Consider the following 144,179-nt stretch of genomic DNA (forward strand, 5'->3'; position numbering starts at 1 on the left):
TTTGGGAGGTGCTGTCTAAGAAGCCTTGGTGAATTTCTGGGTGCACCTTATAAATGGAGTACAGTATTGGTATTGAGTGTCACTCAAGGAGGGGTGAATATTTGCGGATGTGGTGCTAATCATTTCAGCTGCCTTGTCGTAACTGGTGTCAAGCTTCTTGAGTGTTGTTGGAGCTACACTCCTGGAGGAAAGTGGGGAATATTCCATCACGCTCTTGACTTGTACCTTGTAGATGGTGGCAGGGGGTGAATTACTTGCTGCAGCATTCTGAGTATATTTTACTACTTTTTAAAAATCTTGAACTTTTGTGATGACTCTGAGAATAGTGGCCATGATTTCTCAGTGTGCTACCCCAATGAAGTGGAATAATCCACTACGCAATTAATGCACATGTGATTTGCCCAGTCAAATGTAGATTAAAATCTCCCATGCTTGCTGTAGTACTTCATTAAATGCATCTCTAATTTCCTGTTTAATGCCATTCCCCATCCACCACTCTGTTCGGAGGCTTTTAGACAACTCCTAATGTTATAGCTTCCTTATTACACCCAGACTGATTCTACATCGAGATTTCCTGTGACAATAGTTCACAACATTGCATTGGTTTCATTTTCAATAACAATGCCCCCCCCCCCCAACTCTTTGAGCATTTTGCCTGTACATCTAAAGTTTGAATACCTTTTTAGATGTCTGGTGCTCAGCCTTGGCTACACTGTAATGATGTCTCTGTGATTGCAGACTCGTGTACAGTTATTTACACATGCCAGAACTAGTGTCATATTGATAAATGTAGGTAGACTCAGTCATCCTTCAATTGTTTACTACCCTCCTCTGACAAATTTGCAAGTGTTCCTGTGCCTGTTTGTGCATTTTTACCAAGCCACTTCTGCCTGAGACCTTGGGATCATTATCTACAAGGGGCTAGCCTCTGGCAGTCCTGAGTGCTGGAGACCCTGATGCATTTGTTCTTTGACCGGTTGACGTGATGTCTCACCAGAGTGTGCTACCGAGTCTAATCTAGATAGAGTTCTCACTGAGGGGTAAGTCTCTGAGCTGGTGGAGGATAAAGTGGAAGCCTTGCCAATAAATCCTCCTTAGGTTCCTCCTTGGAGATGAAGGTAAAGCTGGAGCTGAGGGACTCCAGCATTGGTCGCTTTGCAAAGGTTTGTTCTGGTATTGCCTGCATAAGAGGAGAGAATTAGTTGTCTGAGTAAAAGCACATTAGGCATGCGGTAATGCTGGTGTTAATGGAAGAGCAGTGCCCTACAGCACAATGATGCTTACGAGAGTGATTGGCCTTTTGAGATGTCCTCATTCCCATGGGAAGTTATGGGCCAATTTTTCTTGTTCTGTGACAAAGCAATGGATTGAAGATGATGGAAGAGCTGGTAGTGATGATTTATGAGCAAGAGAAATGGTAAGGCTGTTCATAGTGAGTGTAGGAAGCCTTGCGGACAGAAATGATTAGTAATTTTGGAGATTACATTGGTGAGAACCATTAATTGAGATGATGGATGCAAAGATGAGAGTTTTATTCCATGACCATTGGTGAGATATGTGTACGGAGTTAAAAAGATTGGTGACCCTGTGAGTGTAATGTAGCAGAATGAAAATGGTGGCACACTCCCTTGTGGAACACAGAGGATTATTGACCTTCCAGATCTGTTGGGAATCCTGCTTCACCTGAGTTCAGCACTGAACAGGTTGCTAACTGGCTCCAGAGTGGGTGGGTCTGGTGTCATAGCCTTCAACAGCAGTGAAGTTGATAAGGATGGTCTTCCTCTTCAGCACCTTATTCACCAACACCTCCAGGTCCCTGCCTGTGAAGCAGGGTGTGAGCTTTCCCTTCTGCATGTTAATGGTCTAGCCTCACAATGTGAGGGGCAGGTCTTGGCTTGCAACATCTGAAATAGTATGCAACTGGGGTTTCAAATAAAATGCCAATGGTGTGATTGCCAGAAGATCCTGTCAGTGGTGAGTTCTTCTGCCTTTTCTGCTGCGCCATTTCACAAGGAAAACAGTTGCAAAGTAAACAAGGTGAAGAACAAAAGGTTGCGTTAGAGAGGTTATTCTGAGACATGATGGAGCAGGTGCCATGAACCGAGATAGGTGTAAGGGCAGGAAGAGGGATTTGCAGAGAAATTTTGATAGGTTAGGTCAGTGGGCAAAATGTTGGCAATCGGAGTACAATGTGGAAAAATGTGAAGTTGTTCATGTTGGAAGAGAAACAAAAGGACAAGATATTATTTAAATGTATAAACACTGCAGAAAACTACAACATGAACTAACTTGGGAACATTTGTGCAGAGAAAGCTAGCACATGGATGCTGCAGGAAGACTAATGGAATGTTGGCCCTTATTTCAAGGGGCTTGGATTATAAGAGTAGGGAAATGTTACTGCATCTGTACAAGGTGTTGTGAGACCACATCTGGACTGCAGTGAGCAGTTTTGGTTTTCCAGATGTAGATATTCTGGATGTAGATTTGCATGCTGAGTTGGAAGGTTCATTTTCAGACGTTTCATCACCATACTAGGTAACCTCTTCAGTGAGCCTCCAAATAAAGCATCGGTGATGTAGCCCACTTTCTATTGATGTTAGACTTTCCTTGGGTTGGTGACATAATTTCCTATGGTGATGTCATTTCCTGTTCTTTTTCTCAGAGGGTGTTAAATGGGACCCAAGTCAATGTGTTTGTTGATAGAGTTCCAGTTGGAATGCTATGCTTCTAGCAGTTCTTGTGCATGTCTCTTTTTGGCTTGTCCAAGGATGGATGTGTTGTTCCTCTCGAAGTGGTGTCCTTCCTCATCCATATGTAAGGATAGTAGTGAGAGTGAGTCATGTCGTTTTAGGGCAACTTGGTGTTCATGTATCCTGGTGGCTAGTTTTCAGCCTGTTTGTCCATGTAGTGTTTGTTACAGTTCTTGTAAGGTATTTTGTAAATGGCATTAATTTTGCTTGTTGTCTTTCAAGTTCATTAGCTGCTGTTTTAGTGTGTTGGTGGGTTTGTGCCATGATGCCAAGGGGTCTGAGTAGTCTGGTAGTCATTTCCAAGATGTCTTTTGATGTAGGGGAGAGTGGCTAGGGTTTCTGGATATGTTTTGTCTGCTTGTTTGGGTTTATTGCTCAGAAATCAGCTGACTGTGTTCATTTACAAAAAGAACAGGAAATGACATCACCATAGGAAATGATGTCACCACTTGAAATGACATCACCAACCCAAGGAAACTCAAACATACAAATAGAAAGTGGGCTATACCACTGGTGCTTCATTCGGAGGCTCACTGAAGATGTTACCTAGTGTGGTGACACAACATTTGAAAACAAACCTGCCAGCTCAGTGAGCAATCCTACATCCAGAACCTCAACCTGAGCTACAAATCTTCTCAGAAAGATATTGTTTCATTGGAGGCAGTTCAGACAGGGTTCACTTAGATGGTCCTGACTGTTAAGGGATTGTCTTCTTAGCAAAGACTAAACATGCTGAAGTCTCCTCCTGTTTAGTAGAATGAAAGTTGATCCCATAGATGCAGTTTAGGATTATTAAGAGGTTTAACAGGGTAACAGCTAAGATGATGGTTCCCCCTTGTGGGAGAATCTAGATCCAGGGAACATAGACTCAGAATAAAGTGGTGCTAATTTAAGATTGAAGTGAAGAGAATGAGTGTCTTTGGACCTCTTTGCTAAGAGAACTGTTTAAAGCTGAGTTAGATAGATGGATATTTGAATGCTTGATCATAAAGGAATCAAGAGTTATGGGGAAACTACTGGACATGATCCTATGGAATGGTGCAACAGACTTGAAAGGCTGAACAGCCTACTCCTGCTGTTACTTCTTATGGTCTTACAACACATTAGGCAGGATTTCCTGGTTTTCAATTAATGTTGACTTATCACATAGATGATCTGAACAACAGTGAAGGAAGCCTTCCCAGATTTCAGTAAGTTTTGTTTGTATGACCATTCCATAGTTTTGTGGTTTGTAATAGTATCTTGCACAAGTGTGGTGGGAAGTCAAGTTGATTTAAATATCCTTGAACTCCAGCACCCACCTCAAAGGGGAAGTTGCCAAGGGTATTCTTGGTCTGATTTCATTCTTTACAAAATCAGTTTTGCTTTCCAAGTACAATATTGAAATTCAGGCACAAATTCTAGAACCTTTGTGCCAGTGATAGTCTTTATTAGATTTCTTCTGCTAGTCAATTCAACCTCAATGCTATTTTATCTTTTGTAGTGATACCACAGGCATTGTTTGTCCTCTTAAAATAAATGCATGAAAGAGTTCATTTCATTTGGAAAAACTGTAATCATTTAATTGAAATTAAGTACCTTTCTAGAGTCATCGAGATGTACAGCACAGAAACAGACTCTTCGGTCCACTTGTTCATGCCGACCAGATATCCCAACCCAATCTAGTCCCACCTGCCAGCACCCAGACCATATCCCTCCAAGCCCTTCCTATTCATATACCCATCCTTTTTAATGTTGCAATTGGATTAGCCTTCATCACTTCCTCTGGCAGCTCATTCCATACACGTACCACCCTCTGTGTGAAAAAAGTTGACCCTTAGGTCGTTTTTATATCTTTCCCCTCTCACCCTAAACTTGTACCCTCTAGTTCTGGACTCCCCCAAGCCAGGGAAGATACTTTGTCTATTTATCCTATCATTGCCCCTCATGATTTTATAAACCTCTATAAGGTCACCTCCTCCGCCTTTGCTCCAGGGAAAACAGCCCCAGTCTATTCAACCTCTCCCTATAGCTCAAATCCTCCAGTCCTGGAAACATCCTTGTAAATTTTTCTGAACCCTTTCAAATTTCACAACATCTTTCCGATAGGAAGGAGACCTATCTTTCAAACCTTTAATGCTTTTGAAATTATTAATTTCGAGCAGATATCAATAAAGAATTTATTTTTAAACCAGCTCTGTATTTCGTGCGATATAATCTGTTTAGATTGAATCAACTTGCTATCCCAAAGATGCGGGACTGTATTAACTGTATATACTATCTTGATATATCTTACACTTTTAGGTTTATTCAAAATTGCAAAATGGTAAGAATATCTGATTTGTTTCTCATATACAATATTTGTTTAATTCCTTGCAGTTGAGGGCTTTGTCTCACATTCTGAAAATGCCAGTGGAGGTAATACAGGCAGACTCTACTCCAATCACTGTAGGTGAAGAGTATAGAAAGAAACCAATAATTCTAGTGTAAGTAGAAACTCTATACAATTTTTCACTACAAACTACCATAATACTTGGCAAGTTTCTTTCCATCAGATTGAGAGAAGTTGACCGGGGCAGATATTCCTATTCACAAAGTGCTCTTTCCTGGTCATGCATCAGTAATAAGGCCTTTTCTCATGGTTGTACAAGTACTGCTATGAATGAACTGTTGCACCTGCAGCGCCGGATGACTTTAAGACTCTGCTTTGAACAGTGTTGTTCAAAACAGGAACAAAATTTTACTTGCGTTTCTCACTTGCATAACATACTTGCTTACATCTGATATCTATAGGGTAGGTGGATCAAACTTCCCATTTCATATTTAAGTCCCTATATTAACTTTGGGTGATGATTGATTTCATTTTAGATTTACCTGTCATATTTCCTAGCCTAGTGTGTGGTGCTGGCAACATCCAAGGAGCAGGAGAATTGATGTTTTGGGCATAAGCCCTTCATCAGGAAGATTTCCTGGCTTGGAGATTACATAATAGGTGTTTAGATGATTGTTGCAGTTGGAGATGCATAACTTTTGATGTTGTTATCTAAAAGTTAAATAACCGTGCAATGCTTTTTTGTATAGGAATCAGTAAAACTTGAGGGAGAAAAAAAAAACATAGAAATGATTAAAGGCCAATGTACTATTGGAAAATTATTTTTCAAATTTCTTTAGCATAGGTTGCCCCCCCAGATCAATTTTTGATTTCAACATCACTGGTCTCAGTTATCAGGCATTGAACTTTTAAATCCTTTTCTTTCTTCATTTAATGTTTCAGTCCTGGTTGTCCTCTTCCTGCTGCACACCTCTGATTTCTTATCTACTGCTCCTTTATAAATTTGACCTCAATAAAACCCAATGTCACCTACACATTGAGCGCATACCCCTTGCTGTGGATGTAATTTGGCTGTATGTTGTTGGTTGGACAAGTTGTTGACAACTTAACAAGAGCTGACAAAAGCCCAGTGTGTTCTGACATTTCCTAAGTTGACGATGAACATTTCTCAGGGGAGGAAAATGAAACAGTAATTGCATGAGAAATGCTGTCATAAGTTCCTCAATTTAATGAATCAGAAGTCAGATATATCAAGACTTATGTACCTCCAGCTGCGAAACCACCTAAATACTTTATTTTTGGCGGGTACAACACTTTAATATAATGGATAATGATATTATTTTAAGATAAACACAGATCAAATATTAAACATTGGATTAAACCAGGAAACATCTGAATAGCTAGCAATAACTTTCTAATTATGAAGAATGAATTCCTTGTCAGTATAGTTCAAAGGTTTGCTATCTTGTAATAATTGGGTTGCTAATGTAAAAAAGAAATGAGTCGGCAGTTCACCCACTCTTGGGGCTGTTATAAAATTGGAACTAATTATGCTAACGTTGCTTGTTTTTTTTGTAAAAACTGTTTCTTACTTTTTTTTGATATTGAATACTTTATTCTTGTTTACAGGTACATGAGGCATGCATATGGTTTAGGAGAACATTATAACTCTGTAGAACAATTAACTGACCTACCTACAGAAGACGTGTGCTAAATATTGATCAGTATTTACATTCTATTTCTTACATCAAAGTATTAGAATTTCTCTGTTGTAATTTTCACGTTGAGCTAAAAATTGTGCTGTGTGCACAGGTTCATGTGGAGAATTTGATAATGATGCGTATTCCACTTTTTTTTTTCTTGATAAACCATTCAGTGGTGTGAAGACCAGTAATAAAAGCTGAATTAAGACTGCATATGTTCATTGAGGTTAAATAATGTCAATGATCCTGCTGTTCAGTATATGCTGTGCATAGTGAGACAAATAAAAATTTCAGATATGAATAACAATGGAAATGAACCCTGTAGGTTGTCTCAATCAGAGATCCATGAAGTGTTCTGTAAAAACAAAAATGCTGTTCTGTAGCATTTCACTTTTACCTATCATTCAGTGTTGTAGTTCAAACATGTAATGCACATTACAAATTTTATGCCATTCAGTTTTGCAACAAATGTAATGCAGGTTGCAAAGATTTATACATTTGAATATTTTTCTTAACTGCTGAAAATGACACTACATGCAGCATGTGGATTAGATAAAATATGTTGAGATCATTTATTAATTTATTTATTTGCGTTTTGAAGTGGAATCAGAAACAGCTTTCTTTCAATCACAGAAGATTGCCTGTCAAGTTTCTTCTTTATCAACATATAAGTGGAATATAGATACTGTTTACTGCTTCAGCCAAATTGACGGTTGTTGAATATTAACCCACAGTTTGAGTGTTGACAGACAGCATTCTTGGATCACTGGGGTATATTTTATGGTAAGCATAAATTCTACAAGAGAGACGGTTTGCACCTCAATAGGTTAGGGACCAGCATTCTGGCAGGCAGGTTTTCTACTGCAGCACCACTACATTTAAACTAAGTAGGGGGGGGGGGTGGGACAAACTGGATGTTTAAAAAGGAAATTGAAGGGAAAGTTAGAACAAGAGGTCGAGAAAGACAACTGTATCAATGAGGCAGAAAACTCGGAAAGGGATCATGCTGTAAGGTTGAGTGAAATAGGGGTTGATGGGAAGGGTGAGAGCAGTAACAAATTAAAAATACTATACATGAATGCACAAAGCATTAGACATAAGATGGATGAGCTTGAGGCTCTTTTGGAAATTGGCAGATACGATATTATGGGGATAACTGAGACGTGGCTTCAAGTGGACAGGGCCTGGGAAATGAATATTCAAGGCTACACGTGCTATTGTAAGGACAGGCTGACGGGCAGAGGGGGTGGGGTGGCCTTGTTGGTAAGGGAGGATATTCAGTTCCTTGCGCGGGGGGACCGAGAGTCAGGGGATGTAGAGTCAGTGTGGATAGAGCTGCGAAATACTAAGGGTAAAAAGACCCTCTTGGGAGTCATCTACAGGCCCCCAAATAGTAGTCTGGATGTCGGATGTAAGTTGAATCAGGAGCTGAAATTGGCCTGTCGTAAAGATGTTACTACATTTGTTATGGGGGATTTTAACATGCAGGTAGACTGGGAGAATTAGGATGGTATTGGACCTCAAGAAAGAGACTTTGTGGAGTGCCTCAGAGATGGATTCTTAGAGCAGCTGGTGCTGGAGCCGACCAGGGAGAAGGCAATTCTGGATCTGGTATTGTGTAACGAACCAGAATTGGTCAGAGACCTCGAAGTGAAGGAGCCATTGGGAAGTAGTGACCATAATACATTAAGCTTCAATCTGCAATTTGAGGGGAGAGGGTACAGTCGGAAGTGACAGTACTTCAGTTGAATAAAGGGAACTATGGAGCTATGAGGGAGGAGCTGGCCAAAGTTCAATGGTGCAATACCTTAGCAGGGATGACCGTGGAGGAACAATGGCGGATATTTCTGTGTATAATGCAGAAGTTGCAGGATCAGTTCATTCCTAAAAGGAAGAAAGATCCCAGGAGGAGGTATGGGCGGCCGTGGCTGATGAGGGAAGTTAAGAAATATATAAAGTTAAAAGAGAAAAAGTATAACATAGCAAAGATAAGTGGGAAAACTGAGGACTGGGAAGCTTTTAAAGAGCAATAGAGGATTACTAAGAAGGAAATACGCAGAGGAAAAATGAGGTACGAAGGTAAATTGGCCAATAATATAAAGGAGGATAGTAAGAGCTTTTTCAGGTATGTGCAAGGCAAAAAAATGGTTAGGACTAAAATTGGGCCCTTGAAGACAGAAACAGGGGAATATATTATGGGGAAACAAAGAAATGGCAGAGGAATTAACTGGGTACTTCAGATCTGTGTTCACTGGGGAAGACACAAGCAATCTCCCTGAGGTAACAGTGGCTGAAGGACCTGAACTTAAGGGAATTTATATTTGCCTGGATTTGGTGTTGGAGAGACTGTTAGGTCTGAAGGTTGATAAGTCTCTGGGGCCTGATGGTCTACATCCCAGAGGCCTGATGGTCTACATCCCAGGGTACTGAAGGAGGTGGCTCGGGACATCGTGGATGCGTTGGTGATTATTTTCCAGAGTTCGATAGATTCGGGGTCGGTTCCTGAGGATTGGAGGATGGCTAATGTTATACCACTTTTTAAGAAAGGTGGGAGAGAGAAAGCAGGAAATTATAGACCAGTTAGTCTGACCTCTGGTGGGAAAGATGCTGGAGTCTATTATAAAGGATGAAATTACGGCACATCTGGATAGTAGTAACAGGATAAGACAGAGTCAGCATGGATTTATGAAGGGGAAATCATGCTTGACTAATCTTCTGGAATTTTTTGAGGATGTAACTCTGAAGATGGACGAGGGAGATCCAGTAGATGTAGTGTACCTGGACTTTCAGAAAGCTTTTGATAAAGTCCCACACAGGAGGTTAGTGAGTAAAATTAGGGCGCATGGTATTGGGGGCAAAGTACTAGATTGGATTGAAAATTGGTTGGCTGATAGGAAACAAAGGGTAGTGATAAACGGCTCCATTTCGGAATGGCAGGCAGTGACCGCAGGGATCCGTGCTGGGACCGCAGCTTTTTACAATATATGTAAATGATATAGAAGATGGTATCAGCAATAACATTAGCAAATTTGCTGATGATACAAAGCTGGGTGGCAGGGTGAAATGTGATGAGGATGTTAGGAGATTACAGGGTGACCTGGATAAGTTAGGTGAGTGGGCAGATGCAGTTTAATGTGGATAAATGTATGGTTATCCACTTTGGTGGCAAGAACAGGAAGGCAGATTACTACCTCAATGGAATCAATTTAGGTAAAGGGGCAGTACAGAGAGATATAGGTGTTCTTGTACACCAGTCAATGAAGGCAAGTATGCAGGTACAGCAGGTAGTGAAGAAGGCTAATAGCATGCTGGCCTTCATAACAAGAGGAATTGAGTATAGAAGCAAAGAGGTGCTTCTGCAGCTGTACAGGACTCTGGTGAGACCACACCTGGAGTACTGCATGCAGTTCTGGTCTCCAAATTTGAGGAAAGACATTCTGGCTATTGAGGGAGTGCAGCGTAGGTTCACGAGGTCAATTCCTGGAATGGCAGGATTACCTTACACTGAAAGACTGAAGTGACTGGGCTTGTATACCCTTGAGTTTAGAAGACTGAGAGGGGATCTGATTGAGACGTATAAGATTATTGAAAGGATTGGACACTCTGGCAGCAGGAAACATGTTTCCGCTGATGGGTAAGTGCCGAACCAAAGGACATAGCTTAAAAATACGGGGTAGACCATTTAGGACAGAGATGAGGAGAAACTTCTTCACCCAGAGAGTGGTGGCTGTGTGGAATGCTCTGACCCAGAGGGCAGTGGAGGCCCAGTCTCTGGATTCATTTAAGAAAGAGTTGGATAGAGCTCTCAAAGATAGTGGAATCAAGGGTTATGGAGATAAGGCAGGAACAGGATATTGATTAGGAATGATCAGCCATGATCATGTTGAATGGCGGTGCAGGCTTGAAGGGCTGAATGGCCTACTCCTATTGTCATTGTCATGTCTGTTCCAATCTTTTTTGGATCCACATGTGCAAGAAACACGTACATAAATATCAGGAGTTAGACCTTCAGAAGGCAGTAAAAAAAATTCTTAAATGTTTTGAACTTTCCTGAATAAACATAAATGCATCTTGAAGACGAGATGCCTCAATATGTCAGATACATTTGGAGTTCTGCATTGTAATTTATCAAGAGCTTATCACCAACCATCTTGAATAAACCAACAATATCGTAAACAAGTTTTATGATAATTAAGACTGAAGCAGTTGCAAACACTTTAATGTTGAAACAAAAGCAGGAATTGCTGTAAAAGTTCAGCAGATCTGGCAGCATCTGTGGAGAGAAATCATTGTTCATGTCTTGAATTGAGTGACCCTTCCTTAGAATGGACAAGAAAATAGATTGGAATGGAAATTCCGTCAGAGAAGGAACAGATTTTCTTCAAGGTGGGCATACTTAAAAGAGAAGTGGCAGTGAGTTAAATATTAAATAAAAATAAGAACTGCAGATGCTGTAAATCAGAACCAAAAACAGAAATTGCTGGAATTCCTCTGAACCTTTCTGGGAAGGATCACTTAACCTGAAATGCTAACTCCTGATTTCTCTCCACGGATGCTGCCAGACCTGCTGAGCTTTTCCAGCAATTTGTTGTTTCTGATTTACAGCATCCGCAGTTCTTTCAGTTTTTCTTTAATGTTGAAACTTGGGTATCTATTTATTGAATAATGAGGTACATCAAAACAAATTCTTTTTACAGAACATGAGTAATGTTTGTTCTTCGGTGATGAACACTTGTTGGTTCTATTTTTGGACAAAGTTAGAAACAGTAATTTGCAAATCTTTAGTGTCTTTTTCCTAACAAATTGTTCCAAGATGTTTCACAGGAAGATGGGTGACATGGGCAGGACAACGTGATAAATGTTGAGGTAAGGGAGCTGATAACAGTGCATGTCACTTGACAGGTAATTCAGAAATCAAGACTAAAGTTTATGGAATATGGATTTGAATTCCACCTTGGCATTTGGCGAAGTTTGCATTTAATCTAAGGAAAATCTGGAATAAATTGCAAGGCCACCATGTAACCATTAGTATCATTAAAAACTCATCTGGTTTGCTGATATTTTGTAGTGAAGATAATCTGCCATCCTTACTTGGTCTATCCTTTGTGATTGCAGACACACAGCAATGTCACAAACTCTTAACTGAACTCCAGGCAATAAATGCTGGCCTGGTTAGAAACACTCAGGAACAAAAAAGGCAGTCTTGATAGACTTTTGAAGACCAGGAGAGAGACGATTAGGTGGAAAATTCAGAGTCATAAATTGCATGTGGTTGGAGTTGATGCAAGGTTTCAATGAGCATTTCTGGATAGAGGGCTGAGGATGTGACCTGGTCATTATAAGTGGTAGAAGCCATTATATGATTATTTCAAGTACAAAAAAAATCGGAGCCATAATACACTCGGACCTTGCTCATGGCTAATGCACCTTTATTTACCTTTGTGTCTTAATCCCCTTAGCACTAAAAGCTTAATTGTGAATATTCATGGCAAAGAACAATGACTGAGCATCCACAACTTTCTGGTGTAGAGAGTTCTAAAGATTCACACCTGTCTATGTTCTATGAATAAAAAAAATTCTCATCATCCCAGTCTTAAATAATTGGCCTCTAATCTTGAGACTATCCCCCTTGTTCTGTAATTTCTAGCAGCGGAAACAACCTCTCTGTATCTACCCTGTAATGCTTTCTCAGAATGTTAAACATTGCAATTATATTCTAGTCTAAACTCCATTGATTATACACACATTCCATTCAATCTCTTCACATGGAAGAACAGACTTAACTTAGAAAGTGCCCCTAACTCAAACCTCTTGTAGAGTTCTCAATTTAATATCCACCATTGGTTCCAAGCTTTGGAAGCATCTTGCTTCCTTCCTTGAAGACACCTTAAAAACTACATGTTTGATCAAATTTTGGACCCCTGACTTATTATATCTCTTTGGTTTGATGTCATTTTTCTCTATTGCTGCCATGAAGTCTCATGGATACTATGTTAAAGCTGCTGTATCAAAAGTTGTTTTTGTTTAGTTAGTCAGTGAATGTATCTCCTCTGCTCCAGGCGTATCTTTGTGCCAGAGAGATCAAAACAACAGTACTCTAGGTGCTGCCTCACCAAAACCCTACATCATAACAGTAAAACTTCCTTACTCTTATTCTAATCAATTTACAGTACTTGTATTATTAATTGCTTACTGTGATTTGTGTGCAAAGATAGTCATATTTCACTACATACCAATATTTTCTGGTATCTCCCCTTAAAGAAAAATAAATGTTTGTCTACATACCCAAGCAGATAACTTCACATTTCCCTAGATATCTGTCTGTTACATTCTTGCCTGCTCAGACAACCTGTCTACTTTTTTGCGTCCTTACAGCTTGCTTTGCTACCTATCTTTGTATTGTCAGTAAAAGCAAGGGAAATAGCTCACTGACATTACCAGTACACTAATAATCTGGGTTTAAGTCATGGCTGATGGTAAAATTTATATTTTAAGCAAAATGTAGAATTAAAGGTTAACCTAATGGTGACCAAGTAATAATTGTTGATTGTCATAAATATCCATTTGGTTTACTAATGTCCTTTGGGAGGGAAAGCTGCTGCCTTTGCCTGATCTGATATGCACGTGACCTTGGATTCACAACAATATGGTTGACTCTAAACTGCTCTCTGAAATGGCCCAGCAAGCCAATCAGTTCAAGAGCAATTCGTGATTAGTAATATGCTGGCCTTACTAGACATGCCGAGATCCTCTGATTGAATTTAAAAAAAATTAAAACATATTATAATTCCAATAATCTGGAATGTATTGTTCATTAACACCAATAGCCTTTAAGCAGACCCAAACAACACATTACCATTTGTTGTACAGTACTTTAGAGGTAGCAACATGGAAAATACTGTAGTGTTACCTTATGTAGATTAATCACTGTTTTATGCTTTAGCAAATATTTATAATATTTTTCAGATCACAGACTTGTGTTTAGATATTCTAACATTGAGGTTAAAGATTTTATTACATATTCCCTTCATTGGTGGGTTGTTAATACTGGAGGGACAAGCAGTGCTCCTTGTAGTACTAGTGGCTGGAAAACATGTCCAACTCTGCTTTGTTTATTAGTTGATCCCCATCTGACCATCATTCCCGTGAGACCCAATTATGTTTTGAGATTGTCTCCTCCCTCTCCCTATCCCTAAGAGGCAGGAACATTATCACAAGAGTGCTTCCTTGTCAGTTAATACCTAACCATGTTTCTTTCCTTAAAATTTATCACATAAATTGTTTCGGACTTACTGTACCCATTGGAGAAAGAGAGGAGTAATGAGCTATTTTTGTATCAAGTTGACAGTATTTCCTGGGATCAGTTTGAATGGGACTTTTGGATTGGGACAGACATGGGGGCACGGTGAGACTGTACCTGGCTGAACTTTGGTGTGATTTGGAGATGCCAATATTGGAACTGGGTGTACAAAGTTAAAAATCACACAGCACCAGGTTATAGTCCCAACAGGTTTAATTGGAAGCATACTAGCTTTCGGAGCGCCGCTCCTTCATCAGGTGATAGTGGAGGACACAATTCTAAGGCACAGAATTTATAGCAAAAATTTGCAGTGTGATGTAACTGAAATTATACATGGAAAAATACCTTGATCGTCTGTTGAGTCTTTCATCTGTTCGAACACCATGATAGTTTCACTTCTTTCATGTGTGAATCACAAAACATTTTAAAAAAATGTTGCATTCTTAGGTTAGCTGTAACAATGGGTGTTAGCTAGACAATATGTTGGAGGTGTTAGCCCCCTGTGGTCTCAGTCTATGCCATGATGTTTAGATTGATTCTAATCTAAAAAGTGAGGTAACAGAGTTTTACATGGATTCATGCAGTTTTTGAGCAAAGTACAATGTAACTCCACAAGTACAGATTCACCCCACAAAATATATGTGTGCATATGGGGCTTTGTCTGTGTATGTGTCTGGGTTGGGGGTTGGGAGTGTGAGAGAGAGTGTATATGTGTGTGTGTAGTGAGTGTAGTGTCTTAAGTCTGTGAAGGGGGTGCATGTGAGAGTGTGTGCGCGCGTGTCTGGGTTGTGAGTGTCCGTGTGAGAGAGTGTATATGTGTGTGCGTGAGTGTAAAGTGGTCTGAGTCTCTGAGAGGATGCCTGTGTGGGAGTGTGTGTGTCTGTAAGAGTGTGTGAGAGTGTCTGTGTATATGTGTGTCAGTGTGGATGTGTGTGTATATGTGTGCCTGTGTGTGTGTGTGTGTATAGTGCAATGGTGGTCACCTGTAATGTGACATGAACCCAAGGACCTGGTTGAGGCACTCCCTATGGGTACCGAACTTAGCTATCAGCCTCTGCTTGGCCACTTTTTGCTGCTGCCTGTCCTGAAGTCCGCCTTGGAAGATGGTCACCCGAAGGCCTGAGGTCGAATGTCCTAGACCGCTGAAGTGTTGCCCCAAATGGGAGGGAACACTCCTGTCTGTTGATTGTTGTGCGGTGCCATTCATCAGTTGTCGTAGCTTTTGCTCGGTTTCCCCAATGTACCATGCCTCAAGGCATCCTTGCCTGCAACGTATAGGATTAGACAATGTTGGCTGAGTCACATGAGTACCTGTCATGGACAAGGTGGGAGGTGTCCCCACGTGTAATGGTGGTATCTATGTATGTGGCAGGTACTCATGTGACTCAGCCAACATTGTCTATCTTATACGTTGTAGGCAAGGATGCCCTGAGGAGAAAGTGAAGATTGCAGATGCTGGAGACTAGAGTTGAAAAATGTGCTGGAAAAACACAGCAGGCCAGGCAGCATCCGAGGAGCAGGAGAATCGATGTTTCAGGCATAGGCCCTTCTTCAGGAATGAGGTGGGTGTGCCAAGCGGGCTGAGATAAAGGGTAGGGGGGAGGGAATTTGGGTGAGGGTGATAGGCCGGAGAGGGGGTGGAGGTGGAGAGGTCGGGAAGAAGATTGCAGGTCAAGAGGGCGGTGCTGAATCCGGGGGTTGGGAATGAGATAAGGTGAGGGGAGGGGAAATGAGGAAGGTGGAGAAATCTACATTCATCCCGTGTGGTTGGAGGGTTCCTAGGCGGAAGATGAGGCGCTCTTCCTCCAGGCGTCGTGTGGCCAGGGTCTGGCGATGGAGGAGGCCAAGGACCTGCATGTCCTTGGCGGAGTGGGAGGGGGAGTTAAAAGTGTTAAGCCATGGCGCGGTTGGGTTGGTTGGTACGGGTGTACCAGAGGTGTTCCCTGAAACATTCCGCAAGTAGGCAGCCTGTCTCCCCAATGTAGAGGAGACCACATTGGGTGCAACGGATACAGTAAATGATGTGTGTGGAGGTGCAGGTGAATTTGCGACGGATCTAGAAGGATACATTGGGGCCTTGGAGGAAGGTGAGGGGGGAGGTGTGGGCGCAAGTTTTGCACTTCTTGCAGTTGCAGGGGAAGGTGCCAGGAGTGGAGGCACCTTCTCTCAGTCCCAACCCCCGGATTCAGCACCGCCCTCTTGACCTGCAATCTTCTTTCCGACCTCTCCACCTCCACCACCTCTCCGGCCTATCACCCTCACCCAAATTCCCTCCCCCCTACCCTTTATCTCAGCTGCTTGGCACACCAACCTCATTCCTGAAGAAGGGCTTATGCCCGAAACGTCGATTCTCCTGCTCCTCGGATGCTGCCTGGCCTGCTGTGTTTTTCCAGCACCACATTTTTCAACTCTGGTCTCCAGCATCTGCAGTCCTCACTTTCTCCTCAGGGCACCCTTGCCTACAACATATAAGATAGACAACGTTGGCTGAGTCACATGAGTACCTGCCACATACATAGATACCACCATTACACGTGGGGACACCTCCCACCATGTGACTCAGCCAACGTTGTCTAATCCTATACATTGCAGGCAAGGATGCCTTGAGGCATGGTACATTGGGGAAACCGAGCAAAGGCTACGACAACTGATGAATGGCACCGCTCAACAATCAACAGACAGGAGTGTTCCCTCCCAGTTGGGGAACACTTCAGCGGTCCAGGACATTCGACCTCAGGCCTTCGGGTGACCATCTTCCAAGGTGGAATTCAGGACAGGCAGCAGCAAAAAGTGGCCAAGCAGAGGCTGATAGCTAAGTTCGGTACCCATAGGGAGTGCCTCAACCGGGACCTTAGGTTGATGTCACATAACAGGTGACTACCATTGCACTATACGCACACACACCACACACACACAGGCACACATATACACAGACACTCTCACACACCCTTACAGACACACACAATCCCACACAGGCATCCTCTCAGAGACTCAGACCGCTCTACATTCATGCACACACATATACACTCTCTCACACAGACACTCACAACCCCCCCAACCCAGACACGCGCGCACACACTCTCACATGCACCCCCCTCACAGACTTAAGACACTCTACACTCACTACACACACATATACACTCTCTCTCACACTCCCAACCCCCAATCCAGACAGACACATACACAGACAAAGCCCCACATGTACACATATATTTTGTGGGGTGTGAGAAACAAAGCTCACACACTTCAATAATTGCAGTCCGAGACAAAATCTGAATCAGCAGTATCCTTTATTTTACACTTGCAAGAGGGTGTGATGTCCAGAGATATACACATACCAAATTCAATTAATACACAACATTTATATAATTTGGTTTCTTTTGTTTTACATTGCTCCTCCCCTGTTTACATCTTCCACTTCCCTTAGACCAGCACCCATTACTCCTGTTTATCTCTTGCCGTATCCGGCCTTGTCTGTGACAAAATGCTTATTCTGGCCTCACAAGGCCGTTTGACCTCATCCCGCTGTAGGTCATTGTTAGGCATATTCTTTCTACATCATTATCTACCCCCTCCATCTGTGCCTTCCCCTACCATACTGATCCTTATGACCCTTGTAATTGGGGTTTGTTCCTGTGTCTCTGTAAAAGTGGGAAACAGATGTTTATACCTACTGTTTGTACAGGCGTATCTAGCTTAACTTCCTCCCCTCACAGCATCTTATCTATTTGCCCATAATATCTACCATTGTTTTGCTGTCACGTTTCATTCTGGCATACAATTTTAGCTAATACAAAAACAATTATGTATTTCCTCCACATAGTTTCCATTCTTGTTGACTCAGCTCTTGGCTAAAACAATTCCACACTGGTGTGAGTTCATTTACTTTGTATAAGTAAATGGAATTGCAGAAGTAACACTATTTTTCCCACATTCCACAATTTCCCCTTTTTCTTTAATTACCATTTGTTATCTTCTGCAATTTTTCTTTTAGCATCGCCCCCGAAATTCGCAAGCATCATTTCGGAGATTTCATCCATCTTGGTGTTACTCATCCCCTCATTATGTAGTCGATAAAGTTCCTCTGCCTGATTCCCTTTTAGGGGCATCTGTTTCATCAAGGCTGTTTCAATCAGTCTTTGAGTGAGCCCTCGTATACAGGGTATGATACAACAGCCAATGGCCACCAATACCCCGACTACTACTATCAGGGAAGTAAGGATAGAAACCACCACCTCCTTCCATTTTCCAAAACATGATTCAAGCCACCCCGTGAGAGATGTATCTCCTCCTGAATTCTCAGCCAGTTCCTCTGCTAAGGTAGTCAATCCCCTTAAGGCCCGAGTAATTGAACCATCAGGTGCAGTGTTATTAGGAATAAAGGTATAACAACTTCCTCCTAACATCACACACACACACACCCTTTTTCTGCTAAAATCATATCAAGGGCCATTCTGTTTTCCCATGCCATCCTACTTGTCGCATCAAGCTGTTCTGATATTCCTTTAACCGCATCTCTTGTATAATTTATAAATCGCTGTTGATTATAGAAAATGTAATTTATCCAATCTACATTTTTATTAATTGTTACCCACCAAAAGAGAGCTGACTCAAAGCCTGCTGCAATCTGGTTACGAGCCTTGAATTCATCAGGTACTCCCCTAGGAACTCCTACCGAATTGAGATAAATCCTGTCATCGAAAGAAGTGTCTAACAGTAATCTCTTACCCCTTCCCTTTTTCCCTACTATCTTTTTCTTCTCAAATGCCAGGGTAAATGGAATTGCCAATTGTACAATTGCACATATCCCTCTCCAATCCGGAGGGAGGGTGGGTCTCAATATTTTGCCTCCACAGTACCACCACAGATCCGCTCGGGGAACCTTTAGTGCTGAGTAGTTCCTTCTCTGTTTCGGTAACGTTCTTAATCTCTGTACATAATTTCAGCTCCCCCAAATCTCTCGACCGACTTGTACCTCGTCTACGCACACACGACGTGTGATTTCCAACTGCGGCAGAAAATGTGGGGGGGACTTTTGCATCTTTCTTCTCCAAAAGAGGGAACATCGGAGATAGGGAGGTACAATTCCTATCATTCCATGCAGTCTCATCCTGATACAGGGCTATCATACATTTCATGCCCTTCCTATCTCGCTTCCACCCGAGCGGAAAGGGAACCACCTGGGCCACTGGCCTACCGGAGGCACATGCATAGCAATTGCTCTTGTTCAGACCTTTTACAGTATACTTTACCCATTCAACCCAGGCATTTGCATCCCCGTACCCAGTTTCTATTTCGATGGTCTGTTTCAAGTCCTTTACCTCTATAATTTTTACTACTTTAGGGTCATCAGGAGGGGTGAAAGGTTGTATCTTATTACCCAGTAGTTCTACCCATTTTCCCTGTCTTACGCTAATTCGAAAACAACAGCCCAAGAAATCCTTCCCATTTGCTTTCATTTCTATCCCAAATGTTTCATTTAATTGCATCTCATTTGTGCCCCCCCCCCAGAATTGCTTCGTGCCATGTGGTTTTCTTTATTGTTAGGTATATATTGGGTTACACTTTTTATCAGGACAATCGCGAGCTGGTCGGAAGGGGGCCCGGTGTACTGTGACGAGATCATTATACCAAGTACCATCCCCGAGGCCATCCCCATAGGACTTAAGATGTATCTCAGAGCTGCGGTACTGTCTCTGATTATCTACATCCCCACAATTTACTAAGCTGCATGCATCAGCGTCTATTATTTGTGGATTATCACACTCAGGAACCGTTAATAATACACATGAAAATGATACTTGACAAAATCCCAATACTAAGAGGGCTAGCATCATAACTCTAAGCATTCCCAGTATTCTAAACATCATGCTGAAGCACAAAAAGACTTAATATACAATCTTACAGAAATAATCCCGCGCTCGTGTCGCCACTGTATAATCAGTTACTCAAAGTCTCTTTAGTCTGAGTTTCAGCGGGTCTTGCGTTGATTCGGCTGTCCAGACTTCTTCCTCAACTGGAGGGTCCACTGGCCCTTTGATCCGAGTGTAATGAGTCCAGTCTTTCTCCGCCGCCCTTATTGCCGTTTCGGTGGTCAAAAGAGCCTGGTATGGCCCTTCCCAGTCCGGCTGCAATTTAGTCTCTATCCATGATTTTACTAAGATCCAATCGCCCGGCCGGATGGGGTGAACGGTGAATTCAAGGGGTGGAGTCTGTGCCAATAAACCCTGTTTCCTGAGGAAAGACAAAGAGGAGGACAAGCCCAGTATATACTTCTTTAAAAACAAATCTTTAGTTTCGGGAATTGGCAATTCTCCATTCGTTCCCAGGTAAGGTAATCCAAATAAGATTTCATAGGGGGATAGTCCCAAATCTTTCCTTGGGGCTGTTTGTACTCGCAAGAGAGCTATAGGTAAACATTTGGTCCAAGGGAGTCTGGTTTCTATTATCAATTTAGAGAGCTGTCGTTTGAGTGTTTGGTTCATTCTCTCAACCCTTCCCGATGATGGCGACTGCCATGGAGTATGGAACTCCCAGGAAATTCCCAACTCTTTCATTACCCCTGTAACACTTTAGAGGTAAAATGAGTTCCTTGTTCGGAATCTATACAGTTCACGAGCCCATATCGGGGAATTATGTGCTCTAATATTGTTTTAGACACCCCACTCGCAGTGGCAGTAGCTAGGGGGTATGCCTCAACCCAACCAGATAAATGATCTACTATGACCAACATATATTTTAGTCTTCCTACTCTGGCTAGTTCAGTATAATCTACTTGTATACTCTGGAAGGGTCTCAATCCTGGGTCTCTTCCTCCCAGGGTCTGTTTTCTCAAGACTTTCTTATTTACCTTTCTGCATATTATGCATCCCTCACATATTTGTTTAGCAATTGTATATATTCCTTTACATCCATATTCCCTAAGAGCTAAATCACACATTGCTTGTACTCCCCAATGGCTGCCTTGGTGTAGGACGGCCATAATCTCTCGCATCATCATTTTGTTTAACATTTCCCTTCCATCAGGTAAGATCCAATGCCCTTCTGCTGTTTTTGCAGCCCCTAAATCTCTCAATTCTTTTTCTTCACTTTCAGTAAATATAGGAGCTTCCCTAGGACCTGGGACAGTAGGCATTAGGGAATGAATCACCACTTCTTGTGGGTTCAGGGCTGCTTCCTTAGCCACTTCATCGGCTAATCTATTTCCCCTAACTTCTGATTCATTTCCTTTCTGATGGCCATTTACATGCACTACCGCTATTTCTCGGGGGAGTAATAGGGACTCCATGACCCGCTTAATCAATTCTTCATGTACTAATTCCTTCCCCCGGCTATTGATCAGTCCTCTTTCCTGCCATATCTTTCCGAAAGTGTGCACAACACCAAATGCATATTTAGAGTCAGTGTATACTGTTCCCTCTTTATTTTCTAATGCCCTAAGGGCTCTTTCCAATGCATAGAGTTCGCAGGTCTGAGCTGACCACCCATTTGGCAACCTTCCTGCCTCCACTACACTACCGTTTGTCCCGTCTACGACTGCATACCCATTATGTCTTTTCCCTTCAGTCACCCGGGATGATCCGTCTATAAAAGGTCTAGCCCCTGCATGAAGTGGAACATCTCTCAGGTCCATGCGGACCTTAGTTTGGTATTCTATAATGTCAAGGCAGTCGTGCCCTGGATTCTGAGGAGAGTCTGCTTCCCCTATCCAAAGAAAGGCAGCTGGATTTAAACAATTGTCCGTGACCAACACTAGATCATCCTTTTCTATTAATATCGTCTCATATTTCAGAATGCGCGAGTCTGTCAACCATCGCCCAGCTTTTTGGTTTAGGATCGTTCTCACTTGGTGTGGGGTGCTTACTATTAGGGCTCCCCCAATTGTAAGCTTTCTGCTTTCCTCCACCAGTGGCAGCCACAGCCTGCACACACTCAGGCCACCCCCGGGATACTGGATCCAATAGCTTCGAAAGATATGCTACTGGCTGTCTCATTCCTCCCCACCTCTGGGTTAATACTCCCAAAGCCGCTCCCTTATCTACAGTAACAAAGAGGTGGAAAGGTTCATCTAGGGAAGGTAAGGCTAACATGGGGGCGTGGGTCAGATCTCTTTTGAGTTCCTCAACTAGTTCTTTTTCCTTTTCATCCCAACTTAGACATTTTGGTTCCCCCTCTAATAGTTTGAGATATAATTTCTTAGTCTTCTGAGCATAGGAATCAATCCACAATCTGCAATATCCCGTTAGACCCAAAAATTTGCGTAACTCCCGTTTAGTGCTGGGCAGTGGCATCCCCACTATTCCCTCTATCCGTTCAGGGCGTATTTTTCGCTTTCCCTCACTAACTAAATGTCCCAAGTATTTCACTTCTTGCTCCACATATTGTAGTTTGTTTTTAGATACTCGCAGTCCTTGCTGGCCCAGGAAATTCAATAATTTGTTAGTGGCTTCTACTACTCTTTCTCTTCTTTTCCCTGTTACTAAGAGGTCATCTACATACTGCAATAGGGTAGTCCCCTTGGGGCTGCTAAATTTCTCCAATATTTGTTCTAACATCTGTCCAATTAAATTCAGGGATTCCGTAAACCCCTGGGGGAAGCACAGTCCACCGGTATTGCTGTTTCCGTCCTGTCTTGGGGTCTTCCCATTCAAAGGCGAACAAATTCCTACTTTCCTCCGCCAAGGGACAAGCCCAAAAGGCATCCTTTAAATCTATCACACTAAACCATTTGTGATCATGAGGGATTTGGCACCACTGGGTGCCTGATCTGTACTATTCGATTTAATGTTCTCAAATCCTGCACCAATCGATAAGTTCCATCAGATTTCCGCATTGGTAGAATTGGGGTATTATAAGGAGACATACATGGCTCCAACAGTCCATCTCTAATCAGTCCTTCAATTACTGGCTGCAGTCCTCATTTACCTCCTATGGAAATGGGATATTGTCGCTCACAGACAACGTCCCCTTTCCTTTTTAAATTTATTAGAAGGGGAGGGATCTGTAGTTTTCCACGATTCCCTTCTCTAGCCCATACAATAGGGTCTATCTCTCTCCACATCCTCTGTCAACATTGCCATTTGTACAACTAATTCTTTTTCCTGAATTCCAATCTCCAGTCCTAAGAGGATAATTAAGTCTCTCCCTAGTAAGTTACTTCCTATATCAGGGATATACAGCAGTTCCCCTATGATTCTGGATCAGTGGTGCTGGAAGAGCACAGCAATTCAGGCAGCATCCGAGGACAGGCAAAATCGACGTTTCGGGCAAAAGCCCTTCATCAGGAATAAAGGCAGAGAGCCTGAAGCGTGGAGAGATAAGCTAGAGGAGGGTGGGGGTGGGGAGAGAGTAGCATAGAGTACAATAGGTCAGTGGGGAAGGAGATGAAGGTGATAGGTCAGGGAGGAGAGGGTGGAGTGGATAGGTGGAAAAGGAGCTGGGCAGGTAAGAGCTTTAGGGCTGAGGAAATGACCTGGGAGTTGCAGTGGGAGAGAGACTCCCTGAGATTCTTGTAGTTCCCCTATGACCCTATCCTTAGGACCCTCTATCATTATAGCTTCAAATACTGGAACAGTAAATCCTTCCCCTTTTACCCCCGAAACAGTAATTGACCGTGTCGACATTTCTACTTTCTTTGGTTTAAAATTCAGCGATGACCGCGCTGCCCCCGTATCTACTAGGAAGACTACCTCTTCCCTATAGGGTCCCACCTTCAAGTTTATCATGGGTTCCTGGTGGGCCCCCGAGGGCAGGAACCCCTGACACCCCTATTCTTCATCAAACTTCATAAGCGGAATTGCCCTTTCTTCCCTTTGTAGATCAGGACAGTCCCGCTTAAAATGCCCTATCTTCCCCAATAATAGCATCCTGCCTGTGGAGACCTCCATCTCTGCCCCTGTCGCTCGAACCCTCTATTAAACGCTCCCCCTTGTCCTCTCCCTCTTCCTCTCTGTCCTACATGCTGCCACCCGCCGTTCCGGTTGCTCACTATTGGTTCCATTCTTAACTACCTCATCAACCGGAGCTACCATCATTTTCACCTTCTGTTTTTGTCTCTCATCCTCCCTCTTTACAAACACTTTCTGTGCCTCCCCTAACAATTCATCTAATGGTTTTTCACTCCACCCTTCTATCTTCTGTATCTTTCTCTGTATGTCTGGCCATGCCTTTGTCACAAAATGTACTTTCAAAAGACCCTGTGCCACTGGGTCCTCAGGGTTCATTCCAGAATATTTCCGCATTGAGTCTATTAATCTTTGCAAGAAAGCTGAGGGAGTCTCATCTTTCTCCAGTCTAACTTCAAAGGCTTTCGTCAAATTCTGTGACTTCGGAACTGACTCTCTTATTCCTTTTAGAATCAGGTCTTTCAATTCCCTCATTTCTTCTCTATGCTCCGGGTTTTGGTTTTCCCACTGGGGGGTCTCTGAGGGGAAACTTCACCTCTCCCTGTCCAGCATCCCCATCTCCAATTGGGTGTTCCCTGTCCCATATTTTAATGGCTGCTCCTCGTATAAGTCCCCTTTCTTCCCCAGTAAATAGTATATTCAAAATAGACATTAACTCAGCCCAGGTATACAGACTGGGCCCCAAAATTTGATTAATTTGTTCAGACAACCCCACCGGATCCTCAACCAGGACCTTCATTTCCTTTTTAAATGTTCTGACCTCCCCACTGGTGAGGGGGGCACTTACAAACCCAATCTCTTTGTCCCCTATTGGTACCTCCCAAAGGGGATAAGTCGTTACGTTCTTCCCTTTTTTTTTGTTTTCCCCCCTTAGGCTTTGATTTAGATCCTCCAGAGGCATCCTCTACATCTACTGTATCTTCCCTTTCTTTTGCTGAGGATTGAGGGTCAGGAACAACAACATCCCCGTCCACCGCCCCTTCGTCCTCCTCTTGTGAGTCATCTGTTCCATGTCCCTGTCTGTCTCTCCTCCTCCCCCATGTTCACCTAACCTGATTTTATGGTACGGGGGGGGGCAAACAGCCAAGAGGATCCCAGGGACTAGGTGGGGCAGAGGGGGAATCCTTTGTCTTTACTAACATCATTCCCAAACTGCCCTTCCAACAGGACGCATAGTCCGCCTCCTCTTGACTAAAAGGTTGTTTTTTATTCACATACAAATCTAAATACTGACAGACCCAATCCTCGTCTGAACCATACTTTGGCCAGAAGACAGCCGGACGAAGGATTGGGTCTTTGGTCCATACTAAACAACAATATTTAATCATTTTCTTTTAATCTTTTGCCCTTGTACAAGTATTGCTTGTCCATTCCCGCAACATCCTCCCCAATGGACTTTCAGGAGGAATGTTACCAGGGACTTTTTCTTCTTCCTTTACTCCGTGACAGCTACTCTGCCTACCCCCCATTTCGTGGGGCCCTCAGCAGTCCCTCAGCAAGTAAATACCCCTTTTCCCGGCCACCAAGGCAATACTTAAAAGTCAGATTTCTTACCTTGGTCTATGCACAGAGTTGCCTGGCCCCTTTTCGCCGTATTTTCTATCGAGCTCCTATCACTGTCTGATTCAGATGTCTCTCTTGTGGGATCCGTACCAGTCGCCCAAGGGAGCGGACCAAACTGGGACACGAGACCGCTCCTCAATGGGGAATGGGATGCGTCTTCCCAGTGTCCAAGGCCAGCCACTCCCCCTGGTGATGGAAGAACATCCCGGACAGCCCACAATTGTGAGAAACAAAGCTCATACACTTCAATAATTGCAGTCCGAGACAAAATCTGAATCAGCAGTGTCCTTTATTTTACACTTGCAAGAGGGTGTGATGTCCAGAGACATACACATACCAAATTCAATTAATACACAACATTTATATAATTTGGTTTCTTTTGTTTTACATTGCTCCTCCCCTGTTTACATCTTCCACTTCCCTTAGACCGGCACCCATTACTCCTGTTTATCTCTTGCCGTATCCGGCCTTGTCTGTGACAAAATGCTTATTCTGGCCTCATAAGGCCGTTTGACCTCATCCCGCTGTAGGTCATTGTTAGGCATATTCTTTCTACATCATTATCTACCCCCTCCATCTGTGCCTTCCCCTACCATACTGATCCTTATGACCCTTGTAATTGGGGTTTGTTCCTGTGTCTCTGTAAAAGTGGGAAACAGATGTTTATACCTACTGTTTGTACAGGCGTATCTAGCTTAACTTCCTCCCCTCACAGCATCTTTTCCCCTCACAGCACCTTATCTATTCGCCTGTAATATCTACCATTGTTTTGCTGTCACGTTTCATTCTGGCATACAATTTTAGCTAATGCAAAAACAATTATGTATTTCCTCCACATAGTTGACTCAGCTCTTGGCTAAAACAATTACACACTGGTGTGAGTTCATTTACTTTGTATAAGTAAATGGAATTGCAGAAGTAACACTATTTTTCCAACATTCCACAATTTCCCCTTTTTCTTTAATTACCATTTGTTATCTTCTGCAATTTTTCCCACATCCCACATGGGGTGAATCTGTACTTGTAGAGCTACATGGTACTTTGCTCAAAAACTGCATGAATCCATGTAAAACTCTGTTATCTCACTTTTTAGATTAGAGTCAATCTAAACATCATGGCATAGACAGAGAACACAGGGGGCTAACACCTCCAACATATTCTGGATCAGTGGTGCTGGAAGAGCACAGCAATTCAGGCAGCATCCGAGGAGCTTCGAAATCGACGTTTCGGGCAAAAGCCCTTCATCAGGAATTACCTCTTTTTACCTCCAACATATTGTCTAGCTAACACCCATTGTTACAGCTAACCTGAGAATGCAACTTTTTAAAAAAATGTTTTGTGATTTACACATGAAAGAAGTGAAACTATCATGGTGTTGGAACAGATGAAAGACTCAACAGACGATCAAGGTATTTTTCCATGTATAATTTCAGTTACATCACACTGCAAATTTTTGCTATAAATTCTGTGCCTTAGAATTGTGTCCTCCACTATCACCTGATGAAGGGGCGACGCTTCCAATTAAACCTGTTGGACTATTACCTGATGCTGTGCGACTTTTAACTTTGAACGTTGGTGTGTTTCACTCGGCCGGTCGTAAGAGGGCGCACGTGATTCCCGCACATGCGCACTGGCAGCGTTTCCCTGGAGACGGGTCGCCGTGCCGGGGAGATGGCGGATGCGCTGGTGCTGCGGGCTCTTCGGGGAAACGCAAAGCATCTGGACCTGAGCGGCAAGAAACTGAGGCGGGTTCCAAAGGCGGTGGGGAGGTTATTCGAACTGAACCGCCTCCAGCTGAAAAATAATCTGATCAGCGACCTGCCGGCGGAGTTACAGGCGCTCAACAATGTAAGGGGGGGGGGGGAGGCAGCGAGAACAAGACGGAGCACACACCCGACAACACACCCCCAACACAGCCACGCCCCCAGCCCCACCTGACGTCCCCAGCCCCACCCCCATCTGACGCCCCCAGCCCCACCTGACGTCCCCAGCCCCACCCCCATCTGACGCCCCCAGCCCCACCACCATCTGACGCCCCCAAGCCCCACCCCCATCTGACGCCCCAGCCCCACCCCCATCTGACGCCCCCAGCCCCACCCCCATCTGACGCCCCCAAGCCCCACCCCCACCTGACGTCCCCAGCCCCACCCCCATCTGACGCCCCCAAGCCCCACCCCCATCGGACGCCCCCAGCCCCACCCCCATCTGACGCCCCCAAGCCCCACCCCCACCTGACGTCCCCAGCCCCACCCCCATCTGACGCCCCAAGCCCCACCCCCACCTGACGTCCCCAGCCCCTCTCCCACCTGACGCCCCCAGCCCCACCCCCACCTGACGCCCCCAGCCCCACCCCCATCTGACGCCCCCAGCCCCACCCCCATCTGACGCCCCCAGCCCCACCCCCACCTGACGCCCCCAGCCCCACCCCCACCTGACGCCCCCAGCCCCACCCCCACCTGTCGCCCCCAACCCCACCCCATCTAACGCCTCAAGCTCATCCTCCGACCTGACGCCCAATCACCCCCCAGCCCCACCCCCACATGACCTGTCCCCTCCCTAACCCCGCCTCCTCTCCCCAGTTTGACACACTGGCCCACCTGACACCCTCAGCCCTCCCACCAATCTGATACCTCTAGCTCCCGAGCCGAACTCCCCAGCTTTCTCAACCCGACTTCCCTCCACATCAACGCTATCCTTGTTCAGATCCTCCATCTCCTACCCTATTAAGTATTAAACTACAAAACATTCTGAATGCAGTCCCACTTTCAAGCCAACCTCTGCCCTGTAAATGCCCCAGATCCTGCAGTGGGGCCGCATTGCCTTGTATGACGTCATATATGATCTCTCACATAGATGGAAAATATCTCATGTTGAAGAAAAGCCTGATAGTTACTCCTGGCCAATGTTTATTCCCGCAATTCACATCACAAAACAGGTTATCTACTCATTACCATGTTTGTGGGAGCCTGTGCATTTCTTTCATTACAATGGCTAAATTTAAAAATTACTTCATTGAATGTAAACTATATTGAGATGTCTTGTGTTCATGCTATATAAATGCATACTTTCTGTTCAACCATCCTAATCATGGATATACAGGCAGCCTAGTTCACTTACTCTTCTCCCTAATTACTGAAAAACTGCCTTTATGCTGGCCTTTCATGATTCCCATCCTCATGCCTCATCCAAATCCCAAAACTCTGTCCTACAGCTTCCTCACCATCGCCTTAACCCTCCCACCATCTCTACTGATTGTGATGTTTATCCCATTCACAATTACTCCCACTGACTGTAACCCCTGTTTCTACTCATTGTAAACCTCATCTCAAATTCACCATGACACTTGACCTGTCTGTTCTCTGCTTGTGCCCCGACTCTCAAACAACACTACTGCCCCAACCGAGCTGTACCCATGCTGATGCCATTTCCTGTAAATCTAATCCAACATCAGTTAACATCCATCTTGTGCTGGTAGGTTTCTTGTATTTTATTAATTCACTGAAGCTAGATTTCTAAGAAAAGCGAAGTTATTACTTGGTCTGTGCCACAAACTATTTTATCTGTAACATTGGTTCCATTTTCTACCTTGCCACTCAGATGAAAATAGGTTCAGTCATATGCAAAAGCCACAGTCTATGTTGATCTTCCACTCACAAACCCTCTTTATCATTAAGAAGCCTTATTTCAACTCTATAACATTGCATTGCTTTGCAACCTTAATCTATCTGCCCTGCAGTCTTTATGCATGTCTTTTGTCATTTCTATTTCAATGCTGTCCTGTCTAGCCCCCCATTCTTTATCTTCTGTCAATTTCTGTTCATTGAAAACTCTGCTGCTCATATTCTGTTTTGTAAAAAAACATATCCTCCCATTACCCCTTGACCTCACACTGGCCCCAGATCTCCCTTGGCCTCAAATTATAAATTCTCATGTTTTAAATCCTTTTGTGATCTTGCTACTTACTTTCTTTGTAACCTCCTACAGCCACCTCATCGAAATCTCCTTTCCACTGGCATTGATCTCTTATGTTGCCATAGCCTCCTGTTGGTCTACCATTGGTGGCAGCATCTTCAGCCATCTAAACCCAATGTTGTGTATGACCTTACCTAAATCTCTTTGACCATTTAAAATCTACATCCTTGACTATCTGATTATGTCTTTCTTTTGGATGCACAATAGAGCTGTCAGTGATGAAAGTAAGTGATTTTATGCTGCTGTTAGCTATTGTAGGGATATCCAAATTAGAAACTGCATCATTGTAGGCCCTGCAATCTTCTTCAAAAAGTTTAGAGTTCTCATTTTTATGTGTGCTTATTCTTTATTCCCTGTTTTGTTTCTTTCAAAACATCCCTGAATGTAGATGTTTGAAACAGCACATTGTTCTCTTGACCTTTGGTCGATAATTGCTAAATTAGAATACTTCGCTTTGGTGGTTACCCCCCCCCCAACCAGAGATACCTACAAATAACAGGAATGCAGATTTAAATTTTCTAACTGTCTGAAATAATATTTGTTCTCAACATTATTTGGGTTCAGACTTCCAACATTTATAACTTTTTTTCTTATTTTTACATCCAAACTTTATATGCAAACTACGAGCCTACACACATGAACTGCTTATGACTACAAGCTAAACAGTTTGGACATTCTTAATTTGCTAGCTGCAGCTTTTGTATAAATATGGATGACTGTGTTTCACAGTACTGTATATAGAAATCTTTTGAATTATTTTGTAGTTGACAGAACTCAATTTGGGAAATAATTCCTTTGAAGCACTTCCAGAAGTTCTGAAACATCTAAGACAATTAAGGAAGCTCCACTTGTTTGATAACAAACTCGAAGCATTATCTCCAAATGTATTGGGTAAATATAATTATGCTGTTAATTCTTGCTTGCATTTTTAAAGTCAATTATTTCCTTCTGGAAGCTGGTTACATTCATTTTAGATTTGTTAACTGCTCTGTACAGATCAATTACTTGGGAAGAGATAACAGACTAAAATTGAACACGAGTGTATAATAAAATTATTATCTGTATTACTTTTTGTAGTATATGCTTTTTGTAGTATATGCTTTAACTACCATATCAGATTTATGTTTTGGAACAATGCTGAAATAAATCCTTCAACTTTCAGGGCCAACATTATTGTCAGTTTAATCACTTAACCTTTATTATACTATTTTTATTTAATCACATTACAGTGAGAAGTTATAAACAATAATTAGTAGCCACAACCAAGGTTCTTTACACCTGGTTTTCCACATTTATTAAGATTAGAGAATATCATGATGTTATTGGCAGCAGAGGCCTCTGTTTCTGCACTCTGGTTGTAAATAAAGAATTTGTAACTAGCTGTAATAGCATTTTGACCAAAACCTTTGGAGGATGAACAAGTAATCTTTGGATTATTCTATAATCACTATTTGATATTCTGTGATATTCTCAACAGAGAGTCAGAAGTCACAGCCTATTTTGGCGTGGTGAATGTCTGCCTGGAAAAAGATCTGATGCAAACATGTAGCATAAAGTAAATAATGTCTTGCAGAGATGAGTTATGCATAGCTGCAAGATTTTACAATATAATTTGGGTATAACTGTTTCTTGATTTTTGTTTTCATTCAAGTCTGAACATTTTGTTCCATAATTTTCCAAGACTAGTTTGTGATTATGGGAAGTCACGTAACTTGCAATTATGACTCTAAAACCATCCTACGTAAAATTCTGACCATAAATCAAGCAATGTTTGAAAAGAAAGCTTGACCCAAAGGAAAGTTTCATATTAAAAGAAAATTAATTTAATATCAGAAAACACAGGGCACTATAAAAAAAGTGATGCTGTAAATCATTATTACTACATTTAGAGTCTAGAAAACAAACTTCAATTTAGCCTTTAGAGGGCACTCTAATGCAATAACTCACATCTGGAATTTGTCTTATTTAATTTGAGTGAGACTCATTAATCAGGATCTGTTTTAAGTTTGTACGTTAATGCCTCCTTGAGATGCAGGTGTTCCAATTTATTTCTAAACATTCTGTAATGATATTGCACGAAGGTACTTGCAATGTGCTGAATTTATAAATAAATTAGTGTTTGTGCTTCATTTTGCTTGGTTGCGCATTTTTAAAACACTTTATGGATGCAGATATATTTAGGGAATGGTGTGGTCAGTCATGTACAGATATTTATTTCAAATAAATGATGGTGTTTCAAAAAAGCTTGTAACATTTTGACATGTCAGGAGGAGAGGCGATGGCTTAGTGGTATTATCACTGGAGACCCAAGTAAAATGGACCTGGGTTTGAATCCTCCAGCAGCAAAAGGTGGAATTTGAATTCAATAAAAATCTGGAATTAACAGTCTAACGATGACCATGAAACCATTGTTGATTGTCAGAAAAACTCATCTGGTTCACTGATGTCAAAGGAAGGAAACTGCTATCTTACCCAGTCTGTCCTACATGAGATGCCAGATGTACACCGATGAGCAATTAAGGATGGCCAATAAATGCTGGCCTACCCAGTGATATCAATGCCATTATTCCATGAATGAATTTTTTTTAGAAGTGCCTTGATTGCTGGGTTAAATGAAGGTACAACATTGGAGTCGGTATTACTTTGCCATCCATTGCCATGATATCTTAATGTTTTTGCCCTCTCAGTAAGTGGAATGTGACCTGTTCTACATCAGAGTGGAAAAGCACAGCAGGTCAGGCAGCATCTGAGGAGAGTCGATGTTTCAGGCACAATTCTACTCCTCGGATGCTGCCTGAACTGTTGTGCTTTTCTAGTGCCACGCTTTTCAACTCTGACTCTCCAGCATCTGCATCTCACTTTCTCCTGTTCAGTATTAGACTACCATGTCATATTTATCCACATGCCTCAACAAATTGAATACCAACTATTCTAATATGATAAGTATAGAAACTTTTCATGCTTATGGCTTTGCCTTGCTGTTTCTTGTTTCTCTCTCATCTTCCTTATGTCCTCTTCAGTGCATATTATTTCATTCATATAACCTGATGCTTTAATTCCTAGTTATCTTCCTGGCACAAATGCTAGCTAATCATGTAAATGTTTTTCGTCTCAAATACTATGCAGCTTTTTTTTCACTCAGTTGTCATCATTCTCCAACTCAAGAATAATCTTCACCACCAACATCCTTGGAAACTGTTGTCCTGTCTCCAATATCCTTTCCTCTTCCACTGTTGCCTCCCAAAAGTGTTTATCTCCCACAATTTCATATTTTATTCTTTCTAGTCAGATTTTTGCTCCTGTAGCAACAGTGAAAAAGCCTAATACAAAATATAGAATGACATTTCTTGTGACCAGTCATGATGCATTATATCTGCTTGTGTCTCAAGATGTCTCTGTAATATATAATTTTCACTTATTCTTCTCTTAGTCCTCTCCATTGCTCAACTTACTGAGATTGCCTTTTACTTGGTGGTTCTTTTTACCAATCTAATTGCTGTTGAAACATCTGTGGCAATAATTTCTGATCCTGCCCTTAGACCATTGCATCTGGAATTTTTCATAGAACTATCCTTTACCACCTTACTTATCTAAATGCTGCTGCTTAACAATCTCAGTCACCATTCTGGAGTCAGTTTGCATATGACAATGAATACTGCCTCTCTACAATGTCTGTCAATGCCTAGATTAGATTACTTACAGTGTGGAAACAGGCCCTTCGGCCCAACAAGCCCACTCCGACCTTCCGAAGAGCAACCCACCCAGACTCATTCCCCCACATTTACCCCTTCACCTACGGGCAATTTAGCGTGGCCAATTCACCTAACCCGCACATTTTTGGACTCAACTATGCCTCAACTATCATGTATTTCTGATTACGTTTGCCAAACATTTTTGGGTGAAGGATGGTTTTTTCAAGCGAACAATTTTGGAACATTAAGACTTTGACCACCACCATAAACTCCATACTCTAGCCAACAGTACTATCTGTCTTTATGGTTACTGTTTCAAGCTGAACCACACTTTGCAACCTTAGCATCCTCTCCAATTAATGTACTTCATTAAAGCCCTGCCAACTTTCAACTTTGCAGTATTATCCACCTGTGCCTCACCTTGGCTAAACTTTCATTGATTTCTTTTCCACCGTGGGCCTGACTATTCTAAAGGTTTATTCTGATCAGTCTTCCATCCAGCATGTTATATAAGGCTAACTCATCCAAAATATTGTTGCTTGTATCCTTTTTCACATTAATTCCTGTGCACTCACTACCTTTGTCCTCACCAACCAACCTTGATCCTTAGTACAAGTGCCTTAATTTAATATTCTAATTCTTATCTTTAACACCTGTGACTATCGATGATACAAATATCTCAGCAAGAGGCCCAGCAATTGCTTCTCTAGCTTCCCACAGAGTTTTAGGGTACACCTGATTAGGTCCTGGGGATTTATCCACCTTTACCCATTTCAAGACATCCAGCACGTCCTCCTCTGTAATAAGGACATTTTGCAAGATGTCACCATCTATTTCCCGACAGTCTATATCTTCCATATCCTTTTCCACAATAAATAATGATGCAAAATACTCATTTAGTATCTTCCCTATTTTCTGAGGCTCCACACAAAGGTCGCCTTGCTGATCTTTGAGGGGCCGTATTCTCTCCCTAGTTACCCTTTTGTCCTTTTTGTATTTGTAAAAACTCTTTGGATTCTCCTTAATTCTATTTGCCAAAACTATATCATGTCCACTTTTTGCCCTCCTGATTTCCCTCTTAAGTATACTCCTACTTCCTTTATACTCTTCTAAAGATTCACTCGATCTATTCTGTCTATACCTCACATATGTTTCTTAACCAAATCCTCAATTTCTTTAGTCATCCAGCATTCCCTATACCTACCAGCCCTTTCCTTTCACCCTAACAGGAATATACTTTCTCTGCATTCTCGTTATCTCATTTCTGAAGGCTTCCCATTTTCCAGCCATCCCTTTACCTGCGAACATCTGCCCCCAATCAGCTTTCGAAAGTTCTTGCCTAATACCGTCAAAATTGGCCTTTCTCCAATTTAGAATTTCAACCATTAGACCTGATCTATCCTTTTCCATCATTATTTGCAATTTAATAGAATTATGATCGCTGGCCCCAAAGTACTTCCCACTGACACCTCAGTCACCTGCCCTGCCTTATTTCCCAAGAGTAGGTCAAGTTTTGCACCTTCTGTAGTAGGTGCATCCACATACTGAATCAGAAAATTGCCTTGTACACACTTAACAAATTCCTCTTCATCTAAACCCTTAGCATTATGGCAGTCTCAGCCTATGTTTGGAAAGTTAAAATCCCCGACCATAACCACCCTAATATTCTTACAGATAGCTGAGATCTCCTTACAAGTTTGTTTCTCAATTTTCCTCTAACTATTAGGGGGTCTATAACACAATCCCAGTAAGGTTATCATCCCTTTCTTATTTCTCAGTTCCACCCAAATAACTTCCCTGGATGTATTTCCAGGAATATCCTCCCTCAGCACAGCTGTAATGCTATCCCTTATCAAAAACACCACTCCCCCTCCTCTCTTGCCTCCCTTTTTTTCCTCCTGTAGCATTTGTATCCTGGAACATTAAGCTGCCAGTCCTGCCCATCCCTGAGCCATGTTTCTGTATTTGCTATGATATCCCAGTCCCATGTTGCTAACCATGCCCTGAGTTTGTCTGCCTTTCCTGTTAGGTCCCTTGCATTGAAATAAATGCAGTTTAATTTATTAGTCCTACCTTGTCGCTGCCTGCCCTGACTGTTTGACTCACTTCTGTTCTCAACTGTACCAGTCTCAGATTGATCTCTTTCTTCACTATCTCCCTGGGTCCCATCCCCCAACCTGACTGGTTTAAATCCTCCCGAGCAGCTCGAGCAAATTTACCTGTCAGTATATAGTCCCCTTCCAATTTAGGTGCAATCCGTCCTTCTTGTACAGGTCACTTCTACCCGGAAAGAGATTCCAATAATCCAAAAATGTGAATCCTTCTCCCATACACCATTCATCTGCTCTATTCCTGCCGTCACTAGCTTGTAACACCGGGAGTAAACCAGATATTACTACTGTCGAGGACCTCCTTTTTAAATTTCTGCCTAACTCTCTGTAATCTCCCTTCAGAATCTCAACCTTTTCCCTTCCTATGTCATTGGTTCCAATGTGGACAATGACCTCTTGCTGGCCCCTCTCCCCCTTGAGAACATTCTGCTGCACCCTCTCTGAGACATCCTTGATCCTGGCACCAGGGAAGCAACACACCATTCTGCTTTTTCGCTGCTGGCCACAGAAACGTCTGTCTGTACTTCAGACTACAGAATCCCCTAACACAATTGAGCTCTTGGAAGCTGACGTACCCCTCGTTGCATTAGAGCCAGTCGCAATACCAGAAACTTGGCTGTACGTGCTACGTTCCCCTAAGAATACACCACCACCTACATTTTCCAAAACAGCATACCCGTTTGAAATGGGTATATCCACAAATGACTCCTGCACAAGCTTCCTATCTCTCTTACCTTCCCTGGAGTTAACCCGTCTATGTGACTGTATCTGAGACTTCCCCCCTTCCTATAACTGCTATTCATGACGTATTGTTGCAAATTCCTCATCACTTCTAACTGTCTCTCCAACTGATCCATTTGATCTGGTAAGATTCACACCCAACAGCATTTATGGCAGATATAATCCACAGTAACCCTTAAATTCTCTTTAAACTTCCACATCTGACAAGAAGTACATATCACTCTATTAAAGGCCATTTTTGCTCCTTCACAATCTATTAACCCAGAAAATAACACCGTCTTATTCCTCTACAAATACTGCCCCAGGTTAAATTAATAGTTACGGCTTATATTTTAAGTTTAATCAAGAGACATATCTCCAAAATCATAAAATCATGAAAGAACCCACTCTACTCACTACTGCAGATTCTCTGTTGGCCACATTTAAAACAATGATTAACTTCTTTGATTCTGTGCTGTGAACTTCGCCCAACAGTTCCTCCAAGATCAGTTGTAAATTTCACAATTTGTTAATTTTCCAAGATGCACTCCGATTTCCAGCAATACATAAATTCAAACGGCAAAGGCAGTAGCTGTGCAGGTTCTCTCTCTTTCTCTTCTGCATTGGCCTCACCATGTACTTCCTTTGTCTGTTCTTGTTTCTTTTAAAACTGCTGTTATTTTGACTTTTTTTTTCCAAAGTCCCAAAACAATGCAACAGCATATAAAACAGTAATTGCTGCTCCTGAAATTCTAGGAAATCACCTCCAGCACCTAAAATACCTCAAAAAAGGAGCAGCTGTTACAGCCAGAAATTTTTCCCGTCCTCCATCTTGGATGAAGACTGGAGGTTGGCTAACGTGGTGCCACTGTTTAAGAAGGGTGATAAGGACAAGCCAGGGAACTATAGACCAGTGAGTCTTACATCGATGGTGGGCAAGTTGTTGGAGGGAATCCTGAGGGACAGGATGTACATGTATTTGGAAAGGCTAGGACTGATTAGGGATAGTCAACATGACTTTGTGCATGGGAAATCATGTCTCACAAACTTGATTGAGTTTTTTGAAGAAGTAGCAAAGAGGATTAATGAGAGCAGAGTGGTATATGTGGTATATATGAACTTCAATAAGGCGTTCGGCAAGGTTCCCCATGGGAGACTGATTAGCAAGGTTAGATCTCATGGAATATAGGGAGAACTAGCCATTTGGATACAGAACTGGCTCAAAGGTAGAAGACAGAGGGTGGTGGTGGAGGGTTGTTTTTCAGACTGGAGGTCGGTGACCAGTGGAGTGCCACAAGGATCAGTGCTGGATCCTCTACTTTTTGTCATTTCCATAAATGATTTGAATGCGAGCATAAGAGGTACAGTTAGTAAGTTTGCAGATGACACTAAGATTGGAGGTGTAGTGGACAGTGAAGAGGGTTACCTCAGATTACAACAGGATCTTGACCAGATGGGCCAATGGGCTGAGAAGTGGCAGATGGAGTTTAATTCAGATAAATGCAAGGTGCTGCATTTTGGGAAAGCAAATCTTAGCAGGACTTATGCACTTAATGGTAAGGTCCTAGGGAGTGTTGCTGAACAAAGAGACCTTGGAGTGCAGGTTCATAGCTCCTTGAAAGTGGAGTCGCAGGTAGATAGGATAGTGAAGAAGGTGTTTGATATGCTTTCGTTTATTGGTCAGAGTATTGAGTACAGGAGCTGGGAGGTCATGTTGCGGCTGTACAGGACATTGGTTAGGCCACTGTTGGAAATATTGCATGCAATTCTGGTCTCCTTCCTATAGGAAAGATGTTGTGAAACTTGAAAGGGTTCAGAAAAGATTTACAAGGATGTTGCCAGGGTTGGTGGATTTGAGCTATAGGGAGAGGCTGAACAGGTTGGGGCTGTTTTCCCTGGAGCGTCGGAGGCTGAGAGGTGACCTTATAGAGGTTTTACAAAATTATGAGGGGCATGGATAGGATAAATAGGCAAAATCTTATCCCTGGGGTCAGGGAGTCCAGAACTAGAGGGCATAGGTTTAGGGTGAGAGGAGAAAGATATAAAAGAGACCTAAGGGGCAACGTTTTCACAGAGGGTGGTACGTCTATGGAATGAGCTGCCAGAGGAAGTGGTGATGGCTGGTACAATTGCAACATTTAAGAGGCATTTGGATGGGTATACGAATAGGAAGGGTTTGGAGGGATATGAGCCGGATGCTGGCAGGTGGGACTAGATTGGGTTGGGATATCTGGTCAGCATGGAGAGGTTGAACCGAAGGGTCTGTTTCCATGCTGTACATATCTATGACTCTATAACTCCAAATCCCTACTTGACTTCATATTTAACTTTCTCCGTAACATCCCCTAGCCTTACAGCTAATCCTTAATCTCATCATTCTTTTATCTCTGGCTTCTTGTTCATTTCCCTTCCTTCACTTTGGCAATAGCTATTTCTTTAGCTCAATGATCTTCAGTTCCCTTATATTGAAAGGTATATAATGTGTGTCGTGATTTGGATTTGAAGGTAGATACTGATAGAAATGGGTTAGTTCCATGAAGATGATTTTTTTCTAAACAGGTCTGTCCTTAAACGGTTTTACAAAAAAGGTTTGATACAGCCCATAATGGTACAGATGTAAATAATGTGGCTTCTGGAGAGAGAGAGAGATTCTTTGGATGGCATATTCATGATGTGAATGGAACTTTAAACAAAAGGTTTTCCAAAGAAAGGAGAAGGTGCATGTCAAAACATCTTGTGATCATTACTGAAATCTCTTGAGACTACAATGAGAAAGAGGGGCTGATGCTCAATAGAAAAATGACCCTCTGTGGATTATGTCCAAACTATAGACACAGATTGTCTTTTTTCCTTTGAAGAAGATACCAGGACAGGGTTATAAAGACAGTTTCACCTCTACTGGAGTGTGTTATTAGGACTGGATCAAGTATTAGTGTGCCGTGAAGGTTACAGTCAAAGAACTATCTCCTTGTAACCACCCTGTATGTTTGTATTTTTTTCTGAACCTCTTTCTTTTTGGATGTCCTTATTTATAACCTGTTTTGTGTTACTGATTCTTCTTCTGCTGTAGTAATTTTTTAAAAAACCTCTCTCTTTATTAACTATGAAGAAAGCCCAGTTATGTTGGCTGCTTTTAGGTCTGGAAGAAAGATATTCCCAGGAAGGGAACCTTTTTAAATTAACTTTGTTCCATCCAACCAATGGGATAGGTAAATAAAGAAGGGGAGCCAGTTCATTGCTTCTCATCTGAGAGTGTAACAGTTTGTGATGTTTCATCTAGATCCAAACTGTCTTGCCTGGGCTCTGGTCATAACAGACTTGAAAGCTATTAGAAACAATTGTCAAATTGTATCAATTCCAAGAAGGCTTGTGACTTCTGCCAAATTCCTGGCAAAACCCCATGTGGTATTAATGGATTAATGTTTACATCATTGAGTTTATGAAAGATTCATCTCAGCTATTAGTTTTAGTTTTGACTTCAGAACAGAAAGCTCAAGGTCTCAGTTCAGAAGAGAGAATCAAGCTTTTAGTTCAAGGGAAACCAGTTACTTTAGCTGAAGTGTTTTAGTTTATGAAGCTTCCAAGCCAGGAGAGTTTGGATAGAAATTGTTAAGTTGTTAAAATATTGGAGCCATCAGCATTGTGAAATGGTCATGGGCTCAGAAATTAATTGTTGAGTGAGTAGACAAGCACGGTAGACACAGTACAATGTGGCTAAATGTGACATTATGTACTGGTGTGATAAACAGAAAGACAAAGATAAATGGTGATATATAAGGAAATGTGGATAATACTAAGGGATCTGGGTCTCCTTGCACACAAGTTCATGAAAGGAGACGGCGCGTAGAGCAAACAATTAGAAAGGCAAATATACATTGGCTTTGATTGCAAGAGGGTTTGGGTTCAGAAGTAGGAATGTCTTGCTGCAGTTACACAGGACCACACCTAAGGTTTGCTTTCCTTACCTAAGAAAGGAAGTGCAGCAAAGGTTCATTCAGCTGTTATTGGGGATGGCAGGACTGTTCTGTGAGGAGAGGTTTGTTTGACTGGTCCAGTATTCAAGGAGAAAGTGAGGACTGCAGATGCTGGAGATCAGAGCTGAAAATGTGTTGCTGGAAAAGCGCAGCAGATCAGGCAGCATCCAAGGAGCAGGAGAATTGACGTTTCGGGCATAAGCCCTTCTTCAGGAATGAGGAAAGTGTGTCCAGCACGCTAAGATAAAAGTTAGGGAGGAGGGACTTGGGGGAGGGGCGTTGGAAATGCGATAGGTGGAAGGAGGTCAAGGTGAGGGTGATAGGCCGGAGTGGGGGTGGGGGCGGAGAGGTCAGGAAGAAGATTGCAGGTTAGGAAGGCGATGCTGAGTTCGAGGGATTTGACTGAGACAAGGTGGGGGGAGGAGAAATGAGGAAACTGGAGAAATCTGAGTTCATCCCCTGTGGTTGGAGGGTTCCTAGGCGGAAGATGAGGGGCTCTTCCTCCAACTGTCATGTTGCTATGGTCTGGCGATGGAGGAGTCCAAGGACCTGCATGTCCTTGGTGGAGTGGGAGGGGGAGTTGAAGTGTTGAGCCACGGGGTAGTTGGGTTGGTTGGTCCGGGTGTCCCAGAGGTGTTCTCTGAAACGTTCCGCAAGTAGGCGGCCTGTCTCCCCAATATAGAGGAGGCCACATCGGGTGCAGTGGATGCAATAAATGATGTGTGTGGAGGTGCAGTGAAATTGTGGCTGATATGGAAGGATCCCTTGGGGCCTTGGAGGGAAGTAAGGGGGGAGGTGTGGGCGCAAGTTTTGCATTTCTTGCGGTTGCAGGGGGAGGTGCCAGGAGTGGAGGTTGGGTTGGTGGGGGGTGTGGACCTGACGAGGGAGTCACGGAGGGAGTGGTCTTTTCGGAACGCATATAGGGGAGGGGAGGGAAATATATCCCTGGTGGTTGGGTCCGTTTGGAGGTGGCGGAAATGACGGCGGATGATACGCTGTACATGGAGGTTGGTGGGGTGGTAGGTGAGGACCAGTGGGGTTCTGTCCTGATGGTGGTTGGAGGGGCGGGGCTCAAGGGCGGAGGAGCAGGAAGTGGAGGAGATGCGGTGGAGGGCATCGTCGATCACGCCTGGGGGGAAATTGCGGTCTTTGAAGAAGGAGGCCATCTGGGTTGTACGGTATTGGAACTGGTCCACCTGGGAGCAGATGCGGCGGAGACGAAGGAATTGGGAATATAGGATGGTGTTTTTAAAGAGGGCAGGGTGGGAGGAGGTGTAGTTTAGGTAGCTGTGGGAGTTGGTTGGTTTAAAGTAAATGTCTGTGTTGATTCGGTCGCCCGAGATAGAAATGGAAAGGTCTAGGAAGGGGAGGGAGGAGTCTGAGACGGTCCAGGTGAATTTGAGGTCGGGGTGGAAGGTATTGGTAAAGTGGATGAACTGTTCAACCTCTTCGTGGGAGCACGAGGCAGCGCCGATACAGTCATCGATGTAGCGGAGGAAAAGGTGGGGGTGGTGCAGTGTAGCTGCGGAAGATGGACTGTTCCACATATCCTATGAAGAGGCAGGCATCGCTGGGGCCCATGCGGGTGCCCATGGCTACTTCTTTGGTTCGGAGGAAGCGGGAGGATTGGAAAGAGAAGTTGTTCAGGGTGAGGACCAATTCAGTCAGTCGAAGGAGGGTGTCAGTGGAAGGGTACTTGCCTCATTCCTGAAGAAGGGCTTATGCCCGAAACGTCGATTCTCCTGCTCCTTGGATGCTGCCTGACCTGCTGCGCTTTTCCAGCAACACATTTTCAGCTCTGGTCCAGTATTCACTAAAGTTCAGCAGGATGAAAGGGGATCTGATTGAAATGTATAAAATTCCAACTGGGCTGGCCAGACTCAGTGCAAAGAGGATGTTTTTTTCTAGCTGGAAGTCTAAAACCAGGGAACACACTCTCAGGATATGTGGGAGACCATTTAGGGCTGAGACAAGGAAGAGGTTCTTCACTCAAATGAATTCTGTAGAATTCTGTACCACAGAAGACTATGGAGGCCAAGTCACTGAATATATTCAAGGAAGAGAGAGAGACTTTTTCATATTTTAAAGTCCTGAAGGGTTATGGGGAGAAAGTGGGATATGGCATTGAAATAGAGGATCTGCTATGGCCAAATGAATGGTGCATCAGGCTCAAATGGCCTATTCCTAGTTTTTATGAACCCTGGCCTGCAAATTAGCATGCATTGGAAACCAAGGTGGCAACTCACTTAGGATGCTAGTCAGGACTACTCCAAGTGTTTCCTTTCAGGAGTTGAGAGGTGGTCAAAAATGAGTTGATTGTTATCATGTTGTGGTACTGGCTAGTCACTTTAATCCCTCCCCCAGAGTTTGTCATAAACATAGAGTAAACTAATTGTGTTTTTCTGGGACATGAAACAATATTAGGTCACTGCTGAGACACTGAACCTCCGGTTTGGGAAGAGAGGTCAGATGTTGATTTGTATCTGCACCCAGATAGCAATTTTCCATCTTCAGACTCTGCAGTGTTACCTTTCTGATGAACCTTCTCTAAGATGGTGCAACATGCTGACATCGTGTGTGGCTTCAATTACTTCATATATTTCCTGTTTGTGGAGTGGATGTGTCCTCGGAACTTCCTCCAGGAATTTCAAGTCTTTTATCTGAACTGACCAAGGTTTGAGCCTCACACTGGAGCGCTCTCTCCAGTTGTTTAGGAACTGGTTCCTCTGTCAGTGAGATATTAGGTAGCTGTTGGAGGAGAGGGCTCAGGAAGTTGCCTGTACAATTGGCTGTTCAAACAGTGGGCAATGTTCAGTATGCAACCCTAGCCATTCCAAGCCTCATGACTGTTATACAACATCAAACACAAACAGAGAATCGAGGTAATTCTGAAATGCGGTGAGCTTCCAGAGGATTTGACTCCTGTTAGTTTTGGAATTAACATTAACATTAATTCCAGATCCCTCAGGATCTACATAGAACAATACAGCACAATACAGGCCCTTTGGCCCCTCAATGTTGTGCTGACCTTTTATCCTACTCTAAGATCAGAATAACCTACATACCTTTCGTTGTTTTAACTTCCATGTGCTTATCCAACAGTTGCTTAAATGTCCCGAATGTATCTGACTCTACTACCACTACAGGCAGTGCATTCCATGTACCCACCACTCTCTGAGTAAATAACCTGCCTCTGACATCTCCTGTAAACCTTCCTCCAATTACCTTAAAATTATGCCCCCTCGTGATGGACATTTCCACCTTGGGAAAAATGTCTGGCTATCTACTCTATGCCTCTCAACATCTTGTACACCTCTATCAAGTCACCTCTCATCCTTCTTCGCTGTCATGAGAAAAGCCCGAGCTCCCTCAACCTTTCTTCATAAGACATGCCCTCCAGTCAAGGCAGTATCCTTGTAAATCTCCATTGCACCCTCTTTAAAGCTTCCACATCTTTCCTATAATGAAACAACCAGAACTGAACACAATATTCCAAGTGTAGTGTAACTAGGACTCTGTAGAGCTGCAGCATAACTTCGCGGCTCTTAATCTCAATCCCCCTGTTCATGAAAGCCAACACACCATACATCTTCCTAACAACCTTATCAACCTGCGTGGCAACTTTGAGGGATCTATAGACATGGACTAAGAGACCCCTCTGTTCCTTCACACTGCCAAGACTCTTGCCTTTAACTCTGTATTCTGCATTCAATTTATACCATCCAAAGTGAATGATTTCACACTTTTCCAAGTTGAATTCCATCTACCACTTATCAACACTTGTCAATGTCTCGATGCAACCTACAACAGCCCTCCACACTATCCACAACTCTACCAAGCTTCGTGTCATCAGCACACTTACTAACCCACCCTTCCACTTTCTCATCCAAGTCATTTATAAAAATCACAAAGGGCAGAGGTCCCAGAACCGATCCCTGTTGAACACCACTGGTCACCGAGCTCCAGGCTAAACACTTTCTATCACCACTCTCTGTCTTCTATGGGATAGCTAATTCTGTCTCCAGACAGACTGGTTTCCCTGTATCCCCATGCCTCCTTATTTTCTGAATGACCTACCATGGGACCCTTATCAATTGTACATCACATCCACTGCTCTACCATCATCAATGTGTTTTGTCACATCCTCAAAGAATTGAATAAGGTGTGTAAGGCATGACTTGCCCCCTTGCAAAGCCATGCTGATTATCTCTACTCAAACTGTGATTTTCTAAGTAATTATAAATCCTGTCTCTCAGAATCCTCTCCAATACTTTGCCCACCACTGACATAAGACTGACTGGTCTATAACTCCCAGGATTATCCCTATTCACTTTCATGAACAAGGGAATAACATTTCCCACCCTCCAATCATCTGGCAGTACTCCAGTGGACAGTGAGGACGCAAAGATCATCGCCAAAGGTGCAGTAGAGTATATCCCATCTGGCCCGGGGATTTATCTATCCTTACATTTTTCAAAAATTTTCAGCATATCATCCTTCCAAACATCAACCTGTTCCAGCATATCAATGTTTCATGCTGTCCTCAGAAGCGTCAAAGTCCTTCTCAGTCGTGAAACTGAAGCAACGTATGCATTCAGGACTTCCCCTACTTCCTCTGACTCCAGGCACAAGTTCCTTCCACTATCCCTGACTGGTCCTATTCTCATTCTGGCCATCCTCTTGTTCCTCACATAAGTGTAGAATACCTGAGGGTTTTCCTTAATCTGACCCGCTAAAACATTTTCATGCCCGCTTCTAGCACTCCTAAGTCCATTCTTCAATTCCTTCCTTGCTATTTTGTAACCCTCTAAATCCTTGTCCAATCCTCGCCCCCTTAACTTTAAAATCACTTTTCCTGATGACGAGATGTTCCACATCCCTTGTCACCTAAGGTTCTTTCAACCTACCATGCCTTCCTTGCCTCAGTGGGACAAACCTCTCCAGCACTATCAGCGGGTGTTTCATAAACAGCCTCCACATTTCTGTTGTGCATTTCCCTGAGAACATTTGTTCCCAATCTTGGCTCCCCAGTTCCTGCCTAATAGAATTGTAATTCCTCCTCCCCCAATTAAATGCTTTCCCATACTGTCTGCTCCTATCCCTCTCCATGAGTATGCTGAAGGTCATGGAGCTGCAATCACGATCACTGAAATGCTTTCCCACCAAGAAATCTGACATGTGGCATGATTCATTGCCAAGCACCAAATCTAGTATGGCTTCCACTCTAGTCGGCCTTTCTGCAGATTGTGGGAGGAACCCTTCCTGGATACACCTGACAAAAACTGCTCCATCCAAACTATTTGAACTAAGTAGGTTCCAATCAATATTAGAAAGTTAAAGTCACCCATGACAACAACCCTGCTACTTCTGCACATTTCCAAACTCTGCCTCCCAATCTGCTCTTCCGTGTCTCTGTTGCTATTGGGGGGCCTGTAGAAAGCTCCCAATAAAGTGACTGCTCCTTTCCTGTTTCTGACTTCCACCCATACTGACTGTGTACACAAACCCTCCTCGATGATCTCCCTTTCTGCAACTATGATACCTTCCCTAATAGGAGAAGGGCTTATGCCTGAAACGTCGATTCTCCTGTTCCTTGGATGCTGCCTGACCTGCTGTGCTTTTCCAGCAACACATTTTCAGCTACCTTCCCTAATAAGCAATGTCACTCCTCCACCTCTTTTACCTTCCCCACGCTATTCCTTTTGAAACATCTAAACCCTGGAACATCCAACAACCATTTCTGCCCCTGTGATATCCAAGTCTCTGCAAAGGCTGCAACATCATAGTTCCAAGTACTGATCCGTTCTCTTAAGCTTGTCAACCTTATTCCTGATACTTTTTGCATTAAAATAGACACACTTCAACCAATCACACTGACTGCACATTGTGCTATCAAGTGCCTATCCCTCCTCACAGACTTTCTGCACACTGTATCTATCTGTTCACAACCTACACCATCGTCTGATCCATAGCTCAGGTTCCCATCACTCCCCACCCCCTGGCCAATCTCATTTAAAACCCTTCTGAAGGGGTCTACCAAACCTCCCACCCAGAATCTTTGTGCCCCTCTAGTTCAAGTGCAACCCATCCTTCTTGTACAGATCCCACCTTCCTCAGAAAATATCCCAATGATCCACATAATTGAAGCCCTCCCCGCTACACCGCTATAGCCATGTGTGCATCTGCACTCACTCTATTGCTAGCTTTACTGCTAGGATTACTCACCTGCCTTCCAGCTTCCAACCTAACTCCCTATATTCTCCTTTCAAGTCCTCCTCCCTTTCCGTACCTATGTCATTGATACCAATGTGTACACTACTTTTGGTTGCTCCCCCTCCCACTTAAGAAGCCTGTGGACTCGATCTGAGACATCTCCGACTCTGGCAACTGGGAGGCAACACACCACGTCGGAGTCTCACTCGCGACCACAGAATCTCCTGCCTGTTCCTCTCACGATTGGCTCTCCTATCACTATTGCTCTCCTATTCCCCCCCCCTCCCCCCCCACTTTTCCTACTGAGCCACATAGCCAGGTTTAGTGCTAGACACCTGGCCGCTGTGGCATTCCCCTGGTAGGCTCCCCCCAACACTATCTGAAGCGGTAAACTTATTATTATTGAGGGGAAGACCATCAGAGGGGCTCCCTGCACTGTCTGACCCTTTCCTTCCCCTCTCCTGACAGTCACCCAGCTATATTTGTCCTGTAACTTAGGTGTGACTACCTCCATATAACTCTTCTCTTTCACCCCCTCAGCATCCCAAATGATTCGAAGTTCATCCAGCTCCAGCTCAGGTTCCCTAATGTGGTCTATGTGGAGCTGGAGTTGGGTCCACTCCTTGCAGGTGAAGTCAGCAGGGACACCAATGGTGACCCTTACCACCTCCTGCAAGAGGAGCATGCAACTGCCCTAGCCTCCATCCTGTTTGCTTTAAGTTACCAAGAAAGATTGAATAAATGGAAAAAACACAAAAGCCTTACCTCACCAAGCCTCCACACTTGGTCCTTTCTTTTTAGAGGAGGAGGGTTGGTGGGAGACTCTACACATGCTCCACAATTTGAGTTCTGTCGGTGAAATTCATTCTGTGTTCTTCAAAATGGTACTCCAATGGTAACTGTCTAAAATAAGCTGCTGCAGCTACAAACTTGCCATTTCCTCACATTTGTCCATCACTTGGCTACGCCTTACATCCTACCTTTCAGCAGCAGAAATATGCCATGGAGAGCCCACTAGAAAGGAGTCCTTTCCGTTGGAGACTTGGGTTGTACACTGTTGCATTTGAACTATGGGCCTCATTCCTGATGAAGAGCTTACGCCCAAAATGTCGATACTCCTGCTCCTTGGATGCTGCCTGACCTTTTCCAGCACCACACTCAGCTGTGCATTTCCAGCACCACACTCTCAATTCTGGTCTCCAGCACCTGCAGTCCTCACTTTCTCCTGTTCCTTATGGTAGTCTTATATAATAAAAGGTTAAGTAGATCTCCACATGTAGCTTTGTGGCCTGGTAAAAAAATACCATATTTATTTGGAATTACTTTTTGTTTTTAGTCCCTATTTGGCTTCCTAAAGGGGCTACTTTAAAAACTTTATTTGCACTTCAGCCCCGTACTTCCAGTAGATGGGCACCATGTGTAGAGAGGAGTAGACAGATGGACAGCTTCCTCCGTGACCTGTTTCTGGGATTGGCCAAATAGGTTCCAGTAGCAGGATGTGGAGGGGGTTGTCACTGAGAGGGAGCGTGGACTGTCGACTGGTACAATGTTGGGCACCGCAGGGGATAGGATGCATCATCACCCACAGCAATGATATTTTGATTTAATTTTGATAAACTTCTGTCACAACTTTCAAGGTTTCCATTGACCATTTCATTTTGTGTTTGTCACAATGCCCACTAGAGTCCTTCTAACTTGTTTAAAGTTTTATTCAAAAAGGTAGAAAGGGAGTTTGGTGGCAGCACACTATCCCAACCATTAGCTGGGAGTGGTTAGTTCCACAGCACTAATGACAATTAACACACCAAATTCACAAAATAAATGTCAACAGATAGACAAAACAAAAAAAAAGTGCTGAAATGACTTGCAACTTGTTCCAAGCACTTTCCAGTGACCATTCAATAAGTTTCAATTTCTTCACTGTTCTTAGAAACTTAAGGTCACTGTCACCTATAAGCAGATAATTGTGTGCAGGTTATTTCTGGCCTTGTTTAAATGTTTTATTGAAGCTCTTGTCTTTTTCAGAGACATACTCTGATCCCCTTTTACCTCTGGTGAAAATATGTGTGGAGTGCAATAGGTTTCCATACTTTACCTGATCTACACATGAAAAAGACAGAAATCCATGCAATTAAATAATTATTCAATAGTAGCCCTTGAACTGCACACTATCACTGACAGTATTCAACATATTAAAGTATTTAACATTATCACTTGCCTTATTCCGTTATTTCTAAATCTGAGTTAAGTTGTACAGGGCTACAGGAAAATGTGAGACTCAAAATTAGAGTCATTTGTGCCTTTCGGCTGAAGGCAAATCATTTTTTCCATCACTATTGAGAATAATATATCTCTGTTTAGACAAGAGTATTATCTTGCCTAACAACTGGCAGATTATGGTTTTCCAAATGTTATTTTAATTGCATGTCTGTTTGGATCTGCAATAAAATTTATTCTACCCAGACATTGTCAGTCTGATTTGGAGCCTCCTATCTGGAGGACCAGTGAATCTTTAATCTGGATTCTTTCTACTTGTCTGGCTTGGGTGGCCTTACAAGAGTTATGCTCCCATTTTGCAGTGAAAGATAGCAAAAGACAGGTAATATCAACAATACATTAGGTAACATGGTTTCCAGTTTTTGAAAAAACTTTCCACTGTCATTACACTGTCACTTGCAATTATTTAAGCCAAATATTCTCTTCTGATTTGTAATTAACTATGAATGTTGTTCAATTTGTGTGCAAGTGAGGTGAATATTAGATCGTATTGCAATTCTTGTTCATTTCATTTCAGAGCCAAATGTAATTTCAAGATGTTTTCCTTTCTAATCTATGGGTTTGAACTGATGGAAATATTTCTACTTGCAGAAATAAAGAAAGGTCAATGATTGGAGCCCAGTGGTTTAGCTGGTTTATCACAAGTAGCCATGATTGATTCTTTTCCTTCTATTGTTGCAGTTTCATACTCTGTTGACTGTCTTGAGCAATGAGACAAATATGAAAATAGAAGGAAAGAAAAATAAGTGCTCTAAAACTGAAATAATATATAAGCACACACAACTGACCTGTCTGCTTTTGCTTTCATTAATATTGACGACCTGGTTTATATATTCTCAACATTTCAGTATATATTCATAAATTTACAAGACTAAGGATAGAAAAGTATGGAACATTGAAAGATACTGTCTACTATTAATTTCCATGATCCCATTCTCCATAGAACAGTTCTGTTAATACTTCAGGTTAATGTTTCAGAACATGAAGAAGGGTCACTGGATCCAAAACGTTAACTCTGCTTTCACTTCACAGCTGTTGCCAGACATGCTGAGTTTTTCCAGCAGTTTTTGATTTTGTTTCTGATTACTAACATCCTCAGTTCTTTGGGATTTTTTTTCTGGAAATTAGGATCACAAATCTTTTACAAAACAAAAGTTAATCTTTTATCCCAAAGTGTAGCCAACAGTTTTAAATAGTAACAACCTCAATCGATCCCCCCCCCCCACCTTCCAGTCCATGCTGTGCCAGATTGAAACACTCGTACTGCAATGTTCCTGTGTTTTTCTCAAAATTAATTTCTTAGCCACTTTAATCATCAGCCTCAAACCCTTGCCTTTCTTTTCACCCATCTCGTGACTTTTACCTTTGTTCCATTACACCTTTCTTCTATTCCACTAAACATTGCCCATTATTAACAAGGATTGGGAGTTTTATTTGATGAAGTTATCCCAAGTGTAAGTGGAGGGAAACAACTTGCTTTCACAAAGTAGGTTTGGCACGGTGCAAAGAAGGTAAGGTGGAAGTATGAAGCTGAGAGAAGATAGGATTTGATGATACCAGGGAGGGGTCAAGTAGAGAAGGATCAGATGCGGCATTACACTGGGAAAAAGTGCACTTCACTAGCATAGAGGAGTGAATATCTTAAAAGTGTGAGAAAGTTGGGAGCTTATTTTTAAGATATGGAATGTATCATGATAGCCTCTTCTGAATTCCTACAGTTTTTAGAATTGTAAAAAATTTTCAGCAACTTGATGGAATGCTTTTTCACATTTCCTGCATTGGTTTTATACTATACAAAATGACACAATCTTGTGTCCAATTACTTCTGTATTGTGTGAGAGATGGAAGGAATGTATGCATGGTAAAAAGAACAAGGAGAAAAATGCAAAGAAACTCAGGATGAATATATATCAGTTAATTATTTTCCAAATTCATTTATTCATTAAGCTTTCTTCCTACTGTAGTTATTGATATTGTTTTGGAGATTGAATATGTACCCATTTTTAAAGTTAATTTTCCCTCTCAGGGCAATGTACTCCTTGATCAAGTGCGTGGTTTGGATAATTTGTTTCCCAGGCTTTTAACTTTATCAGCAATACTCTGATCTAAATATTGTAAGGCTGTAGAAACAGCTTGGAATTAACCTTTCTCTGGACATCAATTCCTCCTGTTTTAAATCTCTCTCTTTGCAATTTCATATGTAGTAACATGTTAGAGATGGAGAAGATATCAGAGTAGAGGAGATTAACCTTATATGTGTTTTTGAGATAAAAGAAAATATTGCAGATGTTGGAAACCTAAAACCAAAAAATCTGCAAACATTCAGCAGGTCTGATAGCATATGTGAAGAGAGTTCTGATGAAACGTAATCCTCTTGGAAATATTTGATAACACTTTTTTCTTCACAAGTGTTGCAAGACCTTAAAAAATGTTGCTGTATTTTATGCTATCATTTTTGTTTCTATGATTTGGTATCATTTGCTATTTTCTTTTGTTTAATACTCCTCTCATTTACAAAATGCACACTTTCTGTCATTTCAGAATGTTTAGAAAACCTAACTTTCTTGAACCTGAATAAAAACAAGTTGACAACCTTGCCTGAAGAGATATGCAGGTAAAATAATTCTTCTATTACATTGTTATTTGTTACATCAAGTCACCACAGTCACCTCTCCATCTATTCTAAATGTGATACAGCACTGTTCTGCATTTGAAACTTCTTCACCCAGAGAGTGGTAGATATCTGGAATGCTCTGCCCCAGAAGGCAGTGGAGGCCATGTCTCTGGATATTTTCAAGAAAGAGATGGATAGAGCTCTTAAAAATAGTGGAATCAAGCGTTATGGGGATAAGGCAGGAACAGGATACTGATTGTGGATGATCAGGCATGATCATAATGAATGGTGATGTAGGCTCGAACGGCTGAATGGCCTACTCCTGCATTTATTGTCTATTGAATGCCACATCCAATCTTCTTGTATGTTTCCAGAAGTGACCATTGATAAATGTTTGACAATGATAGTAGAATTACAGGCAAGCCTTTTCCTGTCCTCACCTGACATCTCACATGGCTACTCTCAAACAAGTGATGAACTAAATCCTGGCTTAGATTAAGTAACTCAGCACCTACTGTAAATTAAATCTGAAGCTTCTGGTTTACATGGTTCAGTACCACATGTGTGTTTATATACAAATGGTAGGCAGGGATGTCTAAATAGTGTGTTTTTAGCCAATTCTTGAAACTCCAAATAGTCCATAATAATTAGGAACTCTGGATATTAACTCATTAACTTTGACCCCACTTTTTTGGATTAATGTACCAACATTGTCAGACAATGTATATATGATACGGGTATGTAGAAATGTGCAGAACAATATTTTGTTTAAATTGAGTGCTATTAAATTAGGTGTAAGACACATTCCTTGTGATGGATAATTTTTGAGCCTGAAATTATATAAAAATGCAATAGAGTATACTTTAACAAACAGTATTATGTTAATAGTGTTTACAAGTTTCTACAGTTTACGAGTGTTTAACCAATAACAGAATCTTAGGACGGTCTGGTAAATTAAGACCAGTTTAAGATTTTCTTTTGGTAAAAAGGACATGATCTGTAAAGGGGACCACTGTATCATTACAAATGATGAATGTTGTTTTGCAGGCTGGCACAGCTCAAATATCTTACTGTGAACAACAACCAACTGGAGAGCGTTCCAAGCAAACTTTGTCTCCTACAACATCTTTGTGAACTACATTTAGCACACAATAAACTCAAATCACTTCCACATGACATTGGATATTTGACTAATCTCAAGAAGCTTTCTGTGCCAAGGAATGAAATCCAGGTGCTCCCTGAAGTAAGTTATCATGAAATAGAATTTCTCATTGTATTAAATTAAATATATACATTAAAAGTATTGTCCATTGATTTTCGGAGGGATTCTCCCATTCATCTCCTGTGACCTTAGTGAGAGATCCATAAAATCCTGGGAAATCATGTAAAAATGATTTTCCTGTGCTGCTGTGGATATTCAGTTGAAATTGTGTAACTTAACTTGCATTTATATAATATGTCATCTTTCAGAAGTCACAAAGTGCTCTACAGTTAATGGACTAATTAATTATTGGTGTTTGTTTTGTAGATAAAGATGACAAGCACTTTTGTGTACAGAATACTCAGAAAGTAGTGAGACAAATGTCTAGAAAAATGGTTTTAGTGGTATTTTGTGAGAGAAGGATGAAGGTCGATGCAAAGAAAAGCTCTTACTCTTTTTCAAATAGTGTCATGGAAAATCATTGCATTAATCTGAGCAGGCAGGCAGGACCTTAAAGTAACAACTTATTTGAAAGATGATATTTCTAGACAATGCAGCAGTCTCTTGGTGCTGTCTGTTTCAGTTATATGTTTGAATTTACAGTGAAGCTTGAATTTTCAGTTTTCTGACTTGGGTGAATATTATTAATTGAGTTCATATGTAGATGTGTGCTGTCAGCCCAAAATGATGGTATGTTCACGATCTGCATATAATTGAATAAAATGTTATAAAATGTCTGAGTGAAAATTTGTACTAAAAAAAATTTGGCTCACTTGTGAAAATCACTGTTATCAATTTATTCCAGACAATGATGGATTAGTAAAGAAAGCTGTTCTGTAGATAGTTGGAATTTGTTATTGTCTCAGTTGGAGGGCTAAGATGACCTTAATGATCAATCCATGTATTATGGCTTAATTGTTTGCAGGAGGAAACAATCTACTTTGATAATAATAATGTCAAGAAACAAAAAGAGCAATATTCAGGAGATTTTAGGACAGAGGATAGTGGATTTCATATTTTAAAGTCATGGTTCAAGTAAGGATATTCTTAATTTCTGTGTAATTGAGGGTGATCAACATATCTTTTTGACATCTCATTTAGGTATATTAGAAACATTTACTTATTTGAAAAATTTAAGAAATGCACGGCTGAGAAAAGACTGTTTAGCGCAAAGCTGTTTATTTTTCTCGTCTATTAATACACCAATCAATGTGGAAAATAATTATATGTTGAACAATCTGACCAGTTTTTTTTGTCTCTGATTAACTTGCTTACTAGATTATTCCTAACTATAAGCAAAATATTGTGGATGCTAGAAATCTGAAATAAAAACAATGATGGGAAATCTGAGCAAGTCTGTGGAGAAAGAAACAGAGTGAGTGTTTCAAGTCCATAGTGACTCTGCTACCAGACCTGTTGAGTTTCTGAGATTACTGCTAATATTATCAGTTCCTGTTTCTTCTTTATCTGATCTAAATTTAATTAATATTTACATGGTCTGGAACTGCTTTCTTCAGATTTTTTGAAATCATAAATTTACTTTATTTGAATTCTTTATTATTTTATGTATGTCAGTGAGGTTCCTTCTAGTCCACGTTCATTAATGCTTAAATTTCTCTAATTCTTAGTTCCAAGTGGTCCCCTTTTATATTGAGGTTCAATTTTGTTCCATGTAATTGTTATGTAGTTTTGTCTAAGTATTATAGTATGATACAATGACTATTATGAAACTTTAACTGCAGTTTCACTACTTTATTATGAAGTATTAACACACCTTCTGCAGACTCCTATTCTAGCTATACATGGAAGCATTTTTTCTTAATAGCTTTGCAAAATTGTCTTGGCAAAGAGAGGAGTGTGTCTGTGATTACTCCCAGCTCTTTTTTCCCAAGGCTCCTTCTGCTAATTCTGATCCATTCACTGTATGCTTACGCTTGCTTTTTTTTCGAATGTTGTGTAATTATTTTATAATCATCAATATGTGCTTGTTTAAATGATTGTCCAAGCATTGACATCTGCATGACTCCATTTGATATTTTCCCTGGGTTTGACAGTATTGAGTAGATTTTCAGAATTTTCTCTTTGGTACAAAGTTTAACCAAGTGGAAAAACAATTGGGATACTGACCTCCATGTTTGAATTTCTGATTCATTACCACATTAAGTCAGGTCCTATGTTGGAAACATGCTCATAACTGTGCTGCATAATTTGTTTAAAGAACACTTTTTAAAACAATACCCTCATTTTAAGCTAAGTTCTTGTGGCTTTTAGTTTAATTCTTAATTTTTAAAAAGAATTTTATTTTAAAACTTCCATTAATCTAACTTAATTATATTATTAGAAGTGTCACCATTTACATAATTTTTGCAGCATTCGCAAATAGGTTATGGAAGTTTATCAGCCAGAATCATCAACTTGTAAATTATACTGGTTGTTTCTTGAATTAATGTTTTACCCTCCAGCCTGACCCTTGGAACAGATTCCTTTCCTCTTTTTTTTAACCAACCAAACAATTCTTGAAATTATGATCAGCGTTGAACATGGCATCCAATTTGTCAGCCACAAAATCCTAGAGGTAACAATTGGATCAACTATCAATTATAGGTTAGATTTTTTACATTGGTACCATTTCCACCCAACTCTTCACTGTCCAGTCCCTTGATCATACACAATTTACTGCAGACTGAGGGCTTCACCTCAAAAAACCCAATCCTCAATCCATAGCCTACCTGCCTGCACTGGTGAAATAATTGCTGCCTGATGAGAATATTTTATTAAGTGGTCCTTAAGTATCATCAATTGACCAATTAAGGGCCTCAATCCATCAGCTGATAGGAAGATGGAAACTTAGCCTTTCTGCCCAGAACTTAATGTAGGTACAGTTTAGAAAATGTAGGTACAGTTTAGAAACTAACAAAGCTCAGGGACACCACCACCGCCCCTAATTAAGTTGTACCTCTGTCTCCTCTTGTAGATGGGAATTCCAAATTTCTGATACATTCCCATCTCCAAGAGTGTTTTTGCTGGAGACAGGGCAGACTGGCTTTGACATTATGATGTGGAGGTGCCGGTGTTGGACTGGAATGGACAAAGTTAAAAAACACAGCACCAGGTTATAGTCCAATAGATTTATTTGGAATTACTAGCTTTTGGAGCTTTGCTCCTTCATCAGGTGGCTGTAGAGCAGGATCATAAGACACAAAATTTATAGCAAAAGATCACAGTGTCATACAACTGGTATGATATATTGAACAAACCTAGAAAGCTAAGTCTTTCATCTTTTAGAATGCATTGCAGGTTTTGGTTCATTAATATGTAACTCCCAGAACTTCCTTCAACTCACAGTCTCAAGATAACATAAAGTCTATTAAAAAAAAAGTGACATCCCAGCTCAGACAATGCATTAAAGGTGTGAGATTAGAGTCTGTCTGTATCTCAATCTTGAGTCAGACCAGTTCTAGGAATTTATAAAATGTTACATGGATTGGCCTGCATTGATGTGATTACTCCCAGCTCTTTTTTTTCCCCAAGGCACATTGTGCTAATTCTGATCCATTCACTGTAGACTTAACTATCACTATTTTTTCAAATGATGCGTAATTATTTTGAAATCATCAGTATGTGCTTTGTTTAAATGATATTCCAAGTATTGACATCTGCATGACTCTGAAAGCTAGTACTTCCAAATAAACCTAATGGACTATAACCTGGTGTTGTGTGATTTTTAACTTTTATCTACAGATAGTAATGGAAAGTCCGTTAGAATCAGTTAAGCACCAACTTGAGCACAAATTAGTGATGGCGTCAATATCATCTTGATGGCAGATGGAAAGTTACCCTGCTGAGATCTTGGAGTAATTATTCACAGATCCCTGAAGTCACAGAGGCATGAACGTGATAATTAAGAAGGCATATAGGGCACTTGCTTTCATCGGTTGTGGCATGGAATGTAAGAGCAAGGAGGTAATGTCGGAGTTGTATAGAGCGTTGGAAAGTACTGGAGTACAGTGTGCAGTTCTGGCCACCTCACTACAGGAAGAATGCAATAGTACTAGAGGGGATACAGAGGAAGGTTTACCAGTAGGTTGCTTTGGTTGGAGCAAATAAGCTATAAGGTTTGACTAGATAGGCTTGGATTGTTTTCTTTAGAGCAGAGAAGACTGAGGGGGGACATGATTAAGGTGTATAAGATTATAAGGGGTATGGACAGGGTGAGTAGGGAGCAGCTGTTTCCCTTGGTTAAGGGTTCAGCCATAAATGTGGCATAATTTTAGAATAAGGGTCAGGAGATTCAGAGGGATTTAAGGAAAAGATTTTTCTCTCAGAGGGTAGTGCAAATCTGAATTGCACTACCTGGGAAGGTAGTGGAGGCCAGGAACCTTACAACCTTTAAAAAATGCGGTGCTGGAAAAGCACAGCCGTTCAGGCAGCATCTGAGAAGCAGGAGAATTTACGTTTTGGGCATACGCCCTTCATCAGGAACCCTGACAGAAGTGTACACTTTGGATTTTTAAAATATTAAATCATTTTTGGAGGGAAACAACATCTGTGAACCCTCATCATCCTCCACCTACATCAGTAATACTCGTCAGTGCTTATGGAAGTGTCAGTTGGCAACAGTCTCTGATAATTACACCTCCAGTCTTTGCAGTTGTCCATTGTCTTTAATGGAATGTGGAATACAGAGATAACTTGTTAACTGAATATCTTTCAAAAGTTCATATCGGTGATGGTCCTCAGACATATAGGTGATGGCCCTATGACAGCAGATTGCACTTGCAATTACAGATTTTACTTACAATATGTACTTCGATTTCATGTCACATATTCTTTGATGTGTATAGCTCAAGGGAATGTACTTAGGTTCTGGTCTTTCTTGGACAGTGGTAGTCTGCATCACTATTGTGAACAACAAATAATTTTCTTGCACCAAGTTGATGGTCCTCCAAGAGAGCTAATGTTTGTTTTGGTAGGGTTCCAGGGAATATCCCATAGAGGATAGGTATTAACAGTATTAACAGTATCAAGGTAGATGTCAGATATTTCCCAAACAACTGCAGCTAGCAGGCTCTATATAGTGGTGCTATGAATATGACTGTGCATAAAGGGGATGCAGGGGCTATTTTTCCCACCATTCAAGCTACACTTTAGTAATATTTGCAAGCAATGAGGTACCCTACCAAATAATTTTGACCCTCTTCATAAGAACATACAAAATATCAATAGGAGTAAGTCATTTGGCATCTTAAGATGGTTCCACTATGCAAATAGATCATGGCTGATCTGTTTATGGCTACAACTCCCTTTTTCTGCTTGTCATCTTCCCCAACCCCCAGAAACTCTTCAAGATCAAAGCCTGTCTAACTCAGTCATGGGCATTTTCAGTGACTCATCTTTGCTGCTGTCTGCATTACATCATTCCAAAACTGAACAACCCTCTGAGAGAAGAAAGATCTCTATCTTAAATGGGAGGCCCACTGTTCCCTCTACTTGATTGCCCATGAATATTCTCACAATATTCAACATGTCAAACTCCATAGAATTTTATCTGTTTCCAAAGATCAACATTCATTCTTCTAAACTCCAATGAGTAGAGGCCCAACCTGTTAAATCTTTCCTCATAAGACAACCCCTTCATCTCAGGAAGCAACCTGGTGACCCTTCCGTGAACTGCCTTCAAAGCAAGTACATCCTTCCTTAATTAAGGAGTTTGAAACTATACACAGTGGCGTGGTCTCACCAATAAGTTGCAATTACTTCCCTTCTTTTATGTTTCATCTTCTTTATGATAAAGACCAACATTCCATACCTTCCTCATTACCCATTGTTCGAAACGTCAACTCTCCTGCTCCTTGGATGCTGCCTGACTGGCTGTGCTTTTCTAGTGCCGCACTTTTTGACACTAGATTTTTTTTTAGATTAGATTACAGTGTGGAAACAGGCCCTTCGGCCCAACAAGTCCACACCGATCCGCCGAAGCGAAACCCACCCATACCCCTACATTTACCCCTTACCTAACACTACAGGCAATTTAGTATGGCCAATTCACCTGACCCTGCACATCTTTGGATGGTGGGAGGAAACCGGAGCACCCGGAGGAAACCCACGCAGACCCACGGGGAGAACGTGCAAACTCCACACAGTCAGTCACCTGAGGCGGGAATTGAACCCGGGTCTCTGGCGCTGTGAGGCAGCAGTGCTAACCACTGTGCCACCGTGCCGCCCACAAATTACCCATTGTATCTGCTTATGTTTTCTGATTGGTGTCTAAGGGTACACAGATCCTGTTCCATAGCCTTCTGAAGTCTCTCTCTATTTAAATAATATTCTGATAAAAGCAAAACACTATGGGTGCTAGAGATCTGCAACAAGAGCAGAATGTGTTGGAGATTCAGCAGGTCTGACAGCATCTGTGGAGAAAGAAACAGAGTTAATATTTTGAGTCCTCAGCACTTTCTGATAATCTAACCTATTGATAAAGTGACAAAGGATTAGTTGGCTCTCTGTCGAAACAACATGGCTTTATTCTTGTCACAAGTTATTTTGGCTCCCAGATCAAACTATTTATTTATCGGTCTGTTAATAGACAGAGGCTCTGATTAGAAGATGGGGACATTCCATGTACAATGGAATCTTTGTTCTGAGCATGAAGTGGCTTGAATTTGTCACGCTTTCAGATGTACTTAGCAAAATGGATGATACAACACATGACCAATACACCAGAGTATTGTTCATGTTGTGCAATAAGATTCAATCGTAAGATCTTTCCCCATGCATAATTTTGGACAACATCCACTTAGCACTTCAGCCTCAGCTTTTGCACTGGTGCAAATATTCCTGTTTTGTAGCTTAACCAGATTGACTACTCCCTTTTAGGTATGTCTGATGCTGCTCCTGGCATAACTCCGACATTCTTTGTTGGACCAGGGAATGATCCCTGGCTTGATTGTAATGGTTGAGTGGGGGATATGCCAGAACCTTGTGTTGGAACATGATTCTGCCACTCACAGTCCACAACACCCCATGGATACCTACTCTCAAATTGCTACATCTGTTCAAAGTCGATCCCATTCAGCATGACCACATGCCAAACAGATCGTGCCACACAGCATGATGTAAGGTATTATCAGTGTGAGACTGGACTTCATCTCCAAAAGGATGTTATTTACCAGATTAGATTCCCTACAGTGTGGAAACAGGCCCTTTGGCCCACCAAGTCCACACTGAGCCTCTGAAGAGCAACCCACCCAGACCCGTTTCCCTCTGACTAATGCAGCTAACACCATGGGCAATTTAGCATGGCCAATTCACCTGACCTGTATATCTTTGGACTGTGGAGGAAACCCACGCAGACACGAGGAGAATGTGCAAACTCCACACAGACAGTTGCCCGAGGCTGGAATTGAACCTGGGACCCTAGTGCTGTGAGGTAGCAGTGCTAACCACTGAGTTGTGATGATCACTTTTAAAGTGCTGTCACGGGCAGATGCATTAGCAGGCACACTGGTGAGGATGAAGTCTAGTAAGTTTATCCCTTTTGTTGGTTACCTGCTACATACCCAGTCCAGCAGCCATGATCTTTAGGACCTGACCAGTTTGATCATTAGTGCTGCTGTCATAACACTCTGTGATAGATATTGAAATCCATAGCACATTCTATGCCCTTGCTACCCTCAGTGCTTCCTCCAAGTGTTCTTCAACATGCATGAGTATTGATTAATTAGCCGAGGGAGTGTAGTATGTGGTAACCAGCAGAATGTTTCCTTCTCCATGTTTGATCTGATGCCATGAGACTTCCTAGTGTCTGGAGTGAATGTTGAGGACTTCCAGGCAACTGTGTCTCAACTATCCACCATTGTAGTGCCACTGCTTTGCAACCTATCCTGCTGATGGGAAAGGAAATATCCAGGGATGGTGATGGTGGTGTCTGGGACATGGTAAGGTTTGATTCCACGAATATGTCATGCTGTTGCTAGTCTGTGAGTCTCCCAATTTTGGAATAAGCCCCCAAATGTTAGTAAGGAGGACATTGAAAATTGAGAGGGCTGTTCTTTTGCTGTTGTCCTTTCCAGTGTCTTTGAAGGCCTCAGGTTAAATCACCACCAGTCGCTTCTCTCTCTAATAAGAGAACAGCCCCTATGGTCTGATAAGACTATGGTGACACAGCAACCATCTGCTTTGGTTTCTTTTTGCAGACTTTGTAGCAATTGATACAACTGAATGGCTTGCATGGGTAGTTTCAGAGATAGTTAAGAGTCAAACAACCACATTGCTATGCATCTGAAGTCACATGTAGACTGGACCAGGTAAGGAAGGCTGATTTCATGAGGGGAGGCCTAGTGGTATTATTGCTGGACTGTTAATCCAGAGTACCAGATAATGTTCTGAGGACCAGGGTTTGAAGTGATTCAGTAGTTGACAAAGAGACAAAGATAGATGAGGACCTGGAAGCAATCATTATTACGGAAGAGGTAGGGTTAGGCAAGCTAATGCAGCTAACGATAGTCAAGCAATGATGGAATGCATCTCAGGGTACTAAAAGAGATGGTGGGAGAAATAGCAGGTGCACTGATATTAATTTTCCAAAATTCGCTGGACTCTGGAGCAGTCCCAACAAATTGGAAAACAGTAAATGTGATGCCACTGTTTAAAAAGTGAGGTAGACAAAAGATGTGAATTATAGAGCGGTTAGCTTAACCTTTGTAGTGGGATCTATTATCAAGGAAGAAATTGCAAGGCATCTTGATAAAAATTGCCCCGTTGGGCGGATGCAGCCTGGGTTCTTGAAGGGCGGGTCGTGCTTAATAAATTTTTTTGGAATTCTATGAAGAAATTAGGTGCAAGGTAGACAACAGGGACCCATTGGATTTGGTGTACCTAGATTTCCAATAGGACTTCAACAAGGTGCTGCACAAGAGGCTGCGGCATCAGATAAGGATGCATGGCATTATGAGTAAAGTATTAGCATGGATAGATGATTGGTTGACTAACAGGAAGCAAAGAGTGGGGATAAATGAGTGTTATTCTGGTTGGCAGTCAGTGACTCGTGGTGTGCCTCAGAGATCGGTGTTGGGACTGCAATTATTCACAATTGGCATGGATGATTAGGAGTTGGGGACTGCTTGTAATGTGTCAAAGTTTGCACATGACACTAAGATGAATTGAATTGAATTGAATTTATTGTCATGTGTACCGAGGCACAGTGAAAAGCTTTGTCTTGTGAGCAATACAGGCAGATCACATTGTTAAATAGCATAGATAAGTAAATAATAGGTAAACAGCAGCAAAGACCAAAACACAGGCACAGGCAAATGCTAAGAGTTTGTGAGTCCATTCAGTATTCTAACAACAGTAGGGTAGAAACTGTTTCAAAATCAGCTGGTGCATGTGTTCAGGCTTCTGTACCTTCTTCCAATGGTAGAAGTTGTAGAAAAGCACTGCCAGGGTGGGATGGATCTTTGGGAATGCTGACAGCCTTTTCTTGACAGCAGGCTGGTAGATCGATTCTATAGATGAGAGGTTGGCCTTTGTGATCGTCCGGACTGAGTTCACCACTCTCTATAACCGTCGCTGATCTTGAATGGTACAGTTGCCATACTAGGTAGTGATACATCCAGACAGAATGCTCTCGATGGCGCGCCTATAAACATTGGCAAAGGTATTTGCTGTCATGCCAAATTTTCAGCTGCCTGAGGAGGAGATGTTGTTGGGCCTTTGCAACCAGTGCGTCCACATGAAGAGTCCAAAAAAGCTTGTTGTTGATGACCACTCCCAGGAGCTTGACACCCTCCACTTGTTCCACCTCTGTGCTGTTAATGTGTTGGGGGGCATGAGTAACATTCTGCCAAAAGTTAATAATGAGTTCCTTGGTTTTGCCGGCATTGAGAGCTAGGTTATTCTCAGTGCACCATTTTTCCAAGTCTTCCACCTCCTGTATGTATTCTGTTTCGTCACCATCTGAGATTTGACTGACTATGGTGGTGTCATTAGCGAACTTTGTAAATGGCATTAGTTTGGTATTTGGCAACACAGTCATGGGTATACAGTGAGTACAGTAGGGGGCTGAGTACGCACCCCTTGGGGGGGCTCCAGTGTTGAGTGTTAGTGAGGATGAAATGTTGTCCCCAATGGCAGAGCAAAGTGTTCAGAGGACTGCAAAACTTTGCAGAGAAACATGGATACTTTGAGAGAGTGGGCAAAGGTCTGAGAGATGGAATACAATGTTAATAAATGTGAAGTCATCCATTTTGGTCAGAGTAACAGTTAAAAGGATTATAACTTTTTTTTAGATTTTGAATAGTAAAAAGTTGCAGCATGCTGCTATGCAAAGAGACCTGAGTGTCCTTGTGCATGAATGACAGAAGGTTGGTCTGCAGGTACAACAAGTAATTAGGAAGGCCACCGTGCCACCGTGAGTGGGCGGCACGGTGGCACAGTGGTTAGCACTGCTGCCTCACGGCGCCAGAGACCCGGGTTCAATTCCTGCCTCAGGTGACTGACTGTGTGGAGTTTGCACGTTCTCCCCGTGTCTGCGTGGGTTTCCTCCGGGTGCTCCGGTTTCCTCCCACAGTCCAAAGATGTGCGGGTCAGGTGAATTGGCCATGCTAAATTGCCCACAGTGTTAGGTAAGGGGTAAATGTAGGGGTATGGGTGGGTTGCGCTTCGGCAGGTCGGTGTGGACTTGTTGGGCCGAAAGGCCTGTTTCCACACTGTAAGTAATCTAATGAATCTAACCTAATAATCTAATTTTGTCCTTCATTGCTAAAGGGATTGAGTTTGAAAGCAGGGATGTTATGTTGCAGCTGTACAGGGCACTGTTGAGGCCACACCTGGAGTACTGTGTGCAGTTTTGGTCTCCTTACTTGAGAAAGGATGTACTGGTACTGGAGGAGGTGCACAGGAGGTTCACTAGGTTGATTCTAAAGTTGGGGGTTGGCTTTTAAGGAGAGACTGAGTAGACTGGGATTATATTCATTGGAATTCAGAAAAATGAGGGGAGATCTTATAGAAACATAAAATTGTGAAGGGAATAGGTAAGATAGATGTAGAGAGGATTTTTCCACTGGCAGATGAAAGTAGGACAAGAGGGCATAGCCTCAAGATTAGAGGGAGCAGATTTAGGACTGAATTGAGAAGTAACTTCTTCACCCAGAGGGTTGTAAGTCAATGGGATTTCTTGCACAGTGCATTAGTTGATGCTATTTCAGTAAATATTTTTAAAGCTAAGATAGTCTTTTTTGAACAATAAAGAAATTAAGGGATACAGTGAGAGTGTGGGTAAATGGATCTGAGTCCACAAAAAGTTCATCCATGATCTTATTGAATAGCGGAACAGGCTTGAAGGGCCAGATGGCCTACTCCTACTCCTAGTTCTTATGTTCTTATGAATCCCACCATGGTGGATGGTGAAGCATTTAATGGTGACCCCAAAATCATTGTTGATTATCAGAAATCAAAGTAGTTTACTAATGTCTTTTTCAGGAAGTAAACTGCCGTCCTTACCTGGTCTAACCCTTCTTCAGGACTGAAGAAGAGTTACACCTGAAACGTCAACTTCTACACCTCCTGATGCTGCCTGGTTTGCTGTGTTCTTCCATCTTCGACCTATCTGCTTTGGATTCCAGCATCTGAAGTATTTTTGTCCTTACGTGGTCTGGCTTACATGTGACTCCAGACCCACAGCAATGTGGTTGACTCTTAACTGCCCTCTGGGCAATTAAAGATAGGCAATGAATGCTTGTCTAGCCAGCGATGCCCACATCTTATGAATGAATTTTTTTTAAAAAACCCTTTCTTCCCTAAAGGATATTTAGTGAACCTAGATGGATTTTTCTAACAATTGACATCATTAGACTCTTAATTCCAGATTTTTCTTAAATTCAAATTTCACTGTCAGCTGTGGTGGGTTTCCACCCAGGTCCCCAAAGCATTATCTGACTCTTTTGATTAATGACCTCTCCATTTGTCCTAATTGTATTCAACAAGACCAAATATGTTGAATTTTGAAAGCTCCAATGATCACCTGCAATTTGTAGAGAGTTAAAAATTAATATGTGTAGATATTTTTACAACTGTGCATTATGAAAGCAATATTGATATATATGTAATGCATAAGATTTAATATTTTCTGAAAGTCACTTAAATACTCCTGCCAAACATGGAAATATCCCCATTCTGTGAAGTCCATGTCCTATGTTTCCTGCTAAAGGACGCAAAATAATTCACTGCTAGGTCAAACCACAGACTTTTGTTATGCTGAATATGAAGTTTGTCCTTCCCACTGATGCCAGATTAATTGATATTTCTACTTGACCTGCTGCAATATTGTCAAATGCTAGAATGGGCACTTGAGTCCTACTAAATGTACTACTTACCACAAGAGCAACTAATTTCATTTCTTCTAACACACTGTTAAACCTCTCAAGTCCCTTTACATAAATCCAGCACGAAACGGGCAGAAATTCTAGTGAAATGTCAATTTATGCATTTATCTGGGGCTTCTGCAGGTCTTCTACCAAAGCTAGGATAGAAGATGATGATGTCCTTATGGAAACTCAGGTCTCACATCTTTATTACCAATGATTAAAATTTTAATCTAGATTAAGAAATGTGCATGAAATACATTTACAGAGTAAGTATTAATTCTCTGAAATTTAATCCCAAGCACTAGGGTATATCCAAGAAAGTTATTTAATAAAAATTGAATTAGTACTCACTTAAAACTGGTGGCTTTGATGTTAAATGTTTTGCTATGTTTATAGTGGCAAAGAACAGTTAAAATGCTTGCTTTTGTTTCCTGAAACGTGGAACTACATATGGGTAATTGGAGGTTTGGCAGTTTGAAGCCACATCGCAAACTGTAACCATAAAATTTTCTGAATAAGAAGATTGGAGAAACTACTTATCTAAAACCCCAATTGTGGAAAACTATGATTCACAAACTACTGGTTTACTGTGTACAATTGTGGAACTCCACAAGGAATATTGGCTGTGCCCATTTGGCTGATTTTCTAATATCTGTAAATTTTTTGTCATCTAATAAGCAATGTAAGTAAAAAATAATAAATGCTTAGGAAATTTTGTTTTTAAAAGGTGAGTCATGACAGACAAATTGTAAGAGGTTTTTGAGTAAATAAGATATATTTAATGAAAAATTGCAGTAGGTAATATGTATATAGATGTTTAAGTGGTTTGATAAACATGGGAGACACATGATTATATGATGGGCATATGTTATTAAAGTAAGTGTGACTGCTGAATAAAGAATAGAAAAGCGAGTAATGGATGCTTGTGAGACAAGCAGGATGTAAACAGTAGGATCACAAAATGTCAGGGTTTTAAATATTGTTTTTCTCAATATATTTAAATGATTTGGACCCAGGTTATAGAGGTTGCAGTATCAAAATTTATAGATAATGAAAACATAGGAAACGTAGCTAACTGAAAAGGATTATGAGCTATGTTAAGAGGAAATAAGTCAGTTTGATTTAGTGTCAAATGAAATTTTATGAAGAAAAGGTGAAAAAGGAATGAATATCTAAAAAATCTTATGACAAGTGTGCTGCCTGGATTCATTTAAATACTAATAGTATGCAACAGGTATGCATGGGAGAGTATTCTGAGTGTGAAATTCCACAAACATCATGGGCATGGACAAAAGAAAAGGATATTTGTTCATTTCTGAGATCTTAAAAACAATATAAAAATGCTTTTAATTTTATCAGCTTTTTAAATTAATTTTTCATCAGAATTTCCTGAAGAGCTGTATAATGATTTGTATCAGAATGGAAAAGGTATATTGAACTGTTTTGTTGCAGCATTTTTCTTTCATTATGTATAGAATAAAGGATATCATTCCATCTTTCAAAATTAAGGTCTTGTATAGCTGGTACTAACCTGCAAATACTGAAATGGCAATTAGGAACTTTTTTTTTGTGGAGCAGTATATCCCTGAATTATCCACTGAAATTTATTTTGTGCCTTTCAGTATCTCTGTGTAATGGGACCTCCAGCAATGAGTGCTAAATGGTGATAGAAGGCACTGAGCAAAGAATCTGAGCAGTTCAGTGGGAGCTCCACCAATTGAGATGCCAATTTTTCTGGATGAGCACCTGGGGCACTTTATTATGAAGGGAAAACATTACTCCTGATGATGAGGAAATCTGAGTGATAAAGGAGTGATTCTGACCTAAGGTAGAGAGGGAACTATGTGGGTTCCCTGGAATAGCTGCTTATTAAAAGAGATTTATGTAAGTCTGGCTGCCTTATTTTGCAATTTACAGAGGAAATTGGAGAATGTTGCAGTTGTAGTTGGGAAAGGATGTATGAGCTGTATTACATCACAGATCATTGCAGGATTTGGACTCTAGCATGTGAAGATTCCTTTTGCACCCTGAAGCAGAAACTTGTCTCATCACCTGTATTTGGCTACCAGGATTTCCAAATCCCTTTCACACTAGAAACAGATGCCAGTTTGCTTCATCTAAAAGTGACGCTGTCACAGGTTCAAGGGCGGAAAAGAGTGGCTATCAACTGTGCCATTCAGATTCTCAAGCTGATTGAGGAGAATATGGAGAATTACATCTGTAAGAAAGTTGAACTGCAAGCTTTGAGGTGGACTATTTCCAAGAAATTCAGAGACAAATGAGAAGTTTGAAATGATTATTGATAGCAGACAGGCTTTTAGAAGGTGCAAAGTGAGGAAATCAATGGAGGCCTTAGTGGAGTATAGAAAGTGCAGGGAGGAACTTAAGACAGCAATTAGGAGAACAAAGAGTGGGTAAGAAAAAAGCAATGATGAGTAAATTTAGGGAGAATCCCAACATATTCTCTGAGTATATTAAAGGGAAGAGGATAATGAGGGAAAGAGTAGAGTCTACTCAGAAATCTGTGTGTGGAGTTAGAAGATATCACTTCTGTCTTCACTCAGGCGAGGAGGCTGTAGGGCAGACAGATTGTGAGCCTGTCAACAGATTGGCATAGGGGTAAGAAGGTATTGGAGATATTAGCAGTCTTAAAAGTGGACAAATTTCCAGGTCCAGATGAGTTATATCCCAACTACTGACTTGATGATGGTAGGAAGGACATTGATGAAGCAGTTGAAGATGTTTGGGCCTAGGATGCTACCGTGGAACTCCTTCAGAAATGTCCTGGACCTGAGATGACTGACCTCTAACAACCACGACCATCTTCATATATGCCAAGTTGACTCCAACCAATGAAGAGTTTGGCCCCTAATACCCATTGGTTCCAGTTTTGCTTGGGCTCCTTGATACCACACTTGGTCAAACGTGACCTGATGTCAAGGGCTGTCACAATCACCTGACCTCTAGAATTCAACTCTTTTGTTCATGTTTGAACCCAAGTTCTAATGAGGTCAGGTGCTGTATGGCCCTCACAGAACCCAAACTGGGTTATTGCTACACATGATGACACCATCCGTCACTTTACTGATGATTGAGAGTAGCTAGGGCAGTAATTAGCTAGGTTGGATTTGTCCTGCTTTTTATGAATAGGACATAACCTGAGCAATTTTCCACATTGTCGGGTAGATACCAGTGTTGTAACTGTACTGGAACAGCTTGGCTAGGAGAGCAGCAAGTTCTGGAGCACAAGGCTTCAGTACTAATGCTAGAATACTATTAGGGCCCATAGCCTTTGCAGTATCCAAAGTCTACAACTGTTTGTTGATATCATATGGAGTGAATCAAACTGGCTGAAGACTGGTACAGCCAGTTCTTCTATAATGTGATGGTTGCATTCTTGTGAAACCCTGCATTATAGAAATATCATGCTTTAGAAACAGCACATAAAGTGTTGCTATGTAATTGTGTGATAGCCAACAGACATTTTAAAAGTTCACGCTGTAGAAACAGCGAGTCTAATTCTTCAATCGTGTTACAGCGAATTCATGTTGATGAAATGCGTGTTATAACATAATGACCTGTACCTATAGTGTTGGGGACCAGTGGAAGAGGACATGATGCATCATCTATTCGGCACTTCTGGCTGAAGATTGTTGTGAATGTTTCAGCTTCAACTTTTGCACTGCTGTACTGGGCTCGTCCATCATTCATTTGGGGATATTTGTGGAGCCTCCTCATCCAGTGAGTTGTTTAATTGTCCACCACCAGTTTCAACTGGATATGGCAGAACTGCAGAGCTCAGATCTAATTCGTTGATTGTGAGATCACCTAGCTCCATCTATCACTTGGTCCCAATGCTGTTTGGCATGCAAATGGTCCTATTTGTTAGCTTTACCAGGTTGAAACCTCATTTTCCAGTATGCGTGGTGCTGCTCCTGACATGTCCACGTACACTCTCCATTGAATCAGGGTTGATCTCCTGGCTTGATGGTGATGGTCGAATAGGTGAAATGCCAGGCCATGAGATTGCACATTGTGCTGGAGTACAATTCTGCTGCTGTTGATGGCCTATAGTGTCTCATCGATGCGCAGTTTTGAGTTTCTAGATCTGTTTGAAGTCTATCCCATTTAGCACGGCGATAATGTTACACAACATAATGGAGGTTATTCTCAATACGAAGGCAGGACTTCGTCTCCACAAAAACTGTGCGGTGGTTTTTCTTAATGATAGTGTCTTGGATAACTATATCTGTAGATTGTTAAGGTTAGGATCAAGTATGTTTTTCCTTCTTGTTCATTTCATCACCACCTGCCGCAGACTCAATCTAGCAGCTATGTCCTTTATGACCTGACCAGTTGATCAGTATTACTGCTGCCAAGCCACTCTTTGTGGTACATTGAAATTCCCCATCTAGAGTACATTTTGCACCCTTCATCAGTGTTTCAGGTGTTTTTCAATATGGAGGAGGATCAGCTGAGGGAGGATGGTTTGTGGTAATCTGGAGAAGGTTTCCTCGTCCATGTTTGCTGTCCTCTTACCTAGGCTGTTCAAGTTTCCTTCATTGTAGCTGATGTGAGGTCTAGGTTTGTTTATTACACTTCCTTGTCCTCCTTTTGCTTAGTACCACCCTTGAGAAATGATTTTAGTTCGCTTGGCTGGAAATCATTTACAAATCTAACATAACTAGAAGCAAAGCTTGTCATTAAGTACCATCTGTTTTCTCTCCTCATACACAGAGAGATGAGCTAAGGCAGCTCAATAAAATTGCTTTTCAAATATGTAGACAATTATTTGGCATTAATTTCTAGAGCCCTGAAACCAAGGATTTAATTAAAGTTGAATTTTCTCTAGTACTTCCTATCAAATTGATTTTTAAGTTTTGCTAATTGTACTTGAAAAGACGTTTCTTTATAAAGAGGGAAAGAATGTAATAGTAGTGATATATCATGCATGGCCCAGGTAAAATATTTTTAATCTCTTATCTACTTTCTAGGAACTGTGTGTACTAAGAAACTTGAAAGTATTAGATGTTGCTGGAAATCAATTACATATTTTCCCAACAAAGGTCAGTGTTATTTTATGAATCTAATCTGTTTTACTGTTAAGATGCATTAAATATTTCCTCAACTTCTGAAAGAACAAGTCCTGAAATTCAGAGTCTTGTAACCAGCTGCTTGAAATGTGGTAGAGCTACACTTACACCCACTCTTTTGCACTAATGCTAACTTAGCTCACTGAAGGATTTGTGCAAAATTTGATATTGTTGGGCATGTCAGATGAAAGACTTCCATGAGCAGTTGACATGCTGTGTCTGAGCATGTGTGAATGATGTTACTGTGACGCTGCCACTGTCAAATGTGGAGTCCAGAACCAGGGGTCACAGTGATATGGAGTAGGCCGGCCTTTTAGAACAGAAATGGAGAGACACCCAGAGAGGGTGGGTCTGTGGAATTCTTTGTCACAGAAAGTGACTGAGGCCAAAATATGTTTTCAAGATATAGATTTTGGGGCTAAAGAGATCAAAGCTATTTGGAAGAAAAAGGAACAGGTTACTGGGTTTGATGATCTTTAATGATCATACTGAATGGCACAGCAGGCTTAATAAGCAGAACAGCTTACTTCTGCTCCTATATGTTATGTTCTATATTCAACAATTGGTCATCACTCCACAAACCAATCAGCTACTTGTTGCTGGCCAACTCTCACTTTGGATGCACCCACTCATGCCAGCCTGCCTGCAACCAGCCTGTTCCATTGCTTGAACCAAGCAGAAATTTAAACACCATTTACTATCAGGTATGGTAAGTTTCTTTATAAGAATGCAGCAACCTTATCCACAGACCGTAGTTTCTCAAACAGCCCTTTTCATATTTCAGTCCATATTTAAACTTACAGATAAATTTAAGATTTTTTAAATACTGTTAATATTCTTTAAAAGCATAATGAGATGCTCAATATTACAAGGTTAGGGACATGGAGGAGTGAAGTTATAAGAGCCTGGTTATACTGGGCAAGGATGGTGTCAGTCATGGTAAGAATGATGTAAATGATGACTTTGAATTCATCTCAACATTTCAATTATCCTGCTGAGAAGGCTTGGATATACTGCGTCAGTAGGAGGATGAGCACAATACTTTGTTGTAACATGAGCATTCAATAAAGAGTAAACAAAAACTTAATGTTGTTTCTTCCATATTAATAAATGTTTGTAACTCCCCTGTAACCATCAATATGTGATAACTGTAAGGTTTTCCGGTGTATTCAGCTCTCTGTCTAAGCTTGTCTTAACAAATAACAACGATGTATATATAAATAAAATGTAACCAATGTAATGTGAAATATTTGCTCTAAAATTTAATTTTGAAAAAAACACCCATACTACTTTTGTGCTGTTATTCTTGAATTATCTTTATTTCAGAATGGGAGTTGCTGGAGATCTTAAAATGAACAAAGGCAGTTAAGATAAATTTCTGGGACCTGATCAGGTGTTTCCCAGAACTTTCTGAGTAGCTACGGAAAACATTACTGGGCCCCTTTCTACAATATTTGTCTCATCGACAGTTAAGGGTGAGAGGCGGGAAGAGTGGAGGCTGGCTAATGTGGTGCCATTATTTAAGAAAGGTAGCAAGGAAAAGCCAGGGGACTGTAGAAAGGTCAGCTTTACATCAGTGGTGGGTAAGTTGTTGGAGGGGATTCTGAGGGATGGGATTTGCATGCATTTGGAAAGGCAAAGACTGATTAGGGATAGTCAACATGGCTCAGTGCATGGAAAATTGTCTCTCACTAACTTGATTGAGTTTTTTGAAGAGGTAACAAAAATGATTGATGAAGGCAGAATGGTGGATGTTGTCTATATGGAAAGCAAAGCTATCTATAAGGTTCTGTGTGGTAGACTGGTTAGCAAGGCTAAATCACATGGGATCTGGGGGAGCTAGACAATTGGATACAAAATTGGCTTGAAGGTAGGGGACAGAGGGTGTGGTGCTGGTGGAGGGTTGCTTTTCAATGGTGTGCCACAAGGATCGATGATAGGTCCATTGCTTTTGTCATTTATACAAATGATTTGTATGTGAATATAGGACGTATGTTTAATAAGTTTGCAGATGACACCAAAATAGGTGGTGTAGTGGACAGCGAAGAACATTATCTTAGAGTACAACGGGACCTTGATCAATGGGCTGGGAAGTAGCAGATGGAGTTTAGTTTAGATAAATGTGAGGTATTGCATCTCTGTAAGGCAAATCAGGGCAAGACTTATACATTTAATGGTCAGGCCCTGGGGAGTGTTGCCAAATAAACACTTAGAGGCACAGGTGCATAGTTTCTTGGAAGTGGAGTCACAGGTAGATAGATGGCGAAGGAGGAGTTTGGCACACCCGCTTTCATTGGTCAAAACAATATGTGTAGGAGTTGGAATGTCATGTTGTGGTGGTACAGGTCATTGATGAGGACACATTTAGAATGCTGTATACAATTTTGGTTGCCCTTCTTTAGGAAGGATGTTGTTAAGCTTGGGAGGGTGCAAAAAAGATTTACAAGGGTTTTGCTGGGGCTGGAGGGTTTGTGTTATAGGGTGAAGCTGAATAGACTGGAGCATTTTTTCCCCTGGTGTGTTGGAGACTGAGGAGTGAACTTATAGAGGTTTATAAAATCATGAGGGGCATGAATAAACAAGGTCTTTTTCATTGAGTGGGGGAGTCCAAAGTAGAGGGCATAGGTTGAAGGTAAGAATGGAAAGATTTAAAAAGGATCGGACAAGTAACTTTTTCACTCAGAAGGTAGTGCACATATGCAACAAGCTGCCAGAAGAAGTGGTGGAGGCAGATACTATTTCAACTTTTAAAAGTCATCTGGATGGTTATGTGAATAGGAAGGATTTAGAGGGTTATATAGGCTAAATGCTAGTAAATGGGACTAGGTCCGATTGAGATGTCTTGTCGGCAAGGACAAGTTGCACTGAGGGATCTGCTTCCATGCTGTTTAACTCTATTAATGGCAATGAATTGCGCAGGAAACATTTGGTTGTATTGCAGAATTTCATTGTTTAACCAGGAGGCTCTTTCATAGCTCATCTCTTGCTGAATATTGTTGTGGTGGTATTCATCACTGTAAAGCATTCCCTGCCATGAAATCACAAGTGTTTACTGTGGATGCTGCCAGAACTTTAAACTTTTATATATTTTGTTTTAATTGTACTTTTATAGGAGATGTGTAAAAGCAAGAGTGCAAAACACTTCCCACTACACTGTCAAGCTGTTGACAAAAGCTGTCCACGTGACCAAAGAAATGTACGTTGATGCAAGAGTTATAATATATAAATATAGCAAAGTAAATATATACGCTTACCAAAGATGCTTTTTATTTTGTACTTTTGAAGTTACTGTACCTTAAACTGGAAGAATTCTACTACGAACAGAATCCTCTTTTGGAAAAAGATCTTATTACGTCAACACAAATGAATGAAGTTTTAACTCTTCAGGTAATTATTAAAGATTGCTAGAGATATTTCTGAGACTCATTTTGGTTAGACCATGTTTTCATTTAGAAAGGTAAAACAGTAGTAAGCTAGTCTCCTTTTTCACTAAAATAAGTAAATGAGCTATTAATTTGTGCTTAAACTGCTTCAGAATTTTTTGAATGAACAAAATTTAGTTGATTCTGAGATTATGCAATTCAAATGATAAAGTGACATATAAATTAACAGTTCAAATTCAAATAATGCACTTCAGTTCAACACACAAGATTGTATCAAATAAGCCTGCATGATATTGACCCGAGTCAAAAAATAAACTTGTTAGTACAGTGACCCTGTGCCCTTGAAATTCCACTTCTCAAAATCACAAGGTATATAAAACTAGCTATGTTTCTAACATCAACATATCTGTCCAGTGAGAAGTAGCAGTGTTTGGTCCAAATTGTTCTAATGCTCAGTAAATGTAGAAACAGTAATGTGTGCTTTCTCTTTAACTGAACCTGATGCCTCATAAGAAATACCACCGTATATAATAAAAACTATGGAAAAATTCCTTTGCTGTTGATCAAGATTGAGCCTATCTTCTCCCAATGACTTTATGTGATATCATTCTCCACTTGGTGTCAGCAGATTAGGCTAACACCATTAAGAAGGATTGGTTGCGGCAAATCTACACAAGGGAACCAAGATGATTTAGTCACACCATAACATAGATGTGCCAGCAGTGTGGGTTTTGCCAATTGTAATTCAATGTTATGGCTAATGGCAACATATTTTCCATTCATTCATGGGATGTAGGGGTCGCTGGCTGTGACTGCATTTATTGCCCATCCAAGTGAGTTGGTGATAGTGAGTTGGTGATGGTGAGTTGCCTCGTGGTGGTGAGTTGCTTCCTTGAACCGCTGCAGTCCATTTGATGTAGGTACACCCACAATGCCATTAAGGAGAGAGTTCTAGGATTTTGATACAGTGTCAAGCAGTATATTTTCAAGTCATGATTGACAGAGGCTTGGAGGGGAACGTGCAGGTGGTGGGGTTTCCATGTATCTGCTGCCCTTGGCTTAGATATTAGTAGTAGAAGGTGCTGTCGAGGGAGCATTGGTGAATTTCTGTAGTTTGTCTTATAGATGGTGCAAACTATTGTTGCTGAGTGTTGGTGGTGGAGGGACTGAATATTTGTAAGTTTGTGCCAATCAAACAGGCTGCTTTGTCTGAGATGGCATCAAGCTTCAAGAATGTTGTTGGAGCTACACTTTTCCAGGCAAGTGAGCACTATTCCAATATACTCCTGACCTGTGCTTTGGAGATAGTGGATGGGCTTTGGAGAGTCAGGACGTGGGTTACTTGCTGTAGGATTCCTCACCTCTGACCTGCTCTTGTAGCCAAAAATACTTATATAACTAGTCTAATTCAGTTTCTAGCAAAAGGATCCCCACAGGACAGTGGGGAATTCAATGATGGTGATGTCATTAATTGACTTTTTATTGTTCAAAATGGTTATTGTTTGGTACTTGTGGATGAATTCTATTTGCCTGTTGTCAGCCCAAGCTGGGATTAAAGTTATCCTTCAGAGAGATCAAAGAAGGCCAATATGTTGATAAATGTAATAAGTGGGGAAAATATCCAGGTTCCATTGTGTAAATTATTAGTAATTGGGTTTAAGAGGTTGCGTGTGGACAGAGTTGCTTTACTTCTGGAGAATGTTTTAGTTGGAGCTGAAGTTATAATTTCGCCTATAATCACAGAAAGTCAGAGGGAGGCTAAAGAGGTGGAAAAATTGAATGAACAGGTTCTGGGTATTTTTCCATCATTTGTACTGACCAGAGCAATGGCTGAACAAAGTCCATAATGAAAGGTCACTTTAATACTTCAAGCATATGTTAAGAGAGCCAAATGCAATTTAATGATGAGAACTGTTCAAAAGAAATCTGTGGCACATGAAACAGATCGAGATTTAAATAAGTTAGTACAGTCTGCTTGCTTTGAAGCTGATTCTGAAGGAGTTCTGGAGCATTATTATATTGAAAACAACCCAATGATGAAAGCTGTCTTTCTTTGAATTAATAAAATAAAAGCTGTAAGCAGAACAGTCAGGTTGTGTTCTTGGTGTGATGAAGGTCTTAAATCTGAAACTTTATAACCCATCCTTTTTGTGGACAGATGCTGATTGACCTCTGAATTTTGAACATATTGTGATTCAAAATGCATTTGATTTAATGTTGGTGAATGTCTTTCTTATTCACCTCTTTAATGCTCATCTGGTTTCTGTTAAATATGAAAAGATAAATAAAAGCCAGCCTGAAGTTTAATTTTTAAAGTAAAATTAGAGTTTTGTGGCTACAGAAATCAATATGTTGTGCAGATAAATTCCTTAAACAATAAATTTTCATCTAAGCAGTGAGTGTAGAACCTTGCATTTTCTTTTTCATAAGTGAATGATAAGTGTAGTTATTCTGAATAGCTTTTGCTGTGTTTATTGGAGGGGACTCTATTCAACCCTGTTATAATTAAATAAATTTCCTGGAATCTGGAATTGTGTTTCTTGGTCTACATTCAAAAAATGAACTTTACTGGCAAAGAAGTTAAATGGTTACTGCTAAGAAAAATTGGAAAAACCTCCCAGACTTATGGATTCAAGTGATGAGGGATAATGACGAGTTGAAGGAAATTAATATTAGTAAGAAGGATATTCTAGAGAAATCAACAAGGTTGGAAGTATTTAAGTCCTCAGCACCTAGTAATCTACAATCCAGAGTGTTGAGGGCTGTTATAATGGAGACAGTCTTTGAAAATTCCATACATTCTGGATTGATTCTTGCAGATTGGAAGCATGGAAATATCACTCCATTATTTAAGAAGAGAGCAAGGGCAAATGCAGGGAACTACAGTAAGTAGTAGGGGAAATGCTAGAATCTGTCATGAAAGACATGATAAATGGATACTTGGATTTAAAAAATTATCTGATTGGGCATTGGCAGCATGAATTTGAATGGAAAAACATATTGGACAAACTTTCTTGTGTTCTTTGAGAATGTTAGTATCAAAATTGCAAGATAGATAAAATGAGTTGATGGATGTAATATATTTGGATTTTCAGAAGCATTTTGGTAAGGTTCCCTACAGTACGTTAGTTAGCAAAATTAATGCATGTGGTATTAGAGGTGATATGCTGGCATGGATGAAAGATTGCTAACAGACAGAAAGCAGCGAGTCAGAATAAATAGGTCATTGTTAGCAGATTCTGACTAGTGGTGTATAATGTCTAAGATTGAGACCCCTCATCACCAGTTAAATTTTGTGCTGCTTCATTTAAATAATCATTGCATGTAGCTCTATATGATCCACATTGCTGATGGCTGCATGCACCGCAAGAAGTCTATAGACTTAGGAATGATGTGAGCGTCCTTGAATGAGTGTAGACGAAATTTACCAGATTGGTCCCAAATCTTAGAAATTTTGGTAACAAGGTGAAGTTGGAAAAGCTGATAGTATTCTCTTTGGAGCAAAGTGATTAAGGAGATATTTGATAAACATACACAACATTATAGCAAGTTTAGTTAAGGTAGGTAAAGGAAAGCTGTTCCCATTAACTGATGAAGAACTTTGGAATATAGATTTAAGGTTTTCTTCATGCAATGCAATGGGGATTATGTGATAGAATTTTTTTTTTATGCAGTGATGTGTATTGACCTAGATCTTGCTACCTACAAAAGTGCTGGAAGGAGTTTGATTGATAACTTTAAAATAAATTCAATGAACATTTGAGGGAAATAAGCCGTGGGGTAATAAATCTCAATGGATTGTTCCAATGCCAGCATGAATTTAATGCATCAAATAATCTCTATTTTTGCATTCACAACCCTGTTGTTGCCATAACTTAAAGTCTATATAAGGTTAATAGGTGTTTAAAGTAGACTCTAGTTCTTTAAGAAAGTCTTTCCCCTTGAAGAGGAGGCTTCAGTTGGTATGTGAAAGCTGCAAATAACTGATATTGATACAGTCAAAGGAGCATGGTATACCAGGCAGAGAGAGGACTCCAGTAAGATCATCATACTGTTTTGGAGGTAGTAGTGTACAGGTGGTCTGAATGAGGAATGAGGAAGGCTATTTTTCTTTGGAGTTTCTTTGGAGGGAGACATGTCAGACATCTAAGAGGTGTAGGTGGGAGTAGATGCCAAGAGCAAATAATGTGAGGAGTTTAACTCTGTGAACTTGGTAGCAGTGCCAAAGGTTGTTTAACACACACAAGGTCAATTGTCACAACAATAATAAATATTATTATCAAGAAGTGCTGAATTATGTAGAGTGAGGTGAAGAGTGGAGAAGTTGTGGTAGGAGTACGGGGCAAACTCTCAGCTCCGGGAATACAATTTGTCCTTGCTAATGATTTAGCTGCTTAACAGGTAGGTGTGCTGCCTACTGTGTTTGGAAAGCCATTGGAAACTCAGGCAACTGAACTATTAAAAGACGCATATCCTGGGATTTTTCCTGACTGTGTGGTAATGAGGTCACAATGTCACCAGTTGAACCAGGAGAGATCAAAGAGTACAGATAAGAAAGTTGAAATGGAATTAGCAGAGACCCTGTTTGATCAAATGGTTGAGACAAACCAGGAGCAAATAGATGTCAAAGCAGACATCTTTAATTCAGAGAAATTAACTAAATTACAGCAGAAAGATGAGAAACTAAACCAATTGTATCAAAAAGCATACTTGGAAGAAGAATCTAGATATATCCCTGAATGCTGCTATCTTAAGAATGATGTGTTGGTGAGGAAATGGAGACCATCACAGGTCTCCAGATGAGAAATGGGCAGAAGTTCATCAAGTCGTATTGCCAGTGGGTTACAGAAAGGAGGTGTTGCGGGTAGCACACAAACTACCAGAATGGGATCATTTAGAGGTAAGAAAAACCCAAGCTGAAATACAAAAACAGTTTTTTTGGCCTGGACTGCACAAAGGTGTAGTTGAATTTTGCCAGATATGTCAAATATGTCAGATAATTGGAAAAGCACAGGCAGTAATAAAACCTGCATCTTAGATACCTATTCCTGCATTTGAGGAACCTTTTACAAAAGTGTTAATTGATTGCGTAGAACCCCTACCTAAAACAAAAAGTGGCAATCAGTATTTGTTAACAATAATATGTGCCTAGTAGATTTCCAGACGCCATTCCATTACGCAATATCACAGCTAAAAGGATATAGAGGAGTTACTCAAAATTATCACTAGATATGGACTACCCACAGAGATACAATCAGGTCAAGGGTCAAACTTCACATCGAAATTATTCAAGTAAGTTATGGGCAGCTTATGAATAAAACAACTCAAATCTACTACTTACCATCCAGAATCGCAGGGAGCGCTAGAAAGGTGGCATCAGACATTAAAGATCATGTTGAGGGCTTATAGTCAGGACTATCCAGATGATTGGGATAAGGGAATTCTGTTTGTACTTTTTGCAATCAGATATTCACCAAATGGATCGACCAAATTCAAGCCATTTGAATTAGTTTGTGGGCAGGAAGTGAGAGGACCACTAAAACTGATTAAGGAGAAATTGGTAAGTCAGAATTCAGAGACCACATTTTTGGACTATGTATCAGATTTCAGGGAATGATTAATTAGAGTGAGGAAGTTGGCTAGACAGCATTTAAAAGTATCACAGCATACAGTGAAACAGGAAGCAGACAAGAAATCAAAAACTTGCAATTTGCTATTGGAGATAAGGTGTTGTGTTACTTCCAGCAGTCGGTGAACCTTTAAAAGCAAGGTTTAGTGGACCTTATCAAGTTGAAAGGCGATTGAATAATTTGGTAAGAACTCCAGACAGAAAGAAATCTCTCAGGGTGTGTTGTGGGATATGCTTAAAAGGTATTTTGACAGGGAAGGAAAACAAAGGGAGACTGTGTTATTGGTTACAACACAGAATGACGAACTAAGTTCAGAGGATTCTGAATCGGACATTCCTTAAATTAAATTCGACAATGAGGAAGTTGTCAAAAATTGGGATAACTTATTGAGGAGTTACCTTTCAGAGAAAAATCAAAATGACCTGAAAGAGTTATTGCGATTGCATGGGGAGATATGTGGAAATAAGCTGGGAAGTACTAACCTAATTATGCAAAATGTAGATACAGGAGATGCTGTTCCAATTAAGCAACATCCTTGTAGGCATAACCCTCCAAAGTTGGCACAGGTTCAAAAGGAGATTGAATGCATGCTCCAAGATGACATAATTTGAATGAGTTATAGTGGCTGGAGCTCACCCATGGTAATGGTGCCAAAACCAGATGGTACCCAACGGTTATGTGTAGACTATCGCAAAGTCAATGCAGTTACAAAGACTGATGCATATTATGTTTCCATGTTTGGAAGACTATATTGAAAAGGTGGGGCAAATAACTTTTACTTCTAAGTTGGATTTGCTCAGAGGATCCTGGCAGTGAAGACAATTTCAGCTTTTGTAAGGCTGATTGGACTGTATCAGTTAATGCACCAACCACATTTCAAAGACCAAACAAATAGGTCATTTCTGGATTACCCAGTTGTGTCGTATAGGTAGATGACCTGGTGATTTTTAATCACACATGGAAGGAACATTTGCAACATTTATCGGAATTGTTCAATCGACTTCTGAAGGCAGACTTGGTGATAAACCTAGCTAAAAGTGCATTTGCCAAAGCGCAAGTCACCTTCCCGGGCCATGTTATTAGACATGGACAAATAACCCCACGGGATGCAAAAACAAAAGTAACTGGGGAGTTTCCCAGATCATCGATAAAACAAGCAGTACTATAATTCCTGGGATTGAGTGGATTTTATCTTAAATTTATACCAACTTTTAGCAGTGTGGCTGCTCCACTTACTGAATTGCTAAAGAAAGACAAGGTGTTTCACTGGAAGTGGACTATCGGAAGGCATTTGACGCCTGAAAGCCGTGTTAACCACTGCCCCAATGTTAGCCACAGTTAATTACGCAAAGCCATTCTAGTTGGCTATCATGCAAGTGATGTGGATGTTGGTGCTGTGCGTAACGAGGAAATAGGAAGACCCATCAGGTATTTCTCCAGGAAATTGAACATTAATTAGCAGAAATATTCAACAGTTGAGAAGGAGACTTTGAGCTTGATGTTGGCGTTACAACATTTCAATGTTTATGTTACCAGTAATGTATCTGAGACAATTACATACACTGATCATAACCCATTGAAGGTTGTAGAGAAATTTAATGACAAAAATTCCAGACTGTTTAGATGGAGCTTGTTGTTACAGCCATTCAATTTGAAAACTGTACATGGGGCAGGATGAGGAAACATGATTGCTGATGCATTGTCGAGACTTGAATGAGAAACGGAAGAGTTCAGTGGCAGGAGTAATACAGATTGTAATAGAATTTAGTGTGCATGTTTGTATGATTATCGTCAATGTAATGTGTACATATGTTGTGTGTACCAGCAGTGTAAGATTAAGGGGGTTTTAAAATGAAGCCATCTTTGAATATTGACGGTTCAGTTTTTTTAAGGGGGGGAAGTGTGATGATGCTGCTCCTTTAGCAAGGTTAGGTTGTCCTTGGATTTTTTTCAGAGGGATCGTAAAGACAGAGGTTTCATTTTGTTTGTATTTATCTACTTGAAGAAGCTCTTTAAGTTTTTAAACAAGCACTTGTACAATGAAAGGAGAGTGGCCAGTTCTCCTAGCTCAGTTTTTCTTTGATTTGGTTTGGTTTGGTTTTAGCAAGCAGTCAGTTCTTTGAGGCAGCTTGTCAAAGAATCAGCTACATGGAAGAAGGTTTTCCATACTGAATCTCTCTGCCATCTCTCTCCTGTAAGACCCTGTGTTTCATTTTCCCTTTTTTTTGCCAAGGGTTGTTTATGGGAATTGTTGAAGGAACTTGGAACAGCATCATTAAGTTGGGGTAGTCTATTGGGTTTTCGGATAAGTTAAGTTATTCTGTATTCTCTTTTGTTTGTGTTTCATTCGGTATTCTGTAAATACATTGTGTTTTGTTGAAAATTGAGGAGGATTGACTAGCTGCATCACTCCTGGAAAATCCACTTTACACTTGCTTAAAACAGCTAGAAAAATTAGGGTCTGAGTTGTCTTCTTGAAATGTTTTGACTGGTTCATAACAATATGGACTAATAATTTTTAAATCACACTGACCAATTTCGTACCTGGGACTTCCACGGACTGAAATGGTCATAACCGTAATGAAAAACACTTGACTTAAAATGATCACAAGCATCACCTGACCACAAATGGATTAGTCATAGAGTCATGGGGATGTACAGCATGGAAACAGACCCTTCCGTCTAACTTGTCCATGCTGACCAGATATCCTAATCTAATCTAGTCCTATTTGCCAGCACTTGGTCCATATCCATCTAAACCCTTCCTATTCATATACCTATCCAGATACCTTTTAAATGTTGTAATTAGATTAGATTAGATTAGATTAGATTAGATTAGATTAGATTAGATTACAGTGTGGAAACAGGCCCTTCAGCCCAACAAGTCCACACTGACCCGCCGAAGCGAAACCCACCCATACCCCTACATTTACCCCTTACCTAACACAACGGGCAATTTAGTATGGCCAATTCACCTGACCCTGCACATCTTTGGACTGTGGGAGGAAACCGGAGCACCCGGAGGAAACCCACGCAGACACGGGGAGAACGTGCAAACTCCACACAGTCAGTCGCCTGAGGCGGGAATTGAACCCGGGTCTTTGGCGCTGTGAGGCAGCAGTGCTAACTACTGTGCCACCGTGCCGCCCACTAATTGTACTAGCTTCCACCATTCCCTCTCCCAGCTCATGCCATACACTCACTACCTTCTGCGAGAAAAAGTTGCTCCTTAGGTCCCTTTTAAATTTCTGCCCTCTCACCCTAAATCTACACTGTCTAGTTCTGGACTCCCCCACCTCAGGGAACAGACCTTAGTTAACAGTCAACTGAGCTTTAACTGATGTTTTATCAAAAGGAACTTGCCATCTTTCACCTCAAAACTCCCAACCCCAGGAGATGTAGAAAGCCACACACCTCCTGTTTCTAATTTAAATCTGTGAGAAAGTTCACATATTGGAGAGTGTGTACTGATTGCAATTATCTCAAAGCATTTGATTTTGCCAATGCCTTTGAGGATTACAAAAAAATTACTGCCTAATGTATCATCTCAAATCTCTTATCCTAAGATACAGTAAAAGCTGTATATTGTGCAACCATGGATCCTGCACCCATCCCTCCCTTGAACACTCCCATTATGATTGTATGATTTTAACATTGTCAGTTGGACAACTGATGCACCCCAACAAGAAAGAGAAAGAAAAACCCTGCACTTATGAAGAGGAAGATCAGTCATTTGATATAATATTTGCAGCCATTGGCACGTATATTGGCACTGCATGTACTTTAGAGGTTATTATAGAATTATAATCTGCATGTGGTAAATCATCATATATGTATGAGCTGCAGGCAAACACAAGGGAAAGAGTGGCCCATGTACCAGCTCACCAGAACACAAGATCTCAGATGAATTCTGCAGCAGGGAACTCAGATGAGGACTTTATGGGACAACATACGCAGAAAATTGATGAGCATGCATAACAAGATGCCTTGGTGCATCAGCTGGCCTAACAGACCACCTTTTATTACTAGAAAGGAATATGAACGAGTCTGGCTCCAACATAACATAAAGGTATTAAGCAGAGCTTGGAGCATCCTTTCTATCGTGCAATCCGGAGTGAATTCCATGATGGTTTTTGTAGACTCAGATGTAATGGAGTGTCTGATTGCCTCTGTCTCAATTACCACTACAGCACAAGTGAAAGCTAACCAATGTCTTGAGTGCTGTAATGGAAGCCCAGAAGGAGGCCATAAAATTCATGCATCCATACTGCAATGCTGTCTCAAAGTATTGCCATCCTGGATGTAGCTGGACCGCTTTAATAGGACTGTTGTACTTGCAAAACTGAAAAGATGGCCTTCATCATGTTCTGATGTACACAAGGTCCTTCTGTCAGATGGTTTGAGGAGACCAGGGATGATGGTGGTGCTGTAAATGATGTGACATCCTCATCGTCTTTGATTACATTCTGATGGCATATAAAGGGCTTTTACTGAGATGCAGCTAGTATCTTCGCGAGCCAGCGTTTCTGACACGACTTCCTGCACATTAGTGCTGTTCTCTTCATCCAGTCCCATTCTATCCAAACATGTGCATTAATCTACTGAGATTTCTGTCTCTGTGCTGGTGAATGGTGTGCAAATATGGTGTGACACTTTGGCCATGATTTGTCCCCCTGTCCTAGGGATGCCAGTGGAGAAGGAAATTTATACTCATGCCTTGGGAGAGACAAAAATAACTACTGAGAGGTAGCCTGGGACATTTGAAGCCTCCAAAGAGCTGAGGTCTAATATGCCACCGAATGTTTGACATGCTTTTGGATGAGTCGAGAGTGTGGCGCTGGAAAAGCACAGTAGGTCAGGTAGCATTCGATGAGTAGGACCTTTTGGATGAGGTATGCTCACCTCCACAAAGTATGTATTGACTGTTTAGTTACGATGTGCAGCTGAAATGACAGTCTTGTAATTGTCAACTGCCTCTCATGTGACTAACATATTAGCTACCTCTTCCATGGTCTTAATGGTCTTAGGACCTCTTACCTCTGCCTCTGCCATATCTGCTCCCAGGAGGACCAGTTCCACCACAAAACACACCAGATGGCCTCCTTCTTCAAAGACTGCAGTTTCCCTTCCCACGTGGTTGAAGATGCCCTCCAAAGCATCTCATCCACATCCCATACCTCTGCCCTCAAAACCCACCCCTCCAACCGCAACAAGGACAGAACCCCCTGGTCCTCACCTTCCACCATACCAACCTTTGCATAAATCACATCATCCGCCGACATTTTGGTCACCTCCAAACGGACCCCACCACCAGGGATATATTTCCCTCCCCACCCCTTTCCGCTTTCTGCAAAGACCGTTCCCTCCGTGACTACCTGGTCAGGTCCATGCCTCCCAATAACCCACCCTGCCCTCCTGGCACCTTCCCCTGCTACTGCAGGAATTGCAAAACCTGCGCCCACACCTTCCCCCTCACCTCCATCCAAGGCCCCTTTCCATTGGGGAGACTGGACGTCTTCTCGCAGAGCGCTTTAGGGAACATCACGGGGGCACTCACACCAATCAACCCCATGGACCAACATTTCAACTCCCTCTCCCACTCTGCTGAGGACATGCAAGTCCTGGGTCTCCTCCACTACCACTCCCTCATCACCAGTTTCCTCATTTCCCCTCCCCCCACTTACCCCAGTTCCAACCTTCCAGCTCAGCACCATCTTCATGACCTGTCCTACCTGCTAATCTTCCTTCCAACCTATCCGCTCCACCCTCCTCTCTGACCTATCACCTTCATCCCCACCTCCATCCACCTATTGTACTCTTGGCTACCTTCTCCCCAGTACCATCCCCCTCCCATTTATCTCCCCAACCCAGAGACTCCCTGCCTACATTCCTGATGAAGAGTTTTTTGCCCGTAACGTCGATTTTCCTGCTCCTCAGAAGCTGCATGACCTGCTGTGCTTTTCCAGTACCACTCTAATCTGAACTTAGAACCTCTTACATTTGTTTCTCCTATGAGGACAAAAAGAGAGAGAGAAATCAGAGACTGTAAGCTCTATGATTTATGTTGGTGTAAGTCATAGTGACTGAAGTTTGGATATCCTGCACTCAACAATTTACCAGCAATTCCTGATTTAACACCTTTAACATATGTTTAAACATAAGCCTTTTAATGTGATAATGATTAATAATGTGAAAGAAATAAATTTCTATTCAACAATAGTAAGAGGCTAATGATTAATATGCCATTGATAGTATTTAGTTATTAAATGGTTAGTGCTATTTACAAACCTCGCATGTCTATCATAACTCATTACCTTTATAATCACTGAGATTATATTATGGAGAATTCTGTTGTGGTCCAACTTTCAATTAGTTGGACCACAACAGAATTCTCCATAATATAATCTCAGTGATTATAAAGGTAATGAGTTATGATAGACATGCGAGGTTTGTAAATAGCACTAACCATTTAATAACTAAATACTATCAATGGCATATTAATCATTAGCCTCTTACTATTGTTGAATAGAAATTTATTTCTTTCACATTATTAATCATTATCACATTAAAAGGCTTATGTTTAAACATATGTTAAAGGTGTTAAATCAGGAATTGCTGGTAAATTGTTGAGTGCAGGATATCCAAACTTCAGTCACTATGACTTACACCAACATAAATCATAGAGCGTACAGTCTCTGATTTCTCTCTCTCTTTTTGTCCTCATAGGACAATGTTGGAACGTTGAATATGTTGAAATTTAATTATCAATTTATAGTGCATCATATTTTAGTTATCATGTGAGACCAGCTGAACCAGACAGCAGTGGGCAGCATAGTAGCTCAGTGGTTAGCATTGCTGCCTCATAGCACCAGGGAATCGAGTTCAAATCCAGCCTTAGGTGTCTCTCTCTGTATAAAGTTTGCATATTCTCCCCATGTGCATTGATTTCCTTCAGGTGCTCCAGTTTCCTCCCACAAGGTGTGGAAGGTTAAGTGTCCGTAGTGTCCAGGGATATGTAGGCTAGGTGGATTAGCCACGATAAATGTGGGGTTACGCTGATAAGCTGTGTCTGGGTGAAATGCACTTTGGAGTGTCAGTGTAGACTCAATGGGCCAAATGGCCTCTTTCCACACTCAAGGTATCCATTATTCGGACAATGGTATAAGATATTGGTGTCAGTTTACTGAAACTTGTGTAATGACAATATCTTTTTACTCTGTAATGAAGAAACCTTCTAGACTGAAAAGGGAAAGGGACAGTTTCAAAAACCAAGGATTGTGGAAAGCAAGTTACCTTACAATACTGTTTGTTTGAGAAGTGGGGGAGAAAGTTAGTTGCAGATGAGCTGGATCCAAATATTGTATATGAATAGAGATTCTGCCCGGAATAGGTATCTGATTTGTCTGAGGAATGGTGACCAGTCGTAGATGACAAAGGTTTTTTGCTTGCCAACAACTTGTGTGATGGCTTCCAGGTAGCTGAACAGCTTGAGGGTTTGAATATTTGTTCAGAAACCATTGGACCTTTAGAAAGGAAGGAATTAATCTTCTCTCTATAGTAAAAGCTCCTGAAGTCTGAAGAAAGCCAGTTTATGTTCCCACCTCAGTTGGTATAAGCAGTGGCTCTTAAGCAATAAGTTAGGAATGTCATAAGAGTGAACCACTCACCCAATGCTTCCTGCTAACATGTGAAAGTACCTGGAGTAGGAAGATTTAGAAGCATCAGGTTCTAACAAGCCAGAAAGTTAATTTCAGTAGACAAAAAAAACCAAAGAACTGTAGATGCTGGAAATCAAAAACAAAGTCAGAAATGACTGTAAAAACTCAGCAGGTCTGGCAGCATCTGTGTAGAGAAACAGGCTTGGTGTTTTGGGTCAGTGACCCTTTTTCAGACAAGTTCTGAAATTCTGAATAGGTCATTGGATCCAAAGAGTTAGCTCTGTTTTCTGTCCATAGATGCTCTATTTTTTTTATCCATTTTTGATTTTGTTCATTTCAGTGAATCCTGTGGACAAGGACTATTGAATCTCCCTCTGCCATCGTGTGTGTGTGTGTGTGTGTGTGTTTATTTGTAATAAACAATAATCATACTTAAGTACAGAAACTTGGTCCATACCTTATGTCAACTTGGACTAAAAGACACATGGATTAAGGGATTTTGCATACTTGTATAAAATCTTTAACTTTATGATGACACTGGGAATAGTGGAACGTGATTTCCACTGTGCTATCGCAGTGAGGTGGAATACCTAACATTCTGATTTTAAATATCTATTTTCAAGATGGTTGATAGGATTGAAGTTAATTTTCTTTAACTAGTGAATGCTTTTACAAAGTTCCTAGTTTTAACACGGCATATGCATATCCAATGTAATTTAATAGCAGAAGGAAAAACTTACTTGTTGCCTTTTGTTAGAAATTTATATTTAAGGACTATAAAGAACTGTAATATGGAACTAGGAGAAAGTCAGGACTGCAAACGTTGGAGATCAGAGTCAAAAGATGTGGTACTGGAGAAGCACAGCCGGTCAGGCAGCATCCAAGGAGCAGGAGAGTTGACGTTTCGAGCATAAGCGCTTCATCAGGAATGCCTGTGATATGGAACTGTTTTGGGAACTGAAAGTGTTTTGATGGGACAAGTGACTTCTAGAAGTGGTGATTACCATACTTACTAAACAGTCAAAATTGGAGATGTGCTGTGGTTTGGCTACTGTTCATAAAAAGTCAATTTACTTTGTGCAAAGAAAGCAATGTAAATCTTTTGATAGAGAGAAATGATGGATTTAAGGTCAACAATTGTCCTGAAGCTTGCCTAGCAACACTCTCAGAAGTAAAGTTGCTGCTTCAGCACACACTTTGTTGAAGGAACACATCTCCAAGAAGCTGTCAGTAAAAATAAAGATATCTCTTTCTCTAGAAAATAAGAAACACCACAGCAGACCAAGCTGCCTAGACCTCTTAGAGGCATAACTGTGGGAACTACAGAAAGTTCCAGATATCAGTATATTAATCTCTCTCATAAACTCTGAATGCTGACCTATTATTTCTAATCCCCTCTCGTTTAAACTGTGATCTGATGTAAATATGTCCCATATATTGCACGGCTGCTGTAATTTCAATGACGGGAAATTGATTGGGTCATGAGAAATGTCCCTTTTTGTTATCCTTTGAGTTCAGACCCCTGACCCTGATGAAGAACTTATGCCCAAAATATCGATTCTCCTGCTCCTCGGATGCTGCCTGACCTGCTGTGCTTTTCCAGCACCACACTCTCGACTCTGACCCTGTCATGACCATGGTTCAGAGCCTCAAATTATTGTGGACATTTTCAACTTGTAATTTCAAAATATGTTCTTGAAAGGAGGCTGAGCATTGTGTTGCACAGAATGTATGTATTTGTAAGTGTGATTTACCATGTCATCATTTTTCATTTCAAATGTGATGTAAATATAAACTGCATTTAACCAGCATTGCTGTTGTATGACTCCAAATGTTGATGCAGCTTAGCTAAAGAATAATGTTGAGTGGTCAGTATTTCACATGATTTCATATCATCCCGATTACAGCTGGTCATTCAGTGGTAAATTTAACTTCACAACTATATGATTTTGGGTGGCTAGTGGATAGAACAGAATAGGTATACTACGTCATTGACTACGACTCAGAAGTTATAGATATGCCACTTAAATATTTTACAAAATCAAACTTTTATTGAGTATAATAATAGTCAAGTAGTTGCATCAATTATTGATTGAAAATGAAATTGCATTTTTTTAAATATTAGTGTTATAAGAAATGAAAATTTTTGAGATATGCAGAGTAATTGAGACTGGTGTGTGTTCGTATTCAAATATCTGCACAAGTTAGGTCCAATTAACACTTTTAAAAAGTGCCACAAAGTAGTGCAAGGAGACAGATTCCAAATCCATTCCAGCCAGAACCAGAATCAATCCCATGCTGTTGGGAACAATTTGATCCACTGCAGCTGCCCAACTAACTGAGCAAACTCCACCCCTCCAAGGAAGCCAAGTTGCTCTGGCAATATATACTTTCACATGTATGTTGTAGCCTGGAGCTATGGCTAGTAATGGTAGAATCTTTAATTTCTTTCCATTGCATGGCTGACCAAGAATTTCTCCCACTCCTACTGGCTGCCAATGTTGCCAGTTGATGCTCAGTCAATTTGGCTAAGTTCTAAAAGCAACTTCCTTGGCCATCAAGTGATGGAGTGGGACTTCAACTAGAGCTTCTGGCTCAGAAACAGGGTGCCACAAGACTTCTTTTGTTACCTGTTATGTAAAGCAATGTACCAAAGGATGTTAATGAATATTCAAGCATGTTGTGTCAGTTATGGACCAATTACTAATACTCGTTCTTGTCTCAGAGGTTTGTGGATTCAACCCTACTCCAGGACTTGAGCATAAAACTTGAGCCTTATTGTTAAGTACAGTACTGAATGAATATTTCACCTTTACAAGTGAGGTCATGTTTTATGCCCTCTCAGATATGCATAAAAGAATTGAATTGAAAGCTTATTAAAGAGAACAACATCGTCTTCTTATGACTTACTGCTGATTTTCTTCTACTACTATAAATCAAGTACAATATGCCCATGGTCACAGTCAAGGAAAGAGGATGATGGCAGATCCATAACTTAAACTGCAGTTCAGGTGGGAATAACTTACTTAAGGCTGCATACACCAGTCTTTATTTGAGAAAGCCATGGAAATGGACAGGCATTGTTAACCGGGATGCGAAAAGCAGGAAATCATTTGTTTTCTCTGTGAGAAAGCAGGAAATCATCATTTTACTCATAGAAGGTAAGAAACTTCCATTGAGGCCAAAGAAGGTGGTTAGAATTAGGGTTAGAGCTCAGGTTTATGCCATGGAATACAGGCTAGAGACAGGGTATTAGAGCGAAAGGAAGGACTGATTCTTCATTGGCTGCTTTTCTGATTATGCCATCATGAAAGAAACTGCTCTCTCATCATCTTAAATGGCTCAAAACTGCATAAAAAGGGCTGAAAAGAACTAATGGATTAAGCAGAACATTTTTCAGTTCTAGGCTGTAAAGCTGAAGCAATGTGAAATTGTTTCTTGGCAAGGGTTTTACATTGTTTTGCAGTCGTCTCCCTGGGAACCTTTTTAGGACCTGGCATCTGAGTACAAAACCAGCTTTGTATTACCATGAACCAAAAGTCACCATTCACTGATACAAAAGCAGCAGTATAGTTGACAATAGCCTTAACTATTTTCAGATTTATATAATCATTGCCTTTCTTTAGTGAGTGCTTATTCTTTAATGACTAAGACCATCAACATTAAGATTTCTGAAATAATTCTGTTGAAACGTTTATAGATGAATTGTAAATGTGTACCACTGAATGTGTTAAATAAAATGGAATCTGAAAATGATTACAGAACTTATGTTCAGTTTCAGTGATTTATTCACCTTGGTGCAAATTATTGACAGGATTTCATTAGTTATAGAAAAGTAACAATTAATTTATCAGAGGCATGATTACATTCCTAGCACAAAGTAAGAAAAATGTCTGTCAGCAAATTAGAAATGGTCATTTGTTATAGTGAACCTCATCCTAATAGATTATGTCCAATTTATATTACAATGGACTTCTCCTTCGTCAGATCATTTTAAGTATAAAAAATAAGCACAAATAAAATTGAACAGAAGATTTTAAGAGATGAATTTTCTTCTATTACTCCACCTAAAATTGATTGGACCGCAAAGGAAAGGGAAGTAGTATGCTCTACTCTTGCTTTGCTGCATGCAAATACTGATGGGAGATGGCCCAAAATCCATCTGCTAACTTTTGCTTCTGCTGCTTCCGAGACCCAATGCTAGAACATTGGCACGTATGGTATTCATTTGATCTGTTGTGCTTATAATGTACTGAAGCATAGGAGCAAGAGGTCAACATTCAAACCACTGAACCTGACCGCCTTTCAATTAGGTCCTGGTTGATCTATATCTTAATTCCATTTTCCATGTATTAGTTCTGTAAGCTTTACTATCTTTACCAAATAAAAATCCACCTAATTATGATTAAAACTTTTTAATTGATTAAGTTGTAATAGCTTTAATAATTCTTCAACTGGCGTTCTAAATCCTAACCCTATTTCCTCACTTTCAATCCTATCCTTTTATATTTTCTCTTTACAAATGCTTATCCAAATTCTTATTAAGTTACAATTTTTTGCCTCAATAGTAAATTGTGATGAAACATTTTATGTTCTAATTTTATGCAAAAACAATGCCCCCAACCTCTCTTTCCTGGTGATCATCCTGAGATAATGTTTATATTTCTAATTTTATCTCACTTGTATGCCCCGAGTTGCTAGTTCCTCAACTAATAAAAACAATGCTTCAATACTTACCTTCTCAAAACATTTGAGAATCTTAAGTGCATCTTTTAAATATCCTCTTAACCTGGCTTCTAATGGAGAAAAGCTCAATTTTTTGAGTCTTTCTTCAGAGCTTTAACATTTTTTTCTGATATTATTCCAGATAAATCTTCATCGTAACTTTCCATTGGCTGTAATATTTTTCCTGCTGTAGGGTATCAGAACTATATGCAATACTTCACCTCTGGCCCAATTAATATTTTTTATAATTTTTAAAAATTTTGTTTCATGGTCTTTACTCCTTGCACCTTTTGAAGATCTAAGAGTGTGGTGCTTTTCCAGCACCACACTCACAATGCTGATTTCCAGTATCTGCAGTCCTCACTTTCTCCTAGCTACCTGATTCAGTAATGAAGAATTCCTATGCAAAATAAATTCAGGATTTTAAGAAATATCTAAAGAAGGTAATGGACTATGTGGTTTAGCAGGAATGGCATCCTCAGTGAAGGACCTACAAAAGAAAATTTGTGTAACATGACTTCATAGACTTAGTCAAGAACAGAGTCAAGGTCAACAATCAAGCCACAGAATTTTCTTAATCCAAAGAGATTATGTTCTGGAAGAATTGTGAAACTTCCAGATTGCCTGAATTTGTCAAGTCAGACTTGGGGAAGATAGGATAATAGTAAATGTAATTATATACAGAAATGGATAAAGGGTGAAGTTGTATAAAGTAACAGTTCTGAAAGAATAAATGTTGGAGACTTTACCCAATCAGAAGATGTCATGAAGACTTGGTGGAGAAGGGCAGAATATCTAAGGATCTTGTAGGATAAATAAACTACATCCACACATCTCCCAATAGTCTTAGTATAAATATCTAACTTTGTAATGTACCTTGTTCTTGATTGCGATTATGCAATAAACTACATCTTGGTTATGAGAGAGCCTAATTTCATTAAGTCTCATTTGTAGTTTTCTTCTATCAATGATAGACCCATTAAAGAAAGAGGATAGTGGCAGCCATCTACCCCAACCAAAAACTGGTAGTGGTTGACATTGTAGCAGGTACAATTGTGGTCTGGCATAAATGGCCACTTCTATAGTTCACATATGTTTCAACTGCTGGGACAATGCCTCAACCTGCAACCCCCTGTGTGCTGGAGGGCCTTCTATTGACCTTCCAGCTTTGAGAGTTCAACTGCCATACTGATTTAGGTGGTGAGTGGACCCCTGGTCACCATTTGGCCAATCAAGGCAAAAGTGATGTCAGAAACCTGTTCCTGACAAATTGCAGCCCAAAATACAAAATTTTGCCCAATATTGAAATGGAATTTTGTTTCTTTGCTGGTCATATATGAGCTAGCTACTGCTTACTTACCAAAAATGCATTTTAGAATTATGTTTATTACAGGAGATCAAAGTCATTAAAATATTGCAGTAATTGATTTAATATTTTATTTATTCTTTTTGATGCCAATCTCACCTGGTTACGAGGGCCTGATGCCTGATCAGTTGTAAATTCAATACCACATTCCCCACTTTCCACTGATAATCTTTTGCCCCTTTGCTTACCAAGAATTTATCTGCCCCGTGTGAAAAATATTTAACAAATCTGTTTCCACCAAACGTTTGGAAGAAAGTTCTACAGACTTATGACCTTATGAGAGAAAAAAAAGTCACATCTTTTTCTTAAATGAGCAATGTTTGACTTTTAGACAATGACCCCAGTTCTAGATTCTGTCACAAGAGGAAGCATTCTCTCCACATTTACCCTGTCAAGAGCTCTCTAGTTGCCTCTTACTCTTCTAAACTCCTGCAGATTTAAGCCCAGATTGTCCAACCTTTCTAAATAAGACAACCTGCCCATTCCAGGTATTGGTATAGTATGCCATCTTTGAACTGCTTCCAGTGTAGTTACATCCTTCTTTAAATAAGAAGGCCAACATAACACACACAGTATTTCAGATGTTGTCTTTCCAATGTCATGTATAACTGAATCATAAATCCAGGACCCTGTTCATCTCAGAGCTCTGCAATCTCTTACCATTTAAGTAGAAAGCACTTTTATTCATCCATTCTAAAGTGGACAATTTTACAATTTCACATATTATGCTCCATTTTCTAAATTTTACTCACTCACTTAACCAACCTCTATCACTTTCTGGTCTCCTTCACAATTTACTTTTCAACCTATTTTTGTTTCTTCAGAAAAGTTAGTAGCCATACCTTTGTTCATTCATTCAAATCATTTATATGTATTGTTGAAAGGTGAGCCCAACACTAATCTTGGTGGCAGACCACTCATTACATCTTGTAAACCAGAAGAAAAATGCCTATTTTGCCTCTATCTCCTATTAGTTAGACAATTTAGTTTTATCCATGCCAATGTGCCCTCACCCCACTCACACCATCTCAACCCATTGAGGGAGGCGATGGGCATAGTGGTAATGTCACTGGAGTAGTAATCCAGAACCACAGACTAACGTTGTGGTTCAAATCCCACCATAGCAAATGGTGAGATATGAGTTTAATCAATCCTCCATTAAATGCCCGTCTAATGACAAAAATAAGACCACAGATGATTATCATAAAACTTATCGAGTTCACTAATTCCCCTGAAGGAATTCTGCCAGCCTTACTTGGCCAGACATTTTTGTGACTGAAGAGTCACAGCAATATGGTTGACTCTTAACTGCCCTCTGCGACAGTATAACCAGCCACACAGCCACAGTGAATCCTAAACAATGGAATAAAACTGAATGGATTGAATGGCAACAGCAAACACAGCCTTGTTGACCATTCAATGACCATGCTACCTGTTGGACAGTCCCACCAGTGTTGGTGATACAGTGGCGTACAGTTGCCCAGGAAGTGCACAACATTGGCTCCAGATGCTGTGGATAAGTAAACATCTTATTGGCTATAACCTCTTGCTCCCCCTCAGCAATCCTCAATGTCAGACACCACTTTCAGGAAGCACTGAGTGAGGAATGTACTCCATGTGGGGCATGTCAGTGTCAAGAGCAGCTCACTAGTACGACTACTGATTGAGCAGGCTATGTTAGAAAGGACGTTCCTCATCTTCTGGGTCTGGGGCAGGTGGTGAAGGAACAACAAGTATTTAAGACAGAGACAGATAGCTTGTTGCTTAGTAAGAAGATAAAGCATTACAGGGAGAAAGTAGGAGGATAAGGTTAAGGCACATAAGGATCGTGATCGAATGGCAGAGCAAACTTGATGGGCTGAATGGCTTGAATCTGCTCATATATCCTGTTGGTCTTAAGGAAATGCCAAGTATGCTTTCCATATTAATCTGTCCATCAGATGTGTCTGTCCTTGACTTTATCAGTGAGAGTAAGGACCACAAAGTATTTGTGAAGAAGAAGCCCCAGCTTCATATTGAGGATGCCCTCCATCATGTTGTGTGATATTATCAGCTTGCTAAATCAGGCAGATTCTGATTTTCAGACAGATTTTGAATTCAAAACTGGATATCAATGAGGCACTATAGTCCACCAACACGGCATTATATTCAACCACAATCTGTAACTTCACAACTAGGTTATCTCTCACTCTACTAATATAATTAAACCAGGAGATTGATTTTAGTTTGGTGAGGAATGCAGGTGGACATGCCAGGAGCAGCACCAGACACTCCTAGAAATGAAAACCGAAATAACTGCAGATGCTGGAAATATGAAACAAAAACAGAAATTGCTTGAAAGCTCAGCAGGTCTGGTAGCATCTGTGAAGAAAAATCAGAGTTAATATTTCAGGTCCAGAAACCCCTCCTTCCTGTACACCTGGCAAAACTAAAATACAGAAATGCTTGCACGGCAAGCAGCAGAAGCATGCAAAATATAGTGCTAAGCAATATGATGAGAGCTGCATTACCACACAAAATGTATGTACAGAAGTTGCATATTTGATGCTTCACAGCATTCAAATACATGTAATATCTTTGATTTTTCTAAGGCCTCATGTCTTTATAAAATGGTTACTCATCATGTCTCACTATTTTGTTTGTACATACAGATATCAGCATGAGTCAATACAGGTGTCTGTCTTATGGCTATCCTCCTTTGATGTTTGCCTAAACTGGATACAAATTGCAGCATTTTGAATGTAGGAACTTGTAATAAAGCCAAAGGCCTTACAGCTCTTCTATTATAGATTTGAATTCAGCCAACAAAAGCAGATCTTGAATAAATGAAACGTGGATTTGTACGTAGCCGAATAGCTGGCAATAATATTTGTGTTATCAGCTGTTTTAAATCGAGTGCACGTGTTTTGAGTAAATGCAGACATGCCATAATATTATTGCCCCACAGAGCGAAAGAACATTATATCAGCTGGTCTCATTTCTGACATCCTAAATGCAAAATTCCTTTACAACTGGTGAGCTGGCAAGAGTATATGTTAGGAATTGTGGCAGCTGGCAGTGAAATTTGCTGCAACATCTGTTATTTTATTATTGCCTTTCACAGATGTACCATGAATTCAAAATGATTTTCCTGCCTAATGTATTGATTCACCCTTAGTGCTTCTGTTTCTTATTTTGTTCCACTTAAAGTTATTAATGAGCTGCCAAATTTTAAAATAAGTTGTGTGTGTTAGTCGACAGTTGCAATGTTGTCATTCTGCTTTAATTGTACCTTTTTTTTGTATTGCAGTTGTTAAATTAGATACTTTTCATCTGTTCAATTTGCTTTCAAATTTTCATCTTAAGTTGCCACTGAGAAAAAGGACAATGGTGCACAAATCTGTTCAACAGATACTTTCATTTAAAACCAAAATACTGGAAATTAGGAAACATCTGTGGCAGAAAATGAATTCCTGTTTCCAATTGGTGACCTTGCACCAGTACTGTATGTCAGTATCAATTCTTCAGAAAGATCATTGATCTAAAAGTGGTAATGTGATTTCCAGGATCTGCAGTATTTTGTTTTAGGCTTCAGTCATGTAGATAGATTGGAGAAATTGGCACTGTTATTTTTTGGAGAAGGGAGTGTTGAGAGGAGATCTGATAGACTCATTCAACATCAAGAGTGGTCTGGACAGAGTAAATAGGGAAAAACTGGTTCCACTCCCACTGGTGGAATGATTGAAAATGAGAGACCACAGGTTTAAGGTCCTTAGTGAAAGGAACAATTGCAACATGTGAATGTTTTCATGCAATGAGTGGATAGGATGTGGAATGAACTTCCTGAAAGAATGGTGGATGCAGGAGGGAATTAAATTATTATCTGAAAAGGAAGAATGTGTGGGGCCATGATGACATGGGTTGGAGTGGCACTTAGTTCCTTTGGAGGGACAGCACAGACACCATAAGCTGAATTTGTGCTGTAATTATTCTGCATATCTGACTACTTGGTTTGTTGGTTCTATAAAGCCTGTCACCATAGACCCAGGTTAAAAATCACACAACACCAGGTTACAATCCAACAGGTTTATTTGGAACCACTAGCTTTCAGAGCGCTGCTGTTTCATTAGATAGCTGTGGAACAGGATCATAAGACACAGAATTTATAGCCAAAGATTACAGTGTCATGCAACTGAAAGTTTGTTCAATATATCATTTCACTTGCATGACACTGTAATATTTTGCTATAAATTCTGTCTTATGATCCTGTTCCACAGCTACCTGCTGAATGACCAGTGCTCCAAATAAACCAGTTGGACTATAATCTGGTGTGGTGTGATTTTTAACTTTGTCCAGCCCAGTCCAATACCGACTCTTCCACATCATGGCTACCATAGCCCCACACATTCTTCCTTTAGGTTGTCAAGAGCATATTTGAGTCATTGTCATTAAAATCTAATTTGCTAGCACATAAATAGAGCCCATTATGTGAAGAAAGGCACAAGGCAGGTGGTTCATGTAAATTCAAGCCTCAAAATTCAAGAAATATTTCTTTCCAATATACGATTATCTGAAGGCGATGGGCAGGCAGTGTTTTGTTCGGATAATTGATTATTCCAATAATAAAAGGAAGCCATACTGAGCATAATTGCGTTAAAAAGCATGTTTACTGAGTTTTTATTTTATTCAATCGCTAAAATTTGTACAAACACTGGATATCGCTTAAAAATTCATGTTATTTCACAAATCAAAGCACTTTTTGTGTAAATAAAATTCGTTGAGGTGGAGGTCGGTTATTACTTTTCGAAGAAAATATCCAGCCGCTGTTGCTTGAGGTGCTGCTGTCTTTTTTTTTGCGAACAATAGCATTTGACGAAGATGCATCAACTTAACGGCATCGACTTTGTCTTATGCTTCATACCACTCTGTGAAAAGTTGCAAACTGTCAATAGCTTCGTTAATGGGCACTGCAGACGATATCAGTTTCTGATTTTCCTTACCATCCACTGCGTCCATACTTTCCCGTTGTTCTTCAGTAACTACATTGATAATCTGATCACTGCTGAGTGTCTCTGTGCCAATGTCATTGTCACAGTTAACCCAAGCATTGATCTCAACCCCTACGAAGACTCATAATCCCAGCTGTCTGCAGTTCTTGGTGATGTCAGTGCTTTGCCTTTGATCTGGATGGGTGTTCTCTTCACTGTCACGGCTACCAACACGCAAGCCATTGTACCAACACTCCGCAACTGTCGATGGCTTGATGGAGTCCCAAGATTCAGCAATCATAAACAATGTTTCCTTGACTGTGAATGCCTTCATAATTTCCTGCACTCCTTTGTCTGCATTGTCTTCTCCAAGGACGGCACATAACATGTTATGGTGATAATTTTTTTTATTATTGCGATGATTCTCTGATCGAGCGGCTGTAACTTTGAAGTGGTGTTTGGTGGTAAAAACAAACACTTGACAGCTTCGTCTGGTGATTCTAATTGGCTGCCTTTCACAGTGTATGAACTCGCATTGTCAACAGAAGGACATGTTGCTGGAACCCAGCGCTTGCTAAGTAATGGCAGGTACAAATTCTTCTTGAAACCAGGATGAAAAAATTGGATATGTTTTGTGATTTGTACTTCACGGGAAATGACTTCTTGTCACAGTTCTTGAAGCAACGTGAATTAGAATAACGCCTGATGCAGACAAGCAGTAATTTATAAGTGCCGGTGGCATTGACACAAGGGAAAATTGTAATGCAATCCTTCTGCACTTTATGTCCTGACACCAGTTTTTCTGCGCTGGATGCAAGTGTTTTGTCTGGCAGTGATGCCAAGACAACCTACTTTCATCAGCATTGTAAATTGCTCATGTTCGTAATTTCCTTCACGGATGATGGATTGTAGTTTCTGTCTGTAGGCTTCCACGGTGCTGTCAACCACTGACTTCTGCTGTCCAAGAATTCTGAGTTGCCTAATGCCATGACAATGTTTGAAACGCTGTAACCAGCTCAATGATACGCTGTGACCGCTTATGGAAACTGGCAGCTTTTTCTAGTATCATCGGGCCAGATACGGGAATCCCCTTTTCACGCTGCTGTGAAAACCACAAAAATACATTTTGATCGCGTTGGTCATTTTTCGCTGGCTTCATGGATTTTCTTTTTAAAGCATTAGAACTGTCGCTTTGGCTGATAAATTTCTCAATCGCCAGTCTTGCTTTCCTGATGTCCTGATGCTGTACTCCTGTGCAATCTTTGATGCCTTTTCACCACAATCCAGACGGTGTAAAATCTCGCATTTCTCTTCAATTGTCACTGCTGTCTGCTTTATCTTCACAGACATGGTCAGTGCAACAAACTCAATCACTTATAACAGATATGCACTCAGAGCAAAGTCGTAGAGGGAATGAAGACAGCACTGATTTTGTCATGCATTTGAATCCTTCAGCATGTCAGTCATTTTAATGTGTTAAAATTATGCTACAATTGACCGACTGAGATTGTTGCACCAGTGTCATTAACACCTCTTTGATGTGCAGGTCATCCGAATTCACTACTCATTTAAACAAAAGATGCAATTGTTGTACCATTGTCGGTAATACCTCTTTGCTGTAACAGTTTTATGGGACCTTCAGATCTTATTCAGATAATCCAATTTTCGGATAATTGATGTTCAGGTAATTGAGGTTCCTCTGTATAATGTTATGATTATCTCAGGGCGAGATTCCCCAATTCATTACAGCTCTAGATAGGACATCACAAACTATTAAGCTCTTGGGTGAATAGGGATGAACTGGCACTGCTTCTTGGTCATTAACCCCCTTGGTTGTTGGAACAAGGTTAATTTAAAACTGGATCCCTTCCCTTGTGTATGCCTTTCTCTCAGACCAAATGAAACTTAAAAAGGAGCTAATGTAGATAGTCTTGCTTGAATGAATAAAACAAGTGAGTTACACTAATTAATTACCATATACAAGAATAACTATTAATGTAACACACATACATGGAGATTAAAAATAAGAGGTGGATCAAAATGGTAAAAGTAAATAGAAGTTTACACGGAACTCTGTCTGAGTTGTTTGTGAAGAGCTGATAATTGAATGCTGTGGCCATTGCAGTGGAGGCCACCAATAGCTTTGACATCTGTAGTTAAACAGTCAGTTTCATTACCTTTATTTTGCAGTTTGGTGAGATTCTGTAGTTCTTATTCTCTTAATATGTAATTGAATATCAGCATTCAGGCTGAGCGTCCTCTTGTTGCTTTGTTTCTTTTTTTCTGATTTGCAGCACTTAAAGTGAGAGAGGTCTTCGATTCCTGCAACATGCAGTGAATAGGAGATAGTTCTTTAAATTTGGCCTTCATAGCTCACTAACACTCAAATCCAAATGGTACCCAGGAGAACATTTAATCGTAACAGCACACTCCAGTCAAGTTTAAACTGACTTTTTAACCCCTATCCTTATGTATTCTTTAGAGAGAAACCAGAAACTATGTCTGAAATTTAAGTCAAAATCCACAAAGGGTGGTTTTGCTGCTGAGTAGGGGATTGTTAGACCTTAGGTCTCTCAAGTCACTCACTTCTAATTGAAGTTTTCTTGACACATTGAGTGAGGCAAAGAGAAAATAGCAGGATTTATCAAAAACGGCATTGTTTTGGTAAGAGTGATCTTGTGTGACCAACTTGATTGAATTTCTCGAAGAGGTGACTAGGTGTGTAAATGAGGGCAATATATTTGACATAGAGAGGAGAGAGATTTAAAAAAGACATGAGAGGCAAATGTTTTACACAGAGAGTGGCTCACATGTGGAATGAACTTCCTGAGGAAGTGGTGGATGTGGGTACAATTACAACTTCTAAAAGACTTTTGCATTAGTAAGGAAAGGTTTGGAAGAATATGGGCCAGGAGGAGGCAAGTGGGACTAGTTTACTTTGAGATTATGTTCAGCGTGGACTGGTTGGACCAAAGGGTCTGTTTCCATGCTGTATAACTATATGATTATGACTTCAACAAGGCTTTTGATAAAGTCCCACTTGGGAAACTGATAGTGAGTCCATGACATCCAAGGAAATTTGGCTAATTGAATCTAGAATTGGCTGAGTGGTTAGCCACTGAATTTACACCTACAGTAATTTTGTGTCTAATACACTCCTCTTTTCAAAAGACACATTTTGGAACTAAGGGCAAAGCTCACTGCAGTTTTTGGGGTTCCAACCCAGCATTGTAACAATATTCTATACATTTTATTCTAGACACAAAACCACACAGCTTGTCATGTCGGTCGGCAGTCATCAGTCAAGAGGGTGGACATCTTGCTATGTGCTACATTTCTGCCTTAATCCCACAATGTCACCATGTCCCAGAAGCTAATGTGTAGTAAACATGCATATGGAGCAAGCAGACAGTCATATCTCAAAGTCTAAGGGAAGAGAATCTCAGTGAAGTCCATGGAGACATCTATCACTCAGAGGGTCCCAACATAACAAATCACGGGAAAGTCTCCACAATCAGTCCGGCTACTTGGTCACTGCCAAATGGTCACTCCGGGCAGTCAGTATCCTGTTCTCCTAAGGGTGGAAGTGCTGAATGCTGGGCATCCTACTACTCATCTTGGCTCTTTCTACCCTATTGTAGATTGTTTTTTTCTGGACTGAGAGGAAAAGAAGGAGGCAGTGAGATGAAAGTAATGCAGTTTTTGTTTATTCAGTGTGGGATGCTGGCTGGCCAGCATTTATTGCTTGTCCCTATTTACCATTGAGATGGTGGTGAGGAGCTGCATTCTTCAATTGCTGAACTCCATGTACTGTAGTTTGACCCACAATGTCCTTAGGAAGGGAATTCCAGGAATTTTACCCATTGACAGTGAAGGAATGCTGTCGCAGCTGGTGGTGTTCCCATGTTTCTTCTGCCTTTGTCTATTTTGGTGGAAGTGATTGTGGGTTTGAAAGATGATGGCGAAGGATCTTTGGTGAATTTCTGCAGTGCATCTTGTAGTCACTATACGCTGCTGCTACTGAATGTTAGTGGTGGAGGGAAAGGATGCTTATGAGTGTGGTGCCAGTCAAGTAGACTGCTTTGGCCTGAGTAGTGTCAACCTTCTTGAGTGATGTTGAAGCTGCATCATCAAAGCAAATGGGGAGTATTCCAGAGACTTCTGCCCAGTTTGGGTTCACTAGGGCCACTCACCTCCTGATCGCATTATAGCCTTGATTCATACAAAAGAGTGTCAGCCTTCAAATCATGGCCCCCTACACTCCTGACTTGTGCCTTGTAGATGGTAGATGGCTTTGGGAAGTCAGGTGAGCTACTTGCTGCATAATTCCTATTCTCTGACCTGCTGTTGTAGACACTTTTTTTTATGGTGGGTCTAGTTGAGTTTCTGACCAATGGTTACCCCCAAGATGTTGATAGTAAGGGACTCATTGATGGTATCCCATTAAATATCAAGAGATGGTTGTTAGATCATCTCTTATTGGAGATGGTTGTTACTTGGCATTTGTGCGTCCCAAATGTTACTTCCACTTCTCAGCCCAAGTCTGGATATTGTCTAGATCTTGTTGCATTTGAACATGGACTGCTTCAGTATTTCAGGAGTTGAGTATGGTGTTGAACATTGTGCAATCATCTGTGAACATTCCCATTTCTAACCTTAGGATGGAGGTAAGGTACTTGATAAAGCTTTGATGAAGGTAATTGGATATTGGACACTACCCTGAGGAATTCCTGCAGAGATGTCCTGGAGCTAAGATAACTGAACTCCAACACCCATGAATATCTTTCTATGTGCTACGAATGTCTCCAACCAATAGAGATTTGCCCCCTGATACCCATTGATTCCAGTTTTGCTCGGGGGCCTTGAAGTGAAGGACTGACACTCTCACCTCACCTCTGGAATTCAGCTCTTTTGTCCATAGATTCATAGAGTTATTGAGTCACAGAGATGTGCAGCACGGAAACAGACCCTTCAGTTCAATTCGTTCATGCTGACCAGATATCCTAACCTAATCTAATCCCATCTGCCACCACTTGGCCCATATCCCTCTAAACCCTTCCTATTCATATATCCTTTTATATGTTGTAATTATACCAGCCTCCACCACTTCCTCTGGCAGCTCATTCCATACATGCACCACCCTCTGTGTGAAAACATTGGGCTGTAATGAGGTCAGGAGCTGAGTGGCCCTGGTGCAACCCACACTGGGCATCACTGACCAGGTTATTGCTGAGCAGGTGCTGTTGGATAGCACTATTGATGACACCTTCCATCACTTTATTGATGACCGAGAGTAGACTGATAGAGTCGTAATTGGCTGGGTTGGAGTTGTCTTGCTTTTTATGTACAGGACATACCTGGGCAATTTTCTACATTGTCTGGTAGATGCCAATGGCATGGTAGGAAGTAAATGAGGACAGTTTGCAAAAATAATGTGACACAAGTCACTCGATCTTATCAATAGAGAAACATTCAATGAAACTTGGTGAAAATGACACAACTATAATATTGTAAGTTTCAGTCCAAGGCTTTGAAGGTGAACAAAAAAAAAGGATAAATTTGTCCAGTCTACCAGCATCTGTAAAACAAACAATAGAATTATCATTTCAAGTCCAATATGCCTAATCTTGCAAAAGAATCATACTGGACTTAAAAAGCTAACTCTGTTAACATGAAGATATGTTTTTATTTGCATTCTGATTGTTTGATCAAGAATTTGTGAAATTTAGATTCAAACAAATTTGTGGTCTGCACTGACACACAGGGCTCACTTCCCTGCTCACCTTGACAACTAGACTCATTTGTATTTATTCATTCACATGATATGAGCATGGCTGGCTCATCTAATATTTGTTTCCCATCCCTAATTGACCTTTACTATTTATATAACTAATTGGCGATAGAAGATCTGATCTGTTGGCTGTGAGATCTTTTACCTCCGTCTTTCACACGCTACTTATTCTGTTTGACCTACAGATAGTCTTGTGATCTAACTTACATCTCATTTTTAAGTCTCCACAATAATTGGCAGCAATCAATCCTAATGATACCATTGGGTACATCTGCTGCAGATTTTGGGAGAACAAGGTCAAGCATGATTTTCCACCTGCTCAAATCAGGTTTAGTATCTATGTCCTTTCGGATTAGATTAGCTCTGTATGGTGGTGCTATCAAGCTACTCTTGGTGATGGACACTGGAGTCCCTCACCCAGACCATATTTTGTGCCCTTGCCATTGTGGCAGCCTGACTGAGGTGCAAGTATACTGCCACCAGTGTTGACTACTGTACCTCTGTAAAGTGGGGTTTTTTTGAGTTAATGTAGTCAGCGCCTCATCTCCAGAAAGTCAAGACACTACTGAAATGTAACTCAAGTGGATAACTGTTTTATTATTTTTCAAAATATTTTTGGCTGTTTGTTAAAAAGAATTGAGCTCATGGATAAAATGGTATTTGACTAGCAAGATGTTTGACTGTTTCAAAGAATATATATGAAGAAAGTTGGCAAACATAATTGATGTCTAGGTTAGAGTGGTGCTGGAAAAGCACAGCAGGTCAGGCAGCATTTGAGGAGCAGGAAAATCAATGTTTCAGGCAAAAGCCCTTCCTGATGAAGCACCACTCTAATCTAGACTCTGGTTTCCAGTATCTGCAGTACTCACTTTTACCTAGTTAAACATAATTGATGGGTTACCTGATAGGCATCATATAAAGCCTGGTCCTTTCACTCCAACATCAACACTAAGAATTCAGACTAAAAATCATTAGGTAACAATTGAGAATATATACTCTGGTTGATTTTACTCCCGTACCTAACCTAGAGGAAATGCTTCATACTGTCTCATCTATCCAATCTATTTTACCTCATTTGCTATTTGATGAAATCACCAGAGAGCTTTATTCTTAATGTTAAATTTCCATTTCTCACAGTTATGAGCTTAAACCATGAATTAAAACTAGCACTTACGGAATTTGACTTGGGTTCTGATGTTGGTCTTTATAGCAAAGTATCAGTATGTCATTCCTAGTTGCTTATCTAACTGTATTCTCTTTTGAAATTGAAGGAAATTACAGCACGCTATATCTTGAATGGACTGAGTGGTAATTCACTCTCTGAAGCTCTTGAACATTATCCAGAAGCAAGAAAAATATTGGCTCATGCAAGTTTGTGCGCTGTATGTAAACGTAGCTTTCTGAACACCTGGCTTGAATGTGTGAGCTTTGTTGATCTAGCAAAGGTAAATATTTTGTTGAAATTAATACATAATGTATATGTATATAGAATTAAATGAACAGTATTTGGATGAATGCAAGGATTAAAAAACTACAATTAAGATAAAGTTGTTATAGTCCTACCAGACAATAGGGCTCTTCTCTCATTAGAGAAAGACAACTGGTGATGGTTTTAACCAGAAAGTCACCACACATTAGGAAAGGGGAGAGGTCCTTCATGGTAACCTCAGCTACCATGGGAAGCTGAACCTAAGTTGTTGCATTACTCTGCATCACAAATCAGCCATTCAGCCAACTGAATACAGAGTAGAAGCTTACAAAAATTCCAAGAGACATTAACTATGCATTCAATATGGCAGATCTTATGTTTGTATGTGATACGTCCTGGAAGTGCACCACTTTCTGTACTGCAAATACTTCTCTGAATAAGCATTCAGGGGTCATCTATGAAATAGATATTAGATCTTTAAACGTGAAAATAGGGGATTTGGTGAAACCTCAACTAAACATTTATTATTCACTGACTGCAGCATGTGTCAGTATTCTTAGATGTGTGGTAGTAAATTCAGTATTTTTAAGTTACTGCTCGAGGTTCCCCTCTAAAGATAAGTGGTTTTTTTTGCTTATATTATTGAGGAGTAGTAATACTTCTTCAAGCTTTGAATTAACTTGGAGCCAATACCATTCATTGCTTACATCTCTTCTGATTGTCTTCTGTCCATCCCAAATTCTGGCTGCCACGTAACTAACACTCAAATCAGCCAATCTTTGCACTTTTTGGGACTAACAAACTTCCTGTGAGTCTTGACTTCCTCCATAAATTTCCATTTACACTTTTCTTTTGATAAAATGGCCTCCTACCTTAACATGAATTTCATATCAAAGGCAGCACAGACTCTGAATGAAGATAAATTTGGTGCCGAGTTGATGTTGAGTCCACCTTGGAGTACTGGCCTCAGTCATGAAGTTGATAGATTTAAATCTCTCAGATTTAATATTAATATAATAAGCTATTAACATAATTTCTTGCCCTATTAATAAGCGCTGATAAGCTATTTAAACAGTGTTTCTGATTTGGGATCATTTGCTGGGAATTTCAAGGAAATACATACAGAATAGTAACATGAGCATTCATTATTTGCCAGTATTACTTCAGGTATTAAACTATTATCTTTCGGTAATATGCCACTCATTTGACATACTTTACATGGTTTAGCACCGAAGGTAACCAACAGCTACATTTGGAACTTAGGACTGAATGATTGGTCTGGAGAAATTCAGAGTCAATGTGTTTCTCGGCCATTAGTCAATTTACATCTTTTTTAGATTTTTACATAATGACAACATTGTTTGTAGATATATGCCTGGATGTGAGAAATGGAAACCGAATGAGAATGTAGCAAAACGTGCAAATTTTAACAACTCTATTCATCATTGCCAACATAATGTGAGTCTTTCTCACTACATAATGTTTGACTACTTCATAACAAGTGTTTTAATAATTCAAGGGAAAATTTCCTGTAATATATACTTTGGATTTAATATAAGAAGTTTCTTTTCTCTGGAGATTTATTGTTTTGTGATTTATTGTTTTGTGATTTATATTCCATTTTTATCTTTCAGAAAATTAGCATAACTAGTCCTGTTCACGTTGTTCCCATCCGAGCGTTGCTTTGTTCGTACAAATGTTTTAATGAATCAGGTCATCAGTTCTATGGGATAGCAATTCCGTAAATCAGGTCATCAGTTTTTATGGGATAGCAATTCCATGAGTAGTATAACAAAACAACATGAAGAAATGAAGACCAACTTCATGAACTGCAGATAACATATGTTTTGGGTTGTGTTTTGAGGAACTCACAATGATAAAGAATAGACTATTTGCAGATTTACAGATAACATATTTCCAAAACAGGTGGTTCTGCTATTACGCGGTAGTTGCATTGTGCAACCCTATGCTATACAAAAATTGCACAATACAAATACACTTAAAGTCTTGGTGATGTAATCACCTTATAGCCAACTCACGCTTTAAAAGTTCGCGTTTTAATACAAGCATTTCGCATTCATCTAATCGCATTACAGCCAATTCGCGTTAATGAAAAATGTGTCATAGCAGAACTAGCTATATTCTCAATCCATTGAGTACAACATTCATTTTATATGATTCTTGTTTCAAAAATGCCATTTTTGTTCAGTTTTAATGTTAACTCATTAGTGATTCACTTTTTGGGAGAATGAAAATGTGCAAGTTCCTGCTTCGAGTATCTGTCATGTTTTACCTACAATAGAATTTTTCTTTTGTGTCTGCCTCTTGATGAATAGGAAGTAGAGCACAGAATTCAAGATGCACATGCTAAGATGTGTTACATTTATTCCATTTTGATTCGTGATTTGTGTCATGTTGGACTTGTCTACAGACACCGATGAGGTGATTTGTAGTGCTTTTTGTGGTGTTATAACCTCAAAAACAAATCAAAGAACATTCTGTTTACAGATATCTTTGCAGTTATCCTTATATTTTTACTAAAAATTGTTTTCTAGATAAATTGGCTAGAGCTACCTAGAATATATTTGTTCTCATCTAAAGTGCTTACTACAACGAAGGCCAGCCTTCTTTGTACTCCAGTGTTGCACTCCAAGAATACATGGGCAGTTTTGATGAAAAGAAAGTAATATATTCCTCCTTCAGAAAAAAAACTTTAATCTGACCATCTATTCTTCCTTCCCTCCTTTGATTTCCAACTTACTAACTCCTCAGGAAATGGAAGACTGAGTCGGAGCATCAGACTCTGGTGTTTCTCACATTTTTCAGCTACATCAGAGACAAGAGAAATTGTGGAATGATATTAAAGTTGCCCAAGAGAACTCTAGCTGTGGCATACCACCTTTTGTAAGAGTTCAATTTTATGTGAATCTAAAAAAAGGAGAAAATCAATACATATCTTGCAGATATCTTTCTGGGAAATCACAAGATTAGTGGGTAAGGAAAATGGCATATTTGATTAAGCCATATCTAAATGGGCTGGATGTGATGCATTAATTGGACTACCTGAGTACCTTCTTCATGTTTGTATTTTATCAGATAAAAGTATGATCACAAACTAGACAAGCTATAGAATGGTTTAGCTCAAAAGAAACCATGCCTGTGCTAGTACTTTGAAAGATCCATTCAACTGTCCCACTCCCTTATATAACAACAGAAAATGCTGGAAATACTCAGCAGGTTAGGCAGCTTCTGTGGAGAGAAAAGAAGTTAATGCTTTGTGTCAATGATGACCTTTCATCAGAACTGGACTCAAGGATTCATATTAACCTGAGGCACTAACTCCATTTCTAGCCTTTTTGGTACTCCTTTCCTCAACCTGCAATATTCTCGTTTTGAGTTAGTCCCAGTCTGCACTTTCTCTAGTCCTGCATATTTTCTCCCTCCAAAAATTTTACAATTCAACTTTGCAAGGTAATGGGTCTAGATTAGAGTGGTACTGGAAAAGCACAGCAGGTCAGGCAGCATCTGAGGATCAGGAAAATCGACATTTCGGGCAAAAGCCCTTCATCAGGAATAGAGCTCTATTCCTGATGAAGAGCTTTTGCCCAAAACATCGATTTTCCTGCTGCTCGGATGCTGCCCGACCTGCTGTGCTTTTCCAGTACCACTCTAATCTAGGCTCTGGTTTCCAGCATCTGCAGTCCCTGTTTTTACCCTTTGCAAGGTAATGTCAAATCTACTTCTACCACACTTTCAAGCAGTGATTTCCAGAATTTGGCAATTCATTGTGTAAAACTAGACAAAAAAATGCTACTTTAAATATATGTGTTGTGATTACGGAGCCTTCTGTCACTGCAAACAGTTTCTTCTTTATTTTGTCAACCCCTTTCAAAACATTGAACACCTTTATTAATTCTGTCATCAACCTCACAGTTCTCAGGAGGTTGCACCAGATTCTCTTGTTTCACCTACAACTGCCACCTTTCTCACCCCATTTTATTCAGTATCCTTCTGATTTTTAAAAAAATATTATTTTCTTTCCTAAACTGTGTTGGTCAAAAATGTATACAATACTCCAATTAAGGCCTAATCAGTGATTTATTTAGTACATGATTTCCTTGTTCATGCCTCTGTTTCCAAAACAATAGAACCGAACAGAGTTAATAGAGAGAAACTATTTTTGTTGGTACAAGTGTCAAGAACCACAGGATATTGTTTTGATATGGTTATCAAAGTAAACTGAGGAAAAGCTGTTTCATATAGCAAATGGCTAGGATCTGGAATGCACTGTCTGAAACTATGGTGGAGGCAGATTCAATCCTAGCTTTGAAAAAGGAATTGAAAGAGAGAATATTCACAGGGCTGCAGGTAGTGGTACTCATGGAGTTGCCTAATTGCCATCTCCTGTGTTGTAATAGTTTTTAAGTACTATTTACCTAGGATTCAAAGCACTTTTTTTTAAAAAAAGAATTTGGCCTGCCACCTTCAAGGATTTGTGCATATCCACTCCCAGAATATGTTGTCATCTTACCATCTGCAAGCTTTGAATATTGGCAATTGTGCCTTGTATACCCAACTCCAGATCATTAACATATATTTTATACAGCAGTGTACTGATGCTGAGCAAACTACTGTGTAATTTTCTCCAGTCTGAAAAACAAATATTCAGCATCATTTTTTACTTTCTGTCCCTTATGCAATTTTGTATCCATGTTACTGTTGCCCCTTTAATCTCAATGGGTTTCAAATGCACGAACAAGTTTTCATGTAATATTTCTACATGTCTCAGTGTGTTCTTTATAACCGGGTATGCTTTCAGAGAATGTTTGTGCTTTTAAGCAATGTTCATTGTGGCCTTGACATTAATGTGTAGTATATAGTCAAAATAAAAACATTAATTCAGGCTTATTTAATTAACTATCTTGCACTTGGTGTACTGTCTGCAGTCTGGCTTTCATTCTATAAAAGGGATGTAGGGACACTAGAGAGAATGCAAATAAAGATTTATGAGAATAGAATCGACTGTAAAGTTTTAAGGAATCGATTAACAGGAGAGGTCTGTTTTCATTTGGAAATAAAAAGCTGAGGGGTAACTTAGGATACGTCTTCAGAATTATAAAATGTTTTGATAGAGTACCTAGAGAAACAGTTTCCACCTGAGGGAAACAGGAAACTAGAGGCTATCAATATGAAATAGTATTATACTGTTATATAATTCATAAAGAGCAAGAAACTAATTGTTATACAAATTGTTATAATCTTGGTAAAGATTGGTAACTTTTTTTAAAAATAGGCAATCTGAAATCCCAGTTAGTTACTGAAATGATGAAGCCACAAGATTCCATAGTTTAAAACAAAGATCTTTTATAGTGCAAGAGTCAAACAAAATAAGCATTAAATACTATCATGGGTAACCACCCGTATCTTAAAACCCAGAGTTCATGTGAGTTAAACACATATTAACAGGCAAATTGTGGTCAATTATAAATTATAAGTTTTACATTAAGTAGCAGATGCAACTAAGATAGATCTTACTAAGATCAGACCCGGCAATCTGCTCAGCATATATGTTAGCAATCTCAGCCAAAGTCTTTCAAAATTCTCTCTTACTCACAAATAATTCAGTACTTCTTCTTCCAATCCCGAGGCAAGAGCAATGCACAACAACTCAAGTTCCACAGGCAGGGTTTTCACCAGAAATACATATCTCTGCAGAATGTACTTAATATTGCTTGTGATGGTCTGGATGGTATAGTCACCAACTTTATCTTCAGTTAACAAGAACAGCAGCAGAATCTGAATGTTTTCCTGTTCTCAGCCACTTGTTCACACCTTTTGCTTCTTCAGCCTGCCTGCATTGAACCACTTGGATCGCCATCTAAACTCTATTATAGAAGCTCTCCTGCTACATGGTTTCCACCATTTCCAAACTTTGAAGCTGGAGGCTTAGTTTCTTTTCTCTGTTCTATATTTCAGTTTGCCTTTGAAACTACAGATTTCATCACTGAATATACATTTGTGATGTCATGTTTACTACTGCACTGCAGTCAGGAGTTGAGCAACAGTTTATCAGTTCACCAGCCACATAAAGAGCTAAAAGACAGGTAATGATGAAGTTCCACCATTTTGAAGTAAAACTCTGATTAATTTGAACTTCAGAGAACCAGAAGATGGTAATGGTGATGTTGGATGTTTGTGAATAAAAGCAAGAATTCAGATGGATTTAGTAATAATAACATGATTATACAAATGATTAACCCATATTAGTGCCAGAGAGGAAAAAAAACATAATGGACTGTATGAAATCAACATTTGTCTTTGCAGTAATGAACTCACAAATCCAGGTCATGAAGAATTGGGAAGCTGACGATATTAAAGAGGCATTTGAGAAATTTTTAAAAGTCATCATAGAGTCATAGAACCATGGAGATTTACAGCACGGAAACAGACCCTTCAGTCCAACTCGTCCATGCCGACCAGATGTCCTAAATTAACCTAATCCCATTTGCCAGTGAAGAAGAAAGTGTCAACTGCATCTTTATGTGGGCAGGATAGAAAGAGTTAAATTTCTTTTAATAGTTGTGAACTGAGTGAAGATTACAGTGAGAACTGAGACAAAATGTTTAAAAAATTCAGCGTGCATCACCAGCCAAAGTCAAATCAATGGATCCTACAATATAAATTTCAGAGCCGAAGGCAGGAGCCACATTGAAATATGTAGCATGAAAATGTTAATTTTTGGAAACAGACGAAAGGCTGATTGATCAGCTCATTTGGGGTTCTACACATTCTGAAGTATAAAAAAATTTGATTGGAAAGGACAAGTTCACAATATAGCAGGCTGTAGACACTGCCAGAACACATGAAGCAATGAGTAAACAGCTGAAAAGTCTGGCTGCCTCAGTGGGTATTCAACTAAGGCAAAATAAAGGTAGCAGGATTGATGAAGAACAACAAACAAATGCACAACAGAGAAAAAGTCCACAGTCAGATAGAAATATCCTTTTAATGAATCAAACTGCAGAGCTTTTGGATGAAGGATGTACCCAACAATGAATGAGGATAATAAATGAGTTATCAGGCATAGAGATGAGAAGGGAAAGAAAGCAAAATATCCATATCCTGGAACATGTCGATCAATTTGAGAACACATAGACATAAAAAACTTAAACCTACATGAAATGGCAGTACCCAAACAAATAAATTGACTCACTGAATCGGATCAAGAAGAGGGCGAGAAATGAGCCCACACTCATAAATCTGAATTGAAGATTGTTACTGAATCTTAGAGTAACATCAGCCTGCTCACACAAACCAGAAGCTCTTTCCTGAAAATTGAAATCAAAATGTTTACTAAAGGAAAGGTGTTCTGCAACTACACAATGTTTTACTAATGGGGAAACTGAGATTTGACAGCTAAGAACAACACACTCAAAGATAGGAAACAGAGAGTGATGGTGGAGTGTTGCTTTACAGACTGGAGGCTTGTGACCAGCAGTTTGCCACAAGAATTAGTGCTGGGTTCACTGCTTTTTGTCATTCTCATAAGTGATTTGAATGTGAGCGTAGGAGGTATAGTTAGTAAGTTTGCAGATGACACCAAAATGGATGGTGAAGTGGACAGTGAAGAAAGTTACCTCAGAGTACAACAGGACCTTGATCAGATGGGCCAAGGAATTGGCAGATGGAGTTTAACTTAGATAAATGTGAGGTGCTGCATTTTGGAAACCAGGGTAGGACTTATTCACTTAATAATAAGGTCCTGGGGAGTGTTGCTGAACAAAGAGACCTTGGAGTGCAGGATCACAGTTCCTTGAAAGTTGGTAGGTAGTCAGGATAGTAGAGAAAGTGTGTGGTATGCTTTCCTTTAATGGTTAGTGTATTGAATAAAAGAGTTGGGAGGTCATGTTGCAGCTGTGCAGGGCATTGGTTAGGCTGTTTTTGGAATACTGCATTCAATTCTGGTCTCTCCGCTATAGGAAGGATATTGTGAATACTGAAAGGTTTCAGAAAAGATTTACAAGGATATTGCCAGAGATGGAGGATTTGAGCTGAGGCTAATTTCCCTGGAATGTCAAAGGCTGAGGGGTGACCTTATAGCAGTTTATAAAACCATGAGGGAGTTGGATAGGTCAAATAGCCAAGGTCTTTTCCTCAGGGTGAGGAAGTCCAAAACTCGAGGGCATAGGTTTAAGATGAAAGGGAAAAGATTTAAAAAGGACCAAACAGCAACTTTTTCACACTGAGGGTGGTGCATGTTTGGAATGAGTTGCCGGAGGTAGGTTGTGGAGGCTACTACAATTATAACATTTACAAGGCATCTGGATGGGTACATGAATGATTACATGAATTTAGAGGAAATTATGCCAAATGCTGGCAAATGGGACTAAATGGGATGACACGGTGGCTCAGTGGTTAGTACTGCTGCCTCACAACGGTAGGAACCCGCGTTTGATTCCAACTTCTGTCTGTGTGGTGTTTGCATATTGTCTGCATGAGTTTCCTCCAGGCACTCCAGTTTCCTCATAGAGTCCAAAAATGTGCAGACCATGCCAAATTGCCCATAGTGACCAGGGATGTGTGGATTAATTGAGTTAGCCATGGAAAATGCAGGGTTACAGGGATAGGGTGGGCCAGAGAGGGACGCTTTTCAGAGGGTCAGTGTAGACTCAATGGGCCAAATGGCCTGCTTCCACACTGTAGGGATTCTATGATTGACTCTTAAGTCTTGACTCCATGTAGGTATCTGGGCCAGGCCTATGACAGTGGGCAAAGAAGTGGTATGGAATATATGTAAGCAAGTGTGAGGATATGCATTTTAGTAGGAAGAATAGAGGCGGGTATTAAGGGAATCAAGGGTTATGAGCAGAACGGAGGAGAATGGTGTTGAAAAACATATCAGCCACGAGTTGTTGGGCAGTTGTTGGTTCCGCAGACTTGTTGGGCTAAATGGCCTAATTCTGCTCCTGTATCTTATGGTTCCTCTGCAGATTAGGTAATAAAATCTAAATGTGATTGCACATATAACAACTTGTCAGATGAGAAGTGATGTTCCTCCCTGACATGCAAGGCTGCAAGACCTCCCCTCTTTACTGTGTTAGCTTGGGCAGAAAACAATGAATGACTTGGAAGCCCTTATTGGGGCATCCTGTCCTTATTATCAAGCTCCGGCAGTGTGGTCTGGACTATAGAATTTAGTTTTTAGAAGGCTGGTTGTCTGTTCTATTGTAACTCAGATTGATGTGTGGCAGACATTGCAGTTTTCTTCAGCTGCAGGGTGAGAGTTCCTCACTGGCATCAGCAGCCATGTCAAGTGTGTAGACCTTGCCAATGAGCATTCGTCAACTTTGAGTGCAATGAGGCAGAGTTGTTAACTCTGCAACTTTGGTAAGTGAGGAAATTGTCGGGTTTGGTTTTTCCAGAATTTAGACACATTTGCATTTAACATTTAACTGAAACATTAAATTGTAGTTCATTTCACTTTTAGTCAGTGATACAACCTACCCGCTGATAGGTAGTGACAGTTAAAATTGGTTCCTCAGCCAGCAGTAGCTTACTCAGAAGATTGGAATTTCAACGAGTATAAATACATGAGTTTTAGCAGCGCACAGATGGAATAGCAGAATCTTGCAGCTTTACCTGAATGCAGTAAAGCCAAGTTCTTAACTCTTGCAGGAGGCGCTGTCTGGTCTTTTACAAAAAAAAAGGGACTGGTCCAAGAGAGGGAGCCAAAGGGAAACTTGAGGTAAAGTCCAGTGACATTTGTCAGATGAGCAGGACATGATGGCAGCAGACATATGGGAATACAATCATCTACAAACTTCCACCCCAAGCTACTCACCATCTTGACTTATAAATTTATCACCGCTCCTTCAGTGTCAGTGGATCAAATCCTGAAATACCATTACTAACTGCAGTGTGGGGGTATTTAATTCAAATAGATTGCAAAAGTTCAAGAAGGCTGCTCACCACGAGGAGCAACTAGAGATAGATAATAAATGCTGGCCCAGCCTGTGACACCCATATCCCATGAGTGAATAAAGACAAAAAGACACAAGACAATTGCATTTATTGTCATCCTCAGTTATTCCTTATGCAGGATTTATACAATTACCTCTGAGCTTTCCTTTCAAATTCTTAAGATATCCCAGCACAACTACAATCTTGATAATTACATATTATCTTTTCCCACAATGTGAATTGTTTTTATATGAAATCCATTCATTAATAAGCTCCATCAAACCAATCATGTATGCAAGTTTCACATTTTTTAACAAATCTAATGGGTTATAGTCAGTGTCAATTGGTGGTTCTTGGCAACGGACAAACATAGATTTTAAAATGTTGAAGAGCCAATAATACTCATAATTTCTCCTTTTCCACAGTAGTTTACATTTTCTAATACGAGTTTAATTTCTTAGGAAGATCCCATACTGATTTCTTGCTTCGCAATTCATTCTGTAGTAAGACTGTATCCAAACCCAAGAACGAGCATCAATTGTCATTTTGAAAGATTTAGTGAAGTCAGGAGTGACAAGCACTGTTTCTTCCATGAGTATTATTTTCAGCTAATCAAAAGTTCTCACTCCAGAGAACAGTTTTGAGAACAATCTTTGATTGGGCGAATAGCCTTTGTCATGTAGATTGTAAGTAGTGTGGGAGCTTTCATGCAGCTCTGCTTGACCCTGAGCCTGAATTAGAAGGCATCTTTTTCAGATCTCTTACTCGAAACATTTGCAGGTATACCATCATGAAGCATTCGCAGGATGAAGTTCTTGGACATCCATATTGTTACAGCACAATCCACAAAACCTCTGGAAGGTCAAAAACCACATTGTCTCTCTAGGAGGATTTCCTCAGACAGAGGAAGTAGGCTGATCAAGCAAATGTATGTCAGGATTTTCCCTACTATGGACATGAGGGAAAAACCTCAATAGTTTCCATTAGAACAAAGTACGTTGGAGCAGAAGTAGACCATTTAGCACCTTCAGCTTGCTCCACCATTCAAGAAAACCATGGCTGATCTGGCTGGTGCTCTCAGTTTCATAAACCTTGACCCCATTGTCTTATCAATAATCTAAAGTTTCTGTCTCCCTATCTTCTGGGAAGATAATTTCACATTCTACCAATCTTCTCAGAGAAACCTCTCCTAATCTATACCTTAAAGGGAACTCCCTTCCTCTTACACTATGTGCTCTAATTTCAAGTACCCTCACAAGAGGAAAAATCCTCTGGGTATCCATCAGCCCCCTTAAGTTATTGTATGTTTCAGTTAAATCATCTCTCATTTTTCTCAACTCCAATGGATACCCCTACCCCAATCAACCTTTCTTCAGAATATAAGTCTTTCATTCCAAGAATTCCTAAAATGAACTTTCCCAAACTGCTTCGAAAGCATTATTCAAATAAGGAGACAAAAATGATACATAGTACTCCATATGTGTTATCAACAACACCCTGTACATCTGCTGTAAAGCTTCCCCACTCCTATATTTTCAATCCCCTTGCAATAAACAATAAAATTGCATTTGCTGTCATAATCACTGGTTGTGCCTGCACTCTAAAGTCTTGTTATTCATGTACAAGGACACCCAGATCCCTCAAGGTATACCAACACTCTCTATTTAAATAAAATGCAGCTTTTTTTTCTGTCAGAAATGGCAAAGTTTATATTCACCCACAACATGATTTTTCTCCATTCTTGAAGATGATAGCATTCCTCTTGTCAGGGGAGTGGGGAAGTCTTTTCCTCCCAAATCTCTAGGATGACTGTGTGGAGATTTGATGACCACGTGGACAATGGTTGAGTAGTACCTTTACTGGTTACAAAGGCTACAGGCTGCTCCAAGAGAGCTTTGAGTACATGAGCATAAATGATTACTCCTGTTGGAAGTTGGCAATAGCCCTGAGGCTAACAGACCTCTCTGCCGAGCTATCAGCTACAAGAAATTTCTAGCCCTTTGAACTAGGCCTTGGTAACGTCCTGAAGGTAGCAGTGACCAATTGCCTGAAATATCCTATAGATGTCTCAACTGGATTCCTGAAAAGAATTGGATATATAGAAAGGGCTTTTGCCCGAAACGTCATTTTTCCTGCTCCTCGGATGCTGCCTGACCTGCTGTGCTTTTCCAGCACCATTCTAATCTTGACTCTGATCTTCAACATCTACAGTATTCACTTTCGCCCTGGATATATAGAAAGCCAATACTATAGTGATCAGTGCCAATGTCATTGGATATTAACACAATTCCATGAGCCACAAGTCACCTTAAATATTGCACGCACATGGACAATGGACTCCCTTGAGAGCTGCTATCTTCTCTAGTACTGGTACTCAAACCTCTGGAGGTAGATTAGAGAAATCTGGAAACTTTTAGTTTGGAACACAACGTAACTATTGATTCCCCTGCCCAACAAGAATTCATCTACCTCTACCTGGCAGGCAGTTCTAAAGCCACATAACTCACTAAGTGCAAAAAAATTCTCTTGTCTCCATCCTTAAAGGGTCATCCCTAATTTCAAAACAGTACCCCATGGTTGTGGAGTCAAGAGGAAACATTCTTCCCATGCTCCACCTTGTCAAAACCATTCAGGATCTTATACACTTCAATTAAGTCATCCATGACTCTTCTAAACTCCACTGGAAACAACCCCAGTTTGTCCAACCTTTTCCCATAAGACAACCCATTCATTCCAGGCATCAATCTGGTGAACATCCTCTGAAGCACCTCCAGTGTAGCTGCATCCTTCCTTAAATAGGGAGGCAGAAACACTGCACATAGTACATGAGATGTGATCTCATCAACACCCTGCAAACTGAAGCATAACATTTTCACCTTGGTGTTCAATTCCTCTCATAATAAAGGTTAGCATCCCATTAATCTTGGTTATGTACTGCTCCTGCAAGCTAGCCTTTTAGGACTCATTTGTGAGAAAATCATGATCTCTCCGCAACTTGGAATTCCTCAGTTGTTCTCTGTTAAATAATACTCTGCTTTTTTGTTTCTCTTGCCAAAATGTCTGCTCAATTTTTGCCCACTCAACATAGCTGTATTCATCCACAAACTTCTTGTGCCTTTTTCACAACATATTTTCCATGTTCTTTGTCTCCTAGAGAGATTTAATGCCTTTACTCCCCTTATCCAGAAAACCACTCTCTAATTTGACAGAGAGAGACAACTGGGTTGAGTGAGTAACGAGCCTAATCTGGGGCTCATTAAGCCTTGGGCATAGACTGAGTTTGAGAAGCCAGGACTTTCACAGTAGCCTCAGTTGGTGCAGGAATTGAACCTGTGCTATTATGGCTATTATTCAGCCACATTGAGCAAACCAACCCACTCATCCCCAATCCCAGTCAGGTCACTGATTCAAGATGCCTTATGGGACACTACTTGTTAGATCCTGTCATTCAAGGATCTATTTAATTTATTTTCTGCTCACCTGTATCCCAAAAGAAACAGAAACAATCTTCAAACAGAGTAAGGAAGTAACATTTAGAGGTAACATTAGTCACAGTGTACTGCGCCATCTAGTGACCCAACAGAGAATTGCTGAAACATGCCTCAATACAAAGCAAGTTGGAATTGCTGAACTTTTGTGATTGTGAGGAGCATTTTATGCATTCCTCCACATTACCCCCACCCATCACTTTCTCCCCGTCCAGCCCATCCTGACCCTGTCACCCTATCCTTGCACAACCCTCATCCTCCCACTCCCACACTGACCTGGTGAAGGTGTGCATGCATGTAAAATAAAACAGCATCATCCTGCTGCTCAACCATGAAGTGTCCACGATTTGATGGTGGGTGGATAAGGTGTCAGCTGGCTGTCTGCTCTTTGGCCTTAGGCTGCCAATTAAGCTCTGTTTTAAAAACTTATTTCTGCTGTAACATTAGGTGGTGTGGGGGGGACAGATTGAAGAAGGCTGAAAGAAAGTGGCCAGCCTACTAATTTTCCCAACTTGATACGAAAGGTAGGAAGGATGAGGGCTCCCTCCTTTGGATAAACTCCTTGCATTCATTTGGGTACACCCTCTGAGACTGTAACTGTGTTTGTTTCTCCTAATCCCAACCCTTCTCCACTCCCCCATCCTCCACCCCCTCTCTCAGCACCAACCAAAACCCCCAAGCTTGCCTCGGTTCAGTGTCCACAATCATCTTCTTGGGACTTTTTTGCAATCCCAGCAGTGATCATCACCCAATTGTGGAGCTGTTAGGATTATGCAGCTGGAGACAAAAAATACTGCAGATGCTGGAATCCAGCAAGCCTGGTAGCATCAAGAGGTGGAGAAGACAATGTTTCAGATGTAACCTTCCTTCAGCTGTCAGCCAACCAGATTGATTTTCGAGGGTCAGATTTCCTGTGCCTGTGGCGCAGACAGAAGTCCCACTGTCACCCTGTAATGGCTGTGATCCATCAGCACAGGGCTGCCCTTTCTAAAGCCAGTGAGCTGTTGGCTGACTTCTTGATTGGCAAAGGGGAGGGTAAACACTGCATCCACCCTTGCCTCTTCTAAAAGTCAGCTCCATGTTTGCAGTGACTGGAACACGGGAACAGGATTAGGACATTCAGCCCATCGAGCCTGCTGCCCGCTTATTCAGTATTAACATGGCTGATCAAACACTTCTATGCCTTTTACCCATCCAGCCTCCCATAACCCGACACATCACTGATAATCAGAAAACACTCAATCTCCACATTAAACATATTCTGGATTAGTGGTGCTGGAAGAGCACAGCAATTCAGGCAGCATCCGAGGACAGGCAAAATCGACGTTTCGGGCAAAAGACATTAAACATACTCAGGATTGAGTCTCCACTGCTCTCTAGTGACCCAACAGAGAATTGCTGAAACATGCCTCAATACAAAGCAAGTTGGAATTGCTGAACTTTTGTGATTGTGAGGAGAATTTTATGCATTCCTCCACATTACCTCCACCCATCACTTTCTCCCCGTCCAGCCCACCCTGACCCTGCCACCCCATTCTTGCACAACCCCCATCCTCCCACTCCCACACTGACCTGGTGAAGGTGTGCATGCATGTAAAATAAAACAGCATCCTCCCGCTATTCTCTGTAATAGAGAATTCCAAAAGGTTCACAGCGCTCTGAGTGAAAAACTCCCTACTTATTTTGGACTGGAATGGCATCCCCTCATTATTGAATTATGCATCCTGGTTCTATACTCCCTGACCAATGGGACTTATCTTAACTGCATTTACTCTCTCCATTAAAGTATTTTGTTGGTTTCAATGAAATTAAACTTTAGAGAACACATATCTAGTTTGCACAATCTCTCTTCATAGAAAGTCCCACTATTCCGGGGCCAATTTTGCTGAACCTTTGTTACACTCCCTCAGTGGGAATAACATCCTTCTAAGATAAGGAACCAAAACTTTTAGAGTATTCCAGCATGGTTCATACAATTGAAGCAGGTCTTCACTGCTCCTGTACTCAAATCTCTTATGACCAAAATCAACATTTCTTTCAACTTCCTAATACCTTGCTACACTTGAATGTTAGTTTTTGGTTATTTATTGACAAAGACTCCTGGTATCCCTCTTTGTGTATACTTTACAACCTCTTCCTAGTTAAGAAGTACCCTACACAAATATTTTTCCAACCAAAGTGAAAAACCTCACATTTTCCATATTGTTCCATTTTGACTGAATAATCAGCTTTCTGTTGTGCTGCAGGGATTTTTAAAAACATCACTGGTGTTTGGGAATCATATGTCAGCATTTAATCTCTTTTTCTGTGAATATGGAAAACTGATAGCCTTACATATGATACGCAAAGAGTTTACTGTTCCAAGGATTTTGGGACTTTTGAACTGAGTAAGGTAAATTTCTATCCTTTGCCTGGGATTCAGAGATTTCTACTGGAACTTCAAAATAAAATTTGATGACATTTTTTCTTAGTGAAAAAATACAAAATGAGTTTTTTGATCTTTAAAAATGCTGCTGACCTTACAAAATGACTGTGGACTTCCAGGCTGCAGAGGGACTGAGGTGTTTTAGTGCATGAGTCACAATATGTTAGTATGTAGGTCCAGTACTTAATCAAGAAGGCTAGTGTGGTGTTGCAATGTATTACAAAATGAGTTGAACATAAAAGTAAAGATGTATTGCTTCAGTTATATAGGATATTGGTGAGAGTACATCTCAAACACGGTGTGCAGTATTTATGGAATAATCCAAATACATTATAGGTGATTTAGGGAAGGTTTAATAAATTGATATCTGGAATGAAAGGGTTGTCTTTTGGGGATAGGTTAGACAGACTGGGTTTGTTTTCCCAGCTGTTTCTAAGAGTGAGGGGAAATGTACCCGTTAAGGCTGCTCAGCTGCTGAGAGGTTCTGCACATGCTCGTTCATGTGCTGAACAATTAGCTTCCATTTGTAGAAACTTTTCCTGTGCATGGACCTCAGTGGAAAAAATATTACAGGGAACACTAGTGACCTGACTGACATGTGTAAGATCTTGAACGCTCTCAACAAGGTGAAAATTTCTTCTTGTGAGTGAAGTCAGAGCTAGGAGGCAAGTTTTTAAAATTAGAGCTCATTCTTTAAGGCCAGAGATGAAGATAGTGTTTTTCTCTCATAGCATTGTGCGACTTTGCAACTGTCTGCTTCAGAAGGCAGTGGAAGGAGGGGTCATTAAATATGTTGAAGGCAAATAAGTTCTTGTTGGGAAGAGAATCAAAGGTTATTGGAGGCAGGTGGAATTGTGAACTGAGAGGATGAGCCAAGGTCATATTCAATGACAAAGCATGATCGAAAGGCCAAATGGTCTAATTATGCTCTTACTTTTTAGGTGCCCAACACAACAACTCATCTCACTTAATGTAAGCAACTTCACGGAAGTACCAGTAGTTAGTCAGTTATCATACTGTAAGTGTTTCTGGTCAGTGATATGCATTTCTAAAAGGCCTTGAAAATAGCTTCTGCTTTAGCTCCCAGGCCCTGTAAGTGTCCATTCAAATCAATTCACACATGTACAGGTGAAGATTTTCTTTGCCAGAGAGTGTTTATTTTGATTTCAGATAGAGATTAATAGCTGTAATTGTTACCTTTGCAGATGCTGCTGAACTGTTAATTGTTCATTTAAATGGGTCAGTGGAACACCTCATTATTCATGAACTAACAGAGTCTAAACAGTATAAATATCCTTGAATTACAGATATCCTTTGTTAAACATTCCCAATGTGTTCGTTAAAAAAAATGCGCTAAATAATATCTTGCTAAAATAAAAATCATTTTCCCATGATAAAACATGTAATAAAGATGGGTTATGTTCCAGACTTCAACTTTTACATTAAAATAATATTAGTTGCCTGGAACTTAACAGGCTCAAAAGTCTTCTCATTAATTCTTAATAACTTACCTCCTGCTTGCTGTTTCTTCCCTCCCGCTCATTGACCCTCTCACTGAACTCACCATCTTGCCCATCCCTTCTCCTCACTGCCTCCCTCTCCGAACACATCACTTTCCTTTCTTAATCCTCTCACTTACTGCTTCCATGGCCTGACCATCCAGCTTCCTGCTTCCTTCTTCTAACCAAACCAATTTCTCCAACCCACTACCCAGCACTCATGAGTAGTAAGGGCTCAGCAGACAAAAGCAATGAACTGGAAGCAGTGAAGGTTTTTGAGAGGAAACTAGTGAACGTGATAGAGCAAGCAGATTGGGAGCGATGGTGAACACAGTGATGATTTGTTTTAAAAAGGAATGGGCATGTTCAGTTACACACTAAAAACAAATGCAGGGAGTGTTATTCAGGGAATTTCCCTAATTTACAAACTTAGCTGAAACAAAATATGATATGAGAATACACCTTAAACAGGCATATCTGTGTCATAAATTGTGCAGTATTACTTAAAAAAAAAGTTCTGGAGGAGATTTGAAATGTTTATTCTGTTTCTCTCTCTTTGTAGATACTTCTAGACCTGCTATGTTTCTCCAGCTTTTTCTGTGTTCATTTTTGTGTTCTATATAATATAATTGTAATACTGGGGAGGATCTATGATGACTAGACTCATCTCTGAGCTGCACTGTTCTGATATTCTGTTTGAACATTCAGAAGGTTTTGTGTTATGTTGTGAGTCACTATAAATGAGATGTGGTGGGCCAGGAAATTTGGAAGGTACAATATTAGTGGGAGAGGTAGTCTGAGTTTAGGAACACAATGTAAGCCGGAAGTGCAAAAACATTGCCTCTACTTTATCTCAACAGTGCATCATATTTGTGCATCAGGAAAGTTCTCTTACTCCATTTATGTCCATACTACACATTTTGATATGGGATTATCAATTTTTGGAAATTTCTGTTAAATTGGACTGCATCCAACTACCACGTTTTAATCAAGATTTCTCAGTCTAATTCTTATCTTAAAAAGCTGCCACTTTTATAGCCACATAACGTAATATCTGTATCTCAATCTAGCAAAATTTAGTGTTGCTTCAATAATGGGGCTATTGCAATGATAATTGAACAATCTAATTCAGATCCACAACATGCAAGTATAATGCACTAGGTTTATGATTCCACAACCAGATTGCCTTATTATTTCCCAACTGCCATTCATGTCTGCTGTCCTAAACGAGAGCCTAACAAATGACAGAGATAGGTTACATTGCATTTTGTGCTGCAGGCTTACATCCAATTGAAACGAGGTTTAGATTTCCCAAACTTGTTTAATTTATGAACACAGGAGCTATCAGAGAGAACATTATTGCTTAAATACTGTAGGAAAGTATCTCAGATTCTTGCCATTCCAGATATTAAAAGGTTGTGGTTTCAAAATGCACCATCGAAATTTAATGCTCTGTTGAAGTTCAAAGTTAAAAATCACACAACACCAGGTTATAGTCCAACAGGTTTAATTGGAAGCACTAGCTTTCGGAGCGACGCTCCTTCATCAGGTGATAGTGATTCATCAGATGGATGAAGGAGCAGCACTTCGAAAGCTGGTGCTTCCTGTTAAACCTGTTGGACTATAAACTGGTGTTGTGTGATTTTTAACTTTGTACACCCCAGTCCAACACTGGCATCTCCAAATCATGACTACTGTTGAAGTACTAAAGTCTGGTATAATTATATTGGAATTGTTATGTATAGCAAGAGTTTGTACCTAATAGGAGAAATTCATTTATAACAGTGGATCAGTTTATCAGCACAATAAAGATCAGTGTAGGAACATAATCAAAGGGTTTTATAAAGTCACAACCATTTTGTGTTATTACAGTAAAGAATATGATCACAATGTATTATGGATAAAATATATTAAAAAACTAAAAGATTAAAATGTAAGCAAAACATTGATTATGAGAGAAAGCCAGCAGGAAATATAATAACAAATAATAAGTTTCCATAAATATTTTTAAAAAACAGTGTTAACAAAGTGAGCATTGATTCTACAGAAAGTGAGTGTGGGGAACTGATAATGGAAGGTAAGGAGATATAGTAGATGAATTGAATACTATTTTGCAATGGTTTTCTCTATAGGGTGTATTAGCAACATTACAGAAATAACTATAATTCAGGAAATGGATGGGAGGGAAGAACTCAAGATAAGTACAACCAACAGGCAGGTGATACTGCGTAAATTGTTGGAACTGCAGACTGACAAGTCCTCAAGCCCTGATAGAACTCACCTGGAGTCTTACAAGAGGTGGCTAGGGAAATAATCAATGTTTTAGTTTTCCAAAATTCCCTAGTTTTGGGGAAGTTTCAGCAGATTGGTAGATGGTGGATATAACTCCTTTATTCAAAAGGGGAGATAGGCACAGGCCAATCTGCTTAATGTCTATCAAAAGAGAGATACCAGATACTATTATTTAAATTGTCATCGGGAAAATTCAAAACTTCTAAGTAATCAGGCAGAGTCAATGTGACTTTGTAAAAGGGAAATCATGTTTCAATAATCTGTTTGAGTTCTTTGAGGAAGTAGCATGCTTTAAACAGGAAAGCAGGGGATATTGTACCTAGACTTTCAGAAATAATTGGATAAGGTGCCACATCAAATTTTATTGTGGCAAGTAAATGATCATAGTTAAGGAGGTGACACAATTGCATGGATAGAGATTGTCTAATTAACGGGAAACAGAGAACTGGCATAAATATATTATTTTCTGGCAGGATGCAAAAAATAATATGCTGCAGCAGTCACTGCTGGGGCTCCAATGTTTTACACATTATGTAAATAACTTAGATGAGTGGTAGCTAAATTTGTCGATAACACAAAGATAGCTATGAAAGCAAGTTGTGAGGAGGAAATAATGAGGCTACTAAGGAATATTAACATAACAACTAGAAGCAAAATTCGAGCCTGCTCTGCCATTTAATACTCTCAGAGCTATCTCATCTCAGTTCACTTTCCTGCCCACTCACTACCACCCTTTAACTCATTAGTAATAAAAATCTGTTTATGTCCTCCTTAAATTTTTGCAGCATGCTGGTGTCCAGCATGCTCTGGAGTACTAAATCCCACAGATTCACAACCCTTTGACAGAAGTAATTCCTCCTCATCTCTGTTTTACATCTGTCACCCCTTATCCTAAAACTATGATCTCTCATTCTAAATTGCCTCACCATAGGAAACTAGGCGAAAGTGAGGACTGCAGATGCTGCAGATTAGAGTCAAGACTGTGGTGCTGGAAAAGTACAGCAGGTCAGGCAGCATCTGAGGAGCAGGAGAATCAAACTTTTGTGCAAAAGCCCTTCATCAGGAGTAATTTCTGCTGAAGGGCTTCTGCCTGAACTGTTGATTCTCCTGATCCTCGGATGCTGCCTGATCTGTTGTGCTTTTCCAAGCACCACACTCTCCACCATAGGAAACATCCACTTTACATCGACATTTTCAATCCCCTTTAGCATACTTCAAGTAAATTTCTCCTCGTCTTCTAAACTTTAGCAAGTATAGGCCTCAACTGCTTAATCTCTCCTCATCAAATAAGCCTTTCATCTCTGGAATTATTCTGATGGGCCTCCTCTAAGCTGCCTCCAATACAACTACATCCTTCCTCAAGTAAGGGGACCAAAACTACTTAGTACTCCAGATGCAGTCTCACTAATGCCTTGCACAATTGCAACAATACTCCCTTGCTCTTAGATTGCATTCCTTTAGCAATAATTTTCAATTGCCCTCCTTACTACCTGTTTTACCTGCAAGCTAGTTTTCTGCATATGCGTTGAAGACTAATATTAATTGCAAATAGTTGTTGGGCAGTACCAAATTGGAATGTTGCTGAAAAATAAACCCACTTTGTTGATACTTTTCAATTTGTACTCATCAGGGCAATTCATAAGAATTACTAAGTAAATGGAAAGCAGCATTTGTACTGCACAGGAGGAATGGTCTGACTGGTTGACAAGTGGATTCTACGGAAGATTTTGCCATTGGTAATTCACTAGTTAATGATGACTGACAGTTAACTGCCAAGCTTTGGTTAAATTTTAAATCAGGAGAGTTAACTCTAATTGGCCAAGACATTGCCTTAAAAAATGAACCCAAGAATTCCCTTCCCTAATTGAATTGAATTTAAATTGGTGTTGCTGATGATACAAAAATAATCTGGAAAGTATGTTGTGGAGAGGACAGAAGGAAGCTATAAAGGGATATAGATAGGTTGAGTGAATGGACAGAACCAAAGCCTGAAAAGTGGAACATAATGTAGGAAAATGTGAAATGTGTCCATTTCAGAAGGAAGAATAAAAAATAAGTACATTATCTAAATAATGAAAGATTGCAGAGCTCTGAAGTCTGAGATCTAGGTGTGTTAGTACACGAATCACAAAACTTCAGCATGAAGGTACAGTAAACAATTAGAAAACCTAAAAAAAATGAAAGAAGAGAGATTTAGCTTAAGTTACACAGGACATTGGTGTGGCCATATCTGGATTAATCTCCTTAAAGAAGAATGTAAATGCACTGGAAGCAGTTTAGAAAGTGATTACTAAACGTTTTAAAACTGGAAGTTCTGGAGAGACTGTGCAGCATCTGTGCAGAGACAGCAGAGTTCATGTTTTGAGGCTAATATAACTTTTCTTCAAAAATAAAGTTTTAGTTTCTATTCTGTGGAATCGAGGAGGAGAGGCAATTGGAACAGATGGTAAAGGCACGTCAGAGCAAAAAAAAACAGTGAATGCTTATGTTAGTAGAGAAAGATGAGAACCAAGAGTCGATATATATGACTGGTATTAATAGAAAATGGATCAGCTCTGTTGAAAGTAAATTCATGTAAGCAAGGTGCAGGGTTGGGGGAAGTGGTTAATCAAAACAGAGGACAGACCTCATGGAAATATAAAAAATAGGAGGAGGCCATTCAGCCCCCTGAGCTTGCTCTGCCATTCAATATAATCATGGCTGGTCATCCAACTCAGTACCCTATTTCACTTTCTCCCAATATCCTTTTAGTCCCTTTAGTCCTAAGAACTTTATCTACACCTTTCCTGAAGGGTTTCAATGTTTTGGCCTCAACAATTTCCTGTGGTTCAGAATTCCACAGGCTCAGCACTGTCTGGGTGAAGAAATTCCTTCTCATCTCAGTCACAGAAGGCCTACCATTTATCCTTAACCCCTGGTTCTGGACTCCCCGGTCATTGACAATATCCTTCCTGCACCTTTCCTGTCTAAACCTGTCAGATTTGTATTTTATTTTATGTGATCTTCCCTCGTGAATATAGTTATAACTGATTCAGCCTCTCTTCATATGTCAATCCCACCATCCCAGGCATCACTCTGGTTAACCTTCTTTGCACTCCCTCAATAGCCAGAACATCCTCCTTCAGATAAGGAGACTAAAACTGCACAGAACATTTCAGGTGTGGTCTTATCAGTGCCCTACAGTTGCAGCAAGACATCCTTGCTCCTGTAGTCAAATCCTTTCACTATGAAGGCTAACATATAATTTTCCTTCTTCACCTCCGGCTGCATTGGCATGCTTACTTTCAGGATAGAGAATGTGGTGCTGGAAGAGCACAGCAGGTCATGCAGCATCCAAGGAGCAGGAGAATTGATGTTTTGGGCATAAGCCCTTTACCAGGATCTCCAGCATCTATAGTCCTCACTTTCTCCTTACTTTCAGGATAGCCAGGTCTCATTGCACCTCCCTCGTTCACAATCTATTGCCTTTAAGTTATAATCTGCCTGCCTATTTCTGCTGCTGAAGTAGATAACCTCACATTTATCCACATTATTACTGCTTCTGGCATGTATTTGCCCCCTTATTTAACTTGTCCCAATTACACTGAAGTCCTGCCATGTATTTGCCCCCATATTTGTCAAAATCATGTCATAGTTCAATAGTATGAAGTTGTCGAACTCAATACTAAGTCCCAAAGGGTGTAAAGCGCCTAAGCAGAAGGAAAGGTGCTGTTTCTCCAGGTTGCATTTTGGGCTTTATTGGAACGCTATGGCAGGCCTGGATAGAAATGTTACCATGACAGCAAAATGGTGTATTGAAATGGCAAGCAACTGGATGGTCAGTATCATTCTTGCAGACAGAGCAGAGGTATTCTGCAAAGCATTTACCCAGTCTGCATTTGATCTCACCAATGTGTAGACTGCATTGTGAACAGCTAATATAGTAGACTAGATTAAAAGTAGTAAAATGCCCTTCACCAAGAGTTATATTTGGGGCCTTGAGAATGAGAATGGAAGATATAAAGTACGATGGAGGATGTTTTATACCTTTTGATTGATAAGAAAGTACCATGGATGGGTGAAAAAGTGCTGGAAGTCATGAGCAGTAAACAAGGGTATCATGAAGGGAGCAGTCCTTGTGAAATGCTATCAGGGGAGTGGGGGTGGGGGGGGGGGGAGGGGAGGGGGTGCATTTGGTGCTGGTACACTGCTGGAGGTGGCTGCAATGGTGGAGAATGTTCCTTTGAAGGCAGATGTTGCCCAGGTGGGAAAACAGAGGAAAATCTGCGAATGACATGTACTGATCTGACTCATATGCCGTAAAACTAACAAGTACAATAATATGACCTTTTTCTTAATTGTGTTTTTCCTCTGGGGGCTGGGTGGAAAGTGAAAAAAAAGGAACTCTTTTGATTCTTTGTGGGGAGGGAAAGGGGTGAGGATTAAAACTGGGAAATAGGTTGGATATAGCTGAGGGCCCAGTCAGCCATACTGGGAGCAATCCTCAGTTGAGAAAAAAATCAAAGGTATATTGGAAATAACCCTGTGGGAGACTGCATCGTCTGGACAGATGCGACGGAGATGGAGAAACTGGGAGAATGGAATGGAGACCTTGCAGGAAGCAGAGTGTGAAGAAATGTAGTTTAGGCAACTGTGGAGTTAGCTCATTCCCAAAAATGAAACCAGAGAAGGAAATGAAAGGAAGGAAAGAGTCAAGGATGGACTAGGTGAAAGTAAGACAATTGGACTTAAAATGTTACCTCTATTTCTCACACTATAGATGCTGCCAGACTTGCTGAGTTTTTCCAGCATTTTTGTGGAAGAATAGAAAACTACTTCCTGTTGTGAGAGAATCTGGAATTAGCGGTCACTATTTGAAAATAATAGATCACCCATTTAAGATAGAAATGGGGAGAATTTTTTTCATATAGTTTCTTGAACTTCCTTAAAAGGCATTGAAGGTGCAGAATCTTTGAACAAGGTATGCAGATTCTCAATAAGCAAGGGAGTGAAGGGCAGTAGGAACATGGAATAATCAGATCAATCATGATCTTACTGGATAGCACAGCAGGCTCAAGGGGCCAAGTGGCCTACTCAAGCTCTTAATTCATTTGTTTATACGATCATATCCTTACCTAAGAGCAAGTAAGTTGAGCACAGCAATTTACTCCGCTGTAAAATAAGGACATGCCTGCTGAATTGGGGAATTGGATTAAACTTAGCGTACCTAAGAGGTAGAAGGATGCAGACATTTTAGAATATTAGAATAAAATGGGCAAAGGGATTAAATGTATTCAATTTAGAATTTAGTAAGACATTCAGTGTAATGACAAAAAATGCAAAAATATGCTTATTAAATTGAATAATGTGACAAGAAGAAACTGAGAAGATTTATAATGTCTGTATACATTTAAAAATTGAGAGGATATTTCTGTATTAAATATGAACCTTGAAAACTCCTTAATGCAAAAAACTACTCAGCATCATAGAAATTAAAGTTTGCCCACAAGATGGCAGTGTTCAACTCCTTTAGTTGATTATCCAGCTTTCCTTTTTGACCCCCTTAAAAAAAGATCTAATAGTCTTGTCCATGTTCCATTTATGGGCCTTAATTATACAATGGTCCTGTTGGTTTCACAAATGAGTTTGAGCAGGCTCAGTGGTTACACAGAATACTGTGGGAATTGAAATCAGGAGGGAGATGGTGATTACTGGGTCTTTCAGTGAGACAGCATGTCTTTGTTATCTACACAGGAAAGTGAATAAATTTGGGTGTTATATATGGCGAGTAGTAAAGTGCCCTCTACACTTGTAATCATCCTTATTAAGAATGCATTAGAATAAAAAAAATCTTAAAATTAAATTTAACCCTATTAGCTGGGTGAAGTCTCATTGTTCTGAGCCATATGCTGCTGTGTTACAAAGAGATTTGGCTGGTAATATGGTACTAGGAAGACAGCAAGGCAAGTTGCCTGCAATTTTCTTCATAACTTTTCACAGTATTTTAAGTAATTTTATATCTTTTTAAAGTAAATGAAATCACTGGTAATCACTATAATTAATGGACAGTTCAGTAAAATTGTAATGGCAAACTGAATTTTTACATTTGATATATCTCATCTGGAAGCATTTTTATTGGTAAATATAATAATCAGGGATAATTTCTCTCCCGCATCATTAACGAGTCTGTAGAAGCCTTCCCTATTCATGTTCAAACTGAGAACCAGCCCATATGAAAAAAAAACTTGGAAAATGGAAATCAGATCTGTGTTAAAACCAGAAATTTAAAAAGAAATGAAAACAGAATGGAATAAAAGAGGCCAATTACAAAAAATATGGCAAGATGTTAATTTTGAGGGGTTAATGCATCGTGATCTGTTTTTTAGTAGATTAAGGGATTATCTTTACTAATTGTCCTTAATTACTTTTCAGATGGAAAATTCAGTCATATCATAGATTGCACTGTTCACAAGCATAACTTCACAAAGGCTCACTCAGTAAATATTAAGGTCCAGTCAGAATTTCTTCACATTAGAACAGCTTGGAAACTATCTCTTTTAGAAAGCATTCATTGTAACATATCACTCAGAGGATCACATGCCAAAAAGGGAAAGTGAATTATGACTTTTATTTGTTTGGGAAATTGACCTGAACTCAGAGAAATAAAAATTACACTCCACCAATGTTCCATAAAATAACCTTTGTTTACGTATGTATCTGTTTAACGTTCTCAATATTTCAATGTAGAATTAAAATACATCGATTTTCAGCTGCCAAGCATTTTTCAGATGAAAATGAGCAGCACATTGTTCACACTCACAGCTAGGATGCACAGAAACTTTTCCTGAAAATATCTGCTATTTGCCTTTGGATCGTTGACCTGTCTCAAGAAAAAGATATCATGCTATCTCTTCTTTGATAAGGAATATACATTTTGGAATTTCCAGATTTTAGAATAAACTTTTGAAATTTTATTATCATAAATAGAAATGAAAATGAACAAGCAATATCCTTTTGTGAATCCCAGAAACCACACCTTTCATCATATATCAAAAGCAATTTGAACAAATACAGTAATTTTACTTTCTAAATACTATTCTGCAGGCGTAGGGTTCAGCCTCTATGGGGTTCAGCCTCTATGTGGTTCAGTAACAAAGGTTTTCTGCATGCTCAACTGAATGTGAACTCTTAAAGTGTACTTATTTCATGTGGAATAATGGCTAAAGGTTGGTATTCGCCTCCATTTAGTTAATTATTTCAAAATAGGCTAAATGCAATGCTAAATCTGGGAGCAGGAAACAAAAGTGGGTAGGGGCATTTAATTTTGTGAAAAGCAAAATATCAGTTTTCCAATGGCAGGATGAAAGTTGGGAATGAGTTGGCAACATATTAATAGGAAATCATGGTTCTTAATTGCAGTCACTAGGAACCTAGTTTTAAGACATTAACATGTAATGCGCACTCATTAAAACACATGGTCACCACATTAAATGATTGCTTTGCTATCAAATCAGCAGCACATGAAAAATGTAAATTTTCAGGTTCCTGGCTGGTTAAAAGTAGTGTGCAATAGGTGAGGTAGTCTTCCTGGACTGAGTAGAAGTTGGCTTTGTTTTAAGGGCATTTATTTTTGGACCAATGATGAGGATGCTGAGCTGGTTTGACAGGGATGTCCAGGGAGTTTGAGACATCTTGGAGTGAGGGTATCTGCTGCTTGTGAGGTTGGAGAATGCATGACCGAGGGAGGGAGGTCAGTTCATGAGAGTGCTAAGAAGGAGTCATGGGAGATAGAAAGGGGGAGCTGAACAACGTGGAAGATTAGATCCTACCAAAAGCAGATCAAGCATAATAAAGGGGAGATCATGAGTGCTGATGGCAGTTTAATGATGGGGGTTGGGAGCATCAAGGATAATCTAGGCCAGATGAAGAGCTGAGCTTCAGACAAATGTTTGTATAGGCTGAGCCTATAACCATTAGGATTTAGAAGAATGATGGATGAACATATTGAAGTGTATAAGGCCCTGAGGGGACTTGAGAGTGTGGATGTTTCCTCTGAAGGACCAGTCTAAAACTCAGGGACACAGTGTGTAGAATTCTCTTCCCTTGAGAGAGGCTGGGACTTTGAATTTATTCAAGGCTTAATTAGGTAGCTTCTTGATAAACGAGGGGATTAAGGGTTAGGGGGCAGGTGGGAAAGTGAAGTTAAATTCATAATCAAATCAACCATGATTTTATCGAATGGTGCAGCAGGTTTGAAAAATCAAGTGGCCTATCCCTGTCCTTAACGTCAATGTTCCAATGTAATAACGGAGCAGAGGATGCAACTGAGGATGCTACCAACTGAGGCCAGTGTGACACCAAACAATGGTGTTTCATTGGAAATACTACAGGCAGTATAACCATCTGTAAATGTTAGAATGGCAAAAACAAAGATGACTCAGGATGCAATGACAGGAAAAGCCACATCCCCACATGGAACTGGAATCTATTCCAGTGACCTTAACACATCCTTCAGCATTGAGCTGCCGCATCATCAGGTCATTCCAGACCTCCACAGGTGACAAATGTGCAATCTCCTGGTTACCCACACATAAATAAAAAGTATATATAATCTCAGAAATTGCTGTAGGCCTCAGCCTGGAGGGCTTAACGTTGAGTTCTCTAATTTCAAATAACCTTCTCACCCATCCCCTATCACCCTTTCCAGACTCACCTCCCTTCTATTCCTCTGAACAACCCTTCCTTCTAGCCACCAACTGGATTCATCCCTCCCATCGACCAACCAGGTTGTGCCCACTACCTGTGTCCACCTATCACTATCTTACCATCCCACTACTCTCCCCACCCCAATTCCCCCCCTTTATTGTAACTCCCCCTACCCCACATCTAGTCCTGAAGAAGGGTTAATACCCGAGACACTGACTTCTCCACCTTGTGCTGCTGCCTGGTTTGCTGTGTTCTTCCAACTTTCTGTTTGTCTATTTTGAATTCCAGCATCTGCAGTTTTGTTCTGTCTCTGGGAAGACAAAAGAATGGATAAAGATCAGCCTGGGAGAATGTATAGTTGCTAATGGGGACCATAACTAGCTAATAATGGGTTGTTTATGGTAGCAACCCATGTGATGTAAAGGTGTGGTGTGTGGGGCTTGGGATAAGGACACGGAAGAGGATGTTCAGGCCCTAAAATTGTTGAACTCAATATTGAGCCCAGAAGGTTGCAGGGTCCCACAAGTGGGAAATGAGGTGTTGTTCTCCCAGCCTGTGCTGAGCTTTGTTTGATGTCATAGTGATAAGTTGCAGAAGGTTAGTATGCAGGTAAAAACAATGACTGCAGATGCTGGAAACCAGATTCTGGATTAGTGGTGCTGGAAGAGCACAGCAGTTCAGGCAGCATCCAAGGAGCAGCGAAATCGACGTTTCGGGCAAAAGCCCTTCATCAAGAATAAAGGCAGTGAGCCTGAAACGTGGAGAGATAAGCTAGAGGAGGGTGGGGGTGGGGAGAAAGTAACATAGAGTACAATGGGTGAGTGGGGGAGGGGATGAAGGTGATAGGTCAGGGAGGAGAGGGTGGAGTGGATAGGTGGAAAAGGAGATAGGCAGGTAGGACAGGTCCGGACAAGTCATGGGGACAGTGCTGAGCTGGAAGTTTGGAGCGAGGGTGAGGTGGAGGAAGGGGAAATGAGGAAACTGTTGAAGTCCACATTGATGCCCTGGGGTTGAAGTGTTCCGAGGCGGAAGATGAGGTGTTCTTCCTCCAGGCGTCTGGTGGTGAGGGAGCGGCGGTGAAGGAGGCCCAGCACCTCCATGTCCTCGGCAGAGTGGGAGGGCGAGTTGAAATGTTGGGCCACGGGGCAGTGTAGTTGATTGGTGCGGGTGTCCCGGAGATGTTCCCTAAAGCGCTCTGCTAGGAGGCGCCCTGTCTCCCCAATGTAGAGGAGACCGCATCGGGAGCAACGGATACAATAAATGATATTAGTGGATGTGCAAATAAAACTTTGATGGATGTGGAAGGCTCCTTTAGGGCCTTGGATAGAGGTGAGGGAGGAGGTGTGGGCGCAGGTTTTACAGTTCCTGCGGTGGCAGGGGAAGGTGCCAGGATGGGAGGGTGGGTTGTAGGGGGGCGTGGACCTGACCAGGTAGTCACGGAGGGAACGGTCTTTGCGGAAGGTGGAAAGGGGTAGGGAGGGAAATATATCCCTGGTGGTGGGGTCTTTTTGGAGGTGGAAATGTCGGCGGATGATTTGGTTTATGCGAAGGTTGGTAGGGTGGAAGGTGAGCACCAGGGGCATTCTGTCCTTGTTATGGTTGGAGGGGTGGGGTCTGAGGGCGGAGGTGTGGGATGTGGACGAGATACGTTGGAGGGCATCTTTAACCACGTGGGAAGGGAAATTGCGGTCTCTAAAGAAGGAGGCCATCTGGTGTGTTCTGTGATGGAACTGGTCCTCCTGGGAGCAGATACGGCAGAGGCGGAGGAATTGCAGGTAAGGCAAGTAATTAGGAAAATTAACAGAATATTATAACTTGTTATGAGGGCAATTGGATACAATGGTAGAGAAGCTCTACGTTGGTTATACAGAGCCACATCTGGAGTTCTAGTCACCATATTTAAGGAAGGATGCAAATGTGTTGGAAACAGTTTAGGGAAGACTACAGACTAATAGTGGTAACAGGCTGTATCAGTGGAGTTTAATTTAGCTGTGGCTTAAACCCCAGTCTTGAGAATCTGATAGCCTCTTTCCTGGAGTCTTCATTAAAATTGACATTAACAATTTCCCAGCTTTAAATAACCCCTATGCTCAAATGCTTCTATTCTGAAACTACTACTAAACTCCTTATTCTGAGGTAATCCTCATTGAACATCTCTAAGCTGCCTTCTCTCTTTCTCAGGAGCAACTGTTTACACAGTGAGGTAGACGAAGGGGACAGGAGTCAGGGGAAGGTCCAACACAACTTTATTAAACACTTTATCAATGAAAAACAATATCTGTCAGTCTGTACTATTGTACTTTAATTAAACTCAATGAATTTCTTCACTGGATTTTTCAGTAAACCATTTTAAATCTCAAAGTAAACAGTTTCAAATCTATACTAGCTATCAGAGGCTGAGAGGTGACCTATAGAGGTTTATAAAATCATGAGGGGCATGGATAGGATAAATAGACCATGTCTCTTCTGTGGGGTGGGGGAGTCCAGAACTAGAGGCATATGTTTAGGATGAGGGGGGAAAGATATAACAGAGACCTAAGGGGCAATGTTTTCATGCAGTTGGTGGTATGTATTTAGAATGAACTGCCAGAGGAAGTGATGGAGGCTAGTACAATTGCAACATTTAAGGGGCATTTGGATGGGTATATGAATAGGAAGGGTTTGGAGGGATATGGGCCAATTGCTGGCAGGTGGGACTAGATTGGGTTGGGATATCCGGTCGACATGGACAAGTTGGACTGAAAGGTCTGTTATGTGGTTCTGTGGATTTGCTATATTCTATCTACAGGTTCCTACCACTGTATCTGAATTGTTCATCTGAAAATATTAGTAATAATCATTAGATAAGGATAGGCTGCTCCTTGGTCTTTGAGGGTGAATTTTCAGGATATCCAGTTGTTGATTTGTGCTTCCTCTCTGGTCTAGGGCTGGTCCTGGTCTTCAGGTGATCTCACCAAGGTGATCTCACTGAGGTGCTCTTCTGGGCCTGGTCAGGAGGTGGAGATCCTGTGCGGCTCAGCTGCCAGTTGAAGGTGCTCTCTGGAGATACTGTTGAAGAAAGTGGAAAAAGCAGAGTGAGCTGGGGCTGCAGGTTATCCCTTTTATTCCCTCTGTTCACACCTTTCTCAAAGATTCTGTAGCCATTGAGTGGGGACTGGAAGATCCATTGAGGTGAATATTTTCCATATTTAGAGGTCACGAAACATGGTTTTGAACCTTCAACTGTCAAGAGCTGTCCTTATCAAGCCTTTGGACTCCCCCTGACCTAATGCCACAAATCTGTTTAACATTTTTCGAACATAAGAGGTTCACTGGAGATGTAAACAACAGTTTGTTCTGAAACAATGTGGCCATTAGCACTGGCCAGGTAGTCTCAGTCCTGTCTGGTTTTGATTATTCAAGACCTGGCTGCAAAAACACCGTCTGTTCCACTCTGCAGTTTGCAAATTGCAGAATCTGCCTAGATTTAAGGTTGGCTTCCACATTTCGAGTTTTTAATCCAGGCTCAAGAAAATACCGTCAATATTTCTGTAATATTCCTGGAGGTTATGGGTCAGAACTGAGGAAGGGTCACTCGGCCAAAAACGTTAAATCAGATTTCTCTCCACAGATGCTGCCAGAGCTTTTTCAGTAATTTCTAGTTTTGTTTCTGATTTATAGAATTTGCAGTTCTGTCGGTTTTTATTTAGTGTTATTCCATTGCTGCAAGATGGTCAGAGGGAGGCTGCTGATGGTTGGAGAAACTATAGGTGGCGCTGCAGGGTGCCCTTGATCCAGTGGAATTTGCAAACTCAAGACAGTACCGCCATGACATATTTGCAGTAAAATGGCTGGCTGATCAGCGAGGGTACCGAAGGAATGGCAATGGTTAGAGCCCAAATGCAGTCATCCTGAGAGATGATTTGGAGGTGCTGGTGTTGGACTGGGGTGAACCACCTGCTGAAGGAGCAGAGCTCCGAAAGCTAGTGCTTCCAAATAAACCTGTTGGCCTATAACCCAGTGTTGTGTGACTTTTAATCCTGAGAGATGGCAGTCAATTCTTCTTCCATGGTGTAGCACTTCAACAATCCTAATAATCTGCTGGAAGACAAATCTTAGAACACATGAGAGCCCCTTGAGACCTTCTATTCACATCCATGATGGTAGCATCTGAAACTGAATTCCACCAATCTGGGCTTGTGTGGCAATATGCACCAATTTTGCAGACCTAGTCTGAACCTCCACTCAGATATTTGATCGGTCTCTGCCAATGCTGAAATGGAAGCTGAGACATGGATCAATAGATGCTGCACCGAGGTAAGGTCTACAAATATTCTCATGGAATTGGTAATCAAATGAAAAAAAAAATCCAAATTGGTGCGAACAGATTTACAGAATCAGAGCAGTATTGCAGCACCATAGGAATACTTTATTACAATAACTTAAAGATGAGAGTGTGTTGCTGGGAAAGCAGAGCAGGTCAGACAGCATCCAAGGAGCAGGAGAATCAACGTTTTGGGCATAGGCCCTTCATCAGGAATGGATGAACACATTCCTGATTAAGGGCTTATGCCTGAAACATTAATGCTCCTGCTCCTCAGATGCTGCCTGACCTGCTGTGCTTTCCCAGCAACACTCTCTTGACTCAGATCTCCAGCATCTTCAGTCCTCACTTTCTTCTAATAACTTAAAGACGTCAATCAAGCAAAGTCAACAGCAATTGAACAGAGCTCTTGTTTAGATAATCTGCTCATGAATTTGTTTTGATCATTCTTACTAAAAGGATCCTTTACTATGAAATCAAGAATAAACTTAGCCTCATTACTCATTACCAGATATGAAATGGACAATTCTTTGGTTCCTAGGAGAAAGTGAGGATTGCAGATGCTGGAGACCAGAGTTGAAAAATGTGATGCTAGAAAAACACAACAGGCCAGGCAGCATCCGAGAGCAGGAGAATCGACATTTCGGGCATAAGCCCTTCTTCAGGAATGAGGCTGGTGTGCCAAGCGGACTGAGGTAAAAGGTAGGGGGGGAGGGGATTTGGGGGAGGGGTGCTGGGAATACGATAGGTGGAAGGAAGTAAGGGTGAGGGTGATAGGCTGAAGAGGGGGTGGGGGCGAAGAGGTCAGGAAGAAGATTGTAGGTCAAGAGGGCGGTGCTGAATCCGGGGGTTGGGACTGAGATAAGGTGAGGGGAGGGGAAATGAGGAAGGTGGAGAAATATACATTCATCCCGTGTGGAGGGTTCCTAGGCGGAAGATGAGGCGCTCTTCCTCCAGGCGTCGTGTGGTCAGGGTCTGGTGATGGAGGAGGCCAAGGAGTGAGAGGGGGAGTTAAAGTGTTCAGCCACGGGGCGGTTGGGTTGGTTGGTGCGGGTGTCCCAGAGGTATTCCCTGAAACGTTCCGCAATTAGGCGACCTGTCTCCCAAATGTAGAGGAGACCACATCAGGTGCAATGGATACAGTAAATGATGTGTGTGGAGGTGCAGGTGAATTTGCGGCAGATATGGAAGGATCCATTGGGGCCTTGGAGGGAGGTGAGGCGGGGGAAGATGTGGGCACAAGTTTTGCATTACTTGTGGTTGCAGGGGAAGGTGCCGGGAGTGGAGATTGGGTTGGTGGGGGGTGTGGACCTGACGAGGGAGTCGTGGAGGGAGTGGTCTCTCCGGAACGCTGTTAGGGGTGGAGAGGGAAATATATCCTTGGTGGTGGGGTCTGTTTGGAGGTGGCGGAAATGACGGAGGATGATACGGTGTGTCCGGAGGTTGGTGGGTGGAAGGTGAGGACCAGTGGGGTTCTGTCCTGGTGGTGATTGGAGGGGCGGGTTTCAAGGCCAGAGGTGCGGGAAGTGGAGGAGATGCGGTGGAGAGCACCATCGACCACATTGGAGGGGAAATTGCAGGAGGAGATGCAATTTCCCCACTGACATGGTCAACGATGCTCTCCACTGCATCTCCTCCACTTCCCGCACCTCCGGCCTTGAACCCCGTCCCTCCAATCACCACCAGGACAGAACCCCACTGGTCCTCATCTTCCACCCACCAACCTCCGGATACATTGTATCATCCTTCATCATTTCCGCCACCTCCAAACAGACCCCACCACCAAGGATATATTTCCCTCCCCTCCCCTATCAGCATTCCGGAGAGACCACTCCCTCCATGACTCCCTCGTCAGGTCCACACCCCCCACCAACCCAACCTCCATTCCCGGCACCTTCCCCTGCAACCACAAGAAATGCAAAACTTGCGCTCACACCTCCCCCCTCACCTCCCTCCAAGGCCTCCAGGTCGCAAATTCACCTGCTCTCTTCACGCACATCATTTACTGTATCCATTGCACCCGATGTGGTCTCCTCTACATTTGGGAGACAGGCCGCCTACTTGCGGAACGTTTCAGGGAACACCTCTGGGACACCCACACCAACCAACCCAACCATCCCGTGGCTGAACACTTTAACTCCCCCTCCCACTCCACCAAGGACATGCAGGTCCTTGGCCACTTCCATCGCCAGTCCCTGACCACATGACGCCTGGAGGAAGAGCGCCTCATCTTCCGCCTAGGAACCTTCCAACCACACGGGATGAATGTAGATTTATCCACCTTCCTCATTTCCCCTCCCCCCACCTTATCTCAGTCCCAACCCCCGGATTCAGCACCGCCCTCTTTACCTGCAATCTTCTTCCTGACCTCTCCGCACCCACTCCCTCTCCGGCCTATCACCCTCACCCTCACCTCCTTCCACCTATCGTATTCCCAGCGCCCCTCCCCCAAATCCCCTCCCCACTACCTTTTATCTCAGCCCGCCTGGCACACCAGCCTCATTCCTGAAGAAGGGCTTATGCCCGAAACGTCGATTCTCCTGCTCCTCGGATGCTTCCTGGCCTGCTGTGTTTTTCCAGCATCACATTTTTCAACTCAGTTCTCTGGTTCCTTCTAGATCATAGAAATGGAACCACGTCATGAAAATGTGGTGAGGGACGTCTAATGTCTGATCATTAGTTTCAGGAAATGCTGGGGGTGGAGGGTGAAGCAAACAAAATGTGACATAAAGCTTTACCAGTGGCCTAGAAATCCGACTGCAGGTGAGTTGGGATGTGATCCAAGAGCACTAGCTGCATAATGAGGCTGGCAATAAGGCAGGTCAGATTGATTGCACAGTCTCATTTGTTTTTCACTGGTGAGTAGCTGGCTCAAAACATGGCTCTTGTGGCAGCTTTCTAATCTTGGGGGAATGACAAAATCAACTCGTGTACATGCTAGGTTAATGGGAGAGGCTGGGTGAAGGAAATCGTGTGGAAATGTGTGATCAAAAAGTCACCATCCTTGAGTGAAGTCTGCCAGCTAGTGTGATTAGCTTAAACCAAAAATGTTGGAGTGAAAATTTGTCCTTCGCAACAACCGAGTTCAATTCGAAACATCACGCTCTGTTTTGTAATAGTGCACTTGGAACAGTTAAATTCAGTTCAATGTCCAAGAAATAAATTTAGAACATGATCCATCTGCCACTGCTTTTGATCTTTGACATTTGAATGATTTCATACTTCGCACCTTTACAATGTCTCTCCACCTGGCAATTATTCCTGGACACTTCTAATCTCCTACAAGATTCCAAATCACTGCTGGTTAACATGATGTTTGTGAGCTGGCTCTGCAGGGTCTTTTATGGAGGAAGCTAATATTAGCTCAAATGGTGATAATCTGATCACCTTGTGCAAATAAAACACCCTTCTCGTACAAGTTCATTAACTGATACTCCCTACTGTCACCTGCTGAGCACCCCTTTTCACACACACATTGAAAAACAGTTCATTGCAAATCTCAGGGCATAGAAATGTAAATAATGTGAAACAATAGGCCAGATTTTGTTCGCTCTAAGCATCTCACAGTGTGTGCTGTTAATCAAGATCCTTTTTCTCCGCATCCTTCAGCTCAAATTGTATTGCAATCTGATGATGTAATGACAAGGGCAGCAGTGTATCTGGGACCTCTAAAGAAAGCTGAGGTAACTATGTATCTTATTAATTAATGAGATTTAAGGATTGAGAAGAAAATAAACAAATAACAAAAAAAGAGAGTGAATTTGAATTAATTGGGTACAGAAAGAACAATAGAGGAAAAGAAAGATTGGATTAAGATACAGAGATAGGAGAGACAAAGGAAAAGTTTTTAAAAAGTCTTTACTTTGTGCAGGCATAAAACATAATAGTTTAAATTAGAATCCCTAGAGTGTGGATTCCCCCACAATTTATCCTTGCATTTCCTATGGCTAATTCACTTAACATACACATCCCTGGACACTATAGGCAATTTAGCTTGGCCAACCCACATATCTTTGGACTGTAGGAGGAAACTGGAGCACCTGAGTGAAACCCACACAGGGAGAATGTGCAAACTCCACACAGACAGTCACCCAAAGCTGGAATTGAGCCTGGGTCCCTGGTGCTGTGAGGCAGCAGTGCTAACCACTGAGCCACCATGCCACCCCTAGCCCAGTTCCCAAAGAACATGGCCTCGCTCTTGCCTTGATTTACCTTGGCTCCCGTGGCCAGTTCAAACTGGTCACAGATGCTCATGAGTCTGTGCACTGACGGTGGATCTGAGCAGAAATTGGCAATGTCATACACGTACAGGGAGGCTTTGATCTGCCGGTCTCTGCTTCCTGGAATAGTCACCCCTCTCAGGCTTGCATCTTTCCTGATAGACTCAGCAGAAGGCTCTATACAACATACATCCAAGACAGGAGAGAGTGGGCAGCCCTGCCTGACTCTGGATCTGATTGGAAAGCTTTCTGATTCTAACCCATTGACTGAGACTGCACTAATGATGTTGGTGTGGGGGAATCGGATCCAATTGCGGATTCCCTCCCCAACGCCCATTTCAGAAAGCATGTCCCACATGTATGTGTGCCATGACCTGTTAAAGGCCTTCTGGTTCAGGTTGATGAGGCATGTGTCCACCCCCCTGTCCTGCACATAAGCGATTGTATCCCTGAGGGGCACGCAGGTCTCAGAGATCTTGCCCGGTACAGCACAGGTTTGGTCAGGGTGAATCACCGATCCCAGAGCAGACCTGACCCAGATGGCGATGACTTAAACAGGATTTTGTAGTCTGCATTCAGCAGTGAGATAGGTTGCCAATTTCTAATGTCCTCCCTCTCCTCTCTCCTCTTCCGCTTGTAGATAAAGGTGATGATACCTTTCCTTATGGATTCACACATGGTACTTGCCAGAAGCATACTGTTATACACCTCCAGCAGGTCCTGGTAAATCAAATCCGACAGAGTCGAATACAACTCAGCTGGTAAGCCCTCACTTCTGGGATTTTATTCTTTTCTATGGATTTGAGGACCTTGGTCAGCTCATCCAGAGATAGCAACTGGTCCAGTCTCTCCAGTATGCTGTCATCTAACACCTCCATGAGAGAGAATAGGAACGACTGGGGGGCCTTGCTGTCTGTGGGCTTCGTGCCATACAGTCTGGCATAAAAGCATTTGCTGATTCTCAGTATGTCAGCCTGAGATGACATTACTGAACCATCTTCTTCCTTCAGGCTGCTGAGCACAGAGCTCTCCTTGTGCACCTTTTGGAAGAAGAAACGCAAGCACATCTCATCCTGCTCCACAGTGCAGATCATGGACCGGAAGATTATCCTGGGGGCCTCCGAAGCAAAGAACGAGATTTGCTGGCTGTCCACCTCCTGGAGATCCTGCGTGACATTGACCCCCATCTTCTGCAGCTGGAGTAGGTTCTGTAGACATTTCTGGAGTTTGGACAGTTTTGCCCACCTCTCTCTACCTTCTGAACACCTTTGATGTTCCCTTGACTGTTTCCCACCAGTCCACTGGAGACTCAAAGAGGGATTTCACGGTTCTCCAACCTGTGTAATCCCTTTTGAATTCTTAAACATTTTCTGTGGTTGACAATTTAATATTTATCTTCCAGTCCAGGCTGGAGTGATTTAATAGCATTGCATTGACAATTATCATGTCATCATAAAGGACCCTTGCATGATGAAATCTGCATTATTCCCATGGTGAAGTGGTAGTATCTCTGTTTTGAGACGTGGGTTCAAGTCCCACACGCTTCCCGCAGTGTGTAATAACATCGCTGTAATTCCCTGGCATATCTCTAATATCCTTCTTGAAAAGTGCAACAGCATTAGCTGTCCTCCAACCCTCTGGAACCTCCCCTGTGGCTATAGAGGAATTAAAAATTCTTGTCTTAGCTTTTAGTGTCGATGCAAAGTCATGAAACCTGTCACCTGTCAAAGAGGTAGGCATGTTAGAATCCCTACAGGACAAAGAGAAGCCATTCGGCCCATCGATTATGCACCAATCCTCCAAAGAGCATCTCATCTAGGCCCATCCCATTCCTAAATGGGGATTTTTATCTTGGTTAATCCACCTAACCTGCTCATCTTTGGACTAGGCGAAAAAGCTGGAGCACCCAGAGGAAAGCCATGCAGACATGGGGAGAATGTGCAAATTCCAAACAGTCACCCAAGGCTGTACTCAAACCCAGGTCCCTGGCACTGTGAGGCTGCAGTGCTAACCACTGAGCCACTGTGCTGCATGTTGTTGAATGGCATTGTGCTAAGTACATCTCTGCACCATGTAGAGTCGTAGAATCCCTAAAGTGTGGAAGCAGGCTATTTGCCCATTGATCCATACTGACCCTCTGAAGAGCATCTCACCCAGTCCTATGCCCCCATCCTATGCCTGCAGCCCAGCATTTCCCATGGCTGTGCATTTGTTTCAGGCTAATGGCCTCGTCCCAAACTTTAAAGGGAGTAGTCCTCAGTCAAGCCAAAGGTGACATCTTTTAGTCAGGGGGTAAGTCTGGGGCAGTAAGTCAAGGGCAGCCTCTGATATCAGTCCAGGGTTTGGGCATGGTCATTCTACCTCTTGGACTAGTCGGGGCCCTCTCCTGTAAGAGGTGAGGAGCTGAAAATCACACTCCCACAAACTGTCTTGTTCTTCCTGCCCTATTCTAGACTGTTGGCTTGTGGATTTACATAAGGGCAAAAGAAATGGAGCAGGAGTAGGCCATCTGACCCTTCGAGCCTGCTCTGCCATTCAATATGATCATGGCTAATCTTTTCGTGGCCAGAGCTCCATTTACCAGCCCTCTCACC

General features: G+C 41.0%; 2 protein-coding genes across 6 annotated transcripts in view; both read left to right on the forward strand.

Moving 5' to 3' along the window:
• The window catches only part of otud6b (OTU deubiquitinase 6B), a 23,875-nt gene extending 16,798 nt beyond the window's left edge, over positions 1 to 7,077 (forward strand). For 2 of the 3 annotated variants that reach the window (XM_043688100.2, XM_043688101.2), the window contains exons 6-7: positions 5,109 to 5,215; positions 6,691 to 7,077. In XM_043688100.2, coding sequence (XP_043544035.2) covers positions 5,109 to 5,215; positions 6,691 to 6,775 — 192 coding nt within the window. In that variant the 3' untranslated portion in view covers positions 6,776 to 7,077. The remainder of the gene's footprint in view (positions 1 to 5,108; positions 5,216 to 6,690) is intronic. The other variant, XM_043688102.2, reaches the window with a different exon arrangement.
• A 20,004-nt stretch (positions 7,078 to 27,081) lies between these two features.
• Positions 27,082 to 108,206, forward strand: lrrc69 (leucine rich repeat containing 69). 3 transcript variants are annotated; one of them, XM_043688095.2, is made up of 9 exons: positions 27,082 to 27,380; positions 30,269 to 30,395; positions 51,033 to 51,105; positions 52,153 to 52,348; positions 69,666 to 69,737; positions 72,877 to 72,960; positions 73,050 to 73,151; positions 104,556 to 104,729; positions 106,348 to 108,206. In XM_043688095.2, exons 1-9 carry the CDS (start codon positions 27,156 to 27,158, stop codon positions 106,456 to 106,458), a joined length of 1,164 nt encoding a protein of 387 aa, XP_043544030.2. In that variant the 5' UTR covers positions 27,082 to 27,155; the 3' UTR covers positions 106,459 to 108,206. The 3 variants fall into 3 exon arrangements, with proteins under 3 accessions (XP_043544030.2, XP_043544031.2, XP_043544033.1); XM_043688098.2 differs by lacking the exon at positions 27,082 to 27,380 and adding an exon at positions 28,247 to 29,003; XM_043688096.2 differs by lacking the exon at positions 72,877 to 72,960.
• Positions 108,207 to 144,179: the final 35,973 nt, after the last annotated feature.

Source organism: Chiloscyllium plagiosum, unplaced genomic scaffold, assembly GCF_037043375.1.
Source record: "Chiloscyllium plagiosum isolate Xiang-an unplaced genomic scaffold, Cpla_swu_hap1 HiC_scaffold_4, whole genome shotgun sequence".
Taxonomy (NCBI): Eukaryota; Metazoa; Chordata; class Chondrichthyes; order Orectolobiformes; family Hemiscylliidae; genus Chiloscyllium; species Chiloscyllium plagiosum.

Bases quoted from the DNA above. Each gene is read 5' to 3' on its own strand.
- lrrc69 (XM_043688095.2), top strand. From the start codon at position 27,156: ATGCGCACTGGCAGCGTTTCCCTGGAGACGGGTCGCCGTGCCGGGGAG. The intron at 27,381-30,268 runs GTAAGGGGGGGG...ATTATTTTGTAG, and splicing joins AGTTACAGGCGCTCAACAAT to TTGACAGAACTCAATTTGGG. The intron at 52,349-69,665 runs GTAAGTTATCAT...TCTACTTTCTAG, and splicing joins AAATCCAGGTGCTCCCTGAA to GAACTGTGTGTACTAAGAAA.